A 144,179-nucleotide genomic window follows, 5' to 3' on the forward strand; every position below is an offset into this window, starting at 1 on the left:
GCAGGATTCGGTGCATGCCAAACTCAGAATTACCACCAGGTGCACACACTACCCAGGCAGTAGTTCACATTAGGCGCACACTACCCACGCATTAGTCCTCCCGCGCCTTTGTATTAGGACCCATATGTGAACTATTTTCCGTGTGTAAAATCTTCAAATGCAGAGAATGCATAACAAAATTACTCCCCTCTGTAGCTAGGAAATATTCATAAGCTATTTGTTTATTGCACAGTGGGAAGTAGTTAGAGAAACAAACCTTATTTTTAATAATGTTTCGAGGTGAGGAAACCTAAAAAATGACAGCCAGCCTGGGACGTTTTGTTCGAACATTAGGTTTTATGAAATATTAACCAAATAATGAATGGGCTGTCCAGTGGCTTGGATGTAACATGAAGGCTTGGATTTCTGCCGATCAGGAGTGAGGAGGTTCACAGACAGCTCAGAAGTAATGCGTTCAGACTCGGGAGAGAGGCAGGCAGCCAAAAGCTGAAGGCAGAGTCTGCTGACAAGAAAGGTCATTGGATGCTCAGTCTTAGGCTTTCAATCCTTAGCCAACATGGGGTTCTTGGTTCAACCCATGTGGTCACTGAAGAAGGTAATGGAATGCAGGGGATGTTTACAAAGTAAAACCAGCAAATAAATTAATTAGGTATTGTGAGAAGGGGATAATCTACCACAGTTTTCTGCTTTCCTATATAAGGTCTCAATAAAGTTTTGCCATATACAACTTCTCTTTCTTTATTCCTGCACCCCACAATGAGTCAATTCTTAGAACTCAGCAGAGCTGATTAAATCAAATCCAACTGCTTGCTCTCGTTAAAAGAATGTAACTGGGGCTGTCCGCTGGCATTGGGGCACCTTTTGCAATCTCCCGCCCCATTTCATTATATGTTGACGTATATAGAGGCTGGGTGGCAAATGGACGTAAGACTGAGGAAAATGGCTGTTAAGTCAAGCTTAATAACTTAACTGAAACCATATATGCATAAATCCACTGCAAACCTCTGGCCTCTTAAAATGCCTGTCCCACTGGAAATCAGATCACAGGACTGTTTACAAAAGAATACAATTCATTTGGATAAAAAGCCATGACAGCCTCCCCCAGCATCCCTGGAAATTTCAGAAACTCAGGCTTAAGAAAATATTCTAAAAGGTGCAATAAAAGATGAGGTAATTGCTGAAAGTTTAATTACTGACAATATTTCATATTTAGAAGTCATGAGCAATCTCTCCATAAATGTCAGTGGTTTGCGCCTTAGCCATCAATTGTAATTTTTACAGCTTACAATCATGTAAACATTCAGTTTTGCTCAGAATGGGCAGCAGTTTTAGATTTCCTGGACTTTAACCTTTAGCACAGCTAAGAATTGCTTAGCAGGCCCAAAGTGCATATTTTCACTGAAGTTTGCCATATATACAGTTACTCATAGCTAATTGTTAGGCGTGTAATTCTTTTTACAGTAGTCACATTCATTTTAAACAAGTTGGACCACAGAAAAATGTAGATGCCTTGTTTAATGTACTGTCTGTATTATTTAAAAAGTCCCTTTCTAGTTAAGGCCCCTTAACAATGAAGAACTGCTTTAATGAGCCGATCAGAAGGCAGCCATGTTCTGAAGCACTTGTTGAAAATGGAGGAGCCACGCTACCATAGACCTCAGGAGCAGTTGATTGAGCTTCTTGACTGAGGGTACCCGATGTGCAAGAACAGTGCTGGGCAGACTTCTACGGTCTGTGCCTTGAGAATGGCAAGGACAAATCAAACTTGGGTATACATATAAAGTATCGCATATCATGTAATATGAGCTTATCTTGTTGGGCAGACTGGATGGACCGTACAGGTCTTTATCTGCTGTCATTTACTATGTTACTATGTTTTCACATGATATGCCTTAACTGTATCAGTATTATTATATACTATTAATGTGTTTATTTACTTATATTTAACTCATGTTTTTCCATTAGTAGCTCAAGACAACTTACATTTTATATACAGTGGATACTTATTAATCCCCAGAGGGTTTACAAACAATAGCAACTAATGTGTAACTATCATGTTAGTCCAGGCTAAGGTTTTTAAAGGTATTATTTTACCACAGGTCCCCTGTTATTCAATGGGACCTAGCTGCTAATAGTACACATTAAAGGGTTCATACCTGGATAAGTCCCACTTACTTGCCCATACCTGGATTTTCAGCAGCATTATCCAAATAATGTCACTGAATATCCAATCAGACTGCCAATCCAGCAGGACAGTCCACATTTTTATTTTATTTATTTAGCTTTTGCTCACACCTTTTTCAGTAAACATAGAAACAGAGAAATATGACGGCAGATAAAGGCCAAATGGCTCATCCAATCTGCCCATCCTCTATAACCCTTAACTCCTCCTTTTGCTAAGGGATCCCACATGGTTGTAACATGGTAACATAGTAGGTGATGGCAGATAAGATCTGTACAGTCCATCCAGTCTGCCTAACAAGATAAACTCATTTTACATGATATGCGATACTTTATAAGTATACCCAAGTTTGATTTGTCCTTGCCATTCTCAGGGCATATACCGTAGAAGTCTGCCCAGCACTGTTCTTGTACTGTTCTTGCACATCGGGTACCCTCAGTCAAGAAGCTCAATCAACTGCTCCTGAGGTCTATGGTAGCGAGGCTCCTCCATTTTCAACAAGTGCTTCAGATCTTAACTACTGCCTGCAAGCATACCTCTCTGGAAATTAATGGTAAGAAAATCCTCATAGTCCCAGATATTGCTAAAAAGGAAGAGGAAAGCATTCTTTGAGATGCATCCAAAGCTCAAATCCCTCAGTGCTCATGTTGGCCTCCAGTACACAACCCACATGACAGTCACCCTTCACAACACTACCAAACCTTTTGATTCGCCTGACCAACTTCAATCCTACTTGGATCATCTTCAATTGCATGGCATGTCTTAACTTTGCATGACTCTTTATTTTATTAGCGCATTCTTGGGAATAGTTTTGCTTTATTACATATTTGCATGTTACAGAAGATTGCACTCCACTTGTTAAATGTTCCTGCATGCCATTACTCATTACTGGTTTCCAGTCCTTGCTATGCTATAATGATCTGTCTGCAGTTAATATGTTATTGTTGATCTCAATGCTATTCTGGTTTTCATGATAATAATGTTGTCACTATTTAAGGCCTGATCTGCTTTATTAGCGTCCCTGGCGCAGTCATCAGCACTGTTAAAGTCAGATTTTTTTTCTTTTGACTGAGCTTTTTCTATTTTTAAGCTCTTTATGTCGCTATTTCTTATTACTCATAGGAGGCAATTTTTTTTTTTGCATTCCTCTTGTTTGGGGTTATATTACCAAGTGATCTGACAATAATTTCCTTTCAACTTCTATAATAACTAGTGTTCCTTCCAGCGTAGCTCTGAATGTGATATCATGGAATGTTAATGGTTTAAAACATCCTGTTAAATGAAAAAAAGTATATACACACCTCAAAAAATTTAAACCCTCTATCATTTTTTTTATACAAGAAACACAAGTTCCTAATTTGGTTGACTTAATCTCTCTCTCTATACATGGATTTCGTAATCCATAGATGCCCTATCGGTTGGTAGAAAGCATTGTGTGTCAGTATTTTTCCATAAGGATCTGCAGATTAAAACCCTTGAACATATAGCTGATATTGAAGGGAAATGGCTTATTATTAGAGCAGAACTTTCTCCTCAACAGCTATTGTTAGTTAATATATGTGCACCTAATATTGATTCCCCTGATTTTTTCACATCTCTCATCCATTCCCTTTCTATTTTTAATTCCATACCTATCTATGGGGCCCTTTTACTAAGGTGCGCTGAAAAATGGCCTGCGGTAGTGCAGATGTGTGCTTTGGGTGCGCGCAGGATCATTTATCAGCATACTTGTAAAAAATACATTTTTAAAATTTTTATAAAAATAGACGTGCGACAAAATGAAAATTGCCACTTGTCCATTTTGGGTCTGAGACCTTACCACCAGCCATTGACCTAGCAGTAAGGTCTAACGCGGTAACCAGGCAGTAACGGTCTACACGCGTAAAATGCCTATTACCACCTGATTACCACCTGCGCATCATAAAATACAAATATTTCCTGGCGCACGTAGCGAAAATGCGTAAAAAATTAAATTACCACAAGGGCCACACAGTAGCCAGGCAGTAACTCAAAATTGACGCGTGTTGGGTGCGCATAGGTGCCCGCGGCTTAGTAAAAGGGTCCCTAAATTTCTAGGAATTTCAATCTTCCCTTAGATTTATGGTTAGATAAACACTCCTCTGCTCCTAAATCAGTCTCCAGGGCTACTGCTACATTACAGTCCCTAATATCTCTATTTAATTGGGTTAACTCATGGAGAATAAGGCATCCAGATTCAAGAGAATATACTCATTTCTCCTCTCCACATAACAGTTTTTGCTCAAATTGATTATTTTTACATTTCTGCTTCTCTTCTCCCCTCAGTTTTAGATACCCTCATTGATCCAATAGTTATTTCAGATCATACTCCTATCACATTAATGATAGTCTCCTTTATGGAGACTTAACTCCTTGCTGAAGGTAAAATTAAGACTCGCATTAGTGATTTCATTATAGAATTTTTTCATCATAATTCAAATGATACAATCTCTCCACTTACTGTTTGGGAAGTTTTAAAGGCTGCTTTACAAGGTGAGTTAATTTCAAACAAAGAACGAAATGCAACACTTCATAATTTAGAAAAACAAATTAAAGAACATGAAGAGAATGATCTCCTTAATGATAAGACCATTCTAAATTCTATTTTATCAATTGAAATATATCTATAATAAATTAGCCAGTGAATTAGCCTCTCATGAGATCTTTCAGACCAAAATGAAGTACTATGTTAAAAGTAATAAACTTTTGGCTAATTACCTTAAATGTAAACAAATTAAAGTTCAGATTTCATCAATTAAAAATTCTAAAAATGATGTGGTCACCTCAAACAATGATAACCTGAAATCATTTCATGACGTTTATGCTTCCCTGTACAAATCTGATGCACAAGGCAGTCCCTTGGACATCACTACATTTCTCAATACTCTTCAAAGTCCAAAGTGGTCCTCTAGGGATGGTTTATCACTCTTCAAATTATTTGATTTGGATGACATTTCACAGGCTCTAAAATATCTCACTTCTAGTAAAACACCTGGCCCAGATGGCATTCCAGTGGAGTTCTACAAACTTTTTAAAAACTCTCTCTTACCAATATCTGTTAACTTATTTAATCATCTTGCCCCAATAATGTCACCTCTAGTTGCTTTACAGAGGCTGTTATCACAGTCAGTCCAAAGCCTAATCCTACAGCTAGAATCATTGTCAATAGTCACCTCTCAGATTATATAACACTTAATAGAAGCAAACAGCAAGGATGCCCTCTATTCCCATATTTGTTTATGGGAAAAGCCTTAGAGCTGCTTTTAATAGCTATTTAATAGAAATCCCCACACATATCTAGCAATGTAAGAATGCCTTATGTCATGTTATTATCTTGTTTTCCATTACCATGCTACCCAAACTACTTCTGTAACACCATATGTCAATTCTCTTATCATTTCCACTATCCATGATTTATTGTAAGCCACAATGAGCCTGCAAAGAGGTGGGATAATGTGGGATACAAATGCAATAAATAAATAAATAAATATTAATTTTCATTCAAATATAATCAGTTCATCAGAACATACACTTTAGTCTCTGTGTATTCAGACAATATACTTTTATATATATCTAATCCCAATACCTCACTTCCTTCACTTTTTCCCTTATTCACATTTTCTCTGTTTTCTGGCTACAAAATTAATCATTCTAAAACTGAGGTGCTTCCCTTAAATGTATAAGCAACCCCTAATGTAATACAGCCTTATGACTTAGTTTGGTCAGCTAAAAAAATTAAATGTCTTGGTATTGACCTGCATTATACATTACAGGATACTAAAAAAAAAACACAATAGTGACTGTATGTTAAAATTCCTCAAAAACCTTCTTTTGACTTGGCACCTCCTCCACATTTCATGGTGGGGTACACTTGAAACTATCAAAATGACGGTATCCCCCCAAATAAATTTTATTCTTAGCATGGTTCCTGCACTTTTCCACCCTTCCTTTTACAAACAAGTTGACAAATTGTTGCTCTCTTTTCTTTGGAAATCCAAATTTGCTAGAATCTCACTGACTACACTCAAAGCCCCAAAAGACAAATTTGGAGTGTTATTTCCTGATTTTCTTCTATATCACAAGGCAGCAAGGTTGCCATTGGTTCTCTGTCGGTAGGGATTATACTCCTATCTGGCTCCAACTTGAAAATTTACTGTTTCAACCTTTCCCCTTAAGATTGCTTGCTACTTCCTCCCTCTCACACTCATAAAAGGATAATCTTATCATAGTCAACACTAAATCTTGTTTACAAGAGTTAGACTGCATACTTGAACATCCCATGCTTTCCTCCTTACATATTTCTATCTGGAATAATCCCAAACTTCTTATTAATAATAATAATAATAATACATTTTACTGGAAATCATGGGCAGATTGTAACATATGGTCTCTAAAAGATATCTGTAATTGTGCTAATAATGATGTGCAAACCTTTCAGCAACTTCCATCTAACTTCCATCTAATTCCCTCACAATTTTTCCGATGGCTTCAATTATCTCAATGTTTAAAAAAATTTGGAATATGAAAACTTATCCAATGCCTTGAGCCTTCTATATACCAATTTGCCAATTCCTTGTTAAGCAATGGTCAAGCTGCTTCATTTATCTACAAGACCATACTGTACCATCAATACAAATGTACCACTCTTCAATCAAGAAACCACTTCATCCCTAAATCTTCACAATCCAGGTTTTGGTCATCTTTATTCAAGCCTCTATCTGCAGCCAATTTCTCACAGTCAATGTACTTTTTCTACCACAGAGCTGTTTGGACACCACATAAGCTGCATAACAGAAAATTATCATCTTCCAACCTTTGTTGGCACTGTCATACACAACCAGGAACACTTGTGCATATTTTTGAATGTTCACAGATACAATCTTTCTGGTATTCAGTTTGGAAGGTCATTTGTCAAATTTTTAAAATTAATATCCCTCTTTTTCTGCCACTAATCATTTTTAAATCTTGTTCCTCTCTCAGGGCCCCTTTTATCAACCTGCAGCACAAGGGGGCCGGTGCTGGCATCGGTGCATGCTTTACATGCACACCGAGGCCCTCTTTTACCTCAGCTGGTAAAAGGAAAGTCTTGCTTTCCTACAAGAAATGGCCATGCGACAAGTAAATCTTTTCCCACATGACTATTTCAGGGGGGTGAGCGCTTACCACCACCCATTGAGGTGATGGTAAGGGCTCTTGTGTTAACCCGGGGTAACCAGACATCACTCAGAACTGCTCAATTACCGCCAGGTACATTCCAGCGCTACAAAAATAAATACATTTTTGTAGTGCCAAAAATGACGGCGCACAAGGGGTGGGAAGTACCGCTGGGCTCCTGCGGTAGCCCGGTGGTACTTCCTCTATAGCAAGCAGTAAGCCTGTGTTGGGCTTACCACCACTTAGTAAAAGAAGCCCTCATAGATTTACCAGGTCATCACTATACTGTTTTTGATATTTTAATTACTGTTGCTCAGCACAGGATTTAGGCACATTGGAAAAATTCATTTCTCCTGAATAAACTTTTGATGGCAGTCTATTCTCCCTTACCACAAATATGAACTTGCGTCAGCTGAATCATCAGGATCACTTATTAAAAGGATCTCAATATCAGGGCCGGTCTTAAGGCGAGGCGACCGAGGCGGCCGCATAGGGCCCCGCGCTCAGTGGGGCCCCGCGTACGCCTCAGGTTGCCCCGCCTGCCCGAGCTCCAGTCTGTCCTTCCGTCCTCCCTCCCAACGAATCCGATGCGCGATGGCGGCGTGGTGGGGGCGGTCCGCCCCCCCCCCCCCCCGATGTCAGCGGGTGGGGGGGGGGGTGCTCCGTGTCGTTGCTCCTGTCTCCTGCCTTTAAAAACGCAATTTGGAAGCACCGAAGACTGTGACAGGCAGCGCCTCGCATCTGCCCGCCCTGCTACTAAAATCTGTTCGACGTCATTGGGCCTTCCCACATTGAGTCCCGCCCTCCTCTGAGGTAACTTCCAATTACCGCGAGGGCGGGCGGGACTCAATGTGGGGAAGGCCCGAACGACATCGAAGAGATTTTCAGTAGCAGGGCAGACGCGAGGCGCTGCCTGTCACTGTCTCTCCGATGCTTCCAAATTGTTTTTTTAAAGGCAGTGAGGGTGGTGGGCAGCAGAATGGAGCTCAGCTTGTAGGTGGGTCGGGGGGGGAGGGACTCAGATGGGAGAAGGGTGGGGGGTGGGTGTTCTCAGGTGGGGGAAGGGTAGGGTGGGGGTTCTCAAATGGGGAGGTGGAGAGGGGGTTCACGGATGGGAGAAGGGGTGGGGAGGGGGTTCTTGGATGGTTGAAGGGGACAGGTGGGGAGGGGACTGGGGTTCTTGAATGGGATAAGGGGACTGAGGTGGGAGGGGTATTCACGGATGGGAGAAGGGGGTGGGGAGGGGGTTATTGGATGGTTGAAGGGGACTGGGGTTGGGGAGGGGTCACAGATGGGAGAAGGGGGCAGGGAGGGGGTTCTTGGATGGTTGAAGGGGACGGGTGGGGAGGGGACTGGGGTTCTTGGATGGGAGAAGGGGACTGTCACTGGGGTCTGAGAAGGGGCCATATGGGGCCTGGGGCTGGTGGGAAAATGGGGCATGCGTGGGTCAGGTGGGAGAATGGTTCTGAAAAGGGGGCCCTAATAAAAGGCATGTGGATGAAGGGGGCTGGAACTGGGGGCTGAAAAGGAGGGTAGGTGGGATAAGGGGGCTAGTACTGGGACTGGAGGCTGAAACTGGGGGCTGAAAAGGGGACAGGGAGAAGTGGCTGGGGGACTGAAGCTCGGGACTGGTGGGATAGTGGGGCTGGAACAGGGGGCTGAAAAAAAGGGGCGGAGAGAGGGGCATATCCTGGATGGGGAGCGAGAGGGAGGGCAAACCCTGGATGGATGGCAGAGGGAGGGCAAATGGTGGATTGAAGGGGCAGAGAGAGAGAGGGCAGACAGTGGATGGAAGGGATAGAAAGGGCAGACAGTGAATGGATGGGGGGAGAGAGAGGGCAGACAGGGGCAGATGATGGATGGATCATGGAAGGGGCAGAAATAGAGGGCAGATGTGGATGGAAGGTGCAGGGAGAGACATTGGGGCAGACATTGGATGGAGGTGGCAGCAGAGAGGGCAGACACTGGATGGCAGAGAGAGACCGAAGACAGATGCTGGATGGAAGGAAGACAGTGAAAAGAAGATGAGGAAAGGAGAAACCTGAGACAACAAACTGTAAATAAAATATATATTTTTTATTTTTTTGCTTTAGGATAAAGTAGTATTGTAGATGTGTTAATAAATGTTTATAATATAGAACATGTAAACAAGGTAATCTTTTGATTGGACTAATTTTAATACATTTTGTCTAACTTTCGGAGAACAAAACCCCCTTCCTCAGGTCAGGCTAGGATACTGTAACAGTACTATACTATATTGACCTGAGGAAGGATGTTTTGGCCTCTGAAAGCTAAATCTGTTAGTCCAATAAAATGGTATTATTTTATTTTTTATATTTGTTTTATTTCTATTTGTTAATTTGTAAAGTGGTGATTGGTATTTGTTAGGTTTTTTTTCAAATTTACATCTGCTGTCTTTATATTTTGCACAGTACTAGGGGACATTTTCTGTTTCTGTGGTGTTGCATTGTATGCAGAGTCTGGCATCTTGGGGGTTCAGTTTAATTTTTGTCTAAATAGAAAGTTTTAATATTACTACTTATTCTATCGTGGATTAGGGTGTATCTGTGTTTGTGAAAAAGACATGGCTTTCACTTGGCATTGACTGTGCAGGATCGACGACGATCTGTACTATTCTGTCTGGTTTCATTTTACAATAGGTGAATTGATGCTCTAGTGCTCACCGTAGTGTTTTAAGATGTTTTCCTTTTCTTTGTGTGATTTAGTAGAAATGACTACTTATGGTATGGTAGAATTGCTCTATAGGTCCTGAGTGTTTTGTATTCTCGGCATACCTAGTACTGGATTTTGGAGGGGGATGTTAAAAAATGACTGGGAGGGAGGGAGGGGGGCCTTGGAGCTGGGAAGGAGGGAGGCCCTGGAGCTGGGGGCCTTGGAGCTCGGAGGGAGCGGTCTGGGAGCTTGGAGGGAAGGGTGGCCGGCCCTGGAGCTAGGGAGGGGGCGGAGCTAGGGGGCAGGGCTAGGGTGGGGCCCCATCAAATTGGTCTGCATAGGGCCCCGCACTTGCTAAGACCGGCCCTGCTCAATATGGTCCCCTCTGAATGACTATGTTAAGGTGTCTTTTACTAAAGATAAGCTCGAGCTATCTGCAGCATGGCCCATACGAATAAAATGGGCCATGCTGCAGATAACTCAATCTAAACTTTAGTAAAAGACCCTATTAACCTTTTAAAGCATTCTACTTGAACCTGATATAAATCCCTCTCAACTGATTTCAAGCTTACCTCAATACTGTTCATGATATACCCTCCTACACATAACATGTTGTAATCTATGATTCTCTCCTTTTTGTATATTTTATGTATTTACTGTTATATTATTGCTGCCTTATGTTTCAAAAACAAATTCAGTAACATTTCTGAAAAAAAAAAAGATTTCTCTGAGCTAAGCAAAGGCTTTCCCAGTAGCGGTACTTCAACATGCTTTGGACTTTGGAGTGGACTTTATAAATTACGAGGCCAATATTGAGCAGGATGTGGAGGGAATAATTTGAAATGTCTATTCTAGATGCTTAAATAATTAATATATTTAGCAGCTCTATACATATAGGACTAGCTTCTATAAATGGCACTGAGAAATTGGCACCAAAAAATTTAAATGCTGAGCGCTATCCGATAAAGGATCAACTTAAGGCACTGGCAATTATGCCTGCTGAAACCAGGTGTAAATGCCAGCACCTAAGTTAGGTGCTGATCAGGTCTATTCTGTAACAACATATGTAAATTCTGGGAAAGCTCCCTGGAATGCCTCGGCTATGCCCGCTTGAATTTATGCGCTATAGGATTTCTGCATGCATCGTTATAGAATATATTGTGCGCATAAATCCCAATTAAGATTAATTCACTCCAATAATTGGTTGTTAGCAGCCAATTTTTGGCACTGATTGGCTCATCAAATAATTTGTTTGTGCAAATTGTCAATGCGTGCTGATTTGCATGCACAAACTTAGTCACCATATATAGAATTAGAATTTTGGAGATAGCATGAACCTCTGAATATATACATATTTAATATACATTTAACTATATGTACATGTGGAGGGGCAAAATTGAATGGGGACGACCATCTCTAAGGGCGTCCATCATTAAGGACGTTTCGGCGAAAGGGCAGGGAAACACGTATTATCAAAATAAGATGGACGTCCATTTTTCGTTTCGATAATACGGTCGGGGACACCCCAATCTCAACATTTAGGTCAACCTTAGAGATGGTCGACCTAAATGTTGAGATGGTCGACCTTAGAGATGGTCGTCCCCGGTTTTCGGCCATAATGGAAACCGAGGACGCACATCTCAAAAACAACCAAATCAAAGCCCTTTGGTCATGGGAGAGCACTGGTCCTCCTCACATGCCAGTACACCAACTGGGAACCCTAGGGGGCACTGCAGTGGACTTCACAAATTGCTCCCAGGTGCATAGTTCCCTTACATTGGGTGCTGAGCCCCCCAACTTCCCCCCCCAAAACCCACTCCCCACAACTGTACACCACTACCATAGCCCTTAGGGATGAAGGGGGGCACCTACATGTGGGTACAGTGGGTTTAAGGGTAGGTTTTGGAGGGCTCACATTTACCACCACAAGTGTAACAGGTGGGGGGGGGGGTGGACCTGGGTCCGCCTGCCTGAAGTGCAGTGCACCCACTGAAAACTGCTCCAGGGACCTGCATACTGCTGTGATGGAGCTGGGTATGACATTTGAGGCTGGCATAGAGGCTGGAAAAAAATGTTTTTTTAATCTTTTTTTAGAGTGGGAGGGGGTTGGTGACCACTGGAGGAGTAAAGGGAGGTCATCCCCAATTCCCTCCGGTGGTCATCTGGTCAGTTGAGGCACCTTTTCGAGGCTTGGTCGTGAAAAAAAAGGGGCCAAGTAAAGTTGACCAAATGCTCGTGAGGGACGCCCTTCTTTTTCCATTATCGGCCGAGGACGCCCATCTCTTAACCACGCCCCTGTCGTGCCTTCGGTACACTGCCAACACACTCCCGTAAACTTTGGTTGTCCCCGCGACGGAAAGCAGTTGAGGACGCAAAAAAAATCAGCTTTCGATTATGCCAATTTGGGCGACCTCAGGAGAAGGACGCCCATCTCCTGATTTGTGTCAGAAGATGGGCGTCTTTCCCGTTCTAAAATAAGCTAGATATTAATAGAACAACTAAAGAGCAGGGGAAAGAATAAATTAACTATCATCCAACAAAACTTTCCCAATATCATCAAAAGGCAAGCTAGACAAGGCCTGTTAATTTGCCCACATTCATTATTCTTAATACCACAGTGCAGAGACACTGCTAAAGTGAAAGGAACCCGACATCATTTTGAAGTGGTGTGATTTTCAAGTGAGCATGATTGCTAAGATTGATCCCTGTAATCCCTGAATCAGCAGTTCATGGAAAAGCTGGCCACTGTCAGTGGGACTGAGTCTTCAGTTAAAGCAGATAAGGTACATTTCTGTTTCTAATGATTTTTTCACCTTAAGAGTGTGAACATTTACAGTGGGGTTTTATGCCTATGAACTAATTGTAAAGCCTTGCTAAAATTTACTGCTAGAGGTGAGGCTCTGAGGCTTTTCCCTCCATTTTAGTGTTTAATTTTCATTTTATCTCTGTCGCTACATTGTGGTATTGAAAATAATTAATGTACTTAAATTATTTGGAGCCTCTTCTATAAAGAAATGTAGGCACCTACTTTCCTTTATAGAATGCTATCATAGCAGTGCAGATACATGCATATAATTTAGATCTATATGCTTGTATCTCGACTGCTAGAAAATCCATGTAAGTTATATTATTACCGTATATACTCAAATATAAACTTATCCAAATATAAACCAAGGTAACTTTTTCCCCTGTTCATTTACACATGCTCTTGACACCACCATGTTTGCGTCTTCTTTATAGAATTACCCCTTGGAACTGCTTCTAAAATAACCTAACCACATTCCCTCCACTCTATGTATAGCATATAGAGGGTAATTCTATAAGGTGCAACAATGCCTCTTCTTGATCTTTGCAAACTTCAACCCAAAGTTGAACATCATTCAGGTATAGATGACATGAAATCCCAAAGCCCTCTATAATATCCACAATCAGCTGTAGATATAAACTGAACACTAATGGGGAATGTACCGAGCCATGTGGAAGATCATGAAGAACTTTAATTGTCTTTGATATATTCCCATTCCAATAAACTATTTGTGCACACTCAGTCAAGAAAGAAAACACACCAATTTGTGCTTAACTCCACTAATTTCAGTAACAATAGCATATGGAAAGGAGGCATGGTCTGGGCGTGTTTTAGTTGGGACTAGGGTAGGACAAAAAGATACACATGCATTCCCCTTTTCAGAAGGGGTACGCACTTGTATGTCCAAAGACATGAACATCAGAATTTACACCTGCTCCTGGGGACTTCTAGATTGAAGAAATTTACTCTTGTGCAGGAATTATGGGTGGTCGTTTCTTAGTCCTTCAATGTCGTTTCTGCCCCCCCCCCCCCCCCAAAAAAAAAAATAGATTTTGGCAAAAGATATCAAGCACTGTGACAGCATAGGAAAGCATAGAGGTGTATGTTTCTAAAATGACTGATATACACATGCATGTTCTGACATGTACATGTGTATGTGTCCCTACATACACATTTATCTACAGTGTTGCCCCATTAACATTTTAGATGTTGATGCATGTATAATGAATGCTCCTACAGCATGTAACTGACACATACATTACACATCTATTCCTGGATATATTTTAGAACAGGATCTACAGCAACAAATTCTGTTCTTTTTTTAATGTATATCATCTTTATTAGGTTCAAAAACAAGGAAAAAAGAATCAAACATTACATGAAATCCACATCATAATGACTGAACCCACAACAAGTAATGATAGTCCCCTCTCTCAGAGAAAATTCTGTTCTAGCACACTAGTGGAACTTGGCATGTACCAAACTGGACATCTCAATTCCAGTTTGGACATTCTATCTAGAATGTGCCTTCACTTCTTTCTGACTTAGCAAATATCCAGGCTTGAATGGGCTTCACATAGAATTGTACAGAATGTTCAATGTACCTGCTACCAAGTAATAGACATTCTATAATCTGGTAAATATTCAGCCGGCGGTGATCAGTGTGTTCCCTTTCTCTGCTCTAGCTGACAGTTGGCAAGCCAAGACTTTACTTTTGCATTCACCAGTCCCTGTTCTTCCTCTTGCTTCCCGACTCCCTTCTTCCCAGGTATTGACTTCAGGCACACCCTCCAACTGGTCTGCTTTCAACTTGCTCTCTGCTGCTGTTGTTCATAAATGTATCCATTCCCTTAATTCTACATCTTCTTCCACTAATCCTTGGCCAGCTCATCTGATTAAGCAACTTTTTCAACCCCTTCTTCCCTTTCTCCTTCCTCTGCTTCATTATTGCCTTTCCTCTGGTACAGTTCTGCTCGCTTGGAAACATGCTTTAGTGACTGCACTGCTCAAGAAACCTCATCTTGACCCCTCTTAGGCCTCTAGTTTTTGTCCAATTTCCAATCTCCCATTTTTTAGCAAGATCCTGGATAAGCTGGGTCTTTTTTAGATTATAAGCTCTATTGAGCAGGAACTGTCTCTCTGTGTCAGGTGTTCAGCGCTGCATGCGTCTGGTAGCACTATACAACTGTTAATAATAATAATAATTAATTAATATTTTGTAGAACTCCATATTCTTCACCCCTTCCAATCAGGTTTCTGCAATTGTCATAGCACTGAAACTCTTCTTGACTCCCTCTATCACACCATTTGGGTATTTTTATATCAAAATTTCACTGTCATCTTGGTTTCTCAAGATGTTTCTTCCACATTTGATCTTGTTGATCACACCCTACTTCTTAATTGTCTTAGCTCTATTGAGATCTCTGATGCTATTTATACATGGTTAAGTCGTTCCCTTTCAAATCGTTCCTTCCAACTAACTCACTCAGGGTCTCTTTCTTCTACTTATCCTGTTCTCTTCAGCATCGCTCAGGGTTCCATCTTACCTCCCACACTATTTATCATTTTTCTGTTTCCCTTATTAACCATCATCTAGGAGCAAGGCTGCCAACCATTCTGTTATGCTGACGATATACAGATTCTTTTCCATTCATCTCATCCCCCTTCCCCACCAGATATTTTGAAAGCCTGTCTCACTGTTGTTTCCACCTGGTTAAGAGATAATGGTCTCTTCCTAAATAAAGCAAAATGTGAAACCATTGTTTTTTTCTAACCCTAATTCACTTGTACCCCCTCCACCAACTCTTGATGGTACACAGTTATGTTACAACTAGTAAAAAAAGGCCCGTTTCTGAAACCAATGAAATGGGCACTAGCAAGGTATTGGCTTCCTGCAATTATTGTTTTGTAAGGGTTTGTTAGGAGAAATGTGTTGTCATGGTAATGAATAATTGACGTTGTATTATGCAAGGTATTGGTTTCCTGTGTTTTTTTCTTTGTGTTGTGTGTGGGTGTGAGTGAGTGAGTGAATGAGTGAGTGAGAGATGCTGGTTCTGCATTTTGGAGCTTGTGCATTTATTGTGGGTGATGGGGGGGGAGTGTGAGGAAGAGATAGAGATCTTGATTCACCATGGCAGAGTTTGTGGGTGATGTTGTGGTGTTGTTTGAGAGGAATGTGTGTGTGTGTCTTAGTGAGTGATTGAGATCTTGTTTTTGGGTTTTTTTTGAGTTTGTGTATTAAGGGGGTTGGGAGGGGAGTGTGAGTGATTAAGATCTTGTTTGTCCATGACACACTGTGTTAAAAAGGCCCTTTTTTTACGCAAATGAAACGGGCGGTAGCAAGTTTTCCCTTGGAGTGTGTATGTTTGAGAGAGTGTTTCTGTGAGAGTGACTGTGTGTGAGAGAGAGAGTGAATATGCAAGTGTGTGTGTGTTATAGAATGGAAGTGGTTGCGAGTGTGTCTGTGTGAGAGTGTGTGTTTGTGAGAATGAGTGTGTGCGAGTGTGTAAGTGAGACTGTGAGTGTCCTCCCCTCCCCCCTCTTTGAGGACCCCCCTGTCCCTCATCTCTGTGTTCTTAGGGACCCCCCCCTTCCCCCTCTTTGGTCCCATGAACTAATTGTTGTGACTTGAGTATTTTATATGTAGAGAGATTTTTTTTAATGATTTTAGACAGAATTTAGGCCATGATCCTACTACATTTTCTGATCTTTCACAAAGGACAATATCAGATTTGAACTCACTGTAGTCTGTTAGAATCTTAATCTCTCAGGGTCCAGGTTTTTCTGCCGTGTCATTGTCAGTCCTATGTCGCATCCTCCATTCACTCGGGACCTGTAGCTCCGCCCCTGACTCCACCCCGCTGTTTTCAGTTCTCCCGTGGCTCCACCCCTCCTCTTTTTTTCTCCTTTTTGTCTATTTTGGCTCAGCCCCTGACTCCACTCCGCATCAGATCTCCTTGGCTCCACCCCTCCTCCTTTTTCCTGTGTTTTGTTTTTAGCTCCGCCCTCCTCGTCGGTCAGTCTCTCATTTTACCGCTTCTTCTCTCACTGTTGCTTCCTAGCCTCCGCCCCCTCCGCCCTCGATGTGGCTCCGCCCCTCCCATTCTCTCCGCCTTTAGTCTCCTGTACGCTGCCCCTCTCTGGTTTTTCCCTAGCTGTGACCCTCTGCTAGCCTGTCTTTGTTCCGTCCCTCGGTCTTTGTGGCCCTGCCCCTCCCAGTTTCCCTGCATTGTTCCCGCAGCTCGGAGCTAGACAGCCACCGCTTCCCGCTATGGCCACTGTGAGTTTCTGCGCGCACCGGCCCGGGTCCTGCTGGCCGCATATGTGGATGTGAGAGCGCCAGGTACAGGTGAGAGTCGCTACCTCGCCCCTCTTTTCTTTGTGCTGCGGAGCGCCCTCATCCATCTCTGTCTCCACCCAGGCTGTGTCCCATCCATATCCTTCTCCTCGATGTGGCCTTTTCCCCACAATTCCCCCTTCTCTATGCAATTCCACATGCTCCGCTTGCTCCACATGCTCCGCCAGCGATTCCTAGTCAGGGGGAGGAGTAGGGAAACACGCTACGCGTGTTTCCCTACTCCTCCCCCTGCCTGGGTCGCGGTTTGTTGCTGTGCGTCGGGCTGGTGACGTCATCCGTGTCGCAGCCAATCAGTTGGATGATCTACTCCACTTTCGAGTTTTCCACGGTTCCAGGTAGCCTCAGAACGTTGGAGGTGAGAATTATTATATAGGATGATTCTGTTAGAGTCCTAGGTGTCAATATTTAACTCTAAATTCACTTTCAAGATGCAGATACTTAATGTGACTATATATTCCTTTTTTTGTTCTGTACTGTATACATTCAATTAAGCCCTTTCTGTCAACCCAATTCATTCATTCCCTCATTCTGGAACTTGTTATAACCCGGATAGATTATTGCAATTCTCTGCTCACAGGCCTCCCAATCTGTTCTTTAAAATGTCTTCAGTTAATCCAATCAACAGCAGTTAAATTATTCATCGTGCACATCACTTTGATTGTGTTACCCTTCTCCTTTGTTTAGAACACTAGCTTCCAGTCTGTACAAGCTTCTTATGCTAGTCTTTAAAGGTTGGGTTCCTACTGCTCCTGCTTACTTGCATAAGCTTCTTGCTCCTTATACTCCCTCACGTCTTCTCTGGTCCACTTCAGGTAATCTGCTTTGTGTTTCCTTTCCCACAGCCAGGGCTTTTTTTGAGGGGGTACTTGGGGGTACTGAGTACTGGCACCTTTTCCATTGTCTGCTAAAATTGAGCCATGGAACCCAAGTTTTAATGATAAAGCTCAGGCTCTACACACCAATTCTGTCTTCTCATAGATTCTATGACTGGTTGCAGGGGGCCTGGCTATTATGGGGCGGGTCCCTCTGTGATCACCCCACTCCTGAAGGGTGGCCTAGCATTTGAGTACCGGCACCTTTTTTGATAGAAAAAACACACTGCCCACAGCTCTCCACTTGGGTCTCTTTCCCAAGATACAGTATTCAGTTATCTAGGTCCTAAGTTGTGAAATGATCTGCCTCCCTCTCTCAGAGCTGACATGCCTCTTCAGTCCTTCAAAACGTTTCTGAAAAACTTTCTCTTTTCCTCCACTTTTCCTTCTACTTAATTGTCTTAAGTTACATCTGTGCCTTACCTTACCTTTTGTTTCTGACCCTGCCCTCCCCTTTGACCCTGCCCTTGCCTTTCCTTCCCTCCTCTTCTTCCTGCCCCCACCCACAGCTCAGAAAAAGTTTGTTTATCTTATACTGTTGTAAACCACTTAGTTTCCTGTATAGGCTCAATTTGCAGTATATTAAATGCCTGAAAATAAATGAATGCTGACTATTGTCAGCTAAGTTAGACCCAGATATTCGATCACCAGCCATGCCCAGCTACCAGCATTGAATAGCTGGGTCTGAACAGGCTGTTACTGACCTCCAGAACTTATGCAAGTCCTGATAAATATTCAGTTGGGACCCACATAAAATACAAGGATTCAGCTGAATATCAGCCGGAGCTCACATAAGTGGATCTGTGAATTTCTTCCACACCCCACTGACATCAGACCCCCTTCCTTCCCCTGCCAATATCAGCCCCCCTCCCAACCCCCCCCCCCCCCCACCAATATCAGACTCCCCCCTCTGGAATCTTCCACACCCACCCATATATGGACACCTGATCTCTAGTGGTAGTACCACGAAACTACTGCTAAAGCTCACAGCAGTCATTTTCTACATGGAGTCACGAGGGGCAGAAGCAAGTGGATATGGTGGGCTTGGGGGAGGGGGATTACAAGTGAATGATTGTAGGGGAATTACGGAGGGGGAGTTTGATGTCAGCAGGGGGTAAGAGGGCTGATGATGGGAGGGTTGAAGAGGAACTGATACCAACAGTGGGGTTCAGGAGGGGGATTGATGTCAACAGGAGGGGGATTGAGAGGGGATTGATAGTGGAGGGTTCTGGAGGGGGATGATGTCGGGGGGTTGGAAGGGAGCTGATATCAGCAAAGGGGTTGGGAGGGGATGATGTTTCTATGGAGGTCAAGAGGGGGACTGAGTCAGTGGGTTGTATTGAGAAGGCAGACAGACCGTGTTGGGGTGGGTGGGAGGGAGGGGAGCACATTTTCAGCTGCTACCTGGAAGCTATGCCGGTGCCGGCTGATATTCAGTGTCAGCACCCATAACGCTAAGTGACCAAAGTCACTTAGCTATGCAGACACCAGCACTGAATATTGCCAGCACCCGCATAGCTGCTGGGTCCTCCCCGACTCTGCCTCAGAAACGCCTCTCTCCTGCCCACTTTAGAAAAGGATGGTTTAGTGCCGATATTCAGTGGCACTGCCGGATTAAGTGCTGCTGAATATCAGCAGCTGGTCCACAGAGTGTGATTTAAGCAGTCAGGAGCCTCTTCTGCCCACCTAAATTGCTTTGAATATCAACTGGACATATTCATAAACTTTAATCCATGTTACAATTTCTCTGCAGCAGTGATCATAGTTTTGGAGAAATTGGAGATAGATCCTGCTTTAATCCAAAATTATTATATGCAAATTCTAAGATTTTTGCTAAAATCCCCTGAAGAAGCCATGGGTGAAACAGGTCCCTGTTGGGATTACTGACAAAAGTTAACACCCTGATATTCAAAGCCATTTAATCGGCCAGGAATGGCACCTGGCCGGTTAAATGGCACTTAACCGGCTAATCAGCGATATTCAGCGGAGATAATCGGTGATCCCCCCCTGAATATTCCTGGTTAGTGCCTAGGAGATAACCAGCTATATTGTGCAATATAGCCGGCTATCCCTTTATATGCAATCCATATCCAGCTATAGTAAGTGGCCAAATCAGACCACTTAAATATTTGGTATATTTATAGCCGGTTTAAAATTAACTGGCTATCTTTGAATATTGACATAGCTGGTTAACTTTAAACCAGTGAAAAGTAAACCAGATTTTCCATGCCAGCCACCAAAAATGGTCTGCTATTGGATATCTGGGCTGACTGCCAACCACGGGAGTTATCCAGGTTCCCTCCCATGGTCTGAATATCGACCCCTAAATGCTTCCATTGTTCCTGCTTTTGACAGCAAGTATTTATAAAAGAATTTGAAGAAGACAATAAACATAATAGTTAAATGGTTGTGACTTTTTTGAAATTATGAAGATTTGTGCATGCAATTATAAAAGTAAAATATCTTTTACATGGAGGTTTTTGACCAATGATTGAGATGAGTCTGCTGGAAGCGGTGTATGAATCTGGTTAAAATAGACATATCAGAAATACAAATTTTATTGCATCTATTTGTCTTTACAAACCAAATGACACATCTATAAAGCACATATCAGTACACCACCATTCATTCACCATTCACACTTCACCAGCTATAACAACCAGTGTAAAGTACATATAATTAAACATCATAAATGTAATTCATGTAATGTAGCTATTACAGTACACAAATATTCATCATCAAATGTCCATCAAAAATAAACCAGCGCCTATCTTCTTATGTGCTGTTTTTTCTATAAGCGCATTCAATAGCGCTAATCATGAGTTCATGCGGCACACAGCCTATCCTTGTTGTGCTCCACAGCCAGTGTGACTCACGATCGTCAACATCAACCGTTGCGTTCATTAACGCTCAAAATGAATAATACATCTGCTGAACTCAGATGGTACATTGCCAATTTTCAATTTTTACAACCAGTTGCAAGTCGCGGGTGAAGGGTGAGTAAAACCACCATCAAGGCAGATACTTTTCATATTCGCCACAATTCCCCGATGCTGGACCGCATTTCAATACTCTTCCTCAGGAGGAATCGTCTTGTCACTATCATTCTTCTGAATGACTGCTTGCCAGGTGAGAACTCGCATAAACGAGGGTCGAAAACCGCACCACAGAACTCATGATTAGCGCTATTGAATGCGCTTATAGAAAAAACAGCACATAAGAAGATAAGCGCCAGTTTATTTTTGATGGACATTTGATGATGAATATTTGTGTACTGTAATAGCTACATTACATGAATTACATTTATGATGTTTAATTATATGTACTTTACACTGGTTGTTATAGCTGGTGAAGTGTGAATGGTGAATGAATGGTGGTGTACTGATAAGTGTTTTATAGATGTGTCATTTGGTTTGTAAAGACACATAGATGCAATAAAATTTGTATTTCTGATATAATTCTCGAGTCTTAATGTGCATATTTATGATATGACTCTGGTGATTTAGCATTTCCCCTAGTTTGTAAGCTTTAAAATAGACATATACCAGAAATTGAACCGCACAGCTTAAGACAGCTGAGGTCTTTTCCTCCATTGTTTTGAAATAAAATAAAAAATTGATGATGAAATGATTATGATGGAAGGTTATTTTAAGCTCCACTGTTTTGCTTTTTGTATTGCTATTTAATGTAGTGGAGAACTTCTCTGTTTTGAAACTTACAGTGTTTGTAAGAAACACAAAAAACCATTCTGAGCCAAGCCAGACCAAGATCCATCAAACTCACTATTCTGCCTCTGATAGTAGCCAGTCCAGAATACAAGTCCCTGGAGATTTCAAAACGTTAATTGATTTCCCATTGTTCATTTCGCTGGCTAATAATTTTTTATGGGTGTTTCCTCCAGGAACTTGTCCAATCCTATTTTGAATGCTACTTTGTTGGGCATCTTGGCCACATCCTCTGGCAAAAGATTCCATTGCCTAGTAATGTCCTATAGGAAAAAAGCCTTGCTATAGTTTGTGTTCAATCTGCTGGTCATTAGTTTTCACTTAAACAATCTTTCCCAATTTAACCATTCCACCTCATTCATAGTTTTATAAACATCGATGATAACCCTTCTCAATAGTCTTATCTCCAAGCTGAAAAACCTTAGGGACCTGTTTACTAAGGTGTGTTAGTGTTTTTAGCTTGCTAACCATGTAGGCGCCTATAGGGATATTGTAGGCACGTCCATGATTAATGTGCATACATGGTTAACACACGTTAAAAACATTAACCTGCCAATAACGCTGCTTAGTAAACTGAGTCTCTTCTTTTAAGGGAGAGGTTTTAGCCCCTTTATCAATTTTGTCACCTTTTCCTGAACCTTTTCTAGTTGCTCTATATTCTTTTTGTTATTGAATGACCAGAACAGCACACAATACTCAAGGTATGGCTGCACCAAGGACCTATACAGAGAAATAATGATATTCTCTATTTTGTTCTCGATCCCTTTTCATATAATCCCTAGCATTCTATTTGTATTTTTAACAGCCACAGTACACTGAGCTGAAAATTTCAACATATTGCCCACTTTTTATCTAGCTACTAATTTAAAAAAACCTATTTAATAAAAATATAAACAATGTCATTGTCCTAGCTCCATGCAATTCACATAGAAAGGTGGATACTTTATTCCAACAGGGACCAAATCTAACAGCAGAAGAAAACATCATCTGGCCGATATTCAGCGCAAGTTAACCGGACGTGAATGGCCGCTGACCAGTTATTGCCACTGAAAATGCCTGGTTAGCACTGAAGGCGTTCTGGGGGCATGACCGGTTAAGTCCCGATATTAAGAACTTAACCAGCTAGGCTTAGCGGCCAAATAAAGCCACATAAAAAAACAGGTTTACCTTTGTCCGCTAATCCATGGCCAGTTTAGTCTTAACATAAAACCTGGATATTCCATGCTGGTTGCTGGAAACTGTCTGGCATTGAATATTGGGGCTGAACACAGAAGCGGAGCCAGGATGAGGCAGGTTGACGGTGCAGGGGGAGCGAGAGCAGACTTCCGCCGGCGCACATTTTCAGTGCAACAGGACGAATAAAAATAGGCACCGGCGCTGGCAGAACTCCGTTTGGGGGAGCGGCCACTCCCCTGGTGCCCTACCTAGCTATGCCACTGGCTGAACACCAACAGCGAGCAGTCAAAGTGCTGCCTGCTGTCAGCTGAATATCGGGCAGCATGTTACCATACCTCTCGTTATTGTTATGACTTTTGCCTCTGTCCAGTTGGATATTCTGATCCACAGTGAGGAACCAGTTAGTGTGACAGTACCTGGACATCAGCTCCCTCAGGAAACTCATAAAGAAAGTGGTAAAGCTGTAACACATCCTCATCAGTAAGGAAATGAACTAACTTGATAAATTTTCTTCATCATAAAACATATGGGGGCAGACTTAAAGATCTAAATATGCATACCCTGGAGAAAAGGTGGGATACAGAAGTTATGACAGAGATAGTTAAGTACTTCTAAGATATAAACATACAAGAGACCGGCATTTTTCTATGGAAAGGAGTAGAGGCCGACTGAATTTTGGTTTTGGTGCTACATCAGGAAGGGCAGGGAGGGAGAGTGGTACTGCATTGGGAGGAGCAATGAGGAAGAGAGGTGCTGGATAGGAAGAAAGAGATTCATTGGGGGGGAATAAGGACGGGAGAGGGCACGGAGAGGGAAAGAGGTGCTGGACTTGGGAGAGAAGATGGATGGTGGACCTGAAGAGAAATGAAGTGCCAAATGAACAAGGAGACTTTGCCAAAACAGTTAAGAGAAGAAAGGGGAAAGCAGTATTAACTGTTGTTACTTCAGGTAACCCAGAGGATATTCTTTTGGTGGCTGGAAGAGCCAACAGCTAGGATGGTACAAAGAAAATATATTTCTGAAAGCCAAATTTTATTGCATAATCCGGACAATATTCACTGCTATTTAACCGGCCAGGAATGGCTCCTGGATGGTTAAATAGCAATTAAACAGCTAAGTGCTAATATTCAGTGTGAGATAACTGGTCATCTCTGCTGAATATTACCACTTAGTGCATAGGTCCAGATTCTATATATGATGCTTAAAAAATCCACATGGAAAACATTTCTGCCTAAACGTATTCTATAAGTGGAGTCTAGATTTTGGCGCAGTATATAGAATATATATGGAGGAGTGGCCTAGTGGTTAGGGTGGTGGACTTTGGTCCTGGGGAACTGAGCTCAATTCCCACTTCAGGCACAGGCAGCTCCTTGTGAATCTGGGCAAGTCACTTAACCCTCCATTGCCCCAGGTACAAATAAGTACCTGTATACAATATGTAAGCCGCATTGGGCCTGCCATGAGTGGGAAAGCGCGGGGTACAAATGTAACAAAAATATATATATTTGCTTAGTCGATATCCTAGTGCCTGAAACTACACACATCCATTTACACCAACAAAAATGTGGCATTAATCCCGGCATGTAGATTTAAGCGCAGAAGGCAATATGCCCATTTTCCCGCCCATAACCATGCCCTTTTTTGCCTACAGGAATTAAAATTAAGGCACCGTGGGTTTCAGAATATGCTTATTATTGCTTGTTACGTGCTGTTAACTATGCTGATTGGCTTGTTAAGCCAATTAAGTTATACACATTGTTTTAAAATATGCTTGGTGCCAGGATCTCGATTCAGAGAAATGTGGGAACCATTATGGCTCACTTTGCCTTCCAGAGCGAGAAGTTATATTTTGAACATTTAAGTGTGACAGGGTGGGGAGGGGGGGAGTTGGGGGAAGAGTGTTATGGAAAAAGGTTCAGTATGTTATATAAGGGTTTCGATTGGACTCAGCTTGTTATAAGACTTGGATGTACCGACTGCATAAACATATGAGTCTATTTGTGATGATAATAAAAATGATTTAAACATAAAATATGCTTAGATTCTGGCACGGAATACTAGGCATGCTATGTAGAATCTGGGGGATAGTGGCTAACCGGCTATATCGCACAATATAACTGACTAGCCGCAAATATTAAGAGCCTCACCGTCTAAGTTTAGTGGCCAAATGTGACTGCGTAAATAGCAGAAACCAGATACTGGGACCAACACAATAAGAAAAATTAGAATATGTCAGTTTTGGGAATGTGCGTCTTCCAGAACTGGTTTTAGACACGGCTGGGGCTCAAGAGAAAAACTTCACTCATTGGCCTTCAGTCTCCAGCATAGTGGTGATAAATCTCCAGCTTTGAGATGGGCCATCCTTGGCAGCTTTGAACTCTTTTACCTCTGCTGGCAGGGATACCAAGCCCCGTCAGCCAATAAATGGACTGCCACTGCTCTCCACTGCTTGTTTCTGGCTCTGAGCAGCATGCCAGGACTTCTCAGTGCAAACCTTTCTGGCATTCTGCTCAGAGCCAGAAACAAGCAGCGGGGAGCGGCAGTAATCCATTTATTTGGCTGATGGGACTCAGCATCCCTTCAGCAAAGGTATACCTAGCGTGCCTGCATGGGTGGGGGGGAGGAATGCATTGCCCCCCTACCCCTTAGTCCCCACGCCCTCCCCCCAAAATTGCAGGGCTGGCTACACCCAGAGAGAAAGCCTGAACACCACTGACCAAAACTAACCCAAAATAAACATTTTTTATTTTATCCTTAAAAACAAATAATAAGAAGGCGTTAAATACTGAAACCAATAAGACCTCTTTTCAGAGAGCAAAAGCTCTGTCAAAGATCAGTCATTCCTATCATAGTACATCCTTATATTAAACACTGGAATTTTATATATTTTTTTCACATTTAAACACCAATTACTGCAACCCAGATATTTTAGTATTATATATATATATATATGTGTGTGTGTGTGTGTGTGTGTGTAGCAGGTGCACATTCCTATTGATGTGATCATTGCCAGATATTTATTTTATAATTGCTTATTGTGATTATAACTGACTGAGCACATTTCAGTATATTTATAGTATACAGCTTCTGACTGATTTGCGTTTACAAAAGGCTTTTTATACAGTTCCACTTTTAGACTGATCAGGACTGTCTATTACTAAGCTGTCGAGTTATTTTCTTCAAAATATTGTTTATGGAAATGCTATGAATCTGATTCCTGAAATAAACACTTCCCTACATAAATCAACTGGGCATGTTGCTTCCAAAAAACATTCTCTAGTCAGAGACTTGCTGTATTGGAAAAATAGAAATATTTGCATCCTGCTTACGCAAGAGGTTATTGAGAGGTCCTTGTACATCCTGGAAAAGAAAATAAACCACCCTTTATTGTTCTTTAGGCTATCCTCCACTCTTAGAAGAAAAATATGTTACTACAATGTGCATGGGGTCATAATTTCTTTCTGGCTATGCAAATTCACTCTGCTGACATCAGTGTGTGTGGGGGGGGGGGGGGGGGAGGGGGATCCTGGTGTTCAGCTGGATACTGTAAAAATGTATTGGTTAGGACCAGGGTCAGGACCGACCAAAGCCAAGCAGTAGGCCAGTGGTTCTTAAACCTGGTTCTGGAGGCACCCCCAGCCCCCACTGCATGCAGATCTCTTTCATGAATATTCATTCTGTGTATCCTGAAAACCTGACTGGCTGGGGTGCCTCCAGGGCCAAGTTTGGGAACCATTGTCATCAGCAATTTCACCACATGTGCTGCACACTCCTTTTAGGCAGACCACTCCAGGTTCGGTGTTCTGAATCAAAAATTTTACTTATGTCTCTTTAGACAAATAACCAAGATAATAACAATAGCACATGTAGCAAATATGGTTGGGGCATTTATTCAAACAGAATTTGCAAAGTCTCTTTAGCTTTCTCTACTACTTCCTCCTTTTTCTCTATCTTTAATTATCCTCTCCTTAGCGTTTCCCTTTAATGTAGATGGAATAATTAGTTGAAAACGTTTCCACTTATAGTCTTTGTTAGAGATGCTATGAGACTTAGGGATTCTGAAGCTTCAAAGTGGCAATTTGGGTGGCTTGATCCTGGTCAGAAGTGTGTTGGAGAAATGTTGCTGTAAATGGTTCTTATCTTTTCAGTCCTTTAGGTGGTTCCAGGGTCCTGAAGAGATTAAGGAGATCTTGGGCACTCTTTTGTAAATACACTACTAGACTCAGTTTCTCCTTTTCTCCTTTGCCTCAGGAGTGGTACAATAGGCTCCCCATGCCCACTGTACAGGTGACAGTACAGAGCTTAAGAAGCTGCTGTTACTGTTGGAGGCTTCTAGGTATCTCCTAACTCAGAGATTTTCAACCAGACCTCGAGGCTTACCCAGCCAATTGTGTTTTCAGGATAACACCATTGAATTCAATGGCAATATCCTGAAAACCCCAACTGGCTGGGTGTGCTCCAAGGATTGGTTCAAAAACCTCTTTCCTAACTGGTTTTTCTGGCTAGGTAGCCAGAACTCGTTTCTATACTTCTGCTGTAGCCAGTGGCTATGGCCTTAGAGCAGGATGGGCTCTCCTCTCATATGCAGGTCAGTGGACAGGGAGGCAGGAGCCAAAGACAAGAGTTTGAATTGTGCACATTCTACTCTCGACCAAGATCCACTGTCCTTCCAGGCTCAGCAGCCAGACTCTTCTCTCACCCAGCTTCTGCTTTCTCCCTGCTTCAATTCTTTCTTATTTACCACCTTGAGTCCATAAAGGCAGTCAATAAAGAAAGAAATATTCCTGATAGCAAGAGTAATCTCCAACTTTCGCACATATTCCCTCAAATTCTGTATAGTGTGACCTAAGTTGCGCATACAAATCTGGTCATATTCTGCATTGCGAGCAAAACTTAATTGGCTTAAAAAGCCAATCAGCACCAATAATTGCCACTTAACAAGCAATTATTGCCACTAATTGGCTTTAATTAGAAATTACGTGAACAACTTTCTAGGCGTATTATATGAAGTGATGCACATAAATTCTAAGATGCATATTTGAATAGGGGACATGGCCATGGGAGAGGCATGGGCGGGTTGTGGGCATTCCTAGAATTTACACACAGTGTTATAGAATATGCCCGTTCCACGGTATAACTTAGGTGTTGGCATTTACACCAGGTTTTAGTTGGCGTGAATGGCCGTGACTAAATATAGTCACTGGAAATGGGCACTGGCTGTATTCTATAAACCACACCTAAATTTAGGAATATTCTACAAACCATGCCTAAATTTTGGCTTGGTTTATAGAATACGCCTAGGTGTATTTTTATGGTGACGATTTTCTAGGCGTCATAAATAAAATCTAGCCCATTAACTCTATAACCCCTCCATTCTCCAATTTGGGCATAGCAGTAGAAGGAAGAGGAGAAGAAGCAGTGCGGTACCTCAAACACCGCCTTCCACATCTGCTTTCCAGGGCCAACATGTGCATTTTGAACTTCACAGCACAACCATGTCCTGTAGGGTTCAAAGTTCATACTACAGCCCCAAGTAGGAAAGAAAGAATATATGGCATAAAGCACAGTGCTGCTGCTGTTCTCCAGATTGATATGGAGTGAGGAGGGAAGAGATACACAGGCATCTTCACTTCAATATGGCCTCTGGTCTCCCAGAGGGAATGCTACAGGATGGGCTGGATGTTTTCTGCTCTTATCATAGCTGCAGATTTGCAGAAGACTAAGAGCACTCATTATTACACACAGGCATAAGAAAGCAACAAAATCTTCATTTTTACATGCAAATTGCTACAAAGTCCATTAGGTCGTGATGTGGAACAAAATAGTTGAAAACGGATTTATTCAAAAATAGAAATGATGTCATTTCAATTGCACTTCCTTTCTGCTTTTATTCTATTACATTAGATTATTATGCATTCATCTGGTGGAGCATATAGCTTTTAAGCAGGGGAAATGTCCAATTCTAGCATTCCCATGCCTGCGTGCTAAGAGTGATTTTAAAGTTCAGTCAATCATATGCAAAACTGAGGAGCAAGTCATGAAAATGGATAAGTGAATGTAGGCTATCATGCTGTTAGGACAAGGTGGCTGAGTGGTTAAGGTGATGAATTGCTAATCCATCCATGTCCTCTGTATGCAGAGGTTTCAATCCCATCTTTATCAGCATACATGTGATTTTATCTCTCCACAGAGTAGAGAAGTAACCTAGTAGTTAAAACAGCAGACTGGGAACCTGGAAAGCCAGCCTTCAAATTTTGCTGATGCTCCTCATGACCTTGGGTAAGTCACTTTGTCCTCTTCAATACAAACTTAAGAACTGCTGCAGAAATCTTGTACAGATGGCAGCGCGCAGTTAAAAGAGATGTCTGCATACAATTTCCAGGGCACACAATGCAGAAAAGGATTTTGCTCAGAAGCTAACCATATGCAAAATGTTGTGTTAAATACCAGTGCACAGCATATTCAAATCAGTGGCAATGAGGCTTTTAGCTATTGCACAGAAGACTTTAAGGTGAGCGGGACACAGAAAACTGCACACCCAATCTGAGGAGGTGGAAAAGGGTTAACTCTTTCTTCTGCAGTAGCATCTGTGAGGATTTAATGCCTGTTTTGTCTTTTTCCTGCATGCATATATGTCAACTTTTTTGTAGCCTCCATGAAGAGCATGGTAAAAAAAAAAAGAGAGATAAGAGGTCACAGTTTTGCACGCAGTTCTTAAAACAAATTGGCACACATCTGTGCATGTGTTGGAATAATATTCTGGCATCACAAAAATTTAATGTACAGAAGAAAATTGTAACACATGTGTAACAAATATGTGCCAGCAAGCTTTTCTGCTCAGATATGCATACAGCACTAGCTGTCCTTAAGAGAAAGACCAGACCTATTTGCATATAATTTGTTTACTGCATCAGCGAGCAAAAATTGGGACATTATATTTGCATTAGAAGCTGTGCATTCATCCATCAATGCGTGGGTGTAATGCTAAGTTTCTGCATTGGCACCTTAGAGTGTAAGCCCACAAAGGACACAGAAACAACTACTGTTCCTCAATGTGACTTACCTTGAGCTATCAATGAAATAGTGTGAGCTAAATTAAAATAAAAACTGCCATACATAAGCACACAACTATGTAACGCACTACCAAAAGCCATGAAAACAACCTATAACCACCTAAACTTCTGGAAATCACTAAAAACCTACTTGTTCAAAAAGGCATACCCCACCGACCCTACTTAAATACCTGAACCCTGCAACACTACGAAACCAAAGAACTTAACGGATATAACTTAATTCTTCCCCTATACTATTCACTCATATGTTTGTTCCACATGAACCTTATTCTACCATAACATCACTGTGTAACTGTTTATACCGGAATTGGAGAACGCCTTTACGGTACTATGTAAGCCACATTGAGCCTGCAAATAGGTGGGAAAATGTGGGATACAAATGCAACAAATAAATACATAAGTACATAAGTAATGCCACACTGGGAAAAGACCAAGGGTTCATCGAGCCCAGCATCCTGTCCACGACAGCGGCCAACCCAGGCCAAGGGCACCTGGCAAGCTTCCCAAACGTACAAACATTCTATACATGTTATTCCTAGAATTATGGATTTTTCCCAAGTCCATTTAGTAGCGGTTTACGGACTTGTCCTCTAAATATCATTCCTAGAAGAGCTGTTTTCATTTCCTATGAAGAAAAATGCACCCCACAAATTCTTAGACTAATATAGGATAAAGACAACTTCATTTCTAGTTTTAACTCAACAGATACAAGTGGATATATATGGTGGTGTTAATGGACTGAAAACCACTATTAACCAATTACGATGATCAATATAGGACTAGATTCTATATATCATGCCTAAAACATCAGTGCCAAAATAAAATACGCCTATGCGTAGTCAACAAAGTTCGCCTAAATGTAGGCACATTTTATAGAATAAGCCTAAAGTTCCACACAGTTTATAGAATATATCAAGCCGGGTGTATTCTATAACCATGAGCATAGATTTTAGAAACACACATGACCCATCCATTCCAAGCCCATAGCCACACCCCCTTTTCAACTATGCAACTTAAAATTTACGCACATCACATTATAGAATATGCTTAGACATTTCTGCTTGTAAATTCTAATTAATGCCAATTAGTGTCAATAATTGATTAAGTCTCAATTATCAGTGCTGATTGGCTTGTTAACTAATTAAATTGGGCACACAAATCCAGAATAAGACTGGATTTGCACACACAACTTGTCGTGCTATATAGAATCAGGGGGATAATGCTAGAAGATATTATCTAGACAATTACACAATACCAGTTCTACCTTTGTAGTTTCTGGAGATGTGAACGCCTAGCAGGTATTCAGGTCTATTTTATAATTTCTTCAACAAAGGAACACAGTCTGCCTTCAGTTCTTCATTAACCTCCATTTTAAAGCCTAAACAAACTAGAAAAGTCTGGAACTTTGTTTCCAGAATTCACGAAGGGGCCCTTTTTCAAAGGCATGTAAGGCCCTACGCCCATCCAGCATGCACCAAATCAGCATTACCACCTGGCTACCATGTGCCCAGAGTGGTAATTCTAAATCTGACACACATTAAAAACACACGGTAGAAACAGCAGTGGCGCACGTACCGCTAAGTCAATAGGTGGCACTAAGGTCTCAGGCCAGTGGCGTTCCTAGAGGGGCTGACACCCGGGGTGGATCGCCGATGTGCCCCGCCCCCCGGGTTACTTCCTGTTACTTCCTGTTCTGGGGCAGAGGGAGCATGGAAACGAACGACGCCCCCCCCCCCCCTTGGTACGCCACTGTCTCAGGCCAAAAATGGATACGTGCTGGGTTTTATTTTGCCGCACATCCATTTTATGGCCCCTAAAAAAAGGCCCATTTTCCAAGATGCAGCAAAAAACAGTTTTGCATGTGCCCAAAACAGGAGCATAGCTATGTGGGGCCACGGGGGCATGGGCCCCCATAGATTTGGGCCTGGCCCCCCCATCAACCCCTTCGACCCCCCCCCCTACCATAGCTTAGTAAAAGGGCCCTTAAATACTTCACTGTGAACCCTTTTCTCACGTTTCAGATGTTGTGGTTTTCAAGAGCCCAGTTTATGGTTCCCTTTGATCACAGGAGCAAATTAATATCTCATTTCTGGCCTCACTGGTTTCCTTATAAGTAAGGCAAGATTAGACGCAATGGAGAATACTAAAAAAAAATCCTACAACACATTTCTCTTTTAGGAAGTTGAAATGTTTTATTCTACATGACCAACGTGATTCAATGAGAGGCCAAGGCATCTAAATCCTGATTTAAATTGTAACAAGTAGTTAAAATTAAATTGTTTGAATCTTTAAGAATGGAGCACAAGGAAATACTTACCCTCTCACCAATACTCACATTAATTTGAAATTACTAATCAAAATACCCATGTGCTAATGCTAAGCCTCTAAGTTCCCATATGCCTGTGTGCATATTCCTTCAGTGTTCATAACTGATTTCTCTGAAAATACTTTTGCGTTCATCAGTGGTTCACAAACCTGGTCCTGGAAGCACTCCAGTCAGTCAGGTTTTCAGGATATCCACAATGAATATTCTTGAGATACATCTGCATACAGTGGAGGCAGTACATTCAAATCTCTCTCATGAATATTCATTGTGGATATCCTGAAAACTTGACTGGCTGGGGTGCCTCCAGGACCATGTTTGGAAACCACTGATGTTCATAGTTACCCTCAGATACCCACTTGTTTATGCTAACATTCTTAGGTAAATGTGCCCCCTGACCTATCAAAATTCTCGTACGCAGATACCATACATTACATTCAGTCTACCAAATGTTCATAATTGGTTTAAATCTGCAAGTTGAATAGTGTTTTAGAGGCAGGACTAGCAATGGAGATATAGTTATGAATTTCTGAGATTTAAAAAACTTATAAAGAACTACAAATACCTTACTATCTCATTTTCCAAGGCTTTTCCCTCATTCTATGTCTTTGGGGAAAAAAACCCTTACTGATTCCAGTACTTAATAGCAAAATAAAGATTAACTGCATTCATACTCAATTTTTCACAATTTCTTATTGTAATAATGGGATTTCACTGCCAGAAAATGAAACAAGACAGTTTATTCCAGCAAAATAATCCTTCATCTCCCTAAAACTCCTGGGAAGTTTCAGATAGAAATTGAGAATTTGATGGATGGAAAGATCATATGGCTTATCTGGTTTGTGTGTATTCTTGTAGGCAGGAAATCCTTGGGGTTGTTTTTATTTGTTTGCATGTTTTGGGTTTTTTGTTTTGTTTTTCTTTCCTTTCACTGATCCTGAATGATTAGAATGGCATGTGTTCTAAATATACTTTAAAAACCTGAAAATGTAGGTTCCCTTAATTTTTCTAAAGACATAAAACATTAATTAAATTCAGAGAGTGCATTTTCTGTCTATTAGTGACAGTGAGGTCAAAGGCTCATAGTCCTTTATGCCCAATGAAACACCATCTGCGTTGGCCATTGGAGCTCAACTAGTTCCAGTCAGTTTACATTCTATATCTCCTTTCTAGTTAGAAATAATACATAGGGGTGTGACTGAAGCAAAACTGGAAATTTTACACAATTTGTTTTGGAAATGAGATCAAATTTAATTCATTTTTTAAAAATTTCCCTAGTCAAAAAAAAAAAAAACTACCTCTCCCCCCTTAGGGTCTATGGCCAGAATATAAGGCCTTCTGAGCCTCACACACACACACACACTCACCTCTTACCTTGTCTTAAAGTGTCATGGATGAATGTGATTCTTCTAGAGCAGAGGAGTAGCCTAGTGGTAGTGCAGCTGACTTTGATCCTGGGGAACTGGGTTTGATTTCCACTGTAGCTCCTTGTGACTCTGCACAAGTCACTTAACCCTCTGTTGCCCCAGGTATAAATGCCTGTATATACGTAAACCAGTTGGAGTGTAGTTGCAAAAACCACAGAAAAGTAGTATATCAAGTCCCATTCCCATTCTGCCCTCCAGTGCTGTTCTATAAGGGGTCCTTTTACTAAGCTGTGGTTAAAAAGTGGCCTGTGGGAGCATGTTTTTGGCATGCGCTGGGCCATTCTTGACCATGGCTGGGAAAAATGCTCTTTTCAATGGGTGCAATAAATAGCCATACGCTAGAATTAAAAGTAGCACATGGCTATTTACTGCCTGAGCCCTTACCACCACCCATTGACCTAGCGGTAAGGGCTCACATGCTATATACGTAGTACTCATTCAGCGCATGCCAGTGTGGCTATGCTGAGGATTACTGCCTGGAATGCCCCTGTGGTAGAAAACAGAAAAATATTTTCTGCCACGGGAAACAGCGCATGCCAACTTCAACATTACCGCCGGGTGGGCGTGCTAACTGGATGGTAGTGTCGATTTGTATCCCTACCACGACTTTGTAAAAGGGCCCCTAAAATAGTGGTGATCCACAAAATAAGTACTATTTTGAATAGGCCAGTGCCATTATGTGGAACAGTACTACTGGGGCAAGAGAAATTGAAGATGTATGGATTGGGTAAGAGGATTCAGAAGGGTCAATGAGAGGAGGAATTTCTAGGAGAATTAGCTTGCGATCTTTTTTAGCCAAGTTGGGCAAGCATAGTCCCCTTGTGCTGGTTTGTGTATTGTAATTTCTTTATTTTCATTTTATTTCTTTAGTTCATTTTGGATAAGCAAAATGAAACAACATAAAAAAAAACCAAAATTTTAAAAACTAAAAAAGAAAAACAAATGAAATAAAATGTTTTATACTGTGCCCCCCCCCCCACCAAAGTACAATGATGGGTTAATGATTGTGGGACCCTTTTACTAAGCAGCACTAAAAGGTTGCCAGTGCTATCCCCAGTGCAGGTCTTTCCTTCGTGCTGAGGCCACTTTTAGCATGGCCCCATTTTCTATTATTTCTATACATGGCCACATGCTAATTTCTCCATTAGTGCATGGGGCCAGATTCTATATATGGCGCCTAGAAAATCCGTGCGGAAAACATTTCTGCCTAAGCGTATTCTATAAGGGGCACCTAGATTTAGGTGTGCTTTCTCTTCTTCTTCTTTTGTTTTCTATTTCTACTTATGATATATTGTTTTCTAACTCTCCACCTCCTTCCCTTATTCCTCCGGTCCTTCTCTTCTGCCATTGTAACTGATTTATTTGTTCATTGTAAGCCACTTAGAGGCTACTCTGTGTGGCAATAGGTGGGGTATGAATGATAGAAATAAATAAATAAATATTGAATACGCTTAATTGATAAACTGCGTGTCTCCATTTACACCAATGAAAACGTGGTGCAAGTCCCGGCGCATAGATTTAAGTGTATTAGGCCACATTCTATAAAAACACACGTACATTTTGGAATGTCCATAAAATGCCCATTTCCCTACCTATAACCACGCCCATTTTGCCTGCACACATTAGAATTTAGGCGCAGTGCATTACAGAATGCGCTTAGCAAGTTATGCATGTAAATTCTAATTATTGCCAATTAGTGCTCATTATTGCTTGTTTAGTGCTACTAACAACACTGATTAGCTTGTTAAGCCAATTAAGTTACGCTCATTGTCACAGAATACGCTTGGATTTTGGCGTGGAATGCTAGGCTCCCTATATATAATCCAGGGAATGGCCATTAGCACTTGAGCATATTTATCAACATCTACTTTCTAGGTGGTAAGGGCTTAAGCGCTAACCACGCACTAATTGGTTAGCATGTGAAGATGTAGCTGTGCTGACTGATTAGTGCAGAACATGCCTACTCTTTGCCCCCAGTGCTAAAAAATAAATTTGATATTTTAGCGTGTGGGACGCAAGCGCCTATCCCAAAACTACCATGAAATGCCTGAGCGCAGCCTGCGGTAGTGCTTTTTAACCACTGGTAAGCACGCATTAGTGCTTACTGCAGCTTAGTAAAAGTATCCAGAATTTGAGTTATCAAATAATGTTTTCCATTTTGTTCTTACGGGAAACTTGGAAAACTGTGTCTGCTTCAGAGATGATCATAATTTTTATGACTACTTTTTTTTACATAACTCAGGCATATGAAGCCATATTTATTTTTGTTTCGCTGTGTATAAACCATAACCCTTGAGCAAATAAATCTCTGCTTTCAGAAAATGAAATGTATTTCTTTTCCATTTGTATTTATTTTTGATTGATTATGTTTATTTGCTTTCTGTCTTATGCTTGGACGTATTAGAATTATAATACATTCTTTGGTTATAATTTATTTTTAATAGCATCTCATCCAATACACTGTGCGCTTCACTCCTTGCTAACACTATCTTGAGAATACACTAGCTAGTCATTTCTTCTACAAGTTGTTAGCTCTTTTTTTTTTCTGACATTCCAAAATCTTTCTCTAGAATATCAGTGGTAACAATTAAAGCAGAGGTCAAAAATATTTCAAGGGAAGAAGGACCACAGAGAAGGCCAGGGATGGAAGTCCCTTGTTGGCATCTTGAAGTTTCCTAATAGGAGGTATAGTTTTCTCACAGAGCTATGTACAGTCATTTCAATGATTTGCAATGTTGGGGGGAGGAGAGGGGGACATAGTTCCCAGAGGTTGGCAGATAGGGGCTGATATACTGAAGAAATTGTACATTCATTGGCCACCAGTGAAGGCATAACTTCTCTATCCATTGATTTTTAAGTCTTATACGGATAGTATCGAACTGAAAATATGACTAAATGGTCTAATGCTATCTGAATAAGAAAGAAGCAGAGGGAAATTGGAGTGAGGGCAGGCCGAGAAATTATCTGGGTAGTGGTGATATTCAGCCACTATTCAGGTAAATTATATGTTTAGATTAAACCTGCTGAATAGCAGGCCTAAACTAAATATATAGGGGGTAATTTTATAAAGACATTTTACATATATACCTTTATATATGCATAAAAAGCCTCCTATACAATTACCTCCACATAGAAGTACAAGCTATGACAAGTAAGTGCATACTTGGGTATAGTGTGTTCATGGACATAGTTTAGGCAGTCAGACAAAAAGAGTAGAGATAGCAATCAAATAGATATATAATTTATTGTTCAATAATGTTCCAATATGGTTGTGTTTCGGCAGATTGTACCTTTGTCAGTGGTCCAGTATTCTACAGTAAATATAAACAGCAATCAATAAATATCAGCAAGAATATAACAATTTAACATCATACGACATAAATGATACATAAAATAACTTGAAATCTGTTCAAAAATATAAAAATGTATGTTTCATCAATTGTCACATATACTGAAATAAATAATAAGTAAAATAAGAAAACTACATATATTTATTCCAATAAAAGTGATAAACAATCATATATACAAATAATATATCTAAATATAAAAAGATACTGGGCCCTCTTACTAAAGTGTAATAAGTTGTGCACGTTAACAACAAGGATTAATTTGTTGTAAGTGTGGTAAATGCAGGGGTGTGCGTCCAACATCTGCCCTGCATTTACTGTGCAGAGTAGACACTTAAAGGGAGACCAAAACCAGGGTTTTCGGTTTGGGTCGAAATTCACCACACAGTTTTGGCCGAAACCGATGCTGAAACCAAAACTGTTGCCCCCCCCCCCCCCCCTTAGGACCAAAAGTGGGCCACACAGCTCCCTGCTCCCCCGCCCCCAACGTTGGTACACCCCTATTTTTCTTTGTATATTGTCAATTTATTACATAGGGGTTTTTCCTTCTCCTTTTTTCTTGTTTGTGTTTGGTAGTTTTGGGACACCATGGTGTCATTTTCAAAAGAGAAAAATGTCCAAAAAGTGGCATAAATCTGCATTTGGATGTTGTTTTCTCACAAAAACATCCAAATTGATATTTTCAAAACCAATTTGTAGATGTTTTTCTATGAAGTCCACCAGAAGTGCATTCATATCACAAGGGGATATGTCAGGGGTGTGTTAAGGGTGGAATCTAGGTGTTCCTAACACTTGGATGTTTCTCTGCCATAATGGAACAAAACAAAAACATCCAGGCTATAAATTGGATGCTGTGGTCTAGTTTTATTAATGAAGATGCCACAAAAACGTGCCCTACATGACCAGATGACCACTGGAGGGAATCAGGGATGACCTCCCCTTACTTTCCCAGTGGTCACTGACCCCTCCCACCCACCCCAAAAATGTGATTAATAACATTACTTACCATCCTCTATATCAGCCTCAGAAGTTATACTCAGTTATTAGAGCAGCATGTGGGTCTGTGGAGTAGTCTAGTGGTGGGTGAAGTGCACTACAGACAGGTGGACCCAGGCCCATACCTCCCCCTACCTGTTACACTTGTGGTAGAAACTGTGAGCCCTCCAGAAACCCACTTTACCCACATATTGTTACCCAGTTTACCAATAAGGGCTACTGTAGTGGTGTACAGTTAGGGGTAGTGGGTTTTAGGTGGGTTTTGTAGAACTCAGTAGACAAGATAAGGGAGCAATGGTGAGAACATTTCACTGAAGTCCACTGCAGTACCCCCTAGGGTGTCCCATTGCTTTCCTGGGATGTCTGTGTGGCCAGTCTACAAAGAATGCCGGCTCCTCCTACAGCCCAATGGCTTGATTTTTGTCTATTTTTCACTTGGACATTTTTTTCAAAATTGGACAAAAAAGATAAGTGCGCAGAGCACAAAAACATCTAGCAAATAGCCATTTTCAGAAAAAAAAGATAGATGTTTTTCTGTTTTGAAAATGGCTATATTCCCCACTTGAATTTTGGACTTTTTTAGCAAAATGTCCAATGTTGGACTTAGACGTCATATTAAAGAGATCAAAGAAAGAGGAAGATAGGCAACAATACTTGAAAAAGCTAAGAGAAGATGGCAAATTAGTCAGGAAAGCATGATGTAAATGGAAGAAAAAAATAGTCGGTACAGTAAAATGGGGAAGGGAGAGGAAGGGACAACATATTTTAGATATGTTAGTGATAATAGGAAGTATAAAAGTGACATGGAGGGGCATTTTCGAAAGGGACGTCCAAGTTGCGATTTGGACGTCCTTGTTGCGATTTGGACGTCCTTGTACAACTGTGAAATCCAGGGGCGAGGAAACCCGTATTTTCAAAACAAGATGGACGTCCATCTTTCATTTTGAAAATACCGTCAGGGGCGTCCAAATCCTTAAATTTTGACGTCCATAGATTTGGTCATCCCTAGACATGGACGTTTCTGACTTTCAGCGATTTTTGAAACAAAAGATGTCCATGTCAAAAACAGCCAAATGCAAGCCATTTGGTCGTGGGAGGAGCCAGCATTTGTAGTGCACTTGTCCCCCTGACATGCCAGGACAGCAACTGGGCACCCTAGGGGGCACTGCAGTGGACTTCATAAATTGCTCCCAGGAACAAAGCTCCCTTACCTTGTGTGCTGTGCCCCCCCCAAAACCCACTACCTTCAACTGTACACCACTACCATAGCCCTTATGGGTGAAGGGGGGGGGGGTACCTATATATGGGTACAGTGGGTTTGTGGTGGGTTTTTGAGAGCTCATTGTTCCCTCCATAAATGTAACAGGTAGGGGGGTATGGGCCTGGGTCCGCCTGTCTGAAGTGCATTGCAGTACCCACTAAAACTTCTCCAGGGACCTGCATGCGCTGTCATGGACCTGAGTATGACATCTGAGGCTGGCATAGAGGCTGGCACAACATATTTTGAAAGATGTTTTTTGAGGGTGGGAGGGGATTAGTGACCACTGGGGGAGTAACGGGAGGTCATCCCTGATTCTCTCCGGTGGTCATCTGGTCATTTCGGCCACCTTTTTGTGCCTTTGTCGTAAGAAAATAAAAGAGTGGAGGAGTGGCCTAGTGGTTAGGGCACCGGTCTTGTAATCCAGAGGTGGCTGGTTCAAACACCCCCAATGTACATATGTATTTAACCCTTGTGGTTCAAGAGTATTTAAATGATAAATCCAAAAGGTTTCTTTCTGTAACAATTTTCTGTTGTAATCACCACCCCTTGACGCTGGACAAATCTGGTCAATTACCATACACCTTAAAGCGTCAACAGAATGACCATTTTGTACACAATGTTGAGCAAGCGGGGCCCCTAAAGTTTGTGCTATTATTTGTGAACGATGTTCGGTCATTCTTGCATGCAACGATCTCGTCAATTTCCCTATAAAGACCTTGTTGCATGGGCAGCGTATATAGTATATAATCCCTAAAGTGCGGCATGTGGTGTAGTGTCTTAAATTATAAAGCCGGCCGTTGTGTATAAAGCTAGTTGTCGCCTGCGTTAAATCACATGTTTTGCAATGTACTTTATTACATTTAAAATGTTCAAGTATTGGTTCTGGAGTGGCTGCATCCAGTGGTGTAGCTACAGGTGGGCCTGGGTGGGCCGGGGCCCACCCAATTAGGGCTCAGGCCCACCCAACAGCAGCACACATATTAGCGGTAGCAGGTGGGGATCCTAAGCTCTGCCAGCAGAAGACTTCCCCCTGATGGTAATGAAAATGCCATTCTCCAGGATACCAGCACCTGCGCATGCTCAGTTTTCCGCGTGTGCCGGCTGCAGACTGCTAAGGTGGAAAGAAGCATTTTCCTGCCAGCTGAGATTTCTTTTTGTGGTGGGTGAAGGGGAGAACACTTGGTGCCCACTCACTTCTTCCCTAGACCCACCCAAAATCTGTTGTCTGGCTACACCCCTGGCTGCATCGCCTTCTGGCAATTTTGCTAGGCTTAATATTTCTTTCAAATTTCTCGACCGTGAAAATGCCGTTCTTAGACGGTGTTCGACAAACAAGGAATGTGACTTCATCACGTCCCAATGTTGCCTAATAATATTTGCTGCTGCTTCACCTCCTGGGGCAAATCTCATGACGAATGTCACCGTGGGATCCCCATCCACTTCATTGTACTTCGCCCTACAATAAGCCCGCCTTAACACTTTTTGCGAATATTTTCTCTATGTCAATTTTGCACTAAACTGTTGTGCATGTGTCTTATGATCATCAACTGATGTGCAAATCCTTTTGAAGAGAAACTGTGAAAAAGAGAGACTCTCCTGCAGCGCCCTCAGAAAGCCAGACGGTGACAGCATTATTGGTACTATTTCTGAACCTTCCTTTGTTGAACCTAGGTGTAGTCGGAGAGCAAAATGGGTTGGAATAAAAATATGATGTGTTGCTGCATAGGTTGATATATAAATGCCAGTATGTGCTAAAAACAGTTACCTTTAGTCTCCTGATAATTAAAAGTAGTCGCTCGCTTGTTTACCAATTGTGTCTCTGAAATAATGTATGTGCTTGGGGTTGGCAGGGAACACTGTAGCCATCAAAGGATGGGCTGCGTGCCTGGCTTTTGCTATCCACTGTCTGACATTTAACAGCATCTTGGAACAGGACAGAATAAGCAAAGGTTTACAATACTATATTAATTTTGCACAGTATATGCTTATGAAAGCAGATGCAGTGACAAGAAGGAATTGATGGGCCCTTTTACTAAGCCGCATAGAGGGGCATAATCGAACGGCTCCGGCCATCTATATGGCCAGCACCGTAAAGGGGCGGCATCAACCGTATTATCGAAAAAGATGGCCGGCCATCTTTTCTTTCAATAATAAGATTGGCGCCAGCCAAATCTCAACATTTAGGTCAAATGTTGAGATCGCTGGGTTTAGGGATCACCGGATTTAGAGATGGCCGGCCTCGGTTTTCGGCCATAATGGAAACCGGGCCCGGCTATCTCAAACCCGGTGAAATGCAACCCTTTTGGTCGTGGGAGGAGCCAGCATTTGTAGTGCACTGGCCCCCCTGACATGCCAGGATACCAACCGGGCACCCTAGGGGGCACTGCAGTGGACTTCAAAAATTACTCCCAGGTGCATAGCTCCCTTACCTTGTGTGCTGAGCCCCCCAAATCCCCCCAAAACCCACTCCCCACAACTCTACACCACTACCATAGCCCTAAGGGATGAAGGGGGGCACCTACATGTGGGTACAGTCGGTTTTGGGGGGTTTTGGAGGGCTCAACATTTACCACCACAAGTGTAACAGGTAAAGGGGTAAAAAAGGTCCTGCACTAGCGGTAGCGCCTGTTGTTTGCCACGCACCAAGGGTAAAAAGGCCAAAAAAAGAAAAGGGCATTCAGTAAGTTCTCACTTTCTGTGCGGCCATTTCGGTGGGGGAGCTCTTACTGCAACCCATTAAGGTGGCGGTAAGGGCTCCCCCGGCGGTAAAAATGCAGAAATAAATTCCCATAGTGCCTGAAACGGGGCTCACTGGGGGCAGAATTCCACCAGGCTGCTGTGGTAGCTCAGCAGTAGTTCCAGATTGGCGCACTGCAAGCCTATTGCCACACGCCAACCTTTTAGTAAAAGGGCCCCTTAGGCACAAGGATTTACACTAGGGTTTCATTGGTGTAAGTTCTCATACAAGTCCCAGCACTAAGTGGAGGAATGGCCTAGTAGTTGGAGCACCAGTCTTGTAGTCCAGTGGTGGCTGGTTCAAATCCCACTGCTGCTTCTTATGATCTTGGGCAAGTCACTTAACCCTCCATTGCCTCAGGTACAAACTTAGATTGTGAGCCCTCATGGGACAGAGAAATATCCAGTCTACCTGAATGTAATTCACCTTGAGCTACTATTGAAAAGGTGTGAGCAAAATCTAAATAAATAAATAAGCTCTATTCAATAAATGGTGTCCAACTTTGAGTGCCATTTATAGAATAGCATTTAGTGCATTTTTTTCAGTAATGATTTTTCGGTGTCATTTATAGAATTTGGTCCTACATGTCTATTTCCTAGAAGATCGAGGTTGGGAGTTACACTTGCTACCAGCATGTGTTGGATATGGGAAACAGATGCTACTGGGAAGTACTCTACCGAAGGGATTAGAGGAGTTGACCCCTTAATCCCTCAGTGGTTTTTGTCCCTCCCCCCCAAAAAAAAAAAAAAATTTAAACTGGAAAGGGAAACTGGTCATTGTGACAGCATCTGGATAATAGCTACTTATGTTTCTAAGATTGCAAAAATAACCAGTTATGTACCGATATTTCATACATTTCCTTTTCTGAAATGGTTGTTTATGCTACCCACACTTAGCACATAAATATCCATTTATTTGTATTTTAGAACAGCAGATTCTGCTTTAAAATACTGGTGATGCTCAATACATTCTGACATCAACGTCTCAATTCTGACTTTTATGTCCTTTCTAAAATGGGGCTGATTTTGAGAGGTGGCTCAAGGGAGCATTGGTGTTCTTTTACCAAGCTGTTAGGTATTATTAGGAAAGGAATGGAAAACAAAAATGAGGATGTTATAATGCCTTTGTATCGCTCCATGGTGCGACCGCACCTCGAATATTGTGTTCAATTCTGGTCGCCGCATCTCAAAAAAGATATAGTGGAATTAGAAAAGGTGCAGAGAAGGGCGACAAAAATGATAAAGGGGATGGGACAACTTCCCTATGAGGAAAGGCTAAAGCGGCTAGGGCTCTTCAGCTTGGAGAAAAGGCGACTGAGGGGAGATATGATAGAGGTCTATAAAATAATGAGTGGAGTTGAACAGGTAGAAGTGAAGCGTCTGTTTACTCTTTTGAAAAATACTAGGACTAGGGGGCATGCGATGAAGCTACAATGTAGTAAATTTGAAACAAATCAGAGAAAATCTTTCTTCACTCAACCTCCCCACTGCCAGTTTGAACTTCGTGGGTGTGGCTTGGATCTCTTTCAGGGAGAGAAAACTAACAACTTATAGCAGCAGCTTCAGAGAGCATTTTCCATCTCACAGATAGGCTGCAGAGAATACCTTCTCCTGCTTTAGACTTAGCCTGGCCTCAGAATGACATCCTATAGTATATCTCCTATCAAACTGAGCTCTCTTTTTCATCAAGCACTGCCATTTCCTCCCCTCACCCTCCCCACTGACAGTTTGAACTTCGTGGGTGTGGCTTGGATCTCTTTCAGGGAGAGAAAACTAACAACTTATAGCAGCAGCTTCAGAGAGCATTTTCCATCTCACAGATAGGCTGCAGAGAATACCTTCTCCTGCTTCCACCCACCCTACCCCTCTACCCACCCACCCCTAGAGTGACATGTCTTATATAACCTCCCTATCAACCCACTCATTACTTTACCTCACCCATTTCTATTCTTCTATCACCTTCTCCCACTACTCCAACCAGAGTTACACCTAATCACACTGACCACCCTTCAACATCTTCTGTCCTTCTGTGACTGTTCTCTTGTGCTTGACTGCTTAAATATTTTAAATTTAAATGCTTTACTTTTTGTCTATTAGATTGTAAGCTCTTTGAGCAGGGACTGTCTTTCTTCTGTGTTTGTACAGCGCTGCGTACACTTTGTAGCGCTCTAGAAATGTTAAATAGTAGTAGTAGTAGTAGTAGTAGTGTAATTAAACTCTGGAATTTGTTACCAGAGAATGTGGTAAAGGTGGTTAGCTTAGTGGAGTTTGAAAAAGGTTTTGATGGCTTCCTAAAGGAAAAGTCCATAGACCATTATTAAATCGACTTGGGGAAAACCCACTATTTCTGGGATAAGCAGTATAAAATGTTTTGTACTTTTGGGGGATCTTGCCAGGTATTTGTAACCTGGATTGGGCACTGTTGGAAACAGGATGCTGGGCTTGAGGGACCTTTGGTCTGTCCCAGTATGGCAACACTTATGTACTTATGTATGTGGGAAAAAAGGGCCCTGCATTAGCAGTGGGGGTCATTTTTCCTGTATGCCAAGGCCCTTTTTACCTCAGTAGGTAAAAATCCCCAAAAACAAAGTGCCCATGTGGTAAGAAAACTCTTACCATGTGGCCATGCAGCGGGAAAACCTTACCGCCACCCATTGAGGTGATGGTAAGGGCTCCCACAGTAATCCTGCTGTAACAGGGCAGCAGCAATGTCTGATTACCGCCGGTTTACCACCGCACTAACCATTTACGGGTTTTTCTTTTCCCACAGAAATGGCACGCGCTTGACCCAGAACTTCTGCCAGCGGCCGTGTTGGACCGGCGGTAGTCCTGGAATAGCGAGCATTAAGCCTACTTTGGGCTTACCGCTGCTCTGTAAAAGAGCCCCATAGAGAGGCATAATCGAACGGCGCCGGCAAAATCGATGGCTGGCCATCTTTGGGGCAGGCGCCATAAGTGGGCGGAGCCAAGCGTATTTTCAAAATATGCTTGGTGCCTGCCAAATCGCTCGCCGGGTTTATATGAGATGGCCGGCTTCAGTTTTCAGCCGTAATGGAAACCGGGCCCGGCCATCTCAAACCCGCCGAAATGCAAGGCATTTCAGCATTTGTAGTGCACTGGCCCCCCTCACATGCCAGGACACCAACCAAGCATCCTAGGGGGCACTTACAAAAATAAAAACAAAAATAGCTTCCAGGTGCATAGCACCCTTACCTTGTGTGCTTAGCCCCCTAAATCCCCCCCCCCCAAAACCCACTCGCCACAACTCTACACCATTACCATAGCCCTAAGGGGTGAAGGGGGCACCTACATGTGGGTACAGTGGGTTTTGGGGGGGGGGTTGGAGGGCTCTACATTAATCACCACAAGTGTAACAGGTAGGAGGGGATGGGCCTGGGTCAACCTGCCTGAAGTGCACTGCACCCACTAAAAACTGCTCCAGGGACCTGCATACTGCTGTCAAGGAGCTGGGTATGACATTTCAGGCTGGCATACAGGCTGGCAAAAAAAGTTCTATTTATTTTTTTGGGGGGGTGGGAGGGGGTTGGTGACCACTGGGGGAGTAAGGGGAGGTCATCCCCGCTTCCCTCCAGTGGTCATGTGGTCAGTTGGGGCACTTTTTCCAAACTTGGTCCTAAAAATAAATGGACCAAGTCCGGCCAGCGAAATGCTTGTTCGAGCCGGCCTCTTTTTTTCCATTATATGGCAAAGTCGGCCATCTCATACCCACGCCCCCACCCCACCCCTTGTCCCGCCTTCACTACCCTCCCAACACGCCCCCTTGAAGTTTGGCTGGCGCAGCGACGAAACAGCAGTTGAAGCCGGCCAAAATCGGCTTTCGATAATACCGATTTGGCTGGGATCAGGAGATCGCCGGCCATCTCCCGATTTATGTCGGAAGATCGCCAGCGATCCCTTTCGAAAATAAGCCTGATAGTACCCAGCTGATTGCCAGTAGGTGTCATCTACATGCCAAGCATATCTAACTCCCTGTATTAAAAAGACCCCTTAAGGCCTAATTCACTTATAAGGCTCTTTTCTCATTTCATCTCTGTGTGATAAAAAAAACTAAGTTTAGTAAATCTGTACGTTTGTCTGTAATAGGAATTCTGTAAGGGAAATGAACATATAACATGCTCAATAAACCACAGAGCTTTAAATTTACTCGCCTGTGCTTGGGCACTCTATTGAGGCTTTCAGTTTGTGTACTTTTGTAAATCCAGGATCATTTGAAGATTGTTTCCTTTCAACAGTTTTCTGTCTTAACTAAAGGCAGGGCTACCACACACTTTCTCTGCCCTGCTGGCAGTGCAGATGTGCCAGTTGTATTCTCGAGGTATGGGTCCTGCCTTGGGATCAAATGTTAGCACTTTAGAAGCTGAAGTTTGATGTGGTTGAACAACTGTCTATAACATGCATTAAGCTCTCAGCCTGTAGTGTATTTAATTTCACACTGACTCAAAGCTTTGCCCTTGAATGGATTACAGCAGGGGGCTCCCATTGTCTCACTCCACCATACTGGTTAAATAATACCTTAGGCTCTAATGCTGTTCTAGCACAGTTCATGTGGGCTAAGACTTGAATACTAAGCTTTACTGAGAGTATTTTAGCTTTGCCTGAAACGCACATGAAACTAGCAATGAAAAGATTTGTGAATATATGACTAACACCAACATAGACTTGCATCATTATTTCTAATTTTTTATACTTGCGCCTTCTCGTGGACTGACAGATGTAAATTTCAAGCAAAATAAGTGCTTAAATGCAAGACAATTTGCTTGAACAGTTTGCATCTTTTTTTTCAAGGAATTTAGGGAGTAATTTTAAGAGGGACTGTTGAATTTTATTACTAACTTCCCTCCAGAAAGGCAGTATATCAAATGCATTACCATTCCCTTCTCTTATAGCTCATATATAGGAAGTAGCTCCCTGCCCCAGAGGACTTATAATCTAATATTGTACCTGAGACAAAGGGGGGTTAAATGAGCTGCTCACAGTCAAAGAAATATCAGTAAGAGAAGCTTGCTGCCTGCAAGTTTGAAAGCTATTGAAATGGTGTACATTCTGGTACAATAGGTAATTTTCTATCCCTGGAGGGCTCATAAACTAAGGGGCATTTTTACCAAGCGGCAGTAAAAGGTGCCCACAGTGGCATCGGCATGCGTGATTGCTGCGTGTTGAAGCCATCTTTTACTGCAGTGGGGAAAGTTTTTTTTTTTTTAAAGGAGGCAGTAAATGGCCATAAGGTACTTTAAAAAATGGCTGGAACCCTTACCGAGAGCTCTGGCTGTAATCAGGCAGTGCATGGTGCTGCCCAATTACCACTGTGCACACCCACTCCCCACCCACCAGCCAAGAAAATAGAAAATATTTTCTAGCACTAGAAACGGTGTGCAGCAGACCCAGAACTACCACCGGGCTCCTGGTTGAGGCTGGCGGTAAGGCCGATTCGCTGCACGCAAACCTATTGCCTCTTCATAAAAGGGCCCCTAAGTTTGTACTTAAAGCCTACTGCTCTAACTACTACATCAATATTTGCCAACCCATCCTGGGGGGCCCCCGCTAGCAAATTTCTAGGATATCTGTCATAAATATTCCTGAGATAGTGCATGAAAATCTATCTCTATTGCTTGCAAATCTTGGTGCTCATTTTCAAAACATATACACTTACAAAGTTACGTGGAGGGGCATTTTCGAAGGGGATGTCCACGTTTCGATTTGGACGTCCTCGTAAAATGTCCCGATCCAGGGGCGGGGAAACCCGTATTTTCGACACAAGATGGACGTCCATCTTTCATTTCAAAAATACCGTCACAGACATCCAGGTCCTTAAATTTGGTCGTCCTGAGAGATGGACGTCCCTAGACATGGTCATCTCTGATTTTCAGCGATTTTCGAAACCAAGGAAGTCCATCTCAGAAAGGCCAAATGCAAGCCATTTGGTCATGGGAGGAGCCAGCATTTCTAGTGCACTGGTCCCCCTGACATGCCAGGACACCAACCAGGCACCCTAGGGGGCACTGCAGTGGACTTCATAAATTGCTCCCAGGTACATAGCTCCCTTACCTTGTGTGCTGAGCCCCCAAAACCACCCAAAACCCACTACCCACAACTGTACACCACTGTCTTAGCCCTTACGGGTGACGGGGGGCACCTAGATATGGGTACAGTGGGTTTCTGGTGGGTTTTGGAGGGCTCGCTGTTTCCTCCACAAACGTAACAGGTGGGGAGGATGGGGATGGGTACGCCTGTCTAAAGTGCACTCACCCACTAAAACTGCTCCAGGCTGGCATAGAGGCTGGCACAAAATATTTTGAAAGATGTTTTTTGAGGGTGGGAGGGGGTTAGTGACCACTGGGGGAGTAATGGGAGGTCATCCCCGATTCTATCCGGTGGTCATCTGGTCAGTTCGGGCACTTTTTTGTGCCTTAGTCATAATAAAAACAGGTCCGGGTGAAAATGTCCAAGTGCTCATCAGGGTCATCCTTGTTTTTTTCCATTATTTATTACATTTGTATCCCACATTTTCCCACCTATTTGCAGGCTCAATGTGGCTTACTTAATACCGGAGAGGCGTTCGCTGACTCTGGTGTGAACAAATACAAAGTGATAATATGGTAAAATAAGATTCATGTAGAACGGTCACATTAAGGAATCGTAAAGATTAAGAATTGTGGTATGTCCATTACGTACTTTAGTTTTGCAGTGTTGCAGAGTTCAGGCATTTAAGTTGGGTCGGTAGGATAAGCCTTTTGAAACAGGTTAGTTTTTAGTGATTTTCGGAAGTTTAGGTGGCCATTTGTTGTTTTCAAGGCTTTTGGTAGTGCATTTCACAGTTGTGTGCATATGTAGGAGAAACTGGATGCGTAAGTTGATTTATATTTAAGTCCTTTGCATCTCGGATAGTGGAGATTTAGATATGTTCTTCAAGATTCTGATATATTTCTGGTTGGTAGGTCTATGAGGTCTGACATGTATCCCGGGGCTTCGCTGAAAATGATTTTATGAACCAGGGTGCAGATCTTGAAAGCAATACGTTCTTTGATTGGGAGCCAGCGTAGTTTTTCACGGAGGAGTTTTGCACTATCAAATCGTGTTTTTCCAAATATAAGCCTGGCTGCTGTGTTTTGGGAGGTCTGGAGTTTCTTTAAGATTTGTTTGTTTGCATCCCGCATAAATTCCATTGCAGTAGTCTAAGTGACTTAGTACCATTGATTATATCAAGTTGCGAAATATTTTCCTCGGGAAGAATGGTTTTACTCATTTGAGTTTCCACATTAAGTGGGTCAAGGATATCCAAGTGTTAGGCACGCCCAGGTCCCGCCTTCGCAACGCCTCTGACATGCCCCCTTGAGCTTTGGCCGTCCCTGTGACAGAGTGCAGTTAGGGATGTCCAAAATCGGCTCTCAATTATACCGATTTGGACAACCCTGAGAGAAGGACGTCCATCTTCCGATTTATGTCAAAAAATGGGCATCCTTCTCTTTTGAAAATGAGACCAATAGTAATCCATGTAACTTTGGAGGCATATGTGCTTTGGAAATGAGACTCTAGTGCCTTAGATTCTGTCTCTTCCAAGGGTATAAGGAAGCCATTGCTCAGCCTATTACTTTTGGCCTTTATAATCATCAACCATACCCTGACATATTGCTATGTACCTGACTATGGGGAACAGGCTATAGTTCATCAAAGAATCTAATTCTGACATATCAGCCCCAGCCAATTATTGCCCTGTATCCAACCTATTTGATATGTACTGAAGTCATCTTGGTAGTCTTCTTGAGTGAAGCCATTGTTTTTTTGGACAGCAGAAGGATTACTCTGGCAGTCTCTCTTGACCTGACTCTGCCTTTGGCTTAGTGGACTGTCATCTCCTGTTACTTCCTCTAGATTACTTCTTTTATCCCTGGATGTTCATTTCATTGGTCAACTGGATCCACTATCTCCAGTTCCGTTCTACTAACTTGTGGAGTCCCTTTAGATCTGGTTCTTGTACCATTACTGTTGAACATCTTTCTTAGCTCCCTGGCTGCTCTAATACAAAACCTAAGCATCAGTAGTTTTTATTATACCAGTATCATTCTAGTTCTTTACACTGACTTACATGCCACATACCTGACTCCAATGAATCGATGTCTTGAAGCAGTTGCGACTTGGCTAGATAAAAATCAGCTTAAGATAAACCCTAATCAGTCTCTTGCCACTTGGATCACTGACAGACCCTTTCACCCACATATTTCTCCATCTCTGCAGGGTATTCCAATCCCTTTGGCTAAATCATTCAAATAATTACAGGGATCTAAATACCATACATCAAAATAGTAGAGCACCTCTATAAACACACGATATGGTATATATGAAGGAAATACAGAGCAAAATCTATTTCTCAGAAACTCCTATTACTCAAAAATTAGGAGGAAAAGACCTCATTAAGACCTTTATCCACAATACTGGAGCTTATAGCCTCCCACATATGTGATTGGTCACCGTGAAGAGCACAGGCACAATAGATTATCTTAGACAGCGGTGGGGTCTCCGGAAGAAGCCTATGCGAAATGGGTCCCTGTCAGGACCTCTACCTGGGATTTAAAAGTTTTTTTGAATAACATAGAAAATGGACAGTTATTTGAATGTTCTTTGCACTGTGCAACTTAAGCTAAGTAGCTATTTTTACTCTATCTGGTTGTTGGTAGAAAATTAAATTGGAATTCAAGTTTTTGAAATTTTGTCTATCCAGCAACTGTTAATAGGAGGTTTTTCTAGACCAATGATCACTTGTTTGACCAATCACACATGTAGGAGGCTATAAGCTCCAGTATTGTGGATTAAAGTCTTAATAAGGTCTTCCTCCTAATTTTTGAGAAATAAGAGATTTTGCTCTGTATTTCCTTCATATAAATCATTCAAATACCTAGGGTCATCATTATCAGTTATCATTCATAGACCAAATCTCTGCAAAAATTAGGACTTCGTTTCTCATTTTACAACAACAGCTGATTAACACACTTTGATATACACACACCTAACATTCTGCCTTGATTACTGTAATTTTGCATATTCTGGGTTAAGTTCTCCCAGTCTAAAGTGACTACAAACCATTTGACTTCTTTCCCACACTGAGAAATTTGACCATGCAGCACCCCTGTTGTTCAAGTAGCACTGGTTTCCAGTGATCTATCAAATTTCCATTAAGGTCTTACCTCTAACTCACAGGGTGTTGAAGATTAGGATACCACCTTATCTCATTTCTCTCCATGTTTCTCTTTGGCCATTACATTCCTTGTATAAACATCTTCTGTCCATTCCTCCAACAAGGCTTGAATTTACCAAACAGGTGGCTTTTTTCTTTATTTCTCCCACATGTGGAACTCTCTCTTGTCTACCCTACATTCTGAACTTTCCTATAAAAAATGTAAGGTAGGTCTAGTGACTCGCTTCTTTGCCACAGCCTTTGGTGAACTAGCAATATGGGACTAGCCTCCTGGGTGGATGATGGTGTTCTAGCATATCCTCACTTCTTCTCTTTCCTGTCATGAGATGGAGTCCTTTTTGTTCATCATCCTTATTGTAAACTGTGTTATTTTGCATTTGAAAGATAGTATAGTAAGCAAATAAACATAAACATTGTAGATACCTGAAAACCCATCTGACTCTGGGTCCCTCAGGACAGGTTTAGGAACAACTGCACTAGGCCACTCCTCCATATTGAACACAAGACCTCTATTTTAAAAGGCATTACCCTTATTACTGAGCCACAAATTTCAGCAGCTGCATCACTTGTATGAAAATTGCCCTATATTAGCTAGCTAAATCTAGCTTCCTAGAGATCAATATTCAGACAATTTTCCCCATTAACTTTGGGAGTTAATTAGACAAACTGTCACTTTCAAAATTCTTACTCTGGTCAATTGCTATCCTGTAAATATCTAACCAGCTATTTGGAGAAGAGTCAAAGACACTCTGAGAACACAGTTGTCTTTTAATCGGATAGCATTGACATTCAACTCTATCCAGTTTGAGATAACCTATTAAGTTTAGTTGGAAAAATCACTATTCTAAAGTTAACCAGATAACTTATTCTAATTGGGGATACTATTCAGCCCACAGCAGTAAGTGGCTTGTAAGTCACTCATAGCTGTGGGCTGAACTATCCTCGGATATTTAATTCTGGGGTATGAATGGCTCTGGGCATTAAATATTTGGGTATACATGCTGACCCAGAAGTTAACCAGAAGAAGCCGATATTTAGACTGGTCCCCGGTTAACTCAGTGCATAAAGTAAGGATAGCCTTTTTTTGCTGTCCTTACTCTATAAACTTACTTAACCACTTAGGACCAGATTCTGTAAATGACTTCTAAAATCTAGTCGTTTCCAATTAAAGTGCCTAATGCTAGTCTATATATAATGCTCTTAAAGTTAGACGTGTTGTGTAGCATAGCACATAAGACCGGGGAATGTGCCTACAATTAGGTGTGATGAAGCCCAAGAAGTAGAGGATAACACAAGAACTTCCAATGGGAAGTTGGTCAAAAACGTTCTTTATTAGGCATGAGAAAAGAGGGTGTTATCCTTTACTTCTTGGGTTTCATTAGGACTTTCGTAGAGGATACCTTCCAGTTTCTCTTTGGTCTTCTACATTTAGGCGTGGCCATTTATGCCACTGAAAACCTGATGTAAATACCCACGCCTAAATGTAGATGCATTTCCCTGAACATGCATAAATTTGAGAACTGCCCCTGACACACCCACATGCTTCCCATGGCCATGTCCCCTTTTCAGTTACATGCATTAGAATTTATGTGCATCTCTTCTTAGAATATGCCTTAAAAAGTATGCATAAATTCCAATTATTACCAATTAGTAGTAGTCGTAGTAATCAGCCATTTATCATGACTAATTGGCTCGTTTCTCAATTGAGTGAATGTAAATTGGTTGTGTGCACAATTTAAGCCATGCTACTCGCTGTGCCTTATATAGAATCTGGGGGCTAGTGGGCTGAATATTGCTGCTAACTAAGTGGTGGCTGTACCCAAACTCTGCCCCCAGATCACCCCTAACCTCTTTGAATATCGGATCCATTATTTTTAGTGATTGATTTTCATTGACATGACCTAATGGTTATATTCCTTAAATATTTGTATGACATGGTAAAGAGAAAGAAATATATAATGAATATTCAAATATGCACATGTTTCCACCACCTAACCTGTCTGCAGATATAGCAGGGGTAAAGTAATCACCTTTATAAATTTCTAAGAGAAGCTACATGGGTAATTTGTCTTTGAAAATTTGCCTAAGGTAATTCAAGTAGAAAAATAGCCTCGTATTTTGTCATGTGACTTGAAGAAAAATGTCTTTTGATATTTTCTTGCATTTATAAAAGGCGAAAAAAAATTGAAGTGAAAACATTATGCAAAGAAAAGCTTGAGCAAAAAGCACTGTGGGATTTTTAACCTGGCTCATAAAATTAGCACTTGGAGGCAAAAATACTGCAACACTTTGTGGAGAATTTTATCTTCATACAGTGTTTTCTTATGGACCTTTATTTTTACCCTTCTTGAAGTTATCGTGGGGGGGGGGGGGGGGGAAGGGAGAGGACATGGTATTTCAAAAGTGTGGAAGCAAGCTGACTTGGAGAGTTTTTGCTGTTTGTTGTGGTACTTCTGCCTAAAACTTGCATATGGCCCTTAGCTTTGAGAAAGTTTACTTAACATCATTGTAAAATAACACCATGTGGCATTGTCAGGACCTCAAGTGTTACATAGTGGTGACAGCTCCCTGTCAAATTCAGTCATCCCCTTTATTATGGGCTCCAGTTCCAAGAATGGAAGTTGATGTTTTAATAAACTCTCCTGCAATGCCAAGTGGTAATGTGCCACATGCCACATTACCACTTGGCAATGAAATGTTTAAACACACCATTTTTTGCATTATCAACCAAGGTGTGTATGGTATATTTATCTTCTCTGCGTCACAGTCATTATGAAACCCCATCACCGCATTTACCCAGTAGCATTTGTCAACATCAAAGCAATCACATTGTGAAAACTTGTACGATTAATCAAATAATTCATGAGCAATGATTTACCTGTTTCATGAAATATCTCTGGGCACAATAACATTTTCTTCCCTAAGGACTAAGGCACAAAGAACTGCCAGCATTTCTGAAGAAATTATTTGAGGTTTGCACCTCCATTTGTAGAACAGACAAGTCCTGGTCATAGGCTGACCAAGCATGCCTGTTATAATAAAATTCGAGTGTACTTTATCTGCAATAAATTGTACTCCACAAGTTATTTTATAACACAAGCCAAAAGTAGAGAAGGTGAATGGTCTTTGATAAGTCTTTTTTTTATTATTATTATTTAAACTAAAGATTTGGTGTTGGAAAAGAATGTTGGAAACCATCAGAGGAAAGGTTGGTTAGAGAGTGTTAACTCTTCCATATCTAAGCCTCTTTGTAGAAATTCCCTTTGTCTCCTGCCCCAAGTCATTAGACACTAATCCCATCACTCTTCCTAATCCGGTGCAGTGGAGCCAGAGTCCAGTTTCCCAAAACTGCCTTTGTGGCTTTTCTAATAGACGGATTGCTCTGTATTTCAGTTGCTGGAATCACATTTAAGGCTTCCCGGTTGCAGTTCTTTAATGAAGTGCCCTTAATGAATCGTTTCCCCCTTCTTGCAGTGTGCACTGGCATCAATTGGTTTAGGGTTAAGTACACTGAAATGCCTAGACATCTTGGTAGACTTTGCAAAATATGACTGTCAGTGGCAAAACCTAGGAAACAAGCCCATTGAAGACTACAGCCACTGAAGTGCTCATAGGTTTTAATTACTAAGGATTTAAAAGGAAAACTCTTGCCTTTTGTGAATGACAAAAGCTAAAAATCTAAGAAAAGATAGCAAAGGGCTTCCAGCAAATCCTAAAAGAGGAAACATGGTTGAGTGAAACCATCAGAGGCTATTGTAAACTCTTTCTAAAAAGGGTTAGCATTCTAAATATTAAGTATCCCACTCGATGGAATTGACTTTTAGTTCTGCCTAGTAATATAGACCATAAACTTGCAGAATAGTGGATATACTGGGGTAGGTGTGTGGGTTTTCATTAACTTTTTTTATTTGATAGTAATAGGGGGGTTAGGTTGAGATAGGTCAGGAATTAGGGAAATTGTAATTAGAAAATGTTAAAGGTTTTATTAAGGAGGGTGGGAAAGGGAAGGCATCGAATGGTAAACCACATCAATTGTTTTTCATTAACATGTAGGTAGTGTATAAAAAAAATTATATAAACAAATAAATATAAGTATTCTTCACTGATATAGTCAATAAGAAATGTAAATATTATTACTAATGGCTTTAATAGTGAGGTGTATAATCTAGGCCTAAATTTTGACAGTTTTTAAAAAATATATTAAAAGCATAAATATTTTTCTAGAAGATACTATTCTTACAAACTCATATTTACATTCAATATATTTATTTAATGGGAAACATTTTATTCCAAGCACAAATGCTGATTAGAAAAATTGTCATTATTTTCAGATATAAAAATAGAGACGTAGTTCCTTTGCTACTAAGAGATTAAGGGGTCCTTTTATTAAGCTGCAATAAAAGGGGGCCTGCGCTAACATCAGTGTGTGTTTTTGACGTGCGTTGATGCCCCTTTTTACCACAGTGGGTAAAAGGCTGCCTTTTTTCCTCAAAAAGAAATGGCCTTGTGGTAAGTGAACCAATTGCCGTGTGGCCATTTCGGGGGAAGTGCTTAACGCCACCCATTGAAGTGGTGGTAGGGGCTCCTGTGGTAACCAGGCAGTGTGCGGTGCTGCACAATTTTTGTAGTACCAGAAATGGCGCATGCTGGAGGTGGGAACTACCACCGAGCTCTTGCCATAGTTCCGGATTGGCATGCGGCAAGCCCATTACCACACACCAACCCTTTAGTAAAAGGACCCCTAAATATTCAGCCAAATTCCAACAATATGTTATCCATAAGGGAACATAAGAACATATGGGTTGCTGTCATCAAATCTAGTCCAACCTAGTCTGGTTTTCAGGATTTTCACAACGAATATGTATGAGATTTATTTGCATGCAATGGAAGCATTGAATGCAAACAGATCTCATAAATATTCATTGTGGAAATCCTGAAAACCAGGTTGGGTTGTGGGCCTCGAGGATTGGATTTGAGGTATCCTTCCATACTAGGTCAGACCAAGGGACCAGATAGCCCAGTATCCTGTTTCCAACAGTGGCCAGTCCAAGTCAAAAGTACTTGGCAGAGTCCCAAAAAGTAGCAAGACTCCATGCTACCTAACCTATGGGATAAGCAGTGACTTTCCCCAGGTCTACCTTAATAATGATTTATGGACTTTTCCTCCAAGAATTTGTCCAAATAAGCCCAGCTACATTAACTGTTTTTATCACTTTCTCTGACAATGAATTCCAGAGCTATATATTGAATATTATATATATTAGTTACCCTGGGCCCAATATTCAGAACGATTTAAGCATACAGATGCTCCTGCCTGCATAAATCCAGATGAGCCACCCAACCACTGATATTCAGCAGCACTAAACTAAGCAGTGCCGCTAAATGTCAACTATGACCTCCCATGTTAAAAGTGGGTAAAATAAGGGTCTCTTTTATCAAACTGTGGCAAAAGGGAGCCTACGCTGGCATTGGCGCGTGTTTTTGATGCACGCAGTAGCCCCCTTTTACCGCAGCTAGTAAAAGGGTAGTTTTTCTTTTCTGCAGGAAGTGGCTGTGCAGCAAGTAAAGCACTTTCCATGTGGCTAAATCTGGGGAACCCTTACCCCCACCCCTTGAGGTGACGGTAAGGGCTCTCGCGCTAACTCGGCGCTGTCCTAAATTCACCTGCTTAGCTATGTGGGCCCGGCACTGAATATTGACCAGGAACTGCATTACCAGTTTTTAATTTTTAAGTCCTCCCCACCCCCCTTCCCCCACCCTGTGGGACTGAAAACCCTCCTGCCTGCACCATTGTCTCATCCATGCATTGAGACTCCAGAGCTCTACCTATCTCTTCAGTCCTGCATGTGAAATGAGGAGCAGTTCTGAAAATGTTACAATGAAGGTTCTGGCTTCCCTACTCAACTCCCCCTCCCCCAACCCGGGCCTACCTGACAGTCCTAGTTTGGAGCAATGGTGGCAGAACCAAAGTTCTATCACTCCTGCCCCTTGCGGCTGCTGTGGAAAATGGCTGTCACAACCTCTCGCTGCAGCATCGGGGTACCACATAGCACGGCTGCAAGGCAAGAGAAGAATCACACACACACACACACAAGATGCCTGCATGGCATGGGGAGAAAGAGAGACAGTGAAAGACACACACACACAGATGATAACTGCATGGCAGGAATAGAAAGAGAGATAGTCAAAGAGGAGACCCTGGCAAGAGAGTTATGAGAAGACCAAGGACATCAGAAACCAGATATTGGGACCAACATGATTAGAAAAATAAAATGACCAGACAACAAAGAGAGAAAAAGTAATTTTATTTTATATTTTGTGATTAGAATATGTCAGGTTTTTGGAATGAATTAATAATCTAGCTAAAGCCAAGAGAACTGACAATACAAATCCAATCATTTAATCAATTAGTTCCCAGAAAAAGATTTTGTGGACTGTCAGTCAGTAAAATACAAAGCACATCTTTTGTAGCCACACTTTTATTCCTCATTGGTCAGTTTTTATATTGAAAAAGTAATAGTACACTTATTTAATCTTTCAGTATATAGTCTCCAAATATCTTCTCTCATTGTAGTAAGTTTTAAAACAATACTTATCTTCAAGGTATTCATAAACTGCATCAAAAGAGCTTATATCATTACCAAGCAGCTTCCATTCTCAGACCACTTCCTTTCCAACACAGGTACATCTCTATAACACTATTGGGCTCCTTTTCGAAAGAGAAGGACGCCCATCTTTCGACATAAATCGGAAGATGGACGTCCTTCTCCCAGGGATGTCTAAATCGGTATAATCGAAAGCCGATTTAGGACGTCCCCAACTGCACTCCGTCGCAGGGACGGCCCAAGTTCAAGGGGGCATGTCTGAGCCGTAGCGAAGGCAGGACTTGGGCGTGCCTAACACTTGGATGTCCTTGGCCCATAATCGAAAAAAGAAGGACGTCCCTGACAAGCACTTGGACGTTTTCACCCGGACCTGTTTTTCTTACGACTAAAGCAAAAAAGGTGCCCTAAATGACCAGATGACCACCAGACAGAATTGGGGATGACCTCCCATTATTCCCCCAGTGGTTACTAACCCCCTCCCACCCTCAAAAAACATCTTTCAAAATATTTCGTGCCAGCCTCTATGCCAGCTTCAGGTGTCATACTCAGGTCCATGACAGCGCATGCAGGTCCCAGGATCAGTTTTAGTGGGTACTGCAGTGCACTTCAGACAGGCAGACCCAGGCCCATACTCCCTCTACCTATTAAATTTGTGGAGGAAACAGTGAGCCCTCCAAAACCCACCAGAAACCCACTGTATCCACATCTAGGTGCCCCCCCATACACCCATAAGGTCTATGGTAGTGGTGTACAGCAGTGGGTAGTGGGTTTTGGGGGGGGGGGGTTGGGGGGCTCAGCACACAAGGTAAGGGAGCTATGTTCCTGGGAGAATTTTATGAAGTCCACTGCAGTGCCCCCTAGGGTGCCCGGTTGATGACCTGGCATGTCAGGGGGACCAGTGCACTACAAATGCTGGCTCCTCCCATGACCAAATGGCTTGCATTTGGTCGTTTCTGAGATGGATTGTCTTTGGTTTTGAAAATCGCCGAAAATCAGAAGCGACCATGTCTAGGGACGTCCAAATCTAGGGACGTCCAAATTTAAGGATTTGGACGTCCCTGATGGTATTTTCAAAATGAAAGATGGACGCCCATCTTGTTTCAAAAATACGGGTTTCCTCGCCCCTGGATTGGGACATTTTGCAAGAACGTCAAAATCGAAACGTGAACATCCCTTTCAAAAATGCCCCTCTATGTTTTGCATTCACTGCATCACTAGCTTGTACTTATTTCTAGCACAAACAATCAGATCCAGTGAAGTTGCAATAGAGGCCATAGCAGACCAGTTGCCTTTAATTAAATAACATATTGCAAATTATTACTGTCAACTGCTGAGCAGGTTGTTAATACGCATAAAAAACATTATTTGAAATGCCTGTATACAAATGCTAGAAGCCTAAAAAAATAAGATGGAAGAGTAAGAGCATATAGCACTAAATGAAAGGATGGATATAATAGGCATTTCTGAGACCCGGTATAAAGAAGATAACCAATGGTACGAGGTACAAATTATCCTGCATTGCAAGGGTAGATCAAATTGGAGGAGGGGTAACATCATATATTAAAGAAAGCCTTGAATCAAACAGACTAAAAATTCTGCAGGATATAAAATACACCGTAGAATCCTTATGGATAGAAATCCCATGTGAAAAGGGGGAAAGGATAGTGATAGGAATTTACTACTGTCTAACAAGTCAAAACAAAGACAAATATAGAAATGTTAGCAGAAATTAGGGAAACTAACAAACTGAGTAATACAATGGGTGATTTCAATTACTCACAATTATAGGAGAAAAGAACCATGTCTAAACCATGAAAAACAACAACAACAAAAAAACAACCAACCACAGGTCTATATAAACTGTCTCAGTCCCACTGAAAGCTCCAAAAATTAGACCTCAGAAGTATTTTGCTCCCCTAGTCCTTATAAGCACAATGTGCCATGCGTAACAGCTCGCTCAATCATAGGTCATAAAAAGTTCCATTAAAAATGAAAAATATTTATCTCAAAAACTCACAGATCTGAACATCCTGATTCACAGTTCATTCAGTTTCATGCACGAGAACTCAGAAACAGTTTATCAAGAGGCGAAATCAGGAATGTTTAAAATCTGAAAAAATGCTGCTGAAAAATAAAATGTCCACTTTAAATGAAACTATTTCAACTACCCCGATATTGACTGGATAAATGTAACATTAGGGCATGCTAGGGAGATGAAGTTCCAAGATGAAATGAAGGACTGCTTTATAGAGCAGCTCGTCAAGGAACCAACAAGAAAAGGAGCAATTCTAGATCTAGTCCTTAGTAGCCCTCATGATCTGGTCAAGAGGTAATGGTACTGGGGTCACTTAACAGTGGTCATAACATGATCAGATTTGATTTAATAACCAGGTTAAGTACACACAATAAATCCAATATGTTAGCATTTAACTTTCGAAAAACAAACCTTACCAGATAGTCCTTCAGCAATATCGCTTACAAAAATGTTAAAAAGGAAACGACCCAAGAACCGAACATAACATCCCTTTCATCAGTGTATGTTCCATTTACCACTACCCTCTGTCACCCTCTACTCAATCAATTCCTAACCCAGTCAGTCAATTCAGGCCCCATACCGAGGGCACTCAGTTTATTTATTAGTCATCTGTGTGGAACCATGTCAAAGGCTTTGCTAAAATCTAAATACACCACATCTAGCATTCTCCCTCAATCCAACTCTGGTTACTTAGTCAAATAAATTAATCATATGGGCCATAGATTTGATATACCAACTAATCAGATTGGTCTGCCAATGCCTCTAGTGAAACCATGCTGCAACAAGTCCTGTAATCCACTGGATTCCAGAAACTTCACTATTCTCTGTTTTCAAAGTTTTTTTCAATAATTTACTTACCACAGAAGTCAGCCTGTAGTTCAAAACATGTTAAGAACTGACTGAAAAATGGAAAACAGAGAATAGGGTTGAGTGGTCAATATTCTGAATGGAGCAGAGACCGCTGCTTTCTAACATATTTATAAGTGATCTGAAAATGGGAATAACTAACTTGCTGATGACACAAAGTTGTTGAATCACAAAAGGAATGTGAAAAATTGCAAGGAGATCTTACAAGACTGGGAAACTGGACTGGCAGATGACATTTAATGTGAAAAACTGCAAAGTGATGCATATAGGAAAGAGGAACCCAAACTATAGCTATGTTATACAAGGTTCTACATTAGGAGTCACCGCCCTGAAAGTGGATTTTCGTGTCGTTGTTGATGATACATCAGAACCCCTTGCTCAGTATGGAGCAGCATTTAAGAAAGAAAATAGAATGTTAGGATTCATTAAGACAGGAATGGAGAACAAAACTGAAAATATTATAATGCCTTTGTATTGCTCCATGGTGCAACCATACCTTGAATATTGTGTGCAATTTTGATTACTGCATCTCAAAAAAAGATATAGCAGAATTAGAAAAAGTAAAGGAGATGGGATGAATTCCCTGTGAGGAAAGGCTAAAGGGGCTATGGTTCTTCAGCTTGTAGAAGATACACTCTATGCTGGCTGCAAAGAGCAAATACTCAAAAAACTCCAAACAGCCCAGAACACAGCAGCCAGACTTATATTTGGAAAATCAAAATACGAAAGTGCAAAACCCCTAAGAGAAAAGCCACACTGGTTACCACTCAAAGAACGCATCACATTCAAAGTACATAAAATCATCCATGGCGAGGCCCCAGACTACATGTCAGACCTGATAGACCTACCACCCAGGAATGCTAAAAGATCATCTCGCACATTCTTTAATCTTCATTTCCCCAACTGTAAAGGCCTAAAATATAAACTAATGCATGCATCAACCTTTTCCTATATGAGCACGGAACTCTGGAATGCATTGCCGCATAACCTAAAAGCGACCTATGAACTGACCAACTTCCGCAAACTACTAAAGACCCATCTCTTCGACAAGATATACCACAAAGATTAAAACATGTGAAACTCCCACATATATCCAGAAATGTTAAGAATGCCTTTTGTTATATCACTATCATGTATTCCATTACCATGTAACCCAAAATCCTTCTGTAACACCAAATGTCAATTCTCTTCTCATTTCCACTATCCATAATGTATTGTAAGCCACATTGAGCCTGCAAAGAGGTGGGATAATGTGGGATACAAATGCAATAAATAAATAAATAAAAATAAAATATGATAGAGTTCTAGAAAATACTGAGTGGAGTGGAACAAGTAGATGTGAATCGCTTGTTTACTCTTTCCAAAAATACAATGATTAGAGGACATGCAATGAGGTTACTATGTAGTAAATTTGAAACTAATTAGATAAAATATTTCTTCACTCAACATGTAATTAAATTCCAGAACTCATTGCCAAAAAAGCAAACAGGATGCTAGGAAGTTTTAGGAAAGGGATGATGAATAAGACCGAAAATGCTATAATGCCTCTGTATCGCACCATGGTGTGAACACATCTAGAGTGTTGCATTTAGTTCTGGTCACTGTATCTCAAAAAAGATATAGCAGAATTAGAAAAGGTTCAAAGAAGAGCAACCAAAATGATAAAAGAGGAGGAACTCCTCTCGTATAAGGAAAGACAAAAGAGGTTAGGGCTCTTCAGCTTGGAAAAGAGATGGATGAGAGGAGATATGATTGAGGTCTACAAAATCCTGAGTGGTGTAGAACGAGTAGAAGTAAATCGATTTTGTGCTTGTTCCAAAAGTACAAAGACTAGGGGACACTCAAGGAAGTTACATGGAAATACTTTTAAAACAAATAGGAGGAAATATTTTTTCAATCAGCGAATAGATAAGCTCAGAAACTCTTTTCCAGAGGATGTGTTAACAGCAGTTAGCGTATCTGGGTTTAAAAAATGTTTGGACAAGTTCCTAGAGAAAAAGACCATAGTCTGCTATTGAGACATACATGGGGAAGCAACTACTTGACCTGGAATTTGTAGCATTGAATGTTACCACAATTTGGGTTCCCGCCTGGTACTTGTGCTTGGCCGCTGTTGGAAACAGGATACTGGGCTAGGTAGACCATTAGTCTGACCCAGTGTGGCTACTCTTATGTTCTTAAGAGAATGTGGTCAAAATAGATAGCTTAGCAGGGTTTAAAAAAGGGTTTTACAAGTTCCTAAAAGTTCATAAGCCATTATTAAGATGGACTTGGGAAAATCCAAAGAAGATGAGCAGCATAAAATCTGTTTTACGATTTTGGGATCTTGCCAGGTACTTGTGACCTGGATTGGCCACTGTTGGAAACAGGATACTGACCTTGATGGACTTTCAGTCTGACCCAGTATGACAATGCTTAAGTTCTTATGATCTCTTATGTTCAGAGCTGATTGGTTGAAATTATTTTTTAACTTAGGGGATACTCTTTAATTCATGTTCTGACTATGGTAACACCATTTATGCCAGTCTCCCATACTTGTCCTTAACAAGACTTCAGATGCTACAGAATAAAGCTGTCTTTTGGGTAATGCTTTCCACTGAGATCATGTCACCCCACTTTTTGTTAGGTTTCATTGGCTTTCTATTAGATATCGTATTGCATTCAAGGCCTTATTTTTGCACATAGAGCCTATTTTGCTTTGACTCCTAGATATCTTGCAGCTTTAGCATCTCCTTTGTTCCTAATAGAAATCTTTGTTCCTTCACCAGTTCTTGAATGGTTATTGTTCAGTCCTCCAGGGCTCGGTGGGTTGGTGGCTACTCAGGAGTCCCATCTTTTTTTATTAAGCCCCTCATCTTTGAAACCAACTTCCTCTCAGTCTTTGAGCTGAAGAAAGTTTGATTAAATTCAAAGCTTGTTTAAAAGCTCACTTTTTTCATATGGGTTTTAAAGGACAGCTTCCAGATTACTGAAGGCTCTCTTTTGTAATTTGTTTGGAGATATTTTTCCTTTTTTGAATGGATTTAGAGGTTTGTTATACTGAATTTCTCATCTTCCCTATTTAATTGTGTAGTTCTTTGATTTTTCTTTTTGTGTATGGTTATTTTATTTTTAAATTATACACCACTGAGATCCTTCCGGCTAAGTGATATATCACATTTTAATAAACTAAACTACTCAGCTTGAAGAAGTTGAGAAACACTGTCTTAAAGTACTGTAGAATTTTCAGAGCTTTAATTTAAATAGAAAACATGCTTTTCTTGTATACTTTTTAAATACTTAATATTTCTGAATGAAATCAGCTGATTGTTGGAGGAGGTTTATGGAAAGCTCATTGGATTTCCTTATTAAATTTAATATGAAAGCAAAAGTGTCTCACCCTGTGGAGTAGAACTGGTGAGATCCTTAATTCAATCAAATCAAAATTAGGGCCCTTTTACTAAGCCTTGGTAGGGCTAATGAGCAGATAGCATGCACTATATCAACACTACTGCTGGGGTAGTTTCGAAGTTAGCATACTGTTTCCCACACTAGAAAATCTCTCTATATAAAAGGCACCACCAACGTTCTATGAAGCCTCCAGCCGGAAGTGTGAAGAGGGAGAGATATCCGGTTTCCCCATGAGTGTCTGCCCCGCCCTCGCTCTCTCTGTAACACAAACAGTGAAGGAAAACACAGCAAAGCACGAAATCAAATCGCTCTCTCTGTAACAGTGAAGGACTCAGAGGGGGGAGGGGAGAGAGGGCAGAGGACAGGGACAGAGATATCCGGTTTCCCTATGAGTGTCTGCTCCGCCCTCGCTCTCTCTGTAACACAAACAGTGAAGGAAAACACAGCAAAGCACGAAATCAAATCGCTCTCTCTGTAACAGTGAAGGACTCAGGGTGGGGAAGGGAGAGAGGGCAGAGGGCAGGGACACACACACTCCCACATGCACACAGAAGAAAACCTTGCTAGCCCCCGTTTCATTTGCATCAGAAACGGGGCTTTTTTACTAGTAATTTTATATTTTCTACCACACCGGTAATCGGCAGTATAGTCACATTACTGTACGCTGTCTGATTACTGCAGGAGTAGTGCATGAGCCCTTACCACTAAGTAAATAGGTGGTATAAAGGGTTCAGTCAGAAAATTGCCATGTGCTACTTTTAATATTAGTGCACGGCCATTTACCGCCCCATTAAAAAAAGGCCTTTTTACCCACTGCGATAAAAATTGGCCCAGCTTGCGCTAATTTCACACATCCAAACTAGTGCAGACCACTTTTTACTGCAGCTTAGTAACAGGGCCCTTAAGTGTTTACTGCTGATCTTACAGGGAGTTTCTGAGGTATACATTCATGGAATCCAGAAAGTCCTGTGCAAATTGGGCTTAAACCATACAAATTCAAGACTTTAGAAAAATTTCCAGGATTAAGGGCCCAATATTCAAAATGATTTAATTGGCCAGGAGAGGGCTGAGGGTGGGGTTTGGGGAAGTCCTCATCTGGGGGAGATTGGAAGGAGTCTGAAGTTGACACAAGTTTAGTTAATCACTGTGTCATAGATCACAATTCTTTATAAACTTGTTTTATGAAGACATCTTTGTTCACCTTCACAATACACAATCACTAGCACATCTTTCACACTTTTTTATTCTTAAATTATTACTCAAGTTGGTCATATTGTTGTCATCTATCCTATTTTTTTTTTATTTTTAGAAGTGTTTAATGAATATTGAGAAAACAGTACAGAGGCAGAGTAAGCAAACTGGACCAGCTACAATTAACTGAGAACAAAACCTCTGTAGTAATTTGTCTCCCCCTCCCTCCCCCCCCCCCCCCCCCCCCCATGTAAAACAATTTAAAAAATATTCTCAATAAGAACACATAACTGCAAGCATATACTTCCAACATTTTGAAGATTTGTAAAGATTCCACCCTCCCACCTCTACCCCAAACTCCAACCCAAACCCAGCATTCAAAAAAAAAAAAAACTAACAGCCCGCCCCACCTCCCTCCCCCTCTTAACAAGAACAGTGCCACAAAAAGGGTTCCCAAATAGCTTCCCATTTAGCCAGGGTACGACAGCATATTGTCCAAAGCTTTTCATTTTGCAAATGTACCAGAGTTTGTTTAGCCATTTAACCAAACAAGGAACAGTAGGAAATTTCCAATGAGCAGCCAAGGTCACTCTGGCGGCTGACATAGCATGTCTAGTCAATAACGCCTGTGATTTGGTAAGACTGGGAGGTTTCTTAGGAAATATAAAGTATTCAATGCAGATTGCAACCAACGCTGCAGTCTGTATTGAATTGCCTTCCAATAGGCCCGTACCTTAACACAAGACCACCAAATGTGTAGCCCATGGTACCCCCTCTGACCACACTCACGCCAGCACAAAGGAGAAACAGGAGGAAACATGTGGTGTAGACGTACAGGAGTCAAATACCATCTATAGAGTACCTTAACAGCACTTTCCTTAAAGGGGACAGAAATAGACACCTTCATTAACACATTTTCAAAGAAAGACCAGTCATCGTCACCCAAAGTAACCCCCAGTTACCGGTGCCAACGCAAACAATGTTCCAAGTGATGCCGAAACACTGCCTGTGTTGAGTCCCATTGTCTCACTACAATTGTTTGCCTCAGTATATGTGCACTGTACACCACTGCTGAATAAAAGACATCCTTGATGAAAACTTGGTTCATTCACTGGGTCGTTCCCACTGCGTTTCCTCTGAGTAAGAATGACTTTTCATAAATTATGTATGTTACATAAAATCTGAGATTACTTTTCTCTGGATGACTACTACTACTACTTGTCATTTTTATAGCGCTACTAGACATGTGCAGCACTGTACACTTGAACATGAAGAGACAGTCCCTGCTCAACAGAGCTTACAATCTAGGATGACTCAAGATATTTTATTCTGCTTAGATCATTACAATATTCTTTATTTGGAGCTTCCCATGAAAACATTGGCTAGAATTCAATTGCTTCAAAATACAGCTGCTAAGATTATTTTGTATAAATAAGAATTTGATCAGATTTACTCCACTATTGAAATTGTTATATTGGCTACCAATAGTGGCTCAAACTTTCATAATACACGTCTTCCAATAGTTGATCATGATTACTGTACTTAACACGTTTGTATGCCTTGCTTAATACACTGCTTGGATAACCCCTTGCTGATAAATCCTGTGACAATACCTTGCCATTATCCTTAAAATCCTTCTCATACCTGTAAATCCTTTCGAACCATAATAGTTGAGAATAAGGCAGATTGTTCTTCGACCTGCTAGGATGAGAGCTCTGGTATTACAATAGCATATTTCGATCTGTAGGTTTCTTTAAAACGTTGATGACAAAACTGTCTGTACATTGATATATCTCAGCATCCATGACATCCCTGGAAAATTAGTAAGTGAATTGTATAGCTGCATTACATGTATTCAACCAATGTACAAACAATTCAAACTCTTTCTCATCTCCCATCCACAATACAAACACATTGTTTGTAAGCCAATACCACAAGAACATCTTCCTCGAAAAACAAGAATTGTCAATTCAGTCTCTTTCAAATTTAACCATGTACAAGTTATCTAGGGTTGGAGCAAAGATGGCCCCCATAGCCACGCCTTACATTTGTAGATATAAATCATCCATGAAAAGGAAATATTTCTCATAAAGCGCCAAATATGCCAACACACTTTAAAAAAAAACTTGACGGAACATCATTGGGTTTGGGTCTTAATTCCAATGCTTGCCAAATCACTACGAACGCTGATCTTGAAGTATGGATGTGTATAAGGATTTAATATCCAGAGTTGACATTAAAAACTTCCTACCAGATGGAAACTGAACTTCTGCCAACAGTTTTAATAAAATATGTGGTATCTTTAACATAAGAAGGAGTGCAGGAAACCTGTGGCTTCAAAAACCAATCTACAAATACAGAAAGGGGGCTCCAACACCGAGTCCTTAGATAAAATAATAGGTCACCCGGGAGAGTCTCTTATGTATTTTAGGGAGAGTATATAAAACAGGGATAGAGGGATGATTTAAATTCAAAAAAAACAGAACTCACTAGTTGTCAAAAAAAAAAACTTCATCCATTCCCTGTTAAGTAAATTCCAAAATTATTTTCTGTAATCATGAAGTAGGATCTGCTTCCAAACACTTGTATATATTACAGTCATGGAGTTGAGAAAATATTTCCTGGACATACTGTGCTCTATTCTGCACCATTACTGCACCTCCCTTATCAGCCTTTTTTATGACCACATTGGTGTCCTCACGTGACTGCTTTATAGAACTTCTCTCTTCAAATGTCAAATTGTCCCAAAAGAGTCTTCAATTTTCTCTTAAATGTTGACTAACATCACGCAAACTAATTCTTTAAAGACTCTAACCACAGGATCAAGCAGAATCAGGGGTATCCAATAGGATTTAGGACATACACATGACATCTTCAAATTCATCCTGACCAGAAATATGTATTCATAATTGTAAGGATCTGATGAATTTTTCCAAATCTATTCAGAATTGAAAGTCATGAAACTGGAAAGCATGAACAAATGACAAGCATCTCGATAGCAAAGACAAATCAGACTCTGACAACTGACGGGCAGATAGATTGATAACCAGTGGTTCTTTAATGCTGAGATCATGTGCGTGGTCGGGGCTTGGACTGATTGTAGCTTTCTTTTGGCTGATACCTTCTGCCTTCCCTCATCATGAACATCCATAGTTTAAAAACTCCTCTCCTGAATCACTCCTAGAGGACAAGCTATTTGAAGATGAAAAACCTTTAAAACCCATTCTTTTGAGCAAAACAGAAGTGGTCTTGTCTTCATCCTTAATCAACCAAGGATATACCAGACTATTTGCATAATCCTGCTTGTCTCGAGCCAACTTCTTATTCTTAGTTTTTCTGATGTTCTCATGGTATTTCTCTTATTGGTCTTTTAATTTAACATACTGATGGTCAAACTTCTGTGCTGGGGCACTCTTTAATCTTGTTGAAATCACTATCCTATCTCTTTTTCTCCCCAACTAAGACAGTTCTCATCTGTTCAATGATCAATAACATTAAATCTAGGGAACACTTATTCATGATCGTATTCTATTTGAAAATAAAGACCTCATTATCCTTAAAAATCTGTGGGGCTTTAAAAATCTGCATTTCCCCCCCCCCCCCCCCCCCCCCCAAGGATGTGTTCCAATTTACAATATTCTATCATGGCTGCACTGTTGAGTTCAAGGCTGATATATGATTAAAAAGAGTGGGTAAATTGTCCCAGTCTGATTATAAAGAATAAAGCTGGAGTGTTCAATTCTGTGGATTCATTCAATAAAACTGAGGCTAAATCTACACTGTAGCCAGTATGCCAAGAACTTGAAGCTATCCCTGCTAAATTACATAAGATCTTCTTAAAATACAAAAAACAGGGTCATATCCCACACAAAAAACTGTATTCAAAACATACTACAACATGTGGAAACAGTCAATTCACCAAAGGAATAATTTTTTAAAAAATTCCTTGTATCATTCAAATCTTTTGTACTCATGTGTAAAAGGAGGAAAAAGACCTCAGATGTCAATCAAGCAACTTCATATATCATGGAATTCATCAAAGGCCCTGTTTCCTAAGCCATGCTGTATGCGCACTAGCGTTTTAGTGCATGCTAATGCTAGAGAAACCCATATATTCCTATGGGTGTGTCTAGCATTAGCGCTCACTAATTTTTAGCACGTGGTAAAAACACTAGCACATCTTAGTAAACAGGGCCCCAATTTTCTAAGTTGCCATAATGTTGACTCATGTAATCATTGGTCTAAAAAAAACCATTAAATATTTGAATAAACAATAAACTTCTTTTCTGTGAATTTTTCATGTTATTACTATGTGCCTGACCAAAATAGTTCATTGCTCTAATCCAACATTATCCTCGAGCATGCGTTTTACTCTGTGCACATCAATAAAAGAGTGAAAAAAAGCACTTGGCTTAATGCACAGGATCCCAACAGGCACCCATTTCACTGCAGCTTCATCAGGGGACTGCTGTGCTGTCACCTATGGAAATACAGCAAAGTAAACCTCCATATCTGCACTTTGTACAACAAAATAAAAATCTTGGCACTGGCTCTTACTCTATACATGCACTAACTCCACTTGTGCTCCTCAGTTGTGAGAATTTTTTTCAAAATGGCTGCCATATATAAAAAAGATGCCAACACATTGAAGGCCAATCAGCAGAGCTGACATAATAGCGCCAATATGACACCCATCAGCGTCACTAGGTCACATAAGAAAGGAAGAAAGAATTGAACTATACAAGGAAGTTTTTTTTAATTATTCCTTTGACTGTTTCCACGCATTGTGGTGTTTTTTTGAATATAGGTTTTGTGTGGGATATGACCCTGCTTTTTGTATTTTAAGAATGCTGTAAATTTCACACATATTTGCATGCTTCACTCAACATCCCAACCATGGACACATACATTGGCAAAGTATAGACCATTAAATTGTGATGCATACATTTCTGTTATTCAGTATTATAGATACTGAGGAGCTGCAGAGTGAATGCACTTATAGGTCAATAAAAGAAGTTTGAACTGTATGGGGAAATGGATAGGAAGCCAGTGAAGTGACTTGAGCTGAGGGCTAATATGAGCATAACAACACTGGCGGAATTTTAGTCGTGCAGCAGAATTTTGAACAGATTGAAGAGGAGAGAGATGGCTAAGTGGGAGACCTGTGAGAAGCAAGTTGCAATAGTCTAAGCGAGAGGTGATAACAGTGTGGATGAGGGTTTTGGTAGTGTGCTCAGAAAGGAAAGGGCAAATTTTGGTGATATTATAGAGAAAGAAATGACAGGTTTTTGCAGTCTGCTGAATATGTGCAGAAAAGGAGAGGGAAGAGTCAAAGATAACCCCAAGGTTACGAGCTGATGAGACAGGAAGGATGAGAGTGTTATCCACAGAAATAGAGAATGGGGGAGAAGGAGAGGTTGGTTTAGGGGGAAAGATAAGAAGCTCAGTCTTGGTCATGTTTAGTTTCAGATGGTGCTGAGACATCCAGGCAGCAATGTCAGACAGGCAGGCTGATACTTTAGCCTGGATTTCGGCTGAGATTTCTGGTGTGGAGAGGTAGATCTGGGAGTCATCAGCGTAAAGATGATACTGAAAACCATGGGATGAGATCAGAGTACCAAGGGAAGAAGTATAGATGGAGAAAAGAGGAGGTCCCAGGACAGATCCCTGAGGTACACCAACTGACAGTGGAATAGAAGTAGAGGAGGATCCACTAGAGTATACACTAAAGGTACGCTGGGAGAGATAAGAAGAAAACCAGGAAAGCGTATCAAGGAGTAGGCTGTGATCAACAGTGTCAAAAGCAGCAGATAGATCAAGAAGAATGAGGATAGAATAGAGACCTTTGGATCTGGCCAGGAACAGATCATTGGAGACTTTAGCAAGTGCTGTTTCAGTTGAATGAAGGGGGCAAAAGCCGGATTGAAGTGGATCAAGAATAACTTGAGATGAAAGAAAGTCAAGGCAACGGTGGCAGCACATTCAAGTATCTTGGATAGGAAAGGGAGGATGGAGATGGGGCGATAGTTGGAAGAACAGGTAGGGTCCAATGAAGGTTTTTTAAGGAGTGGTGTGACTACAGCATGTTTGAAGGCATCAGGAACAGTCACAGTGGACAGTGAAAGACTGAGGATATGACAGATAAAAGGGATGACAGTAGGAGAGATAGTGTTAAGTAGATGAGTGTGAATAGGATCAGAGGAACTGGTAGTTAGTTTTGAGGAGGAAATAAAATGTGTAGTTTCCTCTTCAGTGATTTCAGAAAAGGAGGCAGGGGTTGGAGGGTTGAGAAAATGAACTAAGGGAAGGCGAGGTGGAGGTGACCTGGTTGAGAATTCAAGTTTAATCTTGTGAGCCTTATCATGAAAGAACTCAGCCAGAGTCTGGGGGGGGGGGAGTGAAGGGGGGAGGGGGGGTTGGAGGTGAAGGCACTTTGAGGAGAGAGTTCAGTGTGGCAAAGAGACGTCGAGGGTTTGAGCCAAGAGAATTTGTCAACTGGATGTAATAGTCCTGTTTGGCAAGTAAAAGAGCAGACTGGAAGGAGGTCAGCAAGAATTTGAAATGTATGAAGTCAGCATGGGCACGGGATTTCAGTCAAAGGCGTTCGGCAGAGCGGGCACAGGAACGTATGTAGCGGATTCTAGAGGTCAGCCAAGGCTGGGGTTTGGTACGTTTTACAGAATGAGGAATGGGAGGAGCGAGGGTATGCAGAGCAAAGGAGAAAATAGTATTATAGGAAGAGACAGCCTCATTGACAGACTTGGATAACGTGGTGGTAGAGAAGAGATTTGAAACACTGGAGGACAGAGTAGAAGGGTCAATAGCCTGAAGATTCCTAAATGTATTGGTTAAGATTGGACAGGACTGGGGAGGAGGGTGTTTAAGTGTGAAAGTTATCAGATGATGGTCAGAGAGGGGAAGAGTTGAGGCACAGAAACTAGAGAGTGAGAAGTTTGAGAAGAGGATAAGATCAAGACAGTGGCCATTCTGGTGAGTGGGGGCAGTGGAGCACAGTTGAAGATTGAAAGAGGATGTTAAAGTAAGAAACTGAGAAGCATAAGAGTCAGAGGGATCATTAGCATGAATGTTAAAATCCCCAAGAATGAGGGAAGGAGATGAAGGTTCAAGAAAGAAGGAAAGCCAGGCATCAAAGTCAGTGAGAAAGGAAGAAAGGGACTTATAAGGGGGTCGATAAATGACTGCTACTCGGAGAGGCAGAGGAGCAAATAGATGGATGGAGTGGACTTCGAAGGAAGAAAAACAGTGAGACTGAGGTGGAAGAAGAGGTTTAAATCTACAAGAGGGTGAAAGTAGTAGCCCGACACCACCTCTGTGGCCAACCGGGCAAGGAGTATGGGAGAAGACATAACCTCCATGGCATAGGGCCGCGACTGAAGCAGACTTCGAAGGAAGAAAAACAGTGAGACTGAGGTGGAAGAAGAAGTTGAAATCTACAAGAGGGTGAAAGTAGTAGCCCGACACCACCTCTGCGGCCCACCGGGCAAGGAGTATGGGAGAAAAGATAACCTCCATGGCATAGGGCCGCGACTGAAGCAGAGTCTTCAGGGTAAAGCCAAGTTTCAGTTAGGGCAAGCAGATGGAGAGTACGAGAGATAAAGAGGTCATGGATGTAGGAAAGTTTGTTACAGACAGAGCGGGCATTCCACAGAGTGCAAGAGAAAGGCAGGGAAGAAGGGGGGAGGAGAGGAACAGAAATTAGATTGGAGATATCACGGTGTGACCTGCACAAATAGGATGAGAGCTGATGTGGAGGACCAGGATTGGGATTAATGTCCCCAGCGGAGAGCAGGAGCATATAGGTATTACTACTGTTCAATTTGCTCTAGTGTTTGATGCACATTAGTGTACTCCAGCTACAACTATACCTCCTAGGATACCCCCCATACAGATAAACGTATATGTGTGATAGAGCTATGCACATATTTGCCCACAAATAGAGTGGGCAGTTTTTAAAGAATGCATTCACATAAGAACATAAGAATAGCCATATTGGGTCAGACCAATGGTCCATCTAACCCAGTATCCTATTTCCAGCAGTGGCCAATCCAGGTCACAAGTACTTGTCAGAAACCCAAATAGTAGCAACATTCTATGCTACCAATCCCAGGGCAAGCAGTGGCTTTCCCATGTCTGTCTCAATAGCAGACTGTGGACTTTTCCTCCAGGAACTTGTCCAAACCTTTTTAAAACCCAGATATGCTAATTGTTGTTACTACATCTTCTGGCAAAAAGTTCCAGGGCTTAACTATTCATTTAATGTAGATAATCTGGGGATTTATATGTGAGTGGTTTCTTAGAATGTCATTCAATGCATTATAAAAGAGAAACCTGCTATATCGCATACATTCTTTCAATCTGAATATTAAGTAACTCACTTCATGTTACTAAGAGGTATGACATGCCAATTAAAATTATTTAATTATTAAATAGTGCTCAGAAACTGGTGTTTGAGTTGAGCTATGAGCAGCTGTTTGATCATAACACCATCACCTCCATCACAGCACTACCCTGCCTTCCTACCCATATATCTGTTGATGGTTTATTCAATATTATACTAAAATGGTACTTAGCTTTGGAGTGCTGTCCAAATGGAATAAGCTGCATACATAGACTCCAACTCAAATGGTCAACTATTCATTGACTGAAAAAAGAAATATTTCCTCCTATTTGTTTTAAAACTTTTCCATGTATCTTCACTGAGTGTCCTCTAGTCTTTGTACTTTTTGAAAGAGTAAAAAATCAATTCACTTCTACTCGTTCTACACCACTCAAGATTTTGTAGACCTCAATCCTGTCTCCTCTCAGCCACCTCTTTTCCAAGCTGAAGATTTCTAACTTCTTTAACTTTTCCTCATATGAGAGGAGTTCCATCCCCTTTATCATTTTGGTCACTCTTCTTTGAAAATTCTCTAATTCCGCTATTTAGTTTTTTTAAATACGGCGACCAGAACTGAACGCAGTACTCAAGGTGAGGTTGCACCATGGAACGATACAGAGGCATTAAAGTATTCTCAGTCTTATTTACCATTCCTTTCCTAATAATTCCTAGCACCCTCTTTGCTTTTTTGGCCGCTGCACACTGGGCAGAAAATTTCAGCATATTATTTACAATGACTCCTAGATCTTTTTCTTGGGTGCTGATCCTCAAAGTGGACCCTAGCATCAGGTAACCACGATTTCTGTACATAAAACACTGTTTTGCTCTCAAAAGGGAGGAAGCTCTTCCCACCTTATTATAGATGGACATGTAGTAAGCTGAAAAGAAATCTTCTTTCTTATATCGGCATCTTCATGTGTTACAACTAAGCCCTTGCCTAAGCTGCAAACTGTACTGCAAATATTTATTTAATACTAATGCACTGAACAGTAAAATGCTGAATACATGTGTAAGACAGTTTTCATCCAAATTATTGCAACATTTAGCAATCACGGTGAAAGACATACAAGGCAGTGCAGCTTCAGAGTGCATTTGGAAAAAAAAACATTTTATAGCACATACATTTGAAAAGCAGACTACAAAATTGTGCAATAACCTTGGCAAATACTATCCTTTTGTAAAGGAAGAGGTCCTGTGTGTGAAACGAAGACACGCTTTGCTGCATCCTGTGAAAATGATTACAGATATTGATGGTTTGGCAAGTCCACTGTTTCCATTTCTTTTTTTCAGAAGATTCTTTGTTGCGAATGGCAGGTGACACCCTGGCTTTATCTTCATCCATGATTTTCAATGAAGTTACGCTGTCCCTTAGTATACATGGGCAAGGTGGACTTCCTCACTGAAATGCCTTCAGCTCTCTAATGAATCAGATGTGTCTATGAATGGAATAAATCAGAACAACATGACTCATCCCCAACTTGAAACCACAGAGTTCTTTGTAGATAAGAGCAACTGCATTTGGCACTGAGACTTCTGTTTAAATTCCAACACGTATCTGCTGTCAATGAAAGTTACACTTGCACATTGTTAAACTTTGTTCCTATGCTCCAGAGCTTTTTACTTCTCTTGTAATTGACCTGCCAAATCTCTTTCTTTAGGGAATAGAACAGCTTTTACATTAGCAGAGGAAAATTTCCTGTACAGGTCACTGGTTCCTTTTTTTTCCCCCCCTCTTAATCTGAATTGCATGTGTTTAGTTTATGGGATACATTGGGCCTTCATTAAGCCAGCAGTGCATCAACTGAGTGCCAGCTGTCTTCAGGAGCTCCAACCCTTTAAACTCAGTACTCTCAGACGTTTCAGGGGCTAAAGTGTATTAGTTCATGATGGCTAGGTCCTGGCAGAGAGCCCTAGTTAATCCTTCTCTGAGCTTGTTTTATAAGCTCCCTCTCTTTTGTACTTCTGTATCAGTGTAATTCCAAAACACCAGTGGAACAAAACAATTTTCAAAGCTCATGCAAGCATACATTTTAAATAACATTTTTCCATCAGCCATAAGGAGCACTATCCCCCCGATATTTAAAAGTAACTGGCCGGGAACAGCTCCTTGCTGGTTAAATAGTGTTTAAGTCCATAATCGCGGATATTCAGTGGGAGATAGCCAGTTATCTCCCGCTGAATATCCCGGTTAGTCACTAACCGCTAACCAGCTATACCATGCAACATATCCGGTTAGGTGTGAATATTCAGTGTCAAACTGTCTATGTTGAGCGGTCAAAATAGGCCATTTAAATAGCAGGCCTATCTCAGACTGCTAAAAAAGTTAACCAGTTAGCGCTGAGTATCTGCTTAGCCGGTTAACTTTTTAGCAGCCAAAATAAACCTGGATATTCAATGCTGGTCGACGAAAATGGCCCAGCATTGAATATCTGAGTATTACACCAGTGGCAGACAGAAATCACGCTGCCTGCTGCCGTTTGAATATCGGCCCCTACATTTTACATTACCACACAGTCTGTAATAGATCTATGACCCTGTATCATTAAACTGTGTTAAAAGTTTTCCATTACCACACGTTATTGACCAAAACTAATGTGCAATAGCTGAGAACCTCTATATTGACCTCTGGGGGCATGTCCAACATCTTTCTTTACAGTTAGCATAGAGACACTCCAGATAATTTTCAGCCAGTGGCGGTGAGCATTTAAATGCTGACTATGACCAGCTAAATTAACCCTGGATATTCAGTGCTGGACCATGCACGGGCCCCAGCACTGAATATCAGGGGTTAATTGTTCTACTATTAGCTGCTTGAGCTATGCGGGTCCTGGCTGATACTCAGTCTGGGCCCACATAAAACAGCTTTGCAGGCGCCAGCTGAATATCGGCCAGCACCTGGATAACTATTTCTCACCTTTTGGAGCCCTCTGAGCATGATTCCACTCCCAAAACAGCCCCCTCCTTCCTTTCCCTTCCCCCCTGCTCAAACATTAACAACCTCCACCCCCTAGTCTGGATGGCCTCTCTCCCAGCCTACCTTCAATCCCTAATGGTCCAGTATGGACAATAGGGATAGGAACAAAATCCACTCACAGCTGCCTCTAGTGGCAGCATCCTCAAAATGGCTGCTACAACCTCTCAAGGCAGCCACATGGTTCTACCGGAGCTGGTGTAAAAGTAAAGTACTGACATACATGTGTAGCTGTGTAATTGTAGTCTATGTGCCCACTTTCTGATTCCACTCCTATTTCACACTCCTCACCACAAACACCTACATCGAGTCACATACAAGTACTTTCCTACCTGTCATAATGTATACTTGTATGCGTGGTAATTTTATAAGACACATTTGTCCAAATATACAGATAAATATGTGCAAAGAAGCCCTCTTATAAAATTACCTCCCAAATGTCAAGCTGCTGCATAGCTGTTAATCTGGGCCTACACTAACAGTGCATGCTAATTCCCATGTTAAGTGGTTAAGGCGTCTTTTGATGAAGGCGCACTAAAAGGTGGCTGACAGTAACTTTTCCAACTAAAAGGTGGCTGGTATGCTGTTCCAACGTGCTCCAGCCATCTCCTAGCGCAGCTGCAAAAAAAGCAATTTTCCATTTACGGCAATAATAGCCGGGCACTAAGTTCAAAATTAGTGCCTGGCCATTTACAGCATGAGCCCTTACCTCCTCCCATTTAGTAGGTGGTAAAGGCTCACACGCTAAACTGGCAGTAATCAGGCAGTGTGCGCCAATGTTGTCGCACTGCCAATTACCACTGGGAATGCCCCTCCCCCTCCCCAGTAGAAAATAGAAAATTATTTTCTACCACTGGAAATGGCAAGTGCTAAAATCAGAACTGCTGCTGGCCGTTTCCAGGTGCCCAGTACTAGTGCTGTTTTGGTGCGCACTACCCACGTGGTAGCCCTAAATTACTATAGTAAAATGGGCCTTTTATGCAATAAATTATGAGGACCAAGCAAAAAATTGTTGTGCATCTACTATACGTACACTGATTAAGATTCAAAAGTAGGGTGTTTTTATTTATTTTGATGGCCTAGGCTTTTTAATTAATACTTGATCGTAAAAATGGCATCAGTGGGGAGAAATTCACAGCCAAGAGAAAGTCTAGCTTTCGATTCTCATTTCTGCTCGTGTCTCTTGGGATGGTCAGTTCTGAAGTAGCTCTCAAAGCTAGAAATGTGCATGACTTTTACAATTGCATGAAATGCCATGGGAAATCCATGCATTAAAAAGCATTGATAGATTTCTAATCAAAGGCAATAATGCAGAAAAATATGTTTAAATCAATAAAATTCAGCAAAGTCAAGTAGGATCCCATGGAAGCTGGTTGAAAATATATTTCAAAAAGCATGAACTGGTCTTATGCATATGGGGGAGGGAGGAATTTTCTAGACATTGTGAGTAGAAAATATTTTACTCACATAAATTGGCTGCCTGAAATCTACCCTACCTAAATGAGGGCAATTCTATAAGGAAGGTGCCAACATTTAGGTACCAAGAGTGCATTAAATGGGTAGTTATTAAGGTTGGGCTTTTACCAGACCTTAATTTACCACAAATAATGCAGCTTGTTATCAACCTCGCTAAGCCACTAAACTGTGACTCAATTTTCCCAGGCAGCTTCTTAAAGGGGCCAGGCATAAGTTTCCCTGATTCTGATGTCCCCTTCCAGGAGACATGTCCCCCTTCCTGAAGCTTACCCAACACATACCCCCTTGAAGTCTCCCCATTATATATTCTCCCCAAAGAGCCCCTGCTTTTGCTCCAAAGCCTCCAGTCTCCCATAAGCCCCTGGGCCTACTTGGTAAAATTCCCTGGGGTCAGGCAGGAGCTATCTCCAGTTATCCTGGCACCAGGTTCAAAATGGTGCTGGTGGCTCGTAGCAGTAGTCTCACAGTACTACCGCTAGGGACCAAATTGCCATATGCAGGCATAGGAACAAGATTTTAAACAAAAGTATCAACATCTTTAATCTTGCTCTCCAAATTACTGGAAGACAATATAAATGAACCAGTGTGGGAGAAATAAGCTCATGATACTTCATCTCAGTTGATAACTGTACTTAATCATTCTGTATCCCCTGAAATGCACCAACTGAAGTCATTGACAGATCTGTCAGAATGGCATTATAGTAGTCTAATGGAAACAAGACCAATGCATACATTTGAAGTAGATTTTAAAAATTACCAAATCTCCACAGCAATGATATCTTAGAAAAAAAATTGCTAAGAACCAAATGACTCTGGATTATTAACCAGTCCAAGGTAACACGCCTCCTCTTGAACTGAAACAACAAAATTATCAAGTGATTCCTGGCAAGAATGATAAAATTATCTTCCCGCAAACCACCAAAATCTGAGTGGTATTTAGATTTTAGACTATTCTATGGCATAATACCATCCATCAGAGGCATGTTTGGAAAGGGTGCATCAACTCTCTTTACTCTCAGTGCATAAGATGCATTAATCAAAAACTCGAGAAGCAGCCTTTGCCATCACAGGTCCATTATTGTGGAATGCAGATTATTTAAGATTACTCACAGATTTATTGCAGTTTAAAAGACAGTTGAACACATATCTGTTTTCACTTGCATTCTACCTATGAGACTGACATGCCACTATCTATTTGGTAGTGGTAGAATTTGGATCAGATATCGTTTATGTTGTTTTTAATGTTTTGTAATGTTGTTTAATTTTGTATGTATTTTTGTAACCTGCCTAGTTATAAATGGGCTAGAAATATCCATGATGAATTTGACTGCACTGTCAAGCCCACAGATCATGAGACATCATTAATATCTTCATTATAAGGAAAATATAATATTATACCATCAGCATTCATCCTACTCTTCAACTCCAAATTGAAGAATGATTTTTCCAAAACTCACTTGATCCATTTGTTGTCAGTTTTGAGGTATGCGATTAATTTTGTTCATCAAGGCAAGATTCATTTACTGTAGCTTATTTCCATGCCAAACCTCACTAAGTCCATGGACTTTTAATGACTTTGTGTTAAATACTCTATGCAAAATTCACTCAGTCCAAAACCTGCTACCTATTTTTCTCAAAACTGCTGTTATTGGACTGAGTTTTGGAAAAGCGCTCTTTGATTCATAATTATATCTTACAAAGGGCAAAGGTACAAATTAAAAGAAGGCAACCAACAACATGGAACTTCAGGGAACTCTTCTATTGGGGCAACACCATTCTGACTTTCAACTAAGAAAGGAAACCTTTTTACACCTGCCTGCAAGGTATGAGCTGAACCATTACCACATATTCTCAATAATTCCAGTCTCCTTCAAACTCTGCAAGAGAGCAACACGCACCGTGCTATCAAAGGCAGTTTGAATATCTTTAAAACACAGCCACAATCAACTGATCTACTTCCAGTGAAAGCAGCTATTCATCCATTAATGACAATAGTAATGATCCCATACAAAAACCTTTATGAACTACAAGTTGATAATGCTGCAGAATATCATTATCAAAAAAAACAAACAAAAACAAACTCATGCAATTGCTGCAACACAGTATACACTATTAAGAAACAAAAGGAAATGAAAATGCAAATTTTTATATTTTAGGTGGCTTGTTTAGGGCCAGCAGGAATGTGTAGGTTTTATTTTCAAATCTATACACGTTATTTTCAAAAACATGTATACCCACACAAAAATAGGTGCAAATATCCACAGATACTTTGTATCCATGTCAAGCTTCAAAGTGAAATTATGACGGTAATTTTATAATAGGTCACCAATATATAAACTCCCCGATATGCAAAACTAACTGGCCAGGAACATTTCCTGGTCTGTTAAATAGCGTTTAAGTGCATAACCACTGATATTCAGTGGCAGATAACTGGTTATCTCCTGCTGAATATCCCAGTTAATGACTAGCTGCTAACCAGCTATATCACAAGACATAGCCAGTTAGGCGAAGATATTAGGCGCCAAACTGGCTATATAGAGCAGTCAAAACAGGTCGCTTAAATAGTAGGCCTATTTTTGACCGCTAAAATGTTAACTGGTTAGCTCTGAATATAAGCATAGCCAGTTAACTTATTGGCAGCCAAAATAAACCCCCAAATGGCCTGACATTGAATATCCAGGTTTAACACCAGTGGCAGACAGTATACATGCCTACTGCCAGCTGAATATGAGGCCCAAAGGCTACATAGGTGCTTGTGGGTCTTTATAAATATTAGCACAAATCCTGAAAAAAATTGTAGCTCCTCCTCCAATCATCCACCCTGCCTGCCATATAACTCCTAAAGTAATATCACCTATCCTTGAAGTCTCAAAATACTGTCACATGTCAATCAGCAATTCACTTATCTGCACAGGTGGTGTTCTCAAAGTAGATCTTCCAGTGCAACAGGTCACATTCAGAGATGACTCCTACATGATCCAAAAAATGTGTGTCCTAATCATCCCATGTGCTCCCAATAGCATTCTCAAACAAAATTTCTTACATTTCCTCCTTAACATTGTTCTCTACATGGCATCCATGTTTCGCCATATACGGCATCTTCAGGAGAACAAAACTAAAAACAAAACATAATATATAAAAATCAGAACTAAAAATAACTCAATAACGGTCTATAAGCCTCTCACATTCAACTATTATATCCCCCAATCTCAACACTTTTTAAACAATATCAAATGGCTGCCTGCAGTGTGATTCACACCCTCCTTCCCAGGTGCCCTAAAAGGATGCCAGCACATGCGCCTCTCTTGAGCAAACCACACCTCCTACTCCTAACTAGGAAATTTAAAGTAGAATCAACCACGCAATTTCTTTATTCACACCACTAGGGGTCACTGTTCACCAATTAAAGATGAATTGCTGTTCCTTCTTTAACAATATTGCTGCACTATTTCCCCCTCTTTTCAAATGAACTTTTAACAATACTTTTAACAATACTACACCTCTCTACTCAACAATACTACAAAAATCAAATCCTGTTGTGTGGCAACATAAAACCCAGTGACAAACCAGAGGAGCTTCCACTTTTAGTGCACACAGATTGCTCAAATGCTCAGCTATGCTATGTTTAATCCTCCGTTTAGTGTGCCCAATATACCACTTGCCACACAGACACTGTATAGCACACACAACTTGGGAACTATTACAATCTGTGTGCACTCTCAACTGAAATATTTGCCGTGTTACCAGATTTTTTTTACCTCTTGTGTGACCCAAGCATGTTTACAATATACACAATTCCACATGTAGCATGACCCCGCTCTGAATCTTCTAAATTAATAACTTTTCTGTTAAACAACATCTCACCTAAATTCCTACCTCTAGTATATGCAAAATGCGGAAAAGTAGTAAGTCCATGCAGAGAAAGAAGGGACCAATGCTTATAAATGATCTACCTAATCTGTGTCGATTGCAACGAATAAGCAGGAATTTTAATATTTAACAGTTTGCAGCAGTTCCTTATATATATATATATATATATATATATATATATATTTCCTGCCTAAAATTCATAAATACTTGATAGATCCCCTGGGAATGCCTTTTATGTCCAGTAAGAACACCCTATATGAGCCTTTGTCTCGATATTTAGATTATTACTTACATCCTAGAGTGCAGGAATCCGATTCGGATGCTACAAGAGATAGATATGCGACAATCAGTAGTTACTTTGGTAGCGTTAGATGTTGTTACAAGATTTTTTTTTGCCTCTTGTGTGACCCAAACATGTTTACAATATACACAATTCCCACATATAGCATGACCCCTGTCTGAATCTTCAAAATTAATAACATTCCTATTATACAACATCTAACCTAAATTCCTACCTCTAGTATATGCAAAACACGGAAAAATAGTGAGTCCATGCAGAGAAAGAAGGGGCCAAAGCTTATAAATGATCTGCCTAATCTGTGTCGATTGCAACAAATAAGGTAACACACAAGTGATCTGCTCTTCCCGTTCCTTCCCACTAAGGTTGTCACTGAGTAGCCACTGATGATGTGCGTTAGCTGCCGGCTTACAAGCTGTTCTCACTATTTTTCTGGGATAACCCCGTTGAAAAAAACCTATTCTGAAGATCTCTAGAATGGAATGCAAACTCATCTTCAGACCCACACAATTATTTAATTCTAAGAAACTGTCCTGTAGGTATACCCTTCTTCAAATTACTGGGATGAAACCTCCAATAATGGAACAACGTATTCACGTCGGTGGGTTTCCTAAAAATAGTGGTGTCAAATCTACCTGCCCTAATAGAGATATTAATATCCAGTTAATTGACACTAGAACCCCTTATATTAGTGTCAAACTGAATATTAACATCACATGCATTTAAATAACTAAAACATTGCTGCAATAATTCTGTGTTACACACCCACACTAAAATAATATCGTCAATGAACCCCTTCCAAAGAAAAATATGTGTGCTAAAACTTGAACTGAATACATATTTCTCCTCAAGCTCTGCCATATATAAGTACGCTACCGTTGGAGCTATGGTGGCCCCCATGGCTATGCCATGTGTTGGCAAATAAAATGTTTCCTCAAACTTAAAATAATTTTGCCTAATAACGAACTTAGCCATCTGGTTCAGAAGATCTATTTTCTCACTAGATATGCCCAATCGCTGTAGATGCTCTTCAATCAATCTCAATACATCCCATTGCAGAAACTTAGTATACAGTGAAACAACATCTAATGTTACCAAAGTAACTACTGTTTGTCCCATATCTGTCTCTTGTAGCATCCGAATCAGATGGCTAGATTCCCTGACAAATGAGGGAATGAGAAGCACTCTACTCAAGCACTCTAGGATGTAAATACTAATCTAAATATTGAGACAAAGGCTCATATACGGAGTTCTTACTGGACATAATAGGCCTCCCCGGGGGATCTATCAAGCTTTTATGAATTTTAGGCAGAAAATATCCTATATAATAAAAAGCACCTCCAACATTCTGAAGCTGACTCCGTGGCACTGTAGCAGTGTAGGGTTCGTAAGTCTGTAGTTCAGCGTTTCATTGGCTCTCACTGTCCCTGCCCTCACGTCGAGGAAACGGAACCCTGCATAGTTGCCAAGCAAACAAATGCGACGTCACAGGAACGAAGAACCAATCAGACAGAATGAAACTTGGAGGAGGGAAGTGGAGTGGATTGAATCTCTAACAAACAACCATATACAGGGAGGTATGAACATCAGTGGAGGCAAGTGCACAGAACGGAAGGGAAGACAAACATTTCATCACTTTGTCACTCAAACACATACACACACACACACATCACATACACACACATACACACACACACATACACTCACTCACTCACTCAATCACTCTGTGTATGTCTCTCTTACACTGTCTGTAAAACACACTGTCACTCTCAGTCTCTCACATGGGCAACTGTATGTTGCATTCTCACGAGTAAGGTGCTTTTCTGATGTGATTGTTAAACTGATTGAAGGACCTGAACAAGGAAAACTTTTACCACATTGTAACACAGTTTACACAAAAATATAGTATATAAAGAAATCTTACACATGTAAACAACAATTATATTCAGAATACAACCATGGAAACATTAATGGCAGGAACTCATTACATTGCTAGCGCCCGTTTCATTGCGTTAAGAAATGGGCCTTTTTTTACTAGTATATATATAAGGAGCAGCTGGAAACTGTTTAAATATTGAAATTCCTGCTTATTTGTTACAATCGACACAGATTAGGCAGATCATTTATAAGTTTTGGCCCCTTCTTTCTCTGCATGGACTCACTACTTTTCTGCATTTTGCATAAAGCAATTCATCTTTAATTGGCAAGTGACCCCTAGTGGTCTGATTAAAGAAATTGAGTGGTTGATGCTGCTTTAAATTTCCTGGTTAGGAGTAGGAGGTGTGGTTAGCGGAGTTTTAAAAAGGTTTGGACGGCTTCCTAAAGGAAAAGTCCATAGACCTTTATTAAATGGACTTGGGGAAAATCCACTATTTCTGGGATAAGCAGTATAAAATGTTTTGTACATTTTTGGGATCTTGCCGGGTATTTGTGACCTGGATTGGCCACTGTTGGAAACAGGATGCTGGGCTCGATGGACCTTTGGTCTTTCCCAGTATGGCAATAGTTATGTACTTATGGTTTGCTCAACAACAGAAGCACATGCGCTGGCATCATTCTGGGGCACATGGGAAGGAGGGTACAAATCGCACTGCAGGTAGCCATTTGATATTGTTTAAAAAGTGTTGAGATTAGGGAATATAATAGTTGAATGTGAGAGGCTTATAGATTGTTATTGAGTTATTTTTAGTTTAGATTTTGTGTATTATGCTTTGTTTTTAGTTTTGTTCTCCTGAAGACGCCGTATATGGTGAAACATGGATGCCATGTAGAGAACAACGTGAAGGAGGAAATATAAGGAATTTTGTTTGAGAATGCTATTGGGAGCACATGAGACAATTGGGACACACATTTTTTGGATCATGTAGGAGTCATCTCTGAATGTGACCTGTTGCACCGGAAGATCTACTTTGAGAACATCACCTGTGCAGATAAGTGAACTGTTTATTGATATGTGACATTATTTTGAGACTTCAAGGATAGATGATATTACTTTAGGAGTTATATTGCAGCAGGGTGGACTTAGTTCAATGATGGTTGGAGGAGTGCACTATTGAGGAGTTGATCCTACATTGATTATGCTATAATGCACTTGATCTGAGCACTGTCTAAATATATACGTATTGTAAAGGGGGGGGGTCTGCTTCCTCCTCTTGGGTGGAGCCAGCAAGCCTGCGGGGCTCCCAGGGTTCCAGGACAGAATGCTGCTGATACTGGGACTCAGGGCCAAAGTATTTTATTATCAAGGCAATTTCATACCAAAAATCATAATATATTCTTCAAAACAAAAGGTACAGCCCTTTTAATAAAGTCTTCAAAAGAAAAAGGTACAGTCCTCATAAGATAATCTTCAAAAGAAAAAAAGGTACAGTCTAGGTCCCAAAATCCCTCAGCAAACACTCAGGTCTTCTATTAGGGCATTAGCTTTCCCTTCCCCCTCCTTCAGAAGGGTTTAGTAAGAGTTCAGCACACTTCCAATATAGCACAACAGTTCAGAACAAATCTTCATAGACAATCTTTGCACATCAAACCAATACCACAAATCACCTGTCATTTCACAGCACAGAGGGGACCCTGTAAGGAGCAGGGCTGGCAGTTTCTCCCACCTCTCAGCACAATGCCCGATGTGGCCTCCTCCACTGCTTTCAAGTGCTGGGCAGGGCAACCTTTGAATTCTCCCACTCCATGGTAGCTGGCTCCTCTCCCTTAGGCAGTTCTAGTGGCAGGCTACTTCCTTCCTCCACATACTCCATGTAATCTCTCTCTCCATTCGTCTCCCCTCTCTCCTGGTGACTGAGAGCCTCCAGGAAATCTCCTCTGCCCTTCTCACAGCTGGGGGGAAATTATATACTGATGGCGAAGCCAGGGAAACTGAGCTTCATCCTTCCCTCTCCCTCTCACCCTGCCTCGAGTCATTGCTCCCTCTGCTGAGGCTGGGAATCCATTCCATCTTTTTAGGACTACTCTCTTCTCTCATTCTTGCAAGGACTTCTGGGACCCATAGTTCTGGGCTCAACTGCTTCACTGGGGAATCTCTGGGACTTGCCTTGTCACAATATATATATATATATATATATATATATATATATATATATATATATATATATATATATATATATATATATATATGTATATATGTCTATGTGTGTGTGTGTGTATATATATATATATGTCTATGTGTGTGTGTGTGTATATATATATACATAGACATATGGGGGGGGGGGGGGTTGTATTTTTTAAGGTTTTGGTAGTACTGGAGTTAAAATGTAATGCCAAGAAGTGCAGAGTGATGCACTTGAGGTGCAGAAATTCAAAGGAAATGTACCAGATTGGAGGAGAGAGATTGATAAGCACAGCTCAGGAGAAAGACCTTGGGGTGATGGTGTCTGAGGATCTCAAGGTGATGAAACATTGCAACAAGGCAGCGATCATAGCCAGAAGGATGCTAGGCTGCATAGAGAGAGAGAGATATCCAGCAGAAGAAGGAGGTGCTGATGCTCCAGTACAAGTCATTGGTAAGGTCCCACTTGGAGTATTGTGTTCAATTTTGGAGGCTATCCAGCTCATTTTCGAAAGTGATCGCCGGCCATCTTCCGACACAAATCGGGAGATGGCCGGCGAAAGTTCAAGGGGGCGTGTTGGCAGTGATGCGAAGGCGGGATGTGGGCGGGCATGGGCGGGGTTACAAAATGGCTGGCTTTAGCCCATAATGGAAAAAAAAACCCGGCGATGAAGAGCATTTGGCCGCTTTTACTTGGTCCCTTTTTTTCAGGTCCAAGCTCCAAAAAGGTGGCTGAACTGACCACATGACCACCGGAAGGAATCGGGGATGACCTCCCCATACTCCCCCAGTGGTCACCAACCCCCTCCCAGCATAAAAATCATGTTACAAATACTTTTTTTGCCAGCCTCTATGCCAGCCTCAAATTCCGTACCCACCTCCATGACAGCAGAATGTATTCTGTCCTCCGACAGCCTTTGCCTGCTTGTGATGTGGCTCTGGGGTGAGTGTGGCACCTTTTCTGTTATTTGCACTGCAGAGTCAAATCAGCAATGCATTGTGGTGGGTATAGGTATTGGTAGTTGGTAGGCTCTGCTTTTCCCCCTGTTTTCTGGGTCAGAGTGTACCCTGTTTTGTTTCCTGTTGTAGTCCATGCAGTAGTGGCCATTTTTGAAAGACAGTTTTAGATCCCTTTCCTGTGTTACCCACGTCAGAGAACGTAGTTCTTACCTTGAATGTTGCTGAAAGAGGGCATTGTACACCATTGTGCCAGCTCTGAACTACTGCTAATCTTAGTACCAGGGGACTCTTTGCCAGTGGGGCACAACCTCTGATCTGCAGTTAACTGTGAGTAAATGTGATTATTTCAAGAAATGACTTTTTCAGAGAGATTAGTCTTCAGGTGTAAACTGGTGTGCCAAAGTTATACAGCAGCAATAAGTCCTAGAGGCTGTATGCAGGTCCCTGGAGCAGTTTTAGTGGGTGCAGTACATTTATGGGTAGTGAGGTTTTTTTTTGGGGGGGGGGGGCTCAGCTCCCAAAGTAAGGGAGCTATGCACGTGGGAGCTTTTCTGAAGTCCACCGCAGCAAGCCCTAGGGAGCCCGGTTGTTGTCCTGGCATGTCAGGGGGGCCAGTGCACTAAAAATGCTGGCTTCTCCCACGGCAAAATGCCTTGAATTTGGCCGGGGTTTGAGATGGCCGACATAACTTTCCATTATTGCTAAAAAACGAAGCCCGCCATCTCAAACCCCAGCCAAATTCAAGGCATTTGGCTGGCCGTAACCGTATTATCGAAACAAAAGATGGCCGGCCATCTTTTTCGAAAATACGGGTCTGGCCAGCTGTTTGCGGCGCCGCCAAAATACATCGCCGGCACTGTTCGATTATTCCCCTGTATATCTTGCTAAGGACATATAAAGTCTTGGCGGTTCAGAGAAAAATGGTATTGGGTTTGCATCACAAGATGAATGAGGAGAGACTTGAGGACCTGAACATGTATACCCTGGAGGAAAGGAGAGTCACGGGTGATTTGATACAGACATTCAGATACTTGAAAGGTATTAATTTACAAACAAACCTTTTCCAGAGACAGAAAGGTAGTAGAACTACAGGACATGAATTGAGATTGTGGGGGAGCCAACTCAGGAATAACATCAGAAAGTACTTTTTCAAGGACAGGGTGTTAGATACCTGGAATGCCCTCCCATGGGAGGTGGTGGAGATGAAAATGGTAACAGAATTCAACACAAAGGAATCCTGTATAGAAGACATGGAATCAAACAAGCTTAGCGTTGATGAGATAGCAACAAAGGTAATTGGGAAGTGAAGCCAATGCTGGGGAGACTTCTACGGCTTGTGCCCTCATCGTGGTTGGACAGATTCAGCTTCAGTAACTGGAGAATAAGGCCAGTGCCAGACAGAATTCAATGGTCTGTGCCCTTATAATGGCAAGGACAAATCAAGATCATGAATATGTATGTAGTATCACATCATACCTTATACTATGAGTTTATATTGTTGGGCAGTCTGGATGGATCGTACAGGTTTTTATCTGTCATTATCTACTCTGTTACTATGTAAACTGCTCTGTCAGGCATTTATTCTAGGATTCACATCCAGGACACTCACTGCACACAAGTCTCTCTCCAAGCAAAGGCAGGGAAATATTTTTCATTTCCACTTCCACAAAGTTGCAAGAGTGTGCAGTGACCATGTTTATGTATTTATTTATTTGTTTGTTTGTTTGTTGCATTTGTATCCCACATTTTCCCACCTATTTGCAGGCTCAATGTGCCTTTCAATATTCCGCTCTGGCTATTGCCACATGTTCACATCCATGGCCTCTTCATCTAGCTCTTGGAAATCTCTGCCTTTGTGGGCTCTCTTCCCACATCTGAAACAGGCAAGTAAGTATGGGTCCTGCAACTAGGTCAGTCAAGGGTGCTGGTTTCATGAGGATGAAGGTCTTCATCGCTTTGGGCCCTTTCTTGGGCAGGTTGTCAGCATGGGGGTGAAGGCATCTGCAGTGGGCATCACTGCTTCCCTCTAGGCCTCTTTAACCTAGCTCTGGCCCGCTCTTTTATACTTCCTGGACCATGCCCTTATGGCTCCACCCCTCCCATGCCACTTCCCCCTTGGGTGGGACTAGGCTTTTTTTTTTTAAATATCTTTATTAAATCACAGAGTCAAAGGCAATTTAACAATCATAAAACAAATCAAACCAATCCTGTACAACATTTCCCACCATGTCATTTATGCTGGTTTCTATTTGATTTTTCGGGAGGTTTTGTTACTTTCTGGTGGATGATATTTTCTGAGGATGGAGATCACTGAGGAGGTCCACAGCTTCTTACATCATTATGGCCTTTGTAAGTTTTATGTTCTCTCATTGCTCAATGGACCCCAGATTGGGGTTTCAATCTCTGCGGTGCTGTGCTGGTGCAGATTTAGTGGAAACCCCATGGGTAATGGCTGATAATGGTGCCTCAGAATGCCGTGCCGCTTATGTGAAGATGTGTGTTGTCATCAAATGACTATAGCTCCTCCTATGAGCGTGATTCAGCTACACTGCACAATGTTTTTGCTCAGTGATAGAGAATAGAAGAGTTCTCATATGGAGAAGGGCTAAATAGGCTAGGGCTCTTCATCTTGGAGAACAGATGGCTGAAAGAAGCAGGGCCACCAAGAGGGGGGCCGGGGGAGCAAAATTCCCTAGGCCTGGTCTCCAAGGGGGGCCCAGCGCTGTACTGATGCATCACAACACATCTGCATGCGGAAATAAAAATCGCCATTTTCAATTTCAAGTTTAAAGTTTGGTGGTGGCATGGCACTGGCGCAAGGCAGCTGAGCAGGCAAAAGGCTGCCTGCAATTCATTGATTTCCTTTCTGGTACATGTTATCACAGTAACGCATAATTCAGCACCCCTGCAGGTCCTCATTGTTCTTCTTTCTTCCTGACTCAGGAACACTAGTTTGGAGACAGCTGAGGACGGTCTACCAGCCAGCACACAGCGCAGCAAGAGACAGACAAAGCGGTGATTGGTCAGACTCTGAGGGAGGGGGAGCAGGAGTAGGACTGGACTGCAGGACTCAGGAGCACTAGTTTGGAGACGGCTGAGGTAGGGATGGGTCATCATTTAATGAAGAGATGTATTTTTGAAGCATTTTTCAGTCTCCCAGTTACTGAAGGCATATAATCCCTATATCTTAATGCACAACCTGTTATTTTATTGCATAAGCATAAGAGCCCTAGCCATATGAAACCAGGAGGTAGTTTGGGGCTATGAGGTCACATGTGTTCACAGTTGTCCATTGGTCACTGCACCCTCCACATTTATTATATTTTAAAATTCTCTAGACTACTGAACTTTACTGAGTACACAAACAAGCTGTGGCTTTTAACTCTGAGATTTCTGTTATTTTTGCTATTGAGGCTGAATTAGGAAGACTCATCAACTTTGACTCATAGAAACATTTGCCAACAAAAAAACTCGCAAAGCATTCCTCCACTAGATTATACAACCACTAGCCATTGAGCCCGTTAAAACGGGCTAGTAAAGGAAGGGGGGGGTTGAAAGCCCCCCCCCCCCGGGGCCCCCTCCGCCACCCGGGCCGGGTACCTGGCTTCACTATTCAAACCGTCTGAACGCAGCACACAGCTCATCTGAGCTGCCGTCGGCCTTCCTTCTTCTCTGCTTGTGTTCCGCCCTCGTGTGACGTAACGTCGGCAAGGGCGAGACACAGGCAGGTAAGGAAGGCCAACGGCAGCTCAGATGAGCTGTGTGCTGCGTTCCGGCGGTTTGAATAGTGAAGCCAGGTACCCGGGCTGGGTGGAGGGTGGGTGGCGGCGGCGACTCTGGGTGGGTGGGGGGAGCGGTAGCGACAACCCTGGGGGGGGGGGAGCGGTGGCAACGGCGGTTCCCTCACTCACAGGTGCGCAGGTTCCCTCTCTGTCCCACCCCCGTCATAACGTATTGACGCGGGGACGGGACAGAGAGGGTATCTACTGCGCATTTGCGAGTGAGTACGCCTCTTGCCATTTATATGTTTGATAGCCTGTCTCTACGTATTCTATATAATTATTACAGTATATTAAATGATAAATATTATCAAAATTTTTATTTTTTACTTGTGTGGTGCATGGGAGAGGGGCGAAGGTGAGGGGCCCTTAAAATTATTTGCCCTGGGCTCAGCTTTGTCTCTCGGCGACCTTGGAAAGGAGATACGATAGGATGCACACACTGGTTCTCAGACCTGTCCTGGTGGACCCCAAACACAGTTAGGTTTTTAGGATATTTGCAATGAATATGATGAAAAATATATGAATTCATTACCTCTCTGACTATATGAAAATTAACGTTATGCATTTTCATTACGGAAATCTTGAAAACCTGACTGACTGTGAGTCCCCCAGAAAAAGTTTGGGAACCTTTATAATAGAGGTCTATAAAGTCATGAGTGAATTGGAATGGGTAAAGAGAAAATGGTTGTTCATTCTTTCAATTAGAGCAAAGACTAGGGTGAACTCCACAAAGCTAATTGGTTGCCCTTTTTAAATCTAATCTGAGAAAGCATTCTTTCATTCAACACACAATTAAGTTGCAGAATTTATCAGCAGTTATGGCAAAAGCAGTCAATATAGCTGGGTTTAAAAAGAATTTAAATAAGTTCCAGGAAGAAAAGTTGAAAACCCATTATTAGCCAGATTGAATTGGGAAAGCCACTACTTAGCCCTGAATCTAACGAGGAGTAGACCTACTTTTTTAATCCTGCCAGGTACTTGTGACCTGGAGTGACCAATCTTGAAAATAGGATACTGAGCTGAATAGATCTTTCATCTGACACTATGGTGTTTCTTATGTTCTTACGTAACCTCATAACTTGTTTTATTTCCTTTTCCTGAAGGTGAACATAAGACAGTTACAGTATATGGGTCCTGGCTGAATAATGGCCGGGACTCGCATAACTATTTTTCCTTAAAGAGTCCCCCCAATCCCCCTCCCAGCTTGAGAAATATCCCCCTCCTTCCCTCGGCCTCCTCCCATGTCCCCTCCATTCAGACCCCCACCCCCACCCCCACCCCCTCCCCAAACAGCCCCTCAAACTCAACCTCCCCCTACTTGACAGCCCTGGTGATCCTAGTGGGGTTAATGGGGGCAGGATCAAAGCCTCTTTCTCCTGCCCCTTGCAGCTGCTGTCTGAAAATGCCTGCCACCCCATCAACTCCACTAGTACCACTAGGGCTATCAGTTAGGCCTGAGGGGGCTTACCTAGACAGCAGGAGGGTCAAGGGTTGGGGGGATGTTCAGGGAGGGAAGTGTGGAGGATCTGCATGGCATCAATCTCCCAGTGGTCTTTTAGCAATACATACGAGCAGTTACAAAAATATATGTATTTTTCCAATTTAGAATTTTAAAGAATGACATATCAAACGTAAACTATATATGTCATGTTTAAAAATGTGGTTTTCTAATATATCTGCTAATTCAGCCTTCGCACAAGACCATTGCAAGTAGAGCAAGCATTTGAAAATAGACCAAAAGAAAATATTTCTCTTTATTGCAGTACATTCTATGTCACCCTTTACAATGTAGAAATCAATGGAGGAGTGGCCTAGTGGTTAGGGTGGTGGACTTTGGTCCTGGGGAACTGAAGAACTGAGTTCAATTCCCACTGCAGGCACAGGCAGCTCCTTGTGATTCTGGGCAAGTCACTTAACCCCCATTGCCCCACGTAAGCCGCATTGAGCCTGCCATGAGTAGGAAAGCGCAGGGTACAAATGTAACAAAAAAAAAATATATATATATATATACATCAGGGGGTTTTGACCTAGTCCTTAGGATACACCCAGCCAGTCTGGTTTTCAGGATGTTCACCATGGAAATGTATCAGATAGATTCGCATAGGAATAGTACATGCAAATCTATCTCATACATAATCATTATACATACAAACAATGAGTAAATCAATTCCAATATAGCTGTTAACAAGCTTCAATTTGTAATATCTAAACAACTATGATAACATTCAAAAAACTTTATTATTCAATCAAAAATACTAGCTAAAATTCAATATCTCAGCATCCTAACATATGCATATTCTAAATTGAATTATATCCTATTGTGCAAAATTTTAAACATAAATATCAGATGTAATACACACTACCTAAACCTGACATAATATCAGGCTCATTTTTGAAAGAGAAGGACATCCATCTTTCGACATAAATCAGAAGATGGACATCCTTCTCCCAGAGACATCCAAATCGGTATAATCAAACCCGATTTTGGACGTCTCCAACTGCAGTGCATTGCAAGGATGTCCAAATTTCAAGGGGGCATGTCGGAGGTGTAGCGAAGGCGGGACTTGGGCGTGCCTAACACTTGGATGTCTTTGACCCATAATCAAAAAAAGCAAGGACGTCCCTGACGAACACGTGGATGTTTTCAACCGGACGTGTTTTTATTATGAATAAGGCACAAAAAGGTGCCCAAAATGACCAGATGACCACCGGAGAGAATCGGGGATGACCTCCCATTACTCCCCCAGTGATCACTAACCCCTTCCCATCCTCAAAAAACATCTTTAAAAATATGTCGTGCCAGCCTCTATGCCAGCCTCAGATGTTATACTCAGGTCCATAACAGCGCATGAAGGTCCCAGGAGCAGTTTTAGTGGGTACTGCAGTGCACTTCAGACAGGCGGACCCAGGCCCATACCCACCCTACATGTTACATTTGTGAAGGAAACAGCAAGCTCTCCAAAACCCACCACAAACCCACTGTACCCATATATAGGTGCCCCCCTTCACCCGTAAGGGCTATGGTAGTGGTGTACAGTTGTGGATAGTAGGGTTTGGGGGGGCTCAGCACACAAGGTAAGGGAGTTATGTTCCTATTATGAAGTCCACTGCAGTGCCCCCTAGGGTGGCCGGTTGGTGTCCTGGCATGTCTGGGGGACAAGTGCACTACAAATGCTTGCATTTGGACGTTTTTGACATGGACGCCTTCGGTTTCGAAAATCGCCAAAAGTCAGAAATGTCTATGTCTAGGGATGTCCAAATCTAGGGACATCCAAATTTAAGGATTTGGACGTCTCTGACGGTATTTTCGAAACAAAAGATGGACGTCCATCTTTTTTTGACAATACGGTTTTTCCCGTCCCTGGATTTGGATGTTTTGCAAGGACGTCCAAATCGCAACTTGGACATTTCTTTCGAAAATGCCCCTCCACATGAACTACTAACCACTGCTCAATAACAAGTGTTGGCATTAGGATTGTCTTATGTTCTCACACAATATTATGATTCCTTTAGTGTACGAGTTTGTCTGCAAAAATCTTTTCAAAAGTTACGTTTACAGTTACATTTTCTGATGTACAGTCTCAAATTCAGGATAGGTCTATAGACTTTTCTGCAGAAGTATCATTTGCCTTCCATTTGGGTTCCTTCTGGTCCATTAGATGTAGTGCTTGCCACTTTTCAACATTGGGTGTTACATGATTTACGAATTATGGAAAGCAAAATGGGCAGAAGGTATAGTAATTTAACCTTTCGTCAGAAGGAGGATTTGCGTCAGTTGCAACAGGATGAAACGATTTGTGATACTGAAGGCAGACAAGGGTGGTGGGGTGGTTGTGCAGGGTAAAAGTGATTATAAACAGGAGGCCATTAGCCAACTCATTGATGAATCATGTTATAGAAAGTCAACTGTGGATCCGACTGTCCAATATCAAGAACAAGTGTTTGCACTTTTATCTGAGGCTAATAGATCTGATATCATTTCTATTTGGGAGTTCAAGTATTTGTTTAATCAATTTCCTGTGACATTGCTCCTAAAAATCCATAAGACCCTCCACCACCAGCCAGGCCGGCCAATAGTATCCAGTAGGGGCTCTTTATTTGAGCCCCTGTCTCAGTTTTTAGATTTTCATTTGAAACCATGTTTACATCACATTAAATCTTATGTAAAAGATTCTGGACACTTATATTTATTGGAGCAGTTTGCTTTGAGAGATAGGGATAATATTGTGTTGGTTACATTAGACGTCACTGCTTTATATACTAATATTCCCCAATCTACGAGTGTGGAGATGCTTGTCAAACTGTTAAAGACATTACAGTTGTCTGATGGTATGATTACTCTTTTGTATAAAATGGCTAAATTTGTCATTTTTAATATATTTTTTTTAACATTTGAGAATCATTTTTTTCTTCAAATAAAAGGAATGACCATGGGGACTGCTGTTACCCCCATGGTCACATATCTCTATATGGCTCAATATGAGGAAATGTGTTTCTACATCACAATATTTTTCAGAGGTGGTGGGTTGGCTGCATTATATCAATAATGTTTGGTTGATTTGGAAGGGGGATCTTGTGAGGTTTTAGCATTTGATTTTGTATTTGAATTCTCAGGACTCCAATATTAGGTTTGTTCATCAGGTAGGGAGTTTGAGTATTAATTTTTTAGATATTAATATACAATGGAAGGAAGGTCGGTTTATAACACAATCTTATCGAAAAGTCACTGACCGAAATGCTGTTCTTCACTATTTGAGCCACCACCCCCAAAAAATTTAAAAAATAGCGTTTCGGTAGGTGAGTTCCTTTGGATTTGCAGATTATGTGGCTCAAGCTCAGGCCATGTCCACAGAGAGGGTACCCTTCCAAGATAGTTCGCAGGGCAGTCAAGTGAGCCTTTAATGCACAACGTGAATGGTTATGTCAAATAGCCACAGTTGACAAATCACAAAGATTAGCGTGTGTATTACCTTACATTCATGTAACAACTGCTGTAGAAAAGATGATTAAGAAACATTGGCCTATTTTGTCTATTTATACACAGTTTCAACAAATTCCAAGATTTACATATACAAGAGGAAGGAATTTAGAGGAAACACACTCAGTTTGTGGCACACATAGGAATACATCTGATTTGATCAAGGGTGAGAGACATAGAATATGTGAGGCCTATACATACTGTCAACATGTGTTGCAAGTGAACAAGATCATTGTGCCTCATTCTACAGGGAGAACCTTTAAATTGCATGAATACATGAATTACAATTCGATGTTGTGTGTTTATGGTATTTGTTGCCCCTGCAATTTGTAGTGCATAGAGCAGACTAGACGTAAAATCAAATATAGGATAGCCCAACACTTAAGCAACTTACTTGTGCAACAGCAGGAAGCCCCCTGTGTAACGCACTGGATATCGGCAGGGCATGCAGTTGAAGATTTGAGATTTGTTGTGCTATGTCAACTTACAAGTGTTAGGAGTGGGAATATACCGCTAATGCTATTAAGAAAAGACTAGTGTTTAATTTTTACTTGGAATACGGTAATACTTCATGGTCTAAATAAAGAAGTGGATTGGTTGAGTGTATGACAGGTGGGGAGTCACATGGTATTGTTGGGTGTTCGGAGGCTCCATACGCATGCATCGGCATCTTTTAGAGACCCGATGCTTTGATAAGAGGCCATGGGATGGAGTCTTTGACCGTCTGTTGTCCATGAATATTTTCAAGGTTTGTTTTGTAAGTGTTTTAAAATGTATAATAGGTAGGTAGGAGTGAGACTTTGGGATAAGCATTTAGTAATTGTTAGTTTAAATCTTGGAATCTAACCCCTGATTATGCTAATTATTGCAAAACAGAGACCGTGTTGGGTTTGGAAATCGAAAATTGGATGTCTTTCAGTTATGCTTTACAAGCTCTGCAGTCTTATGATGTAATGAAGCTTGGCTTTTTGCAAGACTTGCAAAGACTTTGTTATATTTATGCATCGGGATTTTTGCTTGGTTCTTGTGAATCAAGACAAGTTTACTGGACTTTAGTGACTCAGCATTTGGAAGAAATCATTGTTTAGCACTGAGATAAGTACATCTTACTTTATAAAGGACTGGGTGTTGGACGTTTTTAGTATTTAGTAGTTCATATATTATTGTCAGATTTAGGCAGTGTGTATTAAATCTGATACTTATGTTTAAACTTTTGCACAATAGGATGTAATTCAATTTAGAATATGCATATATTAGGATGCTGAGATATTGAATTTTAGCTAGTATTTTTGACTGAATAATAAAGTTTTTTTTAATGTTATCATAGTTGTTTGGATATTACAAAATACATATTCAATGAAGATATCATCAAACCTGACTGGCTAGGCATGTCCCGAGGTTTGAGTTAAAAAAAATATAATAGGAACAACCAAAATTTTCAGCCTCACAAAAGATTTTTCAAAACTGTACTTGTAGGTGAAGAAACTTTTAGGGTCTCAGTAAAGACTATGGGGCCCTTTTACTAAGCTGTGGTATGAACTAACATATGCTTACCGCAGCAAAAAAGGGCTTCCATTACATGGTTTCCCACCTCCAGAACCTGTGGGATAATTGTGTCCTTCAACTAGCAGGTGGGGATAGAGAACTGAAAACTGAGCTGAGACATATTTCTCTTGGCATCCAGTCCAGCTCCTCAGTATTTAAGTAAACAAGCAATAAAAATAAACAGAATAAACACAACAACCTTAAACAACTCACTAACCTAACACTAACCAGATGAGCAAACATGTGTAGACCTCCCTCATCTCTGGAAAATTTGTAAAGAACAAGAGATAAGTAGGAAGCACCATGCAAGGTGACAGTCATTATTTGACCCATTATTTGGCACCAACTAAACATATCAGAAACCTTGGTTGGACCTCTAATAGTGGGAAGAACTAATGGAAAGAAAATGATCAGGTAAGACTTAATTTCTCCTTCCACTACATAGCTTCCCACTATTCCTGAACATTTGGGATGTTTAAAAGCAGTCCCTAGAGTAGGTGGGATCCTGGCACTGCTGTCCTGAGGATCAAAGCCTCAAAACTGCGTGCCACAATGTGCACCCTGTAGTGCTTGGCAAAGGTATGCAGCATTGACCACATTGCTGCCTTGCAAATATCAGTTGGAGACAGTAAGGTAGTCTCCGCCCAGGATGTTGCTCATAAATTGAGCCCACAAGGCCTGAGGACTCTGCTCTACCAGAAGCAAATAAGCTGACACAATGGTCTCCTTCAGTCATCTAGCAATTGTGAGCTTGGAAACCATGAGGCCAAGCCTCTGCTTAACAAAAAGTACAAACAGTCTATCTGATTTGCAAAACTCATTCGTGACTTCTAGATATCTAATGCAGACTCTAGGCACATCAAGAAGCTTCAAGGAAGAAAAATGATCCTCTTTCTCTTCTCTGCAAAAGGACAATAGCTCCACAAATTGGTTGAGATGAAATGCTGATACCACTTTTGGAAGCAAGGAAAGAACCCTGCATAGGGAGACTCCCACTTCCAAAAAGCAGAGAAGGGGATCCCAACAAGAGAGAGCCTGAAGCTCCAAAACCCTATGTGCTGACACAACAGCCACCAAGAATGTTGTCTTTAGTATAAGATTTTTCAAGGAGGCCTTCTGGAGTGGCTCAAAAGGAGGCTTCTGAAGAGCCCAAAGGACTAAATATTCCACTCTGGACATGGTGTACGAAAGGGAAGCCATAAGCAGCCCGCTCCTCACAAGAATCAAAAGATATCCAGGTGAGCTGTAAGAGTCATCCTCTGTGGTCGGCCCCTGAAACAGGCCAAAGCTGCAACCTGAACTTTTAGAGAACCCAACGCCAATCCTTTCTGAAGACCTGCCTGAGGAAACATTAAGATGTGTGCAATCTGAGCAGAGAAGAGAGAAACCCCGCGCTCAGAACACCAGCCCTTGAACATCCTTCACACGCTCACATACGTCATGGATGTAAAGCCTTTCTAAGCTTGATGCAAGGAAAGAATGACCAAATTAGAATAGCCTTTTCATCTCAACTGAGCCCTTTCAATGGCCAAACCATAAGACCAAAGGAGTATAGATCTTTCATGAGCACCAGACCTAACTTTAGTAGGTTGTGTACCTGCGGAATGTGAAGAGGATCCTTTATCAGTTGATTCAGGTCTGCATACCACAGCCTCCGCAGCCAATCCAGAGCAATGAGAATTATTCCACCCCAGTGCAATGCGATCCTTTTCAACACATGGCCTACCATGTTTCAAGGAGGGAAGACATGCAGCATATATGTCTCTAGCCAGAATTACAGTAGGGCATCAATCCCCATGAGACTGGTTCTTTCCAACAGCTGAAGAACTTGGGCACTTTAGCATTTCTTTTCATTGTCATCAAGTCCAGAATCGGAGAACCCCATCGGTCCACTATCAGATGAAAACCCTGGCTGGATAGTTTTTTTTTTTTTCGTTACATTTGTACCCCGTGCTTGCCCACTCATGGCAGGCTCAATGCGGCTTACATGGGGCAATGGAGGGTTAAGTGACTTGCCCAGAGTCACAAGGAGCTGCCTGTGCCTGAAGTGGAAATCAAACTCAAAGTCCACCACCCTAACCACTTGGCCACTCCTCCACTCATTCTCCCAGGTCCAAGGAGTGCCTGCTGAGAAAGTCCACATTCAGGAACCCAGCGATATGAGCTGCTGACATGTAGAGATTTTTTTCCACCCAACTCACAAGGGAGACTGCTTCCAGTGCCACTGGACGGCTGTGAGTCCCATCTTGCTTGTTGATATAAGCCACCGCCATTGCATTGTTGGAGAAAACTCAGACTGGGGCCCTCACCAGAAAGGGAGTGAAGTCACATAATTCCGTACTGCCCTGAGCTCCAAGAGATTTATCGATCACTGAGACTCCTGCACTGTCCAGGTGCCTTGTGCCAATTGAAACTTGTAAAGAGTTCCCCAACCCAACATGCTCGCATCTGTTGTCACCACCTTGTCACCACCTTCCATTATGTTATCGGAAAGGAAGCTCCAATGGTCAAATTCCTGGGTGGAAACCACCACTGCCAGGGCCGCCGAGAGACTGGGCCAGGTCCGGGGCAAGACCGCCCCCGGGGACCCGCCCCTGCCGCCCTCACCCCCCCCCCCCCCGAGGTCACCGTTGCTGCTCCCCCTCCATCCCCCCAAGGTCACCACTGCTCCCCCCCGAGATCGCCGCAGCCACTGCTCCCTCCTCCGCCCCCGAGGTCGCTACCGCCGCCACCGCTCCCCCCTCCACCCGGTTGCCGCCGCTCCCCCCCCCCCTCCGTCCGCCACTGGGCCAGGCCCCCTGCATTGAAATCGCAGTCTCACCTCCGTGAAAGCAGCGCTGCAGGCAGCAGAATGCCTCCCTTCAGCCCTCCTTCTCTCCTTGTTTCCCACACTCGCGGAAGTTACGTCAGACGAGGGTGGGACACAGGGAGGGAAGGAAGGCCGAAGGGAGGCGTTCTGCTGCCTGCAGCGCTGTTTTCACGGAGGTGAGACTGCGATTTCAATGCAGGGGGCAGACGGTCGACGACAGAGGGTGGGTGGTACTGCGGCGCCAGGCCCCCCTTGGAGGCCCGGGGAATTTTGTCCCCCCTGCCCCCCCTCTCGGCGGCTATGACCACTGCATACTGCATCTGGCAACCAGCGTCCAAGGAAATTGAAGATTGTACTTCTGTGACACCAAAGACCAGCAGCAGAGAAGAGACTCCTATAATGGTCGCATATCAACACTTGCCCATGGCACCACTTCCATCACTACTGTCATTGACCTCAGAACCTGGATGTAGTCCCAGACCCTGGGCCTGACTTGACTGAGGAGAAACTATGAAAGCAAATAGAATATTCAGAATTATTAGGAAAGGAATGGAGAATAAAACTAAGAATATTACTGTATTGCTCCAGGGTATGACCTCACATCACATATTGTGTACAAGTCTGATCACTGCATCTCAAAAAAGATATAGCGGAATTGGAAAAGATACAGAGATGTGGAACCAAAATAATAAAGGTGGTGGGAAAACTTCCCTATGAGAAAAGGTTAAAGAGGCTAGGGTTGAGAAGGCTGAGGGAAGATATGATACAGGTCTGTAAAATCCTGAGTGGAGTGGAATGGGCAGACATGAATCGCTTGTTTACTCTTTCCAAAAATACAAGGACTAGGGGCATGCAATAAAACTATGAAGTAGTATGTTTAAAGCAAATCTGAGAAAATATTTTGTCAATCAACGTGTAGTGTAATTAAGCTCTGGAATTTGGTAAATGTGCATAGCAAAACAGGGTTTAAAAAAAGGTTTGACCAAGTTTCTAAAAGAAAAGTCCATAAACCATTATTAAGTGATCTTGGAAAAATCCACAGGTTTTTTTTTGTTGGGATAATCAGCATGAAATATATTTTACTTTTTTGGGATTCTGCCAGGTACTTAGGATCTGGATTGGTCACTGTTGGAATACTGGATGCAGGGCATGTTCTTATAATAGAATTAACCCATGACTTGAAGTAGTTTTTTTGCTAGAGCACACACAGCACCGTCACTGAGCCACAGGGGGACACTCACTGTGTGAAGAGCGAAAGGAGAAGCTGAAGCCGGAGGGGAGCCTGCAGCCTTCTTCATAAGTAATTGATGTCGCTGCCACTACGGGAAGTAAAAGGTTATGATACGGGGGGGGGGCAGAGAGGAGGAGGAGGAGGGCTGCCGTGGGCGGGAAGGAAGGAACAGAGAGGGCAGGGGAGAGAGGAGAATGCTGGACATGAATGGGAGGGGAGAGAAGGGGAGGGCATGGGTGAGAGAAGGGGAGGGCATGGGGGAGAGAAGATGTCGCTGGAGAGGAGGGCAGGGGAGGAGAATTGCTGGACGTGGTTGGATGGATGGAGGGGAGGGCAGGAAGGAATGGAGAGGAGGGCTGTGGGGGAGCTGAGGGAGGGCAGGGAGAATCGCTGGACATGGATGGGAGGGGAGGGCATGGGGAGAGAAGAGATCACTGGAGAGGAGGGGAGGGCAGGGGAGAGAGAAGAATTGCTGGTGGATGGATGGAGGGGGCAGGGGAGAGAGGAAATTGCTGGATATGGATGGATGGAGGAGAGGGCAGAGGAGAGGAGAATTGCTGGACATGGATGAATGAATGGGGGCAGGGGAGAGAGGAAATTTGAAGGATATGGGTGGATGGAGGAGACGGCAAGAGAGAATGGAGAGTTCCTGGACATAGATGGAGAATTGCTGGATATGGATGGATGAATGGGGGCAGGGGAGAGAGGAAATTTGCTTGATATGGGTGGATGGAGGAGAATGCAGGGGGGAATGGAGAGTTGTTGGACATGGATGGATGGATGGATGGAGGGGAGGAAAGTCAGGAAGGAAATGCACATGAATGGAAGAGAGAAGAGAGGATAAATGTTGGACAAGGATGGAGGGAAGGAAAGACAAAGGAAGGAGATGCACATGGAGAGAGGGCAGATCCTAGATGGAAGGGGCAGGGAGAGAGGGCAGACTTTGGATGGAGGGGACAGGAGAGAGAGGGCAGACACTGGATGGCAGGGAGAGAGAGAGAGAAGGCAGATGCTGGATGGAAGGAAGACAGTGAAAAGAAGATGAGGAAAGCAGAAACCAGAGACAACAAACTGCAAGTAAAATATATATTTTTATTTTTTTGCTTTAGGATAAAGTAGTATTGTAGCTGTGTTAATAAATAGAACATGGAAATAAGGTAATCTTTATTGGATTAATTTTAATATATTTTGACTAACTTTCGGAGAACAAAACCCCCTTCCTCAGGCCAGGATAGGATATTGTAAAATCACTATACTGTACTGATCTGAGGAAGGAGGTTTTGGTCTCTGAAAGCTAAATGTATTAGTCCAATAAAATGGTGGTATTTTATTTTCTGTTTCTGTGGTGTTGTATTGTATGCTCAGTCTGGCCTCTTGGGGGTTCAGTTTAATTTTTGTCTAAATAGAAAGTTTGATTACTTATTCTATAGTGGTTTAGGGTTTATCTGTGTTTATGAAAAAGACACGGCTTTCAGTTGGCATTGACTGTGCAGGATCGACGATCTGTACTATTCTGTCTGGTTACGTTTTACAATAGGTGAATTGATGTTCTAGTGCTCACTGTAGTGTTTAAGATGCTTTCCTTTTCCTTATGTGACTCGTAGAAATTACTGCTTATGGTATGGTAAAATTGTTCTAGAGATCCTGAGTGTTTTGTTCTCTCGGTATGCCTAGTACTGGATTTTGGAGGGGGGTGTTAAAAAATGACCGGCCCCGGGTGTCAACTACCCTAGCTACGCCACTGAGCTGACCTAATATTGTAAATGCAGCAGCTACCAAACATGCATTGTCCTGTGGAAATGAAAAGTGATGTCAGTATTCGTGTGAACAGTGTTTATGAGACTGCATAACAAATTCTAAAAAGGTGATAACTGCTGCAATTACAATAGACTAACTATAGACTAAGAAAGGATCATGATCAAAATAAAATTAGGAAAAATGGCATTTTAATTCCCTCTGCATGTGCTGCCTCACATGCATTATTTATGTATGCTTCTACTGAAAACTCTTATGCCAGACTGGGTGCATATGTTTGTTTAATCTCCTCAAACTCTTTCACCTTAATCCTTGTATTTCTCAAAATCATCCAGAATATTTCTGTTGCTTGAAATTATGCTGCCTCTTTACACCCATCCATTTCTCCTTGTCAAGTATTAATGCTAACACAAAAACAAGAAAAGTTTGTTTCCACCAAAATGTCTGTGATATAGCCCAGGAGTGCTATTTGCACTTGTGTGAGAAGTGACCTGCTGGAGGTGTCAATCTCCTGTGTAACTCTTCTCTAACACTTACTAGCCTTGAGGAGCTGCTTTCTCTGAATGCAAATGCAGATAAATTCCTGTGTAAGACCTCTGTTAGATGGGGCACTAGGGTGCAAAATAAATATATCCTGTAAGAAAACACAAATAAGTATATTATCTTTTCTATTCTGTAGTAGTTTTACAAACTTCTCGGGCCAGAAAGATCAATGGATATATGAATAGTGACAGTGTGATAAAGGGGAGCCCTCTTATTAAACTATTCCATGAAAACAAAGGGTCTGACTTACTAAGCTTTCTTTCCTATGGACACACAATGGTCCAAGAGTGGAATTGAACAGCCCCTTGAAAAGAAATATGCAGTATGTCACTGATAGACTGTTCTTCAAGAGAAGATTCATATTACTAAACATTATCTATATTTTAAAAAAGTAAAGCATACTCCAAAAGTGGAAATTTCTGTATCTAGCTTGCTTTCAAGAATTGACACAGAGGCTTTCCCATATGGATCATTTTACTACTAAAGAAAAAGGAGAGTCTTTGAAATCATCCCTTGGGATCACTTAAAAAGTTGGAAACTGCTTGAGAACCAAAGAAAAGGAATGCACATGTTTTTGGCATCTTATGCCTCTAGGAACCTAAAAATTATGGATTTTCTTAAAATGTTGTGAATGTTTCTTATTTACGGGCCTATTATTTATGAACTATTTGTGACAGTATAATCAAACACTGTCCTGTATTTCACCAACTAGCTACTAGAAATCTGATTGCTTTCAAATTTGGTTAGTGGTCATTTTTATTTTCACTATTTTTAGCAGGAGATGAATGACCAAGGCAAAGGTGCTTTCTGACCTTTACTTCTAGATAACTTACAAATGCTAGTTGCCTTGCAAAGTTCAGAGGGAATAGAAAGGGGTAGAGAGGAGGTGAAAGATGGAAAAATGGTTGAAAGTTTATAGGTGAAAAAAAGGCGACTGAGGTCTGGAGAGTGAGAAAGAGAAAGATGGGTGAAATCTAATTATGAGTAGATAGATAGATAGATAGATAGATAGATAGATAGATAGATAGATATCTCACATAATAGTGTTTATCTACAGTAATGGTAGTAGTCATTGTCTTGCATCATAACTGCAGATATTTTGCTCTATTTCTTCTGTAATAAAAGTTCCTAATACAGAATACACTGTGACCTAGCCATCTCTTTCTGGGTGAAAGGGAAGAAGCAGAGAAAAGAAATGTTGGCTTAACATTCTGACCACAAAACAGAAGCCATATTTCCTCCTTACTATTTATATGTCCTCAATCTCTATTGTCCTCAGCATCTGTAGGTCAACCATATTGCAAGCACCATTGAGTAGGAACTGTCTCTTCAATCTTTCTGTTGAACATTGCTTACACCTTGTTGCTCTACATAAATGTTTAAGAGTAAAACTCCTCAAAAGTGGGAGTAAGGATGAGACTGGAAACTATAGGCCAGAGAGTTTGACCTAAATAATGAGTAAAATAATAGAATCACTGCTAAAACTGAGGAAACTGAGGATAGTACAGTTTCTGGAATCTTTTGGATTACAAGATTTGAGGCAATATGAATTCACCAGAGGTGAATTTCTTTGATTGGGTGACTGAACAGTTGGACTTGGAAGAGTGCTATATGTAGTGTAGTTGGATTTCAGCAAGGCTTTTGACATGGTTCCACAAAGGAGGCATGGGTTAAAGACAGAGAGGAAGGCATCAGATGGAATTAATGAAAAAAATACATCACCATCAAAACCCGTCTCATGAGGGAAAAGGTTAGAGATGGGGCAGTAAATCTAACAGTACTGCCAACCACATAAAACACTGCAGAGACTATCACCAGACCATTGAACTGGTTTCCCCATGAAGATCACTAGAGAATTAGCAAAATGAGGGAGGATTGTAAGAAAACTGTCTAATGAGTTCAATAATACAATGGCATTTTCTATTCCTTGTCGTTTTCCTGCTGTTATCCTGGTCAGGCACAGTGTGAAATGTTTACAAACACAATGTCATATCCTGTTGCATGTGAAGAATAAAACTCTACATTCTGTTCTTATCTATGAAGATCATGGTGTACAGTAAACTAGTCATGTTCGAGTAAGCACGTCATGTGCCTTTTTTAAACCAGTTTGCAACACAGTTCGCTTGCATCAACACTGCATTATTAACCTACAATACAATATGGATATTTGTATTCTGCGTCTTACCAAAAGATTTAGCGCAGATTCCACAAAGAAATTTCATACAATACTAGTCATGTTCGAGTAAGCACGTCATGTGCCTTTTTTAAACCAGTTTGCAACACAGCTCGCTTGCATCAACATATGGTTACATTTAATTGAGCTATGACATGAATCAAGTTTTTTATTCTGAAATGATCCTTCATATTCAACATCAATCAACAGAATGCATCCAACTGAAAAACACCAATGCAAAAGAAGCATGACTATCAAGAAATATTTGCAGAAATGTTACAGTATAATGATAATCCATATTCAAATGTTCCCTTTTACCCTTTTGACATTGTTTAATTCATCTTAAAACATTCAGAGACAAATTATCATAGCCAGTTCTAGCTCTACAGGCAATTTTCAAAGATATTTCCATAGGCTAAAGGATAGTTACCCAAGAGAGGGGGGAACCTTTAAAATTTCCCCCATGGAAGGTAAATGGGTAGCTCTGGAGATGAGGTTAAGATGGGCCAGAGGAAATACATGCAAAGGTTACATTGTAAAATCACCATGCTGACCTTACTCCATGTATTTTGCATCTGCACAGTACATATAGGAGGTCATTTTAAAAGCAAGTAGACATCTCTAGATCACATACATTTGCACATAGCAATTTTTAGGAGTCCTTTTGCTAAAGCATGGTAAAGTTTTGTACTTACTGTGTGTTAGTTGCAAACAATAGTGCACATTAAGTGCAAAGCCTATGCAGTAAATACAGATGGCATGTTCAGCATCTGCCCTGTATTTATCGTACAGAACATACAGTTACCACATTGCATGCTGTGGCAGATAGAGCAGTCATTTTATATCCAAGCATAGTCCTGGGCAGGAGTAGAGGGGCACCACTCCTACCTGGACTACTGATCTACCAATAAAGACCCCAGGTAGGTCCTGAGGGGGGGTCATGGTGGTCAGGGTGAGGGGAGGGTCCAACTGTATGGGTCTGGGGACAGGGTTTGGAATTTCAGGGATGAGGTAGGAGTCATGGGGAATTGGATGGGTGGGATGTCATGAGGGTGTGGTATAAGATTAGGGGGGTGTTGGGGGGAGAGGTTTGGAAGGAGGGATCGAATGTCAGGGTGGGAGTGTCACCACACCTCCACTGATAGCAGCCATGCTCTCAGAATTCTGATAACATGGTTGCAGTTATGCCTCCTTTAGAGATGGCAGTAAGTGCAGCTGTGCAGCAGTCACAATAGCTAGCATACATTACTGACTCAAGCACTAGTTGGCCATTACTTCAACCTCCTTCAATTGAGGAAGGAAACATCATCGTTTACCTTTTCTCTTTGCTGACCTCTTTAGGCTACATTGTTTTCACTTGTCAGACAGGCTAAATCCTCCTACTATTCTGCTCAAATCCATTCATGTGGTAATTTCCCACATCAACTTTTAGTATGATGGACAAACCTTGCAATGTCAATTCTCAGTGCCTCTTTTCTCTTAAAGGAGGTCTCTTCCCTTCAAGGTCCTTCAGTTCTGGAGCCTCATGATTCCCTATGCTTACCCCTCTCCCTTCCCCCAAGTCCTTCTGAATTGTCTCCTGCAGTTCCCAGGCCTCCCTCTGTCACTTGGTTTTGGCAAGCTTATTCCCTCTCTGAAACCTTCTGGATCCACTGTTGTTCCTGTGTCCTCACAGCTTCTTAAAGAATTCTGGTCTGAATTATTCCCTATGTTATTAGGTTTGTTTAACACCAATCTTAAGCAGGGTTTTATGACTTCTCCCTGGATGTCAGCAGTTAATAAACTGTTGTTAAAAAAGCGGGATACTGATCTGGCCCTTCTCTCCAATTTCAGGTCTATAGCTACTCCTCCATTTCTAGCAAAGCTTACTGAGAAAGCTCTTTCCCATCAGGTGACTCACTTTTGGAATAGTACCAACTCTTTCCGCCCTTGTCAGTTGGGTTCCCATGAAGGCCATAGCACGGAAACTATTCTTCTCACCCTTATCAATAATTTTGTGTGCCATCTTGATGTCTCCAAAGATATCCTTCTGATTCAACTAGACCTTAGCTTTTGATGTTATCAACCATTCCTTTATCTTAGCATGTCTGCAAGAAACAGGGCTAAGGGATACTGCAATAAACTGGTTTCACTCAGTGCGTACTTTTCAGGTTTCTTTTAATGATACTTATTCTAGTCCTCTCCCTTTTTTCTATGGGGTTCCTCAAGGATCTATCATGGATCTCACTTTATTTAAAAAAAAAATTTCATTTGCAACTTTTATTCAATGCATCTCCCTGTACATTTATGTTAATGATATACAGCTTTTAGTGGCCCATGACACTTGGGAGCAACCTTTTCAGACCTCTCTTTCCAATGGCTTGCAGTCCATGCTCTCCTGGCTCCAACATAAATATGAAGCCACCTGGTTCTCCTGATATCATACTCCTCTTCTCTTTCATACCTCCTTAAATGGTGTTCCACTGCCAATCAAGGAATCCATCCAATCTCTGGGCGTAATTATTGATAGAGACCTCTCATTTCCCTCTTATATTTCATAGATTGCTCAGAAATCTTTTTTTCTTTCTTTTTTTGCACTTAGGAGAATTCATTCTCTTACAGCTTTCCCAGATAATTTGTTTAATCAAGCTCTTTGTACAATAATTCATGCCTTGGTTTTCAATCATTTAGACTACCGTAACTCCTTATTGGCAGGACTGCCCGCTTATCGGCTATGATGCCTTCAGCATCTCCAAAATACTGCAGTGAAATTTCTATATTATGCTCCCCATTACTTTTCAAGCAGCAATGATTTCTGGTGGCTTTTATGATTCACTTCAAGATTTTACTTATTATTCATCATATTTTTTACACCGATGTCCTGACATCTTTAACTTTTCTATTAGCCCCCTATCAACTGGCCTATTTCCTTATATCAGTTTCAGCACATCTGCTTGAGGTTTCTTCTGCTGCATGCATTTGGCTTGATAGCTCTCAAATGCAGGGAGACCCTCTCTCTGGAATAGCCTTCCTTCTGAGCATCATTCATTATACAATACAATAATACAGTGTAATATAATATGATCATTTCTATTCCTCTAGGTACCACAAAGTTCACTGCAGATCACAATTCTATAAACTAGATCAGTATCTAGGAATTACAGATCTACCATGTTTGCCTAACCTTAAATCCATCCCCCAAAACTGAATTTTAAATTCAAATCCTTAAAACAATCTTTGAAATAAAAACATTTTCAACTTTTGACGAAATAAGATATAGTCCCTGGTCGTACGTATATCATCTGGAAGATCATTGCAAATTTTTTCTATCTGATATGGGAGATTGTTCAAAAATCCTCCCATTCCCTATTGCTTTTGGGTCAGGAAAATGAAACTTATCCTAAGTTCAAAACTGTCCTTAAGACTTGACTCTTTAAACAGACTTTTTTAAAGGCTTTTTTTGCTTCAGACTTTTTTTTTTTTTTTTTTGACCCATTCCCTATTGTGCTTCTGGTATGTGCTTGTAAAGTGTTTGGGATTTTTTACTGTTATGTTATATTTCATTATCTTCCCTCCTTGTTGTTTGTGGATGTTCCTTTTGACATACTGGATTGTAAACTACTACTACTATTTAGCATTTCTATAGCGCTACAAGGCGTACGCAGCACTGCACAAACATAGAAGAAAGACAGTCCCTGCTCAAAGACTACTACTACTACTATTTAGCATTTCTATAGCGCTACAAGGCGTACGCAGCGCTGCACAAACATAGAAGAAAGACAGTCCCTGCTCAAAGAGCTTACAATCTAATAGACAAAAAATAAATAAAGTAAGCAAATCAAATCAATTAATGTGTACAGGAAGGAGGAGAGGAGGGTAGGTGGAGGCGAGTGGTTATGCAAGCAATGTTAAAGAGGTGGGCTTTCAGTCTAGATTTAAAGGTGGCCAAGGATGGGGCAAGACGTAGGGGCTCAGGAAGTTTATTCCAGGCATAAGGTGCAGCGAGACAGAAGGCACGAAGTCTGGAGTTGGCAGTATTGAAGAAGGGAACAGATACGAAGGATTTATCCATGGAGCGGAGTGCACGGGAAGGGGTGTAGGGAAGGACGAGTGTGGAGAGATACTGGGGAGCAGCAGAGTGAGTACATTTATAGGTTAGTAGAAGAAGTTTGAACAGGATGCGAAAACGGATAGGGAGCCAGTGAAGGGTCTTGAGGAGGGGGTAGTATGAGTAAAGCGACCCTGGCTTTACTCAGACTACCTTGATGTCTATGGACAATTTGAAGGTATAACAAAATGTGCAAATAAAATAAATAAACCTGCCCATGTCAACCCAGTTCCCATCCCACCTACATTAGGTAGTTAGCACAAGTTTTGTTACCCCCATTACTAGATTTAACACAAAGTAGACATAACATAGACATTCATACTTCCCCTCCCTCTTTTCCTTACCAGAATAAATACACAGAAATAAATATACAAACATATTACAGAAGCTTTATTACATTAATTTCTTAATATTAATTTGATCCCATGCCATTCCCCAAAAGTTCAACATTATCAAGAATAACTTTTCCAAAACTGCTTTTCAATAATATACCAATACGTCAGTTAGTCGGTATCCCTTAAATCCATCCATCTACTTGAACAAACACTTTGAATAACTCCCAACCTGGCCTGGGTAGTGGTGATGCAAAGCCATGCCAGTTCCCGAGAGTTCATGACAGTATTGCACATGAACCTCCATCCCTGCCCCCTTTGCACTCCAATGCACTCTATCATGTAACACCCCATTAATAACATCATCACAAGGAGAAGAGCTGCAGACTTACTACCACCAACGGTGACAGCATTGCTTGTCACTGCTCCCCCACCCTAGCTGAAGACTGGTTATGCTGTGCACATGCTTCCAATAAATCTTGTATAGTAGACAAAAAGATATACAAACTGATATCCAAAAGGCAAAGCCCATCACACCGGTACAGATGAGGGCAATCAGATGCTAGCAAGTCATGCATCAATATCAGACCCTCCAGCTTAGAAACAAAGCAAGACATTTCAGCATTCACACATCAATGTAACTTTACAATCACTTTTACATTCCTGGCATTCTTCCATACTATCCAAGGGATAATTTGTGACCGGATTAATGGAGTGGAAGGAAAATAACAATGTGCAATCAACAATGCTCTTTTCATTTGTCAAATAAGTTCAACACCCTTAATATAACATAAACTCCCCCCCCCCCCCAATGAATTAAAAGGAAAGTAGGCATACAAAAACACCAGGCTTGAAGCAGAAATGGTAATAATTGCTCCCACAGCATATCTCTCAATCTCATTCATCAGATCCTCACTCCAAAATGGGTCAAGGTTAGATGAGGACCCCATTGTGACTATGTAGCTCTCTTCTATGCCCAAAAGATGAACAAGTGACCTCACAGCCACACCACAATTTCATGGAGCAAACTGACAAAACAAAAACAGGGTTAGCAACTAACAGAAGCAGAACCACAATTAGGGGGTCCTTTACGAAAGGGAAATGGGACTTGATGTACTGCCTTTCTGAGGTTTTTGCAACTACAATCAAAGCAGTTTACCTATATTCAGGTACTTATTTTGTACCAGGGGCAATGGAGGGTTAAGTGACTTGCCCACAGTCTCAAGGAGCTGTAGTGGGAATTGAACTCAGCTCCCCAGGATCAAAGTCCACTGCACTAACCACTAGGCTATTTCTCCACGAAGCAGTGGTAAGCTGTCAGACTTGTGAGTTCTTGTACCAAGTAGAGTGCTGCTGAGCCCAGTACTCAGACCAGGTTCTGCTTGGCGGCTGGAAACCCCGGGTTTCACCTGCGCTGACCGCCATTCCCCAGATGTTGAGCCCCTAAGTGTGGGCGGCCTGCAGGACTTACAGGACAGAGCTGGAAGCGGGGTGATGAAAGTATCGGCCAGGCAGGCAGCAGGTCAAGAAAGTAATCCAGGTACAAACGGCAGTCAGTAGGCAGGTGGCAGGCAAGACAATAATCCAGGTACAGGCAAGTCAGTAGGCAGGCGGCAGGCAAGAGAGTAATCCAGGTACAGGTGAAAGTCAGTAGGCAGGCGGCAGGCAAGAGAGTAATCCAGGTACAAGTGAAAGTCAGTAGGCAGGCAGCAGGCAAGAGAGTAATCCAGATGCAGGCAAAAGTCAGTAGGCAGGTGGCAGGCAAGAGAGTAATCCAGGTACAGGCAAGTCAGTAGGCAGGCGGCAGGCAGAAAGGTAATCCAGGTACAGGCAAAGTCAGCAATGAGGGACCAGTAGATAAGAAGCAGACTACAGAGTTAGAAACACCTACCAAAGTAGAAGCCGAAGCATGGAGTCCAGGGAGAGCTCAGCTGATAAAGTGCTGGCGTCTGACATCAGCAGAGAGAAGGGGCAGAGACATAGGACAAGAGCAGGGGAAGGAGGAACCGGAAGACCAATAGGAGAGAAGCAAGGGAAGCCAGGCAGAGGAAGAGCAGACCCAGGTGGGTGGAAGCCAAGCAATCAAGGAGCCTGGAAGCCAGGCAGAGAGAGAGAACAGAAACAGGTGCATGGAAACAAAACAATTAAGGAGCCTGCAACCATCGCTCTATGAACAAACCCAGAAAGGACTACACACACATGGCTCAGGCAGTGCCAGTCAAGTGTGCGTGTTGACGGGACCCCACGCAGCCCAAGGACGTCACTTGCGTTGAGGTAGGGGTCATGACAGTACCCCCGCCTTAAGGACCCCCCCTCTGCCTAGGTCCGGGATTCAGTGGGTAGCAGTCATAGAAATTGCGAATCAGGTCAGGAGCGTGGACGTTAGCTGCGGGCTCCCAGGAATTGTCCTCCGGGCCAAAATGTTTCCAGGATAGCAGATAAAATAGTCGTCCTCTCTCCATGGATAAATCCTTCTTATCTGTTCCCTTCTCCACTACTGCCAACTCCAGACTTCGCGCTTTCTGTCTCGCTGTACCCTACGCCTGTAATAAACTTCCTGAGCCCCTATGTCTTGCCCCATCCTTGGCCACCTTTAAATCTAGACTGAAAGCCCACCTCTTTAACATTGCTTTTGAATCATAACCACTCGCCTCCACCTACCCTCCTCTCCTCCTTCCTGTACACATTAATTGATTTGATTTGCTTACTTTATTTTTGTCTATTAGATTGTAAGCTCTTTGAGCATGGACTGTCTTTCTTCTATGTTTGTGCAGCGCTGCGTATGCCTTGTAGCGCTATAGAAATGCTAAATAGTAGTAGTAGTAGTAGTAGAATCTCCTCTACCTAAAATTCAGGGTCAGGCTCGGAATCAGGAATGATGATCTTCTTGGGTTCCGGATGCCATCTGGAAGTTAAAAATGGTTTAAGCAGGGCTACATGGAAGGCGTTGTGAACCTTGAGGTTAGCTGGTAACTGGAGATGGTAAGTGACCGACCCCACCCGAGATTGTACTGAAAATGGACCTATGAATCTGGGAGCAAACTTGAAGGAGGGTAGGCGAAGCCTCAAGTATTTGGTGCTGTGCCAGACCTTCTGTCCAGGTTGAAAAACTGGTGCAGTTCATCTTTTTTAATCCGCCAAGAGCTTGTACTTAGCCAAGGCTCGCTGAAGATGTTGCTGGACCTTGGCCCAGATATTCTGAATATCAGTGAGAGTCCAGTGGAGCAGAGGCGAGGCGTGTGTCTGAGGGATTGAAAGCGGCAGATGAGGATGGCATCCATACACTGTAAAACATGGCGAGGTATGAGAGGCAGTATGAAAACTGTTGTTATAGGCAAATTCTGCCCAGGGGAGCAATGCGGACCAGTCATCCTGTCAACTGTTAGTGTACATCCGTAGGAAGGCCTTGAGAGTTTGATTGACCCGTTCCACGAGGCCATTGGTCTATGGGTGGTAGGCAGATGAAAAGTGAGTGGTAATCTTGAAGGTAGAGCACAGGGCTCTCCAGAACCTTGAAGTGAATTGAGAGCCCTGATCACTAATGATCCACAGAGGGAGACCATGTAAGCGGAAAATGTGTTGGATAAAGGCTGTGGCAAGGATGGCAGCAGAAGGAAGGGCCTTCACGGGGATAAAATGGGCCATCTGGGAAAATCGGTCCACCACTACCCAAATGGCTATGTGCCCTTGGGAGTCAAGGAGTTCAGTAACAAAATCCATTGATATTTCCTGCCATGGGAGTTGCGGAATTGGTAAAGGCTGCAGGAGTCCTCACGGCTTGCCAGGAGGTAACTTGTTCTGGGCACAAGTGGGACAAGTAGAAACAAAATGTAGGATACCTTGAGCCATGCGAGGCCACCAATAATACTGAGATATTAAATGAAAAGTCTTACAGAAACCAGGGTGGCCCGCAAAAGTGGAGGAGTGTCCCCATTTGAGGACTTTCTTCCTGGATTGAGGTGGCATGGAAGTTCTCGTTGATTTGGGTGAGACCAAGGTTGTGGAGGCAATGCAGGCAGGACTGAGCATGAGGTAACTCTCTTCGGGTTCTTCAGAAGGGTTGAAGGCCCTAGAGAGGGCATCAGCTTGCGTATTTTTCTAGTCGTTCGGAACACAAGGCGGAAGTTAAAAGGGGCAAAGAATAATGACCAGCGTGCCTGACGTGGGTTCAACCTTTTGGATTCCTAAAGGTATAGGAGATTCTTGTGAACTGTGATTACCATGATGGGGTGCAAAGCACCTTCCAGGAAGTAGCGCCATTCTTGAAAAGCCAATTTAAGGGCCAACAGTTCCCGGTCTCTGACAGTATAATTTTGTTCAGTCAGAGAAAAGTTTTTAGAGAAGAAAAACCAGGGGTGACATTTGCCAGACTCTGAGGCTTGAGAAAGAAGAGTCCCTGCCCTGAGGGAAGAGGCATCAACCTCCATAACAAACGGTCTTTTAACATCAGGACTTCGGACAGAAAAGCTCGTTTAAGGGTGGTGAAGGCGTCTAGGGCTTCCGGTGTCCAGTTCTTCACATCTGTCCCCATCCTGGTCAACAGGGTGAGAGGGGCAGTGATGATGGAATATCGATGGATGAACTGCCGGTAGTAGTTAGCAAAGCCCAAAAATCATTGCAAGGCCTGGAGACCCTGATGCACGGGCCAATCTCGGATGGCTCAGAGTTTAGCGGGGTCCATTTGGAGGCCATTCGAGGAGACGATATATCCCAAGAATGGGATAGACCGTTGATGAAACTAGCACTTCTCCAGCTTGGCTCCGGAGGCGCTGCAGGACCGTATGGACATGATGGACATGGTCCCTAACAGAAGTAGAGAAAACCAGGATTTCATCCATGTAAACTATGACCAAGGAGTACAGAAGATCTTGGAAAAGTAAAATTTATGAATTCCTGAAACACCACAGGTGCATTGCAAAGACTAAACAGCATAAATAAATACCCAAAATGTCCCTCATGGGTATTAAAAGTGGTCTTCCATTCGTCCCCATGGCGAATTCGGACTAGGTTGTATGCCTCTCTGAGATCTATCTTGGTGAAGATAGATGCCCCTTGCTGACGGTCAAAAAGTTCTGGAATGAGGGGAAGCGGATACCGATTCTTGATGGTTATTTCGTTCAGACCTCGGTAGTCAATGCAGGGTTGCAACGAGCCATCCTTCTTGGAAACAAAAAAGAACCCTGCTCCCGCCGGGGATGAAGAGGGTCTGATGAAGCCCTTATGGAGGTTTTCTTGAATATATTCCCGCATGGTATTAGATTCCTCACGAGAAAGGGTGTAGAGCCGGCCCCGAGGGGGCATTTTGCTTGGGAGTAGCTCAATGGGGCAGTCAAAAGGGCGATGAGAGTCCGCATCCTGCGTATTAAAGACGTCTTGGAAATCACGATATTCCTTGGGGAAAGAAGCATCACCCAAGCTCAAGACCCCCGGGGAGGCCGCAATAGTCCTCGGGCAAGACACTACTGGCGTGATATATGTGGCAAAACATTGAGAACCCCAACTGCCGATATCACCCGTAGTCCAGTTGATACTTGGTGCATGTAGTCGTAACCAGTTTAGGCCCAAAATAATGGGATGAATGGCCCGTGGAAGCATCAGAAATTGAATTTCCTCCTTATGCAAAATTTCAACTTGCATCTGCAAGGGCTGGGCAACGTGAGTGATGGAGTAGGGAAGAGTTAAACCTTGAATAGAGGTCACTTGTAGCGTAGGTTTGCAAAGAATTGAAGAAGCTCCTAGTTGGTTCAGGAGACCGGCGTCAATAAAATTTCCTCCTGTTCCTGAGTCAATCAAAGCCACAGTGTTAATACTGAGTTCCTTCCAGCGCAGGTAAATTGGGGCGGAGACAAGATTATCCAGAAAAGGTAAAAAATGACCCAGGGCCACCCCCCTTCAGTGACTCTGTGTCATGGCATTTCCCGGTTTATTCGGACAATGTCTTAGGAAGTGGCCAACCTGCCCGCAGTAGAGGCAACGTTGATTGTCCCAACGGTTAGCCCTCTCCTTCTCAAACAGGCGATGCCGTTCGATAACCATTGGCTCTTCAGGGACTCCAGAAGTAGAGCCTGCTGCACCGTTGGAAGAAGAAGGGTGCAACGTCTAGGGAGATGGTCTCTGAGAGCGGCACTGAGCAGAGCGTTCCAGTCACCTTTCTTGAAACCGTACTTCAACACGGACGCAGAAGGTGATCAGAGCATCCAAAGCATTCGGAAGTTCCCGGCCTGCCAGTTCATCTTTGATCCGGTCGTTGAGTCCTTGCCAGAAAATGGCCGTAAGGGCCTCTTGGTTCCATCTTACCTCTGAAGCTAGGGTTCGAAAGCAAACGGCATAAGCACCAACAGAACAATTGCCTTGTTGAACTCGTAGAAGTTCTGCGGCTGCAGAGGAGGAGCGTCTCAGCACATCGAAAACTAACTGGAAGTGGCAAAGAAATTCTCCAAGATCAGTGAGTAAAGGGTCCTATTGCTCCCAGAGAGGAGAGGCCCAAGCCAAGGCAGATCCGGACAGTGGAGAGATGATATAGGTTATCTTGAGTCTATCTGTAGAAAAGGCTGCTGGTTGCATTTCAAACAGCATAAGATATTGGTTGAGGAACCCTCGGCAAGCAGAAGGGGTGCCGTCGAACCGGGGAGGCTCAGGACCGCCAGACTGCTGAAACTGCTGTCTGCTGCACTCAGCTCTCACACAACCCGCCACCTTCTCAACAAAGGAAAAGCTGTGGCTGAGTGGAGGAGTGGCCTAGTGGTTAGAGCACTGGTCTTGCAATTCAGAGGTGGCCAGTTCAAATCCCACTGCTGCTCCTTGTGACCTTGGGCAAGTCACTTAACCCTCCATTGCCTCAGGTACAAACTTAGATTGTGAGCCCTCCTGGGAAAGAGAAATACCCAGTGTACCTGAATTTAACACACCTTGAGCTACTACTGAAAAAGGTGTGAGCAAAATCTAAATAAATAAATATTATCCTGACTTCAACAATCCAGAACATAAAGAAAAGCACTTGCACTAAAAAAAGGAGTTCGAGCCATCACAAAAAAAATTGCTGATACCCCAAAAGCTGCTGAAAACATACCTCTTCAAACAAGCCTATCCAAATGACCCAACTTAATTTGCGACCCTAATCCATACCACCAACATTAAACATGCCTCAACCCTCCCCCCAACATCTCTTCCTCCTGTCCTTCCTTATACAACTGCATTATCTTTGTGATACTGTTTACCCATACATTGTATTACTTTTATGATACTTTGTACCCATACATTGTGTTATCTATGTGATACTTGTACCCATACATTTTAAGCCACACTGAACCTGCTATCGAGCGGGAAAGAGCAGGGTATAAATGCCATAAATAAATAAAAAGCCTACCACAGTACTGAAATTTATCTGCCAAGTAAGCTGACACAGCAACACAGCAAAACCCACATGAAAAAAATTAAAAAGCTGTCTGCAAACCCTTCCCTCTGCACAGTCTCCCTCACAAAAATATTACTTTGTTAAAACCACCAAATCCCCACACAGACCCTTCCATCAGACTGAGCACCAATTGGTCCACCAGCATTCTACCAAGGACTAATCAGTGCCCTTCAGTTTCCCATATCTAGGGGTCCTTTTACTAAGGTGTGCTGAAAAATGGCCTGCGATAGTGTAGGCACAGGTTTTGGGCATGCGCAGAATCATTTTTCAACACACCTGTAAAAAAGGCAAAATGAAAATTGCCACACGTCCATTTTGGGTCTAAACCCTTACCGCCAACCATTGACCTAGCGGTAAAGACTCATGCTGTAACTGGGCAGTAATGAACTACACGTGTGAAATGCCACTTGGCACGTGTAGCTGATGCACACCAGAAAATAAAAAATATTTTTCAGACATGCGCAGCGGATGCACGCCAAAAATGAAATTACCTGAGAAGAAGGAGAGAATTTCTGGGACTTAAGCCCCGGATTCTTGCATTAGGTGGAACTTTTAAGCTAAAATTTGCATGTAGATGTCTTATTTCCTTAAGAATGGCTTATTATGTATTCTTTGACCCAGAAAAGTTGAAACAGTTTATAATAGCAAAAGAAAGCGGTGGCGAATCTGCTTCGAGAGCAACCGAAGTTAGCTAAAACCGCAGGCAGAGATCTAGCTCTTACTCTCCTACCGTATTTAGAGAATTTTTTTTTCTCTCTTTTACTTTTTTATAATCAATTACCTTATATCTTGATCAATATTGTGGTCTAAGTAATAAAGACATTGCTATTTACCCTTGACTATGTAAATGATAGTGAAGGAGTATGTTAATTTTTCTTTTTTATTGTATTTCCTGATTTTCTGACATTTATTTTTATATGAATGTATATTTTGAAACTCACAAATAAAAAAAAAAAAAAAAAAAATGAAATTACCTGAAGGGCCATGAGGTAGCCAGGCAATAACTCAGAATTGGTGTGCATTGGGCGCTTATGCAGCTTAGTAAAAGGGCCCCCAAGTTATAACACAACAAAACTAAAGAACGTCATGGACATAACAAAACTCTTACGTTGTTCGATTCCCTAATGTGGCTGTGCCACATGAACTATATCTTACCACAACATCACTTTGTATTTGTTCACACCGGAGTCTGCAAACGCTCTCCGATGCCATGTAAGCCACATTGAGCCTACAAATAGGTGGGATATAAATGTAACAAATAAATAAAATAAATAAAACACTCCCTGAATCCTCCTTCCCATGCTACCTTTTTCAAAGTAGATGAGGGAAGCGAAGGCTCAGCCAAGTTATTGCACCCTCGCTGAAACGTTTTAAGTTGTTTCGGTGAAAAGAAAGTATATTTAGTTTGACCTAAATTAACTACACACTTACAGGGAGTGGAGGCACCTTCCTTAGCACAGGTCCACCCTAACGTCTACCACGCAGTAAAATTCGCCCTAGCTTCTTACTACAGTGTAGTAAAAGACCCTCATAGTAAGTCACTATTTATATATACACATCCCTGAGGTTCAGAGATTATAAGGGGGCATGGTGGGGGAGTGATTTGGGAACAGCCATAGAGTAGACCTATTCTTCCCATTTTAAAATGTGGATGCACACATTACATTAGAATTTATAGGTTGAGGGGGGCGTGGCAAGATGGCAATCTAGCACACACACGCAAACGCTCTCGCTGCTCTTTGAATTTTGCTTGCTAAACTATTATTACCTACGATGCCACATACGAAGAGAAAGGGGGTAACCAATGGCCAGCTGCTGGCGGCCAGGACTTCATCTCCAGTGCAGCAAACTTTGGAGCAGTTTGTGGTGAGTTAGCCTAATGAAGCCGGAGTGGCGCGACCCGCATTAGACGCCGATGTAGGAGCGCTGGCGTCTCAGGGCCTAGATACTACTCTTTCACCCCCGGGGATTATTCCACCTCCATGCCCGGCCAAATTAAGGAGAGAGCAAGGAGAGGTGGATGCAACTGAAGGCGTTGACAGAACCACTCAGCCTGGCAGTGCTCCTTCTGAATTTGGGACAGAGGAAAGCGTGGACGAAGCGATTCCTACAGAGATAACACTGACTTCAATTTGGAAGGTTCTTCAGGACTTAAAACAAACTGTTACTAAATCCGCTCAAGAAACCACTTCAATTGTGACTAAAATGACTTCATTAACAGAATCCCTGGAAAAGGTACGTTCTGAAACTTCGGAAAAAATTTCACAGAATCATGAAGAAATAAGGATTATAAAAAATACTACAGATTCTTTGATAAAGGATAAACTCATGGTCCATAAAAAAAATTGAACAGTTAGAAAATTACAATAGAAGACTAACTTTGAGACTATTAAATTTCCCCGAAGTCCCAGTAATAACACCAAATGACTTATTTAAAAAATACTTAATGGAGAATCTGAGTATATCTCCTCAAGCTATTCCTCCTTGTAATAAAGTTTACTACTTAAAAATGCCTTTAAAAAAGATGCACCTGGACAAGAGGGAAATGAAATAGATCTTCAAAATTTGACTGCTATCTTGGAAGAATCAATTACTGAAGTGGAAACTCGCGGTACATTAATTGTTTCCTTAATATATGAGCAAGATTTAAGTTCACTGATGAGACTTTACTTTAAGAACTCTATGAAACCATTTTATGGTCAAAAAATATGGATCTATCCTGACGTTACTAGAACTACGCAAGAAAGAAGAAGGAAATTTTTGTTACAGAGGGAAAAAGTGAGAGGGATAGGGGCTTCATTCCTACTTGCTTATTGTAACATAGGGTTAATATAAAAAATAAATAAATAATTATCTGGAGGGCCGTTCCCGGGCCAATGGTGAGCCCGTATGTGTGAGGAGAACGCTGCCTGTTTGGGCCAGGCAGCGTCATGAAGTTTGGCTTCCGGGGATGATTTGGCGTCCCCAGGAGTGAAGAGGAGAGTCGGGGATGTCGGGGCCCATTTTCGGCAATGGCGGGCGGGTTTCTGAGGAGACCGACGTTCTAAAGGGCCGATTTCGGGCCCGTTCGGGTGAAGGCAGCGCTCCCGGCAGGCTCCCAGCAGGAGAGGAACAGGCGTGCGTCCTCCCGGGAGGAAGAAAAAAATGGCCGTCGTGAGGGAAACGAGGGGGCATGTGCATGAGGCGGCGTGCCTCATGCACATATCGGGGACTTTTTTTTTTCATTTAGGCCGAAGCCAGGGCCTAAATTTTGGGCCAGCTTCGGAGGATTTTTCTTTTCACCTCCGTTTTGGCCCCAGGATTTCGGGGACTGGAACCAACGGAAGGCAACACGTATGGGGAAAATCAGGAACGAGGTAAGGGGTCTTGTGACCCAAAATTTTAATTTATTTATTTTTAAATTGTAGAAATAGGGTTTTTTATTTTTAAAAATTCAGAGGTTCATCGGATTTGGATGGGGTTTTCATATTTGGGATCAGGGAATTTTTGTGGATTTTCCTGGGAGGTCAGTTTTGTGATTTTAATATTTTTAGGGGGTGATTTGGTGGGAGGTGGTTTTGAAGGGGTTAATTAAGAGTTATGGGGCTGAATTTGACGTAGTGTGTCTGGGGGGAGTTATTGGAATTTTTGAGAGGGATTTTAAATTTTGGGGGAATTTTTACGGGGATTTTTGTTAGGTTGTTGTAAGGCGGGGGTTAAATGTTGGGATTTTTAAATTTTAAAAATATGGTTTAATAGGGGGCGGAGAGTTTAATTAGCATGGAAAATTTGGGGAAATTTATTAAAAGTTTAAGGGTTTTTTAGGTTAATTGAAGAATTTCCCATTGATTCCTATGGGAATTTTTCAATTAAGATGGAGATCCAGCAGTGCTGCTCAACATTCCGCTTGTCAGCAGGAGGGTTCGGAGTGTTGAGCAGGACTTGGGATTGGTTGGTCGGGTTTAGAACCCCAAGCTCAGAGCTGGTCTCCTAGGTAACGGTGACTGGCAGTTGGCAGAGTGAGTTGGACGGTCAAGGTGGGAGGAAGTGTTGTGAGTGGTCAGAGCAAAAGTGTTGATTTGAATGAAAAAGGTTAAAGTTTTTAAAGGGATTTAGTGTGGGCATCAATACAGGAGTGTAGTGTATTTGTAAGGATAGTGTTGGGGAGGAAGTGTAATATTGGTTCCTACGGGTTTTGGGAATTTGGGTATTAGAGAAAGGGATTGTGAGTGATCAGTGTGTGAGTAATGTACAGATATTAGTATAAGGGGGCTGAGTGCATGTTAAAAGTTAGTTCTAGATAAATTGATAATTTAGGTCTGGTATTTTAGTCAAGGGAGATTAGTTTAAAGAAAGAGGGTAGAGAGATGGAATGCTGGAATGTGACGTGAGTGTTGCTGAAAAGAAAAGACAGTCCAACACTCTTTTTAGCTTTAGGGAAAATAAATTAATTAAAGGTAGGTTTGATAGAAAAGGAAATTTTTGATTATTTTGATTTTAAATAGTTTACTTGGCCACAGTCTTTATAAAACTCTTCCCCAGCATAGAAACTGTAACAGTTTTTCAGGAAGCTACGGTTTTGCCTACCTTTAAGTTTCTTAAGAATAGGTTTAGGAGGAAGAGTTACGGAGAAGATTTACAGCTTGTCGTGATCATCAAGGACCCCTCCGCAAGAAAGCCTGCATTACATTTGGAAGAAAAGAAGCACTTCTGAAGCTAAGTGACTGTGTTGAGACATAAGGGATATTTTAAATTAGGGAAAGACAAAGGGGATAGTGAAGAAGGGAAAGAAACTTTATACTTACCTGAAAGATCAGATGAGGAAGGGGGGTGGAAGAGACCTGTAAGAGAAAATTTGACACAAAGTATCAATTCCTGTGATTGATAAGTATAGAAATAAAAAAAGACACTACATGTTAACCTAATTAAAATTTGGAATATTACTTATCTGATAGATCCTCTGGTGGAGGGAGAAGTATCTGAAAAAGAAAAAGAACATTGAATTATTTTTTTTGTTTGAGTTAATTGTTACAAAGCTTGGGTTCTTGTTATATGAAAAGTGAATTGTTTTCTTGCATACATTAATTGGTAATTCAGTAAAATCATTATAATAAAAGTCATCATTTTTTAAAGAAATCTTGAAGTGTTGTATTCCTCAACAAGAACAAATTGGGAAGAAAGTCCTAAATTAGTTTATTTTTCCTCTTCCGCTCTTTGAGAGCGGAAGACGTGGTTAGTTTTTTCCTGCATCACTCCCGGAGTTCTGAAGTGCAACTCAGAGACTGGCCTGACTACCAACATCTGTCCTGAGGCACTTTAATTTCATCCGGAATTTCGGGGGTGCATGACATTATCCCTGTAAATGTATTGTCAAATATTTGAGTAATAAGTATATTTTCTATGATCCAGACCAGTTGCAGATTTTCGTTGATAGGAAAAGCTTGAATAAGGAATAATGGTAACTAGAGTTAGACGAGGAAATATCAGAAGTTTAACCACTAACAAAATGGATAATGTTTCTTTCTTAAAATTTCTCCTATTTATTTTCATCACCCCCTCCCCTTGTTAATATTGTGGTCTGAGGAAGAGATGTGAGTGTTACGTGGAGGGGCATAATCGAACGTCGCTGGCGATCTATTTTGGCAGTGGCGCTACAGCTGACCGGAACCATATTATCAAAAAAGATGGCCGGCCATCTTTTGATAATACGGTTTAGCCGGGGTTGAGATCGCCAGTTTTGTTTTTCAGCGATAATGGAAAAAACTGCCGGCCATCTCAAACCCGGCGACATCCAAGGCATTTGGTCATGGGAGGAGCCAGCATTTGTAGTGCACTGGCCCCCCTCACATGCCAGGACACCAACTGGGCAAGCCTCTAGGACTTGTTGCTGCTGTATAACCTTGGCACACCAGTTGAGACCTGAAGACTAATCTCTTTGAAAAAGTCCTTTATTGGAATAAGCACGTTTACTCACAGTTAACTGCAGATCAGAGGTTGTGCCCCACTGGCAAAGAGTCTCTCTGGTACTGAGATCAGCAGTAGGTCAGAGCTGGCACAATGGTGTACAATGCCCTCTTTCAGCAACATTCAAGGTAATAACTAAGTTCTCTAATGTGGCTACCACAGGAAAGGGAACTAAAACTGGCTTACAAAAATGGCCACTACCTCATGGACTACCAGAAACAAAACTGGACACACTCTGACCCAGTTAGCAGGGGGGAAAGCACCATGGGAGTACAGCCCACTAGCCTACACCCACCACAATGCATTGCTGATGTGACTCTGCAGTGCACCTAACAGAAAAGGTGTCACACTCACCCGAGAGCCACATCACAACCAGGGAAAGGCTGTCAGAGGACAGAATACATTCTGCTGTCATGGAGGTGGGTACGGCATTTGAGGCTGGCATACAGGCTGGCAAAAAAGGTTTTTAGTTTGATTGTTTTAGTGTGGGAGGGGGTTGGTGACCACTGGGGGAGTAAGGGGAGGTCATCCCCGATTACTTCCGGTGGTCATCTGGTCAGTTGGGGCACCTTTTTGAGGCTTGGTCGTGAAAATTAAAGGACCAAGTAAACCCGGTGAAATACTGCTTAACGCTGCTTTTTTTTTGTTCCATTATCCGCGAAAGCCGGCCATCTGGTAGCCATGCCCATGCCCACCCATGCCCCGCCTTCGCTAAGCCGCCGACACGCCCCCTTGAAATTTTTCCGGCGAAGCGACGGGAAAGCGGTGATGCTGTCAAAAATGCCGCTTTTGATTATACCAATTTCGCCGCTTTTAAGAAATCGCCAGCCATCTCCCGATTTATGTCGGGAAATGGCCGGCGATCACTTTCGAAAATAAGCTGGATAATGAACCTAAATGGTTTAAGTTTACTTTTTTTTTAATGTAATGTTCTCTGTGTTTCAACAAGTATGTTATTGCAACTTGTAAAATATTGAATAAATAAATAAATATTAAAATCTGGAAGCACATCTTTTTTGAAAAAGTTCCCTGATGGTTTTTGCACTTGCTCCAAGGCATGTGCAAATACCAGCTGCTTATTTAGGCCTGGAGTCAAAAGACTAGGGAAGGTGCAAAAAACTTCCCCCCATATGATGCCCACAACTCTCTTTCTCCCTCACCCACCCAGTTGGACAAAATCAAGCCCCCACCTCCCTGATAATATCCACACCCCTTTACCATCAAAACTCCTCCAATATCATCACTTATCCCACCTCACTTCCTAGACCCTTAACATCATCACCTATACCCCCCACCTGGGACTTCCTGGCTTTTATCAGGGGTATTCCAGGAGTCTAATGGGAGGAGGGCAAGAGCAATCCTGTTCTATCAATGCCTGCATTCAAAATGACATCTCTAAATCCCTAACAGTAGTTTCACAATACTCCCACTAGGAGTTAGGCTACCAAATAAGGAGCTAGATGTCAAAGAGGGGGGGGGGGCTTGGGGGCTTTAGTTGTCATGTGATCTGGGGGAGGGGTATACCTTGAGCCTGCAACAGCTCATTAAGCAATGGGCCTGACTTGGCACCTGCTATCTACATGGCTGCAGCCAGAGCCCAAAATGTTCCTACTTGCAGTAAACCTAATTAAGAGACTCCAGATATTCTTTTTCTCGTGGTTTTTTTTTTTTTTAAATCATTGCTGCCACTGAACATGCTGATAAACACCCATCAATTTGCTGGAATCCTTTAGGCATTTAAGAAAAGATTTCACATTTCGCAGAACCTTTTTTTTTTTATTTTTTAATAGATGAGGACTTGAATAAATCCTAATCTGGACATTTCAATCCCCTTCTAAATGAACCTTATAGCACAGAATCTCCATAGTACTGCCTTTCATGGCATTTTCAGAGGGAAACTTATGTTTCCCTTTGAAAATCAGCTGCAAGCTGCTGTAAAAATTGGAATTCTTGTGAGTGATATTATAATCTTATATTATTAAATCTAAATATTTAGGGGTCTTTTTTTAAGCCGCTGTAGCATTTTTAGTTCATGGTAGTAATCAGCTGGCAGTAAACACCGAGATGTCCATTATATTCCTATGGGCATCTAGGTGTCTACCACCAGCTATTTTCTACCGTGAGCTAAAAACGCTACCATGGCTTAGTAAAAGACCCCCAAAGGGATCTTGTGAGTTCAATCAATGTTTATGAAAGAAATTTGTATTCCCTTTTGACAGTCTGCAAAGTAGTATACAAATATGAATAAATTAATTTTGGATTCTATTTCTGCATACATAGGTTTTATGAAGAAACAAAGTACTTTAAGAACTTGATATGCTGCAAAAATATTGTATGTATTTTTATTAATGCATTTTGAAATGATGTGACCTGTTGGAGTTACTGTCGGTAAAGCATTACAAGAAAGAACCCTTGATCATAAAATCACCAGAAAGACAGAAAATCATTCCTTTATGTTGGTGAAAGTCACAGGAAACATTCTTTAAAAATTATACTGTTATAAAAATAAATCAATTCAGTGTGTCATTCCTGCTTTTTTACATTAATAAATTAACTATGCAACATTGTTCAAAATTATGTCAGTTACGCATATAATAATCTTTTAAATTAATGAAGTGATGAAGCAGTTTGATGACACCCTTGATTTACACGACTACTTTTAGCTAATGTTAAAAGCCTTTCATTTAATAAATTACTCCCTTGAGAAATTACCAAAAATGAATATTTTTAAGCTAAATGCTCTGAGGTTTACACTATTTCAATATATTAACAAATGACACTAGAGAAGCATTTTTCAAAATATATCTGCTTTTATATATTATTTAATTGAAATGAATTAACATATTACTTTAAAAAATGATCACACATGAGTGCAAGAATCATATATACAGTATATATATATATATATATATATATATATATATATATATATGTAAGAGGAGGTTTTACAGCAATAAAAAGTAATTTAAACAACGGAATTAATCATGCCCTTTTTTATGACAGATTGGGAAACATCTCGAGCTTTTTGATTAAAAGAAGGACATTCTGTTCAGATTAGAACAAAAAGAACAATTAATAAAAGGTGATTCATTTTCCTTTGACATGATCACGTCAGCAATCAGTGTGCATATACACACAGCATAAAGAAATGGAAATGGCATAGAGCTTTATTCACCCAAACAGAGGGAAAATGGGAGAAAAGGTAACATTTTTTATAAAAGCTGCTATTTGAAAGATTTGTAGAAGAAAAAAACCACTGTGGTTTGAAAGAAGATACATGAAGCAGAAACAAACATACACTATGCCATAGATACTGCATTCATGCCCTGCACTCCACCTATATTTAATATTCTTTCAGGCCCTTCTACTAAACTGCGCTAAAAAGTGGCCTGCACTATTTTTAGCATGTGGGTTTTCCATGTGCTGAGGCCACTTTTAGCATGGCTGTAAAATGGCCACAATTTCTTTTTTTCCATTAATGGCCACGCTCTAATTTCCCAATTAGCACATGGCCATAAGTACGGGAGCCCTTATTCCACCTATTTTGTAGGTGGTAGGGGTCCCGAGCTAATCCTGTGCTAATCGGTCAGTGTGTGCCAATGTCCTCACACTGAGGGGTCCTTTTAGAAAGGCATGCTGAAAATGGCTTGCGGTAGTGTAGGTGCAGGTTTTGGGTGCGCGCTGATCCATTTATTAGCGCACCTGTAAAAAAGATCTTTTTTTATTTTCGCCGAAAATGGACATGTGGCAAAATGAAAATCATCGCGCGTCCATTTTGGGTCTGAGACCTTACCACCAGCCATTGTCCTAGCAGTAAAGATTCACATAGTAACTGGGCGGTAATGACCTACGCATGCCAAATGCCACTTGGCGCGCATCCATTATGTGCGCCCGAAAATAAAAGGTATTTTTCAGACATGTGTATCGGACGCATGCCAAAAATGAAATTACTGCAAGAGCCACGTGATAGTCAGGTGGTAACTCCATTTTGGTGCGCGTTGGATGCGCGTAGATGCTTACGCAGCTTAGTAAAAGGGCCCCTAACAGATTAGCACAGGACACGCCTATACTCTGCCTCCAAACACACCCTCCACGCTAAAAACAGAATCAATTTTTTTACCATGTGGGAAGCGTGCGTCAATTTCAAAACTACCACAGGACGCCTGATCGTGTCCTGTGGAAATGCCTTTTTATCCTGCGGTAAGCACATGCTAATGCTTACCACAGTTTAGTAAAAGGACCCTTTTATGCTTGTGTAAAAATAGGGGAGTGGGACTAGCTGGAATAAAGCCATCTTTAACCTTTCAAATAAAATTCCATGCAAAAACTGTTTTAAAAGTGATGTGGCAGCTTATTCTCCATAGGGCATCATGGTGCTATTCTTAAAAAAAAAAAAAAAAAAACCACATTGCACTTCCCTAATGCCCTCATTAGCCTACAAACATTCACATCTCTTTTACCCTCTATTACTGGCATTTACAATTCTCCCTCTTGCCCTCTAACTCATTCTGTCCTACTTCATAGCTCATGCTTGTACGCCACATACTTTCCAAATCTATTTCTTTATTTATGATTTAATGTGCTGCTATATCTCCAAGTTTAGCATTACGCACCAAAATCCAAGCATATTCTATAACAACTTGCATAACTTAATTGGCTTAACAAGCCAATCAATGTTTTTAACAGCACTTTACAAGCAATAATGACCACTGAATTTACGCGCATAACTCGCTAAGCGTATTCTGTAACTCATAGTGCCTAAATTCTAATGTGTGGAGCCAAAAAGGGGCATGGTTATGGGCGGATAAATGGGCATTTTGTTGGCATTCCAAAATTTACACACACTGTTATAGAATATATTTATTTATTTATTCATTTATTTGGATTTTACTCACACCTTTTTCAGTAGTAGCTCAAGCTGAATTACATTCAGGTACACTGGGTAATACGTCCCTCTGCACCTAAATCTATGTGCTGGCAATTGTGCCACATTTTTCTAAGTGCTATGATTTCAACTAAGCGCATTCTATATACCACACCTAAATCTACGCACCACTGATAGAATATGCTTAGGCGGTAATTTATTCCACATGGATTTTTCAGGCATCATATATAGAATCTAGTCCATGGTGCTCAGATTTGTGCACACAAATTTGTGCATGTGCTCAAGATATGCATGCAAATTAATAGAGTAATGAGCCGTTAACTATCAATAATTGGGTGCTAACAACCAATTATTCATGATAATTGGAACTTATTAAAATGTATGTGCACATCTGGCTGCACATTATTCTATAAGTCAAGGCTTCTCAACCTAGTTCCTCAGGCACACCAAGACCCATCAGGTTTTCAGGATATCCACCATAAATATGCATGAGATAGATTGGCATGCATGACCTCCTTGATATGCAAATTTATCTCATGCATATTCATTGTGGATACCCAGAAAACCTGATAGGATTTGGTGTGCCCTGAGGACTGGGTTGAGAAGACCTGCTATAAGGCATGGCACCTAACTTTACTAGTGTGTAACTCAAAAGAAGGCATGGTCATGGGTGAGTCAGTGGCATTCCAAAACGTTGTACGCATAATTATAGAATACGACCTTAGCACGCCTAACTTGGGTGTCAGCATTTATATCAGGTGTCAGCAGGCGTAAGTCTGGCACCTAAAGTTAGGTAAGGAATCAGTGCTAAGTGTGATTCTATAAAAGGAGCATGCCCTTTATAGAATCATGTTTAGCGCTGATACTTTATGGCACCAAATTTTGAGCACCATTTACTGAATCCAGTCCTATATAACACCATAACAAATAGACTCTTAAAAAAATAAAATCATGATCCTGAAAGTGTCAGACTTTTCTCAGCAAAGGTCTGCATAAACAAATATGCTTTAAGATTTTTCTGAAAAACCAACATAGTTGGAATTAACTTTAGCTCTTGTGGGAACAAATTTCACAGCATAGGCCCTGCTATAGAAAACATAGCACACATCCAGGTAACACTGTACTTACAAGATTGTAGAGAGATCAGAAGACATTAAGGGGGTCTTTTATTAAGCCATGGTAATGATTTTAGCTCTTAGTAAATGCCAAGATGCCCATTATATTCATATGGATGTCTCGTCGTTTACCGCCAGCTGATTTCTACCGTGAGCTAAAAACACTACCAAGGCTTAGTAAAACACCCCCTAAGGGGTCCTTTTTACCAAGCTGCAGTAAAAGGGGCCCTGCGGTGGCATCAGTGCGTGGATTTACCACGTGCCAAGGCCTCCTTTTACCGCAACAGGTAAAAGGAGTTGTTTTTTTTAAACAGGAAATGGCTGTGAGGTAAGCACTTGTCATGTGGCCATTTCCTGGGGGAGTTCTTACTGCCTCCTGTGCTAGTCTGGCAGTAAAAAACAAAAAATCTTTTTGGAGCACTGGAAATGACACACAGCATACACCAAAACTACTGCCAGACTCCTAGGCTAGCTCGGTGGTAGGGCCGATTTGCCACATGCCATTGCTGTGGTAACCCTATAACAGCTTTGTAAAGGGGTCCCTTTTACTATGCTGCGGTAAAAAAGTTCCTTAGTACACCCTTATGTGGATCTTTCCCTTGTGCAAAGGCCTTTTCCATAAAAGGGCCAATTTTCTAATTTTTGAATAAATGACCGTGCACTTTTGCCGTTACTGTGCAGCCATTAAAAAATGTACTGCATAGCACTTACCGCCACCCATTTTGTAGGCAGTAAGGGCTCACTCAGTATTTCTGTGCTAATGTAGGTGTGCTAACTACATAGCACAGGAAAACCCAATCTCCACCCTCCCCCCCCCCCCAACATGCTCCCTCAAAAAATATATATGGGGTAAATATTCAGCCAACGGCAGTGAGGATTTTCTGATCACCACCGTCGTTATTCCTAGATATTCAATTCAAGTCCATGTCCAGGGTTCGTAATGGAATATCCAGTTTATTTGGCGCCAACTAATACATAACTAGTCAAGTCAATAGAAAACAAATGGGTAAGCGATCCACAAAATCCAAGACAGACAACAAAACAGCAGACCAATGGTGCAAAGAAAAGTCCAAGTTTCGCCATTTCCAAGGTCTGCGTCAGGGGCTATAGAAACTGCCAATTAATGCATGAGAAAGCACATATTAATATAAATAATAAAACTCATATAACATATAAATTAGCAGTAAAATCATGTCACAATCTTTATGCCATAAAACATATGTAAAGACAATACATAAAAATAATAAATATTTAAAACCATACATACACATAAATAGTGTTCAGACATGCCGATAAAAGGAGGTGAATGTAAAAGCTCACATACCTAAGAGATTGTTCTTCAAAAATATCATCTAATGGTAAAAACTAAAACTAAGACGATGCCCAGTCAGTATTAAACATCAAGAACAAAGCTAAAAATACTCCCCCAACTTTTAAAAATATCTTGTATGAAATAACTCTAAGAAGTGAAAAATCTGAATAAACATGCTGAATCTGCCCCAATAAAGCTTCTGCCTGCACAGAGTTCACACCAAGGAAGTTTAATAAGACAGGAGATGGCATGACGTCAAAAAGTTGAAGCCAATTCCCCCAACAACTGCCATATTGGTGTACCCAAAAACAAACCCTTCAAAAACTCCCCAACCCCCCCAGCTCCCCTCCTAAAAGAAAGAATGCAAAATCAAGGAGGTTTAACCCATTAGTGCCCAACGTTCCCATATGGGACTTTATTATGGGAACATTGAGCACTAATGGGTTAATAAAACAATATCTAATCTAACCTAATCTACTGCTTATATACCGCACCCATCCCAGCAGGATGTTCAAGGAGGTTTACATATCAAACAGCTGCACAAAGCAGGATGAGTGGACAGGGTCATCAAGAGGGTCGGAGGGTAGGAGAATATGGGTAGGTATGGTTGCAGAGGGGAGCAGATGGGATGGGAGAGTAATTTAGTATCTATCAAAGAGCAGGGTTTTAATTTTCTTTCGCAACATCATATAACTTGATTTGGTCCGTATTATATTTGGAACTGAGTTCCATTCCACGATGGTGCCTGGAAGGGGAACTGTGACTTAATATGACGTTTGAGTCTGGTATTTGTTAGGGTCAGGTATTTCAGAAGACCATTGTCTAGTAGAGCATAGAAGCATTGGGAGAAGAGTTGAATTAGCAATTCTGGTGAGTGCCCTTGCAGAACTTGGAAGACTAGGCAGATGGATTTGAAGGTGATTCTTGCTCGGACATGAAGCCAGTGCAGATCTCTCAGGTGACCGGAGACACTTTCGAATTTCCATAACTGGAAGATTAGTCTCATCTGTATTCTGGATGAGCCATAGTTTGGTAAGCAGTTTGCTATTCAGTCCAATGTACTATAAGGAGTTGCAATAGTCCAGGTTAGAGACAACCAGCATCTGGACCAACACCGCAAAGTGGGATTTTTGGAAGTAAGGCCTTAACAACCTCAGTTGGCGCATATGAAGGAAACATTTCTTCCATACCTAGTTTATTTGCACCTTGAAGTTTAATGAGGAGTCTAAGGTGATCCCTAGGACTCTGGATTCTTTGGCAACCTGTAGGTTTATTCCATTGGGCAATGTTAGGTTGGTAAGGATGTCATTCTGAGCGTTGGAAAAATGAAGTACTTTGGTCTTGGGTTGGTTCAGTTGGAGCATGTGTTCCATGGCCCATTTGTAGATTTTGGTCATGGCTTGAGCAACATTCTTGGCTATGTCATTGAGAATGGATTGAACAGGAATCAACATTAGAATATCGTCTGCATAAGATAGTATGCGCTCACCATCTTTCAGGACAATATGCAAAAGGGAGCTCATGATTAGGTTGAATAACATGGGGGATAGAGGAGAGCCCTGAAATACTCCGCATGTGGGTATCTAGCTTTTGGACATTTCCCCTTTTTTCCAGAAAGTATAGGATCTGTTTTTCAAGAAGTCTTTGAACCAGTTCAGCACTGGGTCGAACAATCCCAGGTTACTTAGGCTGGTCAGTAGTAGGTCATGATCAATGGAGTTGAAGGCTGCAGAAATGTCATTCTGTAGTAGGATAACTTGTTTGCCCTTCACCAGGTGGTCCCTGACAGTGGTGGTTAGTACTAGGAGGAGGGATTCAGTGCTGTGTTGAGATCTAAACTCAAATTGCATGGGATGATAGCAGGAGAATTTCATGATGTGGCTGGAAAGCTGTTGAGCGATGATGGTTTCTAAAAGTTTGGTCAGTAGAGGGATCCTGGCTATTGGTCTGAAGCTGGATGTGAGGGTTAGATTAAGGTTCAAGGCCTAAGGGATGGGAGTGAGGGCTATGCAGCCCATGCCTTCTGGTAGCTTCCTAATGATCAGTAGCCCATTCAGGAGGGTGACGAGCCAAGAAAGTATTGGTCTAGGTGGGTTGGCAAATAGTGTGGCTGGGCAAACATCTAGAGTGCTGTCACAGTCTGTCACGAAGTCTGGAGTAGTAAGCTCTTGGGCCACTGCCAGTGAGTGGCAGCAGTAGGTGAACCACCCAACAGGAAGCGAGGCTGAACACAGACAGGCTGGTACAAGCAGGACTGGAACTAGTAGGATGGGAACTGAAGCTGTAGATGAGAAGATGGAATAAGCAGGACAAGAACAACCGGATTCGGGAATGGGCTTGGCTTGGCTGGAACCGGATTCAGCATTCTGTCCATGTCCATGAAAGCAAACAGGGCAGACACAAGCAGGATGGGAACTGAAACTGAAGACAAACAGGTCAGACACAAGCAGGATGGGAACTGAAGCTAAAGACAAACAGGGCAGACACAAGCAGGATGGGAACTGAAACTGAAGACAAACAGGTCAGACACAAGCAGGATGGGAACTGAAGCTAAAGACAAACAGGGCAGACACAAGCAGGATGGGAACTGAAGCTGAAGACAAACAAGGCAGACACAAGCAGGATGGGAACTGAAGCTGAAGGCTTGCAAGACAAGAACCAGCAGAGCAGGAACAGCAACAAACACACACAGACGAAAACTCAACGGAAGACCTCTGTTGCAAAGGCAAGTCTGAAAGTTCCCAGGTGCTTAATAAAGGCAATTACAGATGAGGTCACAGGTGAGGCTTGGCAGCAGGAACACCCGGGCAAGTCTGGAGTGCTGGAACATCAGGACTGGAATGAACTCTGGAACGTGTTTGGGAAACAGGAAGAAGACAGTCCACAGCAGCCATAGGGCCTGGTCACCAGGAGGCAAGGTGAGTGTAGGCATGGGATACAGTCACAACCGTGACAAGTTCATCGGCAAGATGAGAGTTTTGGTGGCAAGGATTGTAGATTACTTGCAGTAATGGGTTTGAAGGAGCCCCATAGACATCCATTGGAACATTTTTTACTACATCCGGCTCCAGATCTCAGGAAGTGTGGTCTGTTGTGTGTGTTAGCTTGTTAGTGAGATCGTCTTACATGTTCTGTGTTTTGGTGTGGAAGAAATCCACCAGGTCCTATGAGTTAGGTTGTGAATAGGTCGCCTGACTGTCGAGGTTAGGAGGGAGAAGAGGTTGTTCACCAGGCAGAATAGATTTTTTTTTAGGATTCTGATCTTTAGTTCCAGTTAGAGTGGGGTAGTAGGCTTTTTTTGCATCTGTGCAGTGCTATTTGTAGCCTTCATTCCATCTCAATTTGGTCTGTGGCTCACGGTTTTTCCGTCATGATCTTTAAAGGTTTCTGCAGGTACATTTTAGGTTGTTGAGATGATTAGTATATCAGGGGTTGGATTTGCAGGACCTTGCTCTTTGACGTTTCTCGGAAGCAATGTTGTTCAGGGTCTTTTCTATGATTGAATCCCATTTGGCTTTCATTGTTAGAGGGTCGGTCTGTTGTTCGTTGATCTTGTCAGAGACTATCTTCCAGAATCTCGCTGTGTCAATTCTTCCTCCTGTTTTTATAATGGACCTGTCTTTCCTGGAAGTGTTTGAAGACTTGTAGATATGAAGATTGAATTAGGCTAGGCTAGAGAAAAGAGAGGAGAGGTGAGAGGTAATTAAGTCAAGAGTGTACCCTTTTACATGAATGGTGGTCATGCAACCTAGGGTTATGTCACAGGATTTTAGGAAGGATTTGAAGCAGTTGACCCTAGGATCATTCTCTTGTTCAAGTGGGAGGTTCAGATCCCCAATTAATATCAACCATGAGTGTTGGGCAAGACAAGTGCTTAGGAGCACATATACAGGCTTATTTTCAAAAGAGATGGACGCCCATCTTTCGACACAAATCGGAAGACGGGCGTTCTTCTCACAGGGTCACCCAAATCGGCATAAACGAAATCTGATTTTGGGCATCCCCAACTGCTTTCCGTCACAGGGACGACCAAAGTTCCCGAGGGTGTGTCAGAGGCGTAGCGAAGGTGGGGCTTGGGCGTGCCTAACACATGGCCGTCCTCGAACCATAATGGAAAAAAAGGGTGTCCCTGACGAGCATTTGGATGACTTTACCTGGTCCAGTTATTCTTACAACCAAGGCACAAAATGTTGCTCGAACTGACCAGATGACCACTGGAGAGAATCGGGGATGACCTCCCCCTTACTCACCCAGTAGTCACTAACCCCTTCCCACCCTCAAAAAACAACTTTAAAAATATTTTGTGCCAGCCTCTATGCTAGTCTCAAATGTCATACTCAGGTCCATCGCAGCAGTATGCAGGTCCCCGGAGCAGTTTTAGTGGGTGCAGTGCACTTTAGGCAGGCGGACCCAGGCCCATCCCCCCCTACCTGTTACATTTGTGGTGGTAAATGTGAGATCTCCAAAACCCACCACAAACCCACTGTACCCACATCTAGGTGCCCCCTTCACCCGTAAGGGCTATGGTAGTGGTGTACAGTTGTGGGTAGTGGGTTTTGGGCGGGTTTTGGGGGGCTCAGCACATATGGTAAGAGAGCTATTTACCTGGGAGCTTTTTACGAAGTTCACTGCAGTGCCCCATAGGATGCCCGGTTGGTGTCCTGGCATGTCAGGGGGACCAGTGCACTACGAATGTCGGCTCCTCCCACGACCAAAGGGCTTGCATTTGGTCATTTCTGAGATTGGCGTCCTTAGTTTCCATTATCGCCAAAAATCAGAAATGGCCAAGTCTAAGGACGACCATCTCTAAGGACGACCTAAATGTCAAGATTTGGGTGTCCCCGACCGTATTATCAAAACGAAAGATGGACGCCCATCTTGTTTTGATAATACGGGTTTCCCCGCCCCTTTGCCAGGATGTCCTTTCGATTATGCCCCTCATAGTCTGGTTTGTATGTCAGCCAGGAATCCAGAGGTCTGTAGACCTGTGTTTTGAGGCATGATAGTGTCATCTTGCAGTTGACAGTGCATAAATTCTAGACCTGGGATGGTGTCTGAGTCAATCAGGTTCAAGTGAAAGAAACTCCTATAGAGTATGGCTAGCTCTCCTCCTTGTTTCTCTGACCTAAGTGTGTGGAGGATGCTGAATCCTGAAGGGCATAGGTGAGGAAGCTCAGGACTATTTTGTTATTGTAGCCATGTTTCGACTAGGAAAATGATGCCAAAGTCAACTGAGTCGATCAGGTCATGAAGGAGCAGCAGTTTGTTTCTTACTGATCTGGCGTTGCCATACATGCATGGAACTGGAACATACGTTGTCGTGGTTTGACTCATGCTATGATGGGGATTGAAGGATAGATTGGATGTGTTTCTCCTTTTTACCTTTAGTCAGTTCTTGGTCTGTTGTTTGCTGTTTGTTCTATGGAGTTTGGAGCAGGAATGGGGTAGTCAAGGAGCAAGGAGTTAGAGCCTTCTTCTACTCTTGGGGTTTGCAGTTAGTTGGGCGAAGGACTGGAATGGGTTGTATGTAGGGGTTGGTGAAGCTGACTCCCGGCCCACCGAGTCCCGCCGTGATTATTGTAAGGTAAGTTAACCATCTCATAGTGACCAGTTCAGATGGGATGTAAGATCAGAGATGTTTAGGAGAAGTTTTTAGTCTTGCGTATGAGCTAACTTAGAAAAGCAGCTGGTGAGCTGGAAGAGTGTTGTCGTCTCGGTTTATTGGTTCTGCGGCACGTCAAGCACCATGCAAAGGCATGTGCTAAGGTATGTGCCTTCAGCACGTGCCTTAAGCAGCGCACCAAGCAGCAGCATGCTGCTGTGCACTGCAGTCAAATTCCTACAGTGTCTGACATAGGGTGGTGGACAGAGCTACTCCTTGGTTCGGCAGGCTGACTAGAAGCCGAATGGAGCTTGCTTCCATGGTCAGAGCAGCAGTCAGGTGGTGATTCTGCCCAAGACTGGCGGGAGATAGCATGCGGAGGTGCTGGGAAGGAGATTTCAAATTCCCATGGCGTCTGACGTAGGGCAGTGGGTGGAGCTGCTCCCACATTCAGCAGGCTGAATGGAAGCCGAACAGAGCTTGTTCCCACACTCAGGGCTGCAATTAGGTGGCAATTTGGCCCTAATGCAGTCCATTGGTTTTCTTATATTTTATCCTTGTGATGACTTATACTGTGCCAGAACTAATTGCTGTCTCCTGTTCTCGATCAAACCTCCTTGCGACAGAGGGCTCAGGACCCGGAAGGAGAGGGATGTACTTATTTCAATATTTCTACTGCTGTAATTGTCTATTGCTTATGTTTGACTTATTCTTGCTGTACACCGCCTTGAGTGAATTCCTTCAAAAAGATGGTAAATAAATCCTTTTAAAACTGCAAGTCTTCAGCCCTACAGGCTGCAAATGTTTGGGGTCATTCAATATGACAGCAAGCTTCAGCCCACATGATGGGCCACAAAGGCTTATGCCATCTCTTATCTTATTAAACCTCTTTGGTTCACACCATAAGTAGTGCAGCTGGGCAATAAGCTCATATAACCAGCCACATTAACATTTAATTTAATAGAAAATGGCAGAATGTCTCACTAAAAAGCTGTGGCTATTAGTAAGTAATTCCTGCAAAATCACAGTCTTACCTTCACCACAAAGCAGCAGCAGTTTGTGGTGAATCTGCTTCATCTGTGCAGCTAGTAGCTATATAAACTGCCAGCATAGGGGTCAGAGGTCACTACTAAGTCTAATTATCTTAAAAAAAATATGAATAACTCTATAATAAATACTAAAACTAAAAAGCAAATGCATTAAAGTAATTTAAAAGGCATGATACCTCATGTTTCTATCATATTTTCTAATCATAGTAACATAGTAACATAGTAGATGACTGCAGAAAAAGACCTGCACGGTCCATCCAGTCTGCCCAACAAGATAACTCATATGTGCTACTTTTTGTGTATACCCTATTTTGATTTGTACCTGTGCTCTTCAGGGCACAGACCATATAAGTCTGCCCAGCACTATCCCCGCCTCCCAACCACCAGCTCTGGCACAGACGGTATAAGTCTGTCCAGCACTATCCCCGCCTCCCAACCACCAGCCCCGCCTCCCAACCACCGGCTCTGACACAGACCGTATAAGTCTGCCCAGCACTATCCCCACCTCCCAACCACCAGCCCCGCCTCCCAACCACCTGCTCTGGCACAGACCGTATAAGTCTGCCCAGCACTATCCCTGCCTCCCACCATCGGCTCTGGCACAGACCATATACGTCTGCCCAGCACTATCCCTGCCTCCCAACCACCAGTCCCGTCTCCCACCACCAGCTCTGGCACAGACCGTATAAGTCTGCCCAGCACTATCCCTGCCTCCCAACCACCAGCCCTGCCTCCCACCACTGGCTCTGCCACCCGATCTCGACTAAGCTCCTGAGGATCCATTCCTTCTGCACAGGATTCCTTTATGCTAATCCCACGCATGTTTGAATTCCGTTACCGTTTTCATTTCCACCACCTCCCGCGGGAGGGCATTCCAAGGAGATATATTTAATTCAAGGAGATATATATAATATATTTATGCTCTTATTGACTTGAACACTCAAATATCAAGTGAACATCAAAATGAGTGAAAGTGAGCTTAAAATTGCACAAATCAATCCAATATCATAAAAACTCAATACAAATTGGCTTAAAAAAAACTGAAATATATCAATTTAGGTATGAAACAATATAAATAAGAGCATAAATATACTAAATATATCTCCTTGATTAGAAAAAATTATAAAAACACAATTGTAAAAATTGTATGGCTAGATAATTGCTAAAAACATATGCAGTATAGACAAATAAATATTTATTTACAGAAATACTGATGTCCATTTCCATATTCAGACTAAGGGGGTTGACTGATACCTAAAGATTAATTTTTGCTCAATCCTTAATAAACGTTTGTCCATGGCACTACTACTACTACTTATCATTTCTAAAGCGCTACTAGACGTACGCAGTGTTGTACACTTGAACATGAAGAGACAGTCCCTGCTCGACAGAGCTTACAATCTAATTAGGACAGACAAACAGGACAAACAAGAGATAAGGGAATATTAAACTGAGGATGATAAAATAAGGGTTAGGAGTTAAAAGCAGCATCAAAAAGGTAGGCTTTTAGCTTAGATTTGAAGACGGCCAGAGATGGAGCTTGACGTACCAGCTCAGGAAGTCTATTCCAGGCATATAGTGCAGCAAGATAAAAGGAGCGGAGTCTGGAGTTAGCAGTGGAGGAGAAGGGTGCAGATAAGAGAGATTTACCCAGTGAACAGAGTTCCCGGGGAGGAATGTAGGGAGAGAGAGAGAGTGGAGAGGTACTGAGGAGCTGCAGAGTGAATGCACTTATAGGTCAATAAGAGGAGTATGAACTGTATGCAGAAATGGATAGGAAGTCAGTGAAGTGACTTGAGGAGAGGGCTAATATGAGCATAATGACACCAGCGGAATATTAGTCATGCAGCAGAATTTTGAACAGATTGAAGAGGAGAGAGATGGCTAAGTGGGAGACCTGTGAGAAGCAAGTTGCAATAGTTCTGGTAGTGTGCTCAGAAAGGAAAGGGCAAATTTTGGTGATATTATAGAGAAAGAAACGACAGGTTTTAGCAATCTGCTGAATATGTGCAGAGAAGGAGAGGGAGGAGTCGAAGATAACCCCAAGGTTACGAGCTGATGAGACAGGAATGATGAGAGTGCTATCCACAGAAATAGAGAATGAGGGAGGAGGAGAGGTTGGTTTAGGGGGAAAGATAAGAAGCTCAGTCTTGGTCATGTTTAGTTTCAGATGGCACTGAGACATCCAGGCAGTAATGTCAGACAGGCAGGCTGATACTTTGGCCTGGATTTCAGCTGAGACTTCTGGTGTGGAGAGGTAGATCTGGGAGTCATCAGCGTAAAGATGATACTGAAAACCATGGGATGAGATCAGAGTACCAAGGGAAGAAGTATAGATGGAGAAAAGAAGAGGTCCCAGGACAGATTCCTGAGGTACACCGACAGTGGAATAGAAGTACAGGAGGATCCACTAGAGTATGCACTAAAGGTACGCTGGGAGAGAGATAAGAAGAAAACCAGAAAAGAACAGAGCCATGAAATCCAAGTGAGGACAGCGTATCAAGGAGTAGGCTGTGGTCAACAGTGTCAAAAGCAGCAGATAGATCGAGAAGGATGAGGATAGAATAGAGACCTTTGGACCTGGCCAGGAACAGATCATTGGAGACTTCAGCAAGCACTGTTTCAGTTGAATGAAGGGGGCGAAAACCAGATTGAAGTGGATCAAGAATAGCTTGAGATGAAAGAAAGTCAAGGCAACGGCGGTGAACACGCACCCCCCTCTCCAGGATACCTGTGGAACTGCTAGAGCAAAAAACTTTCTTCAAATGTCTAGCCTGGATGGTGTGCTCCAAAAGTGGTTTTTCTTTGATTTGTCTTTTAATGGCAGTCTCTGGATGCAGCAAGTACACATTTCCTGTCTCCTGCGTCTGACTGTGGCCATGGCAAGTAGAATGAGCCAACAGCAGGCAGAGGTGGTGAAACACTTTCTCCAACTCTTGTAATGACAAAGAAGAGAAGCACTGGGAGAAGAGTGCATGAGAGTGTTGTTTGGAGGGGGGCAGTATTAGCAGGGCCAAGTATTTGTGGATGGTACAGCTGCACAGAGTACAAAGGAAATAGGGGAGGCAATGGAAAGAGTGCAGTTTGGGTTGGCTGTTATGCAGTGGAGTGATAAGGGATTTTATTTTATTATTTATTTTTCATTTATAAAATTTGTAGCTCACATCATCTACAATTCTGAGCAGAAATAGGGACTTAGGCTTATCATTTTATTTGTCTGGGCAAACTAGTTACAAATAGGTTCCTACTGGGAGGACAGGACATACGTTTAGCACTACATAGAAAGAAAGGGTTTTTTTCTTTTTTATTTTTATTAGTAAGGTAGTATGTACCTCCAGACTGTGTTCCTGGTTCCTGTTCTTGGTGATTCCTGGTGCCTGTTCCGGATTCCCATGATACCCTCTGCAAGCAAGCGACAAGCTAGCAAAGAAAGAAGGTTTCATTTAAAATGACTGTATTTTAGGGAGCACACATGTTTTTTAGTCTTTCTAGTCTTTGTGAAGCTGAGAACTCAGGTTAATTCACAAGCAAAGTAAAATACTGTAGTTCTTACCTGTACATGGGAGGTATAGCTGCTCCAGGCCATAGGTAGCCTGAAAGGAAGCAGACATAGAGGAAAGACAGTTTACCACAGAGTAACAGGCACTTAAGGAAAAAAGAGTAAACATAAATTATGAACGTAATAAAACAAATACTTATCTGAGCTTGTTGACTGGGTAGCTACAGAGCTGGGTTCCTATGCAAGGTATAATCCAGTGCCTCTCTTTTTTTAAATACTGAGCTGGGAAATGAAAGGGGAAAAAAGCTGGTTAAATACTTACATGGGAAAGTATCATTGAAATTGCTTGTTGCTTAGGAGCTTATATAGAATGTTGGCTGGCATTACTTTGAACCTTGAAACTTAAAAGACACAACCCATTTTCAAAATTGAAAGCATTAGGAAAATTTAGTTAATTACTCATGCTGTGAAAATAAACTAAAAAGGTAATAAATTATTGTTGGGAATAAAAGAAAAGCTGTTGTCTTGGCTTCTGTCTCATGATTGCAAGAGCTAACACATCCCTGAACACAATTCTGGTTCTCTAACAAAGTAACGCCTTCTCAGGGGAATCCGCCAACCACTTCCACTGTGACCAATGGCTGCTTTGCCATTGCACTGAGAAAAGGGGGGAGGAGCGAATGGACTTGATATGCTGCCTTCTGTGGTTTTTGCAACTACATTCAAAGCAGTTTACAAATTATATACAGGTACTTATTTGTACTTGCAGCAATGGAAGGTTAAGTGACTTGCCCAGAGTCTCAAGGAGCTGCAGTAGGAACCAAACCCAGTTCCCCAGAATCAAAATCTGCTGCACTAACCACTAAACTACTTTTCCACTGCTGCTGAAACCAAGGAGGCGTTACACACAGATGCCATTAGAATAGAATCCTACCACGCATCCTCAGAGCAGAGAGGTACAGAGAGCAGAGGTACACAGAGAGACAGGATTTTGCCCTTGATAGATTTTAGAGATATTTTAGCTCTTTGTTTCACTGCCATTTTGTCTACCGCTTGCTGCTCATGTTTTGATCTTTTGGAAGCTGGGAGCAGGATGTTAGCAGCATTGATTTTTACATTTTTTTATGCCATAAGAGTTGTTTAAAAATTGACAGGATGATTTCTGAAGACGGTGACATTTAGATGAATCGAAAAATACAGGATTCTTGTAGATGATTTTGGGAGCTGCAAATTATGCTGTTATCTCTATCGGGCTTGCTAGTGCCACCCTAGCAGGCCTTTGACCATTAAAAAGTAAACTGACTAGCACTGAATATCAGCATAGCTGGTTAACTACTAGATCAAAATTTTCATAAGAGATTCTTGAGTCATGGGATAGAAGGCAAGGTTCTGGTGTGGATTAGGAATTGGTCATTGGACAGAAAATAGAGGGTAGGGTTAAATGGTAATTTCTCTCAATGGAGGAGGTGATTAAATTTGCAGATGACACAAAACTATTCAAGGTTGTTAAAACACGTGCGGACTGTGAAATATTGCAGGAAGACTTTAGGAAATTGAAAGATTGGGCCTTCAAATGGAAGATGAAATTTAATGTGGAGAAATATAAGGTGATGTACATTGGAAATATTAATCCATCATAGTTACCTGATGCTAGGGTCCAACTTGGGGGTCAGCACTCAAGAAAAAGATCAGGTGTCATTGTAGATAATACACTGAAATCTTCTGCTCGGTATGTCGCTGTGGTCAAAAAAAAAATTATTAGGAAAGGGATGGTGAATAAGACTGAAAATAATATTATACCTCATTATAGCTCCATGGTTCAACCGCACCTTGAATATTGTGTTCAGTTCTGGTCGCCATATCTCAGAAAAGGTATAGCGGAATTAGAAAAGGTTCAAAGAAATGTGACCAAAATGATAAAGGGGATGGAACTCCTCTCATATGAGGAAAGGCTAAAGAAGTTAGGGCTCTTCAGCTTGGAAAAGAGATGGATGAGGAGAGATATGATTGAGGTCTACAAAATCCTGAGTGGTGGTAGAACGAGTAGAAGCAGATCAATTCTGTACTCGTTCCAAAAGTACGAAGACTAGGGGACACTCAAGGAAGTTACATAGAAATCCTTTAAAACAAATAGGAATAGTTAAGCTCTGGAACTCTTTTCCGGAGGATGTGGTAACAGTGTTTAGCATATCTGGGTTTAAAAAAGGTTTTGACAAATTCCTGGAGGAAAAGTTCATAGTTTGCTATTGAGACAGACTTGGGGAAGCAACTGCTAGACTTGGAATTTGTAGCATGTAATGTTGGCATGATTTGGATTTCTGCCAGGTACTTGTGACCTGGCTTGGCCACTGTTTGGAAACAGGATACTGGGCTAGATGGACCATTGGTCTGACCCAGTATGGCTACAATTATGTTCTTATGTCCTACTGCCCTGACTTAACCCCCCCCCCCCCCCCACACACACACATACACACACACAAAAAAAGGCCTGCCTATCCCCCATGAAAACAAGCCATCCTCCCTCCCTCCCTTCTTCCCACTCCTCCACCTTGTGGTATCATTGGCGGTTCAAAGGGGATCTGGGAGGGTCTTCAAGTGTTCCAGGGGTCTTTGGCAAGAGCAAAGGCGAGTTGTTCTTGCCCAGTCCTGCACTTGCTTCAAAATGGT

The sequence above is a fragment of the Microcaecilia unicolor genome, chromosome 3, assembly GCF_901765095.1.
Source record: "Microcaecilia unicolor chromosome 3, aMicUni1.1, whole genome shotgun sequence".
NCBI lineage: Eukaryota > Metazoa > Chordata > Amphibia > Gymnophiona > Siphonopidae > Microcaecilia > Microcaecilia unicolor.